General features: G+C 43.2%; 1 protein-coding gene across 4 annotated transcripts; it reads right to left on the bottom strand.

The window, feature by feature from the left end:
- Positions 1–42494: 42494 nt before the first annotated feature.
- On the bottom strand, positions 42495–100294 carry Tnc (tenascin C). 4 transcript variants are annotated; one of them, XM_038334118.1, is made up of 26 exons: positions 99838–100294; positions 96564–97973; positions 94736–94999; positions 93801–93916; positions 92914–93070; positions 88690–88959; positions 87798–87983; positions 87471–87560; positions 85504–85767; positions 81757–82029; positions 80989–81261; positions 77582–77854; positions 75116–75388; positions 67895–68167; positions 66124–66396; positions 59666–59788; positions 58217–58360; positions 55862–55981; positions 53873–54016; positions 53043–53173; positions 50192–50324; positions 49473–49624; positions 48416–48512; positions 47424–47585; positions 44932–45095; positions 42495–42917 (listed from the first exon to the last, which is right to left on the bottom strand). In XM_038334118.1, the coding sequence occupies exons 1-26, from the start codon at positions 100292–100294 to the stop codon at positions 42807–42809; spliced, it is 6333 nt and encodes a 2110-aa protein (XP_038190046.1). In that variant the 3' UTR covers positions 42495–42806. The 4 variants fall into 4 exon arrangements, with proteins under 4 accessions (XP_038190046.1, XP_038190047.1, XP_038190048.1 ...); XM_038334119.1 differs by lacking the exon at positions 67895–68167; XM_038334120.1 differs by lacking the exons at positions 66124–66396; positions 67895–68167.
- Positions 100295–144179: the final 43885 nt, after the last annotated feature.

Raw genomic sequence — 144179 nt, 5'->3', positions numbered from 1 at the left:
AATTAAAATCTGAATGCCTCTTCAAGTTCATGTTAGGACTTCACTTCACTGTGATGGTGTTAAAGTTGGTCCCTTCAAAATAATGATAGGAAAGTGCCTTGTAAAAGCAACAACAACAAAATAAATAAAATAAAACAAATACAAAATTATCGATGGGAAGTTGTTTACATACTTTTCTCTTTTTAGCTCTTCTCTAAGCAAATATAACACTTATTTAGCAGCTGTTCCTACAGGTACTTGATTCCACTCAGAGTATCAACCCTGATCAAACAATGCCTACTAGTGCCTTGCCTTTGGATTCCTCAAATATCTAAAATAAATGTACATAATTCATGAAAAAAAAATGCAGTTTGTGTGTAATTATTTTGGGGCATAAGTTAGCCAGTGACCGGGAGCAGGGCGGCAGGAACACAGCCTGCAGCTCCCCACTACAATACCATTCCCAAAAATGATAGTCTTTTAAATGCCACCAAGTTGAGGGATGTGGCTTTAGCATGTGGATTAATGGGGAAAGAGGAACAAACATCATGCCGAGTCTAAAGCACAGAGGATCCTTTTCATTGGGAAACATGCATTAAGCCTCTAGGAGTAGGTGAGACTCCAGGGGCGATGTGATAGGAACCCCAGTGAAAGAAAAGCTGTAGTGGAGTCATGCAATCTGAGAGCATAAGGGGCTTCAAGGCATGGCTCTGCCTTCTTATTAGTGAAACTGGAGAGAACAGGGGCATTACAGAAAGGAGGACCAGGTAGATTGCTGAGGATTTCTCAGGGGCAAAGCTGAGGACACTGTTTACAGGGTTTTGCAGATTGCCTTTGCTCAAGCTGGATGGTGGAGAGGACTGGTGGATAAGGATTCTTTTCCCAGTTTCTTAGAAGTGGTATCTTGTACTGCTCATCCATCCATGTTCTGTGCCTGTATGTGAACACAGAAGCTGAGGAAGGGCTGGATTTCCTGGCCCAGTTGTGGTAGCTTGGAACCAGTTTGTGAAATCTTCAGGCTTGTTTCTCCTAGGAAAGCTCTGGGTCTTATAGAATTTGGTGTTCAGTGGAGTGGCTTGAGCCCTTCCCACTGGGTTTGAAAGTTCAGGAAGGTTATTCTCCCTGGATACTGCCTCTTCCCTTCCCAGCTTGCACCCAGAAACCCCCCCTCGCTTCATCCTCCCGTCTTTGGGGCCACAAAATCCCACAGCCCAGCCTGTTTGGGTGCCGGGACCGGGAATTGAGTGAACCCAGGCCGGTGGGAGGTCCCCTGTTTCAATAGCATGCCTGCAGCAAGGTAGGCCCTTTGTCAGTGAGCTGCTTGGCCAGCAAGGAGACCTGACTGTCTACCAGAAGATCCATCATTCATTGGGGTGAGTGAATTGAATTCATTGGGGTGAATTGAACTTCTAAAAGAAGACCCAAAGGGGATTATTCAGAGGAAGAAATGGGCAGGCGCCAATGCAAGAATTCCTCCAACAATTTGAAAAACAACATGAAAGCACCAGGACCCGGCGAACTTATAACAGGAGGACTTGAACACACTAATCAAGAAGAAGTAGAAAAAATTGACTTTATGAAAGTAATAGAGTCCCTTAAACAGGAGGTGAAAAACTCCCTTAAGGAAATAGACAAGAAGAATAACAAAAAGTTTGAAGAATTGAGTAAATTCGTAAATGATATCCTAGGAAACCAAGAAAAAACAATCAAACAGGTAATGGAAACAGTACAAGACTTGAAAACTGAAATGGAGGCAAGGAAGAAAACACAAACCGAGGGCCAGCTGGATATGGAAAATCTATGTAAATGAACAGAGACTACAGAAACAAGCATAACCAAAAGAATATAAGAGATAGAAGAAAGAATCTCAGATTCTGAAGATACCATAGAGAAAATAAACGCACTGATCAAAGAAAACAGCAAATCCAACAAATTCTTATCACAAAACATTCAGGAAATCTGAGACACAATAAAAAGACCAAACCTAAAAATAATAAGCATAGAAGAAGGAGAAGAATTACAGCTCAATGGTCCAGAAAATATATTTAATAAAATTATAGAAGAAAACTTCCCAAACCTAAAGAAAGATATTCCTATTAAGGTTCAAGAAGCTTACAGAACACCAAATAGACTGGATCAAAAAATATCATCCCCTCTCCATATTATAATCAAAACACAAAACATACAGAATAAAGAAAGAATATTAAGAGCTGCAAAGGAAAAAGGTCAAGTAACCTATAAAGGTAAACATATCAGACTAACACCTGACTTCTCTATAGAAACCATGAAAGCCAGAAGGTCCTGGATAGAGGTTTTGCAGAAACTAAGAGACCATGGATGCAAGCCCAGATTACAATACCCAGCCAAGCTTTCGTTCACTATAAATGGAGAAAACAAAATATTCCAAGATAAAAACAAATTTAAACAATACATAGCCACAAATCCAGCCTTACAGAAAGTAATAGAAGGAAATTCACAAAGGAGTCCAGCATTGCCCAAAATAACTCAGACATCTAGCAACCCTTCACCAGCACATCTCAAAGAAAGGAAACACACAATCTCTACTACCAAATAAAAAATGACAACCGGAGTTAACATCCACTGGTCATTAATATCACTTAATATCAATGGACTCAATTCACCCATAAAAAGGCACAGGCTAAGAGATTGGATACGAAAACAGGATCCAACATTCTGCTGTTTAGAAGAAACACACCTCAACCACAAAGACAGACATCTACTCAGAGTAAAGGATTGGGAAAAGGTTTATCAAGCAAATGGACCTAAGAAACAAGCCAGTGTAGCCATACTAATTTCTAACAAAATTGACTTCAAACTAAAATCAATCAGAAGAGATGGAAAGGGACACTTTAAACTCATTACAGGAAAAATCCATCAGAATGAAGTCTCAATCCTGATTATCTATGCCCTTAATACAAAAGCACCCACTTATGTAAAAGAAACATTACTAGAACTCAAGGCAGCAATCAAACCAAACACACTGATAGTGGGAGACTTCAACACTCCTCTCTCACCAATGGACAGGTCAATCCGACAGACACCTAACAGAGAATTAAGAGACTTAATAGACGTAATGAACCAAATGGACTTAACAGATATCTATAGAACATTCCACCCAAACAGGAAAGAATATACCTTCTTCTCTGCGGCTCATGGAACCTTTTCGAAAATTGACCACATACTCGGTAACAAAGCAAACTTCCACAGTTACAAAAACATATTAGTAACCACCTGCATCTTATTGGATCACCATGGATTAAAATTAGAATTCAACAACAATGTTACCCCCAGAAAGCCTACAAACTCATGGAAACTGAACAGTCAACTACTGAACCACACCTGGGTCAAGGAAGAAATAAAGAAAGAAATTAAAGTCTTCCTTGAATTTAATGAAAACAAAGACACAACATACTCAAACCTGTGGGACACAATGAAAGCAGTGCTAAGAGGAAAGTTCATAGCACTAAGTGCCCACTTAAGAAAAACGGAGAAAGCACACATTGGAGACTTAACAGCACACCTGAAAGCTCTAGAAAAGAAAGAAGCAGACTCACCTAGGAGGAGTAGAAGACTGGAAATTATCAAACTGAGAGTGGAAATTAACAAAAGAGAAACACAAAAAAAATCCAAAGAATCAATGAAACAAAAAGCTGGTTCTTGAAGAAAATCAACAAGATTGACAAACCCCTAGCCAAACTAATCAAACGGCAGAGAGAGAACACACAAATTAGTAAGATTAGAAATGAAAAGGGGGACATAACCACAGACACAGAGGAAATTCAGAGAATCATTAGATCTTACTACAAAAGCCTGTATGCCACAAAATTGGAAAATGTAAAAGAAATGGACACTCTTTTAGATAAGTACCACATACCAAAGTTAAACCAGGACCAGGTGAACAATCTAAATCGTCCTGTTAGTCACGAAGAATTAGAAACTGTTATCAGAAACGTCCCTATCAAAAAAAGCCCAGGACCAGATGGTTTCAATGCAGAATTCTACCAGAACTTCCAAGAAGACCTAATACCTATACTCCTTAAGGTATTTCATAATATAGAAACAGAACAGTCATTGCCAAATTCCTTTTATGAAGCTACAATTGCCCTGATAACTAAACCACACAAAACTCAACCAAGAAAGAGAACTACAGGCCAATCTCACTCATGAACACTGATGCAAAAATTCTCAATAAATTACTGGCAAACAGAATCCAAGAACACATTAGAAAAATTATCCACTATGATCAAGTAGGCTTCATCCCAGAGATGCAGGGTTGGTTCAACATACGAAAATCTATCAATGTAATCCATCATATAGGTAAACTGAAGGATAAAAACCATATGATCATCTCATTAGTTGCTGAAAAAGCATTTGACAAAATTCAACACCCCTTTATGATAAAGGTCTTGGAGAGATTAGGGATACAAGGGTCATTCCTAAATATAATAAAGGCTATTTACAGCAAGCCGACAGCTAACATCAAATTAAATGAAGAGAAATTCAAGGCCATCCCACTAAATTCAGGAACATGAAAAGGCTGTCCACTCTCTCCTTATCTCTTCAATATAGTGCTTGAAGTTCTAGCAATAGCAATAAGACAACACAAGGGGATTAAGGGGATTCGAATTGGAAAGGAAGAAGTTAAACTTTCGTTATTTGCAGATGATATGATAGTGTACATAAGCGACCCAAAAAACTCCACCAAAGAACTCCTACAGCTGATAAACTCCTTTAGTATCGTGGCGGGATACAAGATCAACTCCAAAAAATCAGTTGCCCTTCTATATAAAAAGGATAAGGAAGCAGAGAGGGAAATCAGAGAAGCGTCACCATTCACGATAGCCACAAATAGCATAAAATATCTTGGGGTAACTCTAACCAAGGAAGTGAAAGATCCATTTGACAAGAACTTTAAGTCTTTGAAGAAAGAAATTGAAGAGGATAACAGAAAATGGAAGGATCTCCCTTGCTCTTGGATTGGGAGGACCAACATAGTAAAAATGGCAATACTACCAAAGGCAATCTATAGATTTAATGCAATCCCCTTAAAGATCCCATCAAAATTCTTCAGAGATCTTGAGAGAACAATAATCAACTTTATATGGAAGAACAAGAAACCCAGGATAGCCAAAACAATCTTATACAATAAAGGAACTTCTGGAGGCATTACCATCCCTGACTTCAAACTCTTATTACAGAGCTACAGTATTGAAAACAGCTTGGTATTGGCATAAAAATAGAGAAATCGACCAATGGAATCGAATAGAAGACCCGGATCTCAACCCACAAACCTATGAACACCTGATTTTCGATAAAGGAGCTAAAAGCACACAATGGAAGAAAGAAAGCATCTTCAACAAATGGTGCTGGCATAACTGGATGTCTACCTGTAGAAGAATGAAAGTAGATCCGTATCTATCACCATGCACAAAACTCAAGTCCAAATGGATTAAAGACCTCAATATCAATCTGAACATACTGAACCTGTTAGAGAAGAAAGTGGGAAGTACTCTACAACATTTGGGCACAGGAGACTGCTTCCTACGTATAGCCCCAGCAGCACAGACATTAAGGGCAACATTGAATAAATGGGACCGCCTGAAGCTGAGCAGCTTCTGTAAAGCAAAGGACACTGTCACTAAGACAAAAAGGCAGCCTACTGTCTGGGAAAAGTTCTTCACCAACCCCGCAACAGACAAAGGTCTGATCTCCAAAATATATAAGGAACTTAAGAGACTAGACTTTAAAATGCTAATGAACCCAATTAAAAAATGGGGCACTGAACTGAACAGAGAATTCTCAACAGAAGAAGTTCAAATGGCCAAAAGACACTTAAGGGCATGCTCAACCTCCTTAGCAATCATGGAAATGCAAATCAAAACAACGTTGAGATACCATCTTACACCTGTCAGATTGGCTAAAATCAAAAATACCAATGATAGCCTTTGCTGGCGAAGTTGTGGAGTAAGGGGTACACTCATCCATTGCTGGTGGGAATGCACACTTGTGCAACCACTTTGGAAAGCAGTGTGGCGGTTTCTCAGGAAATTCGGGATCAACCTACCCCAGGACCCAGCAATCCCACTATTGGGAATATACCCAAGAGATGCCCAATCATACTACAAAACATTTGTTCAACTATGTTCATAGCAGCATTATTTGTAATAGCCAGAACCTGGAAACAACCTAGATGCCCTTCAGTGGAAGAATGGATGAAGAAACTGTGGAATATATACATGTTAGAGTACTACTCAGCGGTAAAAAACAATGACATCTTGAATTTTGCATGCAAATGTATGGAAATAGAAAACACTATTCTGAGTGAGGTAACCCAGGCCCAAAAAGATGAACATGGGATGTACTCACTCATAATCGGTTTTTAGCCATAAATAAAGGACATTGAGCCTATAATTCATGATCCTTGAGAAGACAATAAGAAGGTGAAACTAAAGAAAAACATAGTTATCCTCCTGGATATTGGAAGTAGACAAGTTTGCCGGGCAAAAATTGGGAACTTGGGTGTGGGATGGGCTGGGGGCAAGGGGAGATGGGAAGAGAAAAGCGTGAATGGGAGAATGGGGAGAGCTTGGGGGAATGGGATGGTTGGGATATAGGAAGGGTGGATATGGGAGCAGGGAAGCATATATCCTAATTAAGGGAGCCATCTTAGGATTATTAAGAGACTTGACTCTAGAAGGGTTCCCAGGTATCCAATGAGATGCCCCCAGCTAGTTCCGTGGGCAGCTGAGGAGAGGGAGTCGGAAAATGCCAGATCCTATAGCCATACTGATCACTATCTTGCATATCACCATAGAACCTTCATCTGGCCATGGATGGAGATAGAGACAGAGCCCCACATTGGAGCACTGGATTGAGTTCCCAAGGTCCTGACGAGGAGCAGAAGGAGGGAGAACATGAGAAAGATATTCAGGACCGTGAGGGAACCTTCTTCTGGCGATGGATGGAAATAGAGACAGAGCCACACATTGGTGCACCGGACTGAGCGCCCAAGGTCCAAATGAGGAGCAGAAGGAAGGAAAACATGAGCAAGGAAGTCTGGACTGCGAGGAGTGCTCCCACCCACTGAGATGGTGGGGCTGATCTATCCAAAGGGGAATAGTTTATTTATGCCCTTATCATCTGGAAGGTATTTTTATAGATGTAAATTGGATAAGATAGCTGAGTGTCATGCATGATACCGAAGGAAAAAAATATGTGCTCTCAGTTTTAGACTGAGGTCTCATGTGAAGTTGCTGTCTGAATTTGGTTGCTTTCCAGCCCTCTTTGATATTGCTGCTCAATGTAAACCTGTTAACCAGGCATAGCTCAATTACAGAACTTTTTCTGAGCATGTGTGAGTTTGACCCTAGAGTCACATGTGGATGTGTGGATTAAGCAAGGTGACTCCCGGCATCGATAGTGACTAAGGCTAACTTTGTTCCACGAAACAGTGACTTAATGTCTTTTCCTGTGTAGAACTCCAGCAAGGCAAGGATCTTGGAAGAGCCCAGGAGCCCTTCATGATTTTGCCAAAAGGTAGGAAAGTGTAAAGAGCCAAGAAAAGCACACATCCTTCGTGGTTAATATACAGCACCTCCCCTTGCCCCATCAGCCGGAACGGTCACATGGTCATGAACACAACTGTTGGCAATCAGCACCATTGTCCTTTTCCCCCAGTCTTCATTGATTGTTTTCTTTTTGTAAATTGATTTTTATTGAGCTCTACATTTTTCTCTGCTCCCCTCCCTGCATCTTCCCTCCCCTTCAGACCTCCCCCAAGGTCCCCATGCCCCCAATTTACTCAGGAGATCTTGTCTTTTTCTTCTTCCTATGTAGATTAGATCTGTGTAAGTCTTTCTTAGGGTCCTCATTGTTGTTTAAGTTCTCTGCAATTGTGATTTGTGGGCTGGTTTTCTTTGCTTTATGTTTAAAAACCACCTATGAGTCAGTACACGTGATAACTGTCTTTCTGTGTCTGGGTTACCTCACTCCAAATGATGTTTTCTGGAGCTAGAAAGCACCATTGATCTTAACTGCTCAGTTGCAAGGCTGGCACTGGAGTGGAGGCTTGTAGATGAATGACAAACCTGCAATATGTGTCTTCCAATAGATCTAGGCAGGGTCAGTGCTTTGGAGGAGTGCTGGGAAGTTATTCTCCTTCTGTAAGATCCTGTCAATTGAGCCAGGTGATAGCGGTGCATGACTTTAATCCCAGCCCTTTGGAGGCAGAGGTAGGCAGATCTCTGTGAGTTTGAGGCCAGCCTGGTCTATAAGAGCTAGTTCCAGGACAGCTTGAACTATTACAAAGGGAAATCCTGTCTTAAAAAAACCAAAAGAAGTAAAAAGATACTGTCCATTGAGACATTGTAAGTATGCCTCAAACACAGAGTTAGCAGGTAGCCCAAGCCCACATGATCTGAGGAAAGTATGATTTGTCCTGCATAGACATGTAAAATTGTCAAGCTGCCATAGTAAAGACTGCAAAGAACAAGCATGTGAAATTAATCTTAGTCTACTAACTCACTTTATTAAACTCAACCATATTGTTAACATAACTATTATTAATGAGGTATCTTACAAACAAAGTGCTTGAAATCTAGCTGTCACTGACACTCATGGCACATTTCAATTTTAATTAGCTGTGTTCTCAGTGTTCAACAGTCGTAGGTGGCTTGTGGCTATCCCATGGGGCTTTAGTGCTGGGTCTGTTAGAGAACCAGATTTCTTGTATATATCATAAATTATTTTAAAGGGCCTCTGATTAACTTAGATTGACTTAATATAAAAGATAATGTTATTTTTCCCTCTGGGGTTTCCTATGAATAAGCAATCTTAGATTATTAATTTTCTGGTTCATCAAAGATTAACCAAATGCTCTGAACTACTAGCCAAGTCACATGGACCTCTTGGCACCAGTTTTGCAACTTAACCCCTGAGTCCAATTTCCTTGTCTGTAGGAAGGTCACAAGTTCAAATTTTTTTCTAATATTTATTTTCTCAGAGAATATGATGCAGAATAAAGAATTTGGATCCCAGCTTCAACTTTCCCCCGACTCCTTATAGAAAACCTTATGGGCTCCTCTTTGGCTCTCTCTTTCCCGATTTTAACTGGTGAGGGTGGCACAGCACACCTACTAATTCTCCCTCTTTCAAAAAAAAGGCCAAGAGGAAAGTAACTCTGGAAGTCGGATTGCAAAGGCATCACTGCATAAATGATTACTTCCTCACCTTCCAGCTCCTTCTAACAACTCCATTATGAGGTGGTTTGAACTTTAGAAGGCTGGGGCACCCATAGTGACATAATGCTTCTGGATAGACATTATCTTCGAAGGAAGGGTGGGAATGATGAGGGGATGACTCCTTGAGCCTTTTTGACTGATTCTAGCTTCGAGTTTGATCTCTTCATCTCTGCTAGTGGAAGTGCATATTGAGGAATCTTTCTGGAAGCCAAGTTGGCAGCATATCTCAAACGACTTATAGTATATACATTCTGTCTGTCATGTCTGAGAATATGGGAACAATCTGGTGTTCATACAGTTCTATTTTTAGAGGTGCTTGTTTTTAAAATTGCTGATGACATAAGAAAATTAAAAATTTTCTGGCTATATGAAAAAAGGAATTACTAAAAACAACAAAAACCCGTAGGGGGATATTATCAAACAGTAATAAAACTCATATCTATTTGACATACTTAATGTTGCAGGCAAATGCTTCACCTCATTGCCAAATCCTTGATATTATTAATACCATGCACAGTATGGTTTGTTCCCAGGCCTTCTTATCTAGTTGATTGGATACCTTCTCTTCCTGTCTCTCCCCTCCATTCTCAACTGTATCTAAAGCTGTGAATTTATTTTCTTGTAGTTCAGAAATCTTAAACTTGGAAGTATTGATACTTTGGGTCAGCTATTCCTTTGGTGCCAGGAGAATGGGTCTACTTTGAGTCTTGTCAGACTTGAGCAGCATTCTCGTTCTACCCGCATCATATTTCGGGAGATCACTGAAACTTCCAGCAAGTGTTGACAAATGTCCTGTGGGGGTTGTCGACATTCACCTCCAGTCTGATCAAGTCCAATGGCTGTGTTTTATATTGTTGAAAAGTAGAACTTGATAATATCACCTGTCTTCTGTTCCCATTTCCATATCCCCCCTTTTCTTCCCCTTTTTCACAAATACATCTGCACAAAGACCTTCACACTGTCATATTAGTGAAAATGGTCACTCTCTAAGACAGCTTGGTCTACATGTATAGTGGTCACTTCCCTCTAATGAATATGCATAGATCTCTGTTCTCTATAGTAATGACTCTTTAGTAAGCAGAGAAATTATCTTTCTTTGGGTTCTTGTTCTAGATCCAACATGAGAGGTAACAATACTTCTCATGTTGTTCAGTGATTAGGATTGACAAACAAGGGCTGCTATATATATATATTGGTGAAAACCAATTATTAACCTGGAGTACTTCCTAGAAGCCTATTTATTTTGCTTTTGGAGATTGGATACTCAGCCCAGTATGTATCATCCTTCTTAAGGCAGTGAATTGGTCACAGGGAAACCTTCTGCTTACCAAATATATAGTAACTGAATAACTCTTTAGACTCTAGTCTCCTGGCCTTTAGCAGTCCTAAACTTTTAGACAACAAAGGCTTTCCCAGAACACTTAAATCTAAATCAACAACCCTATAAACACCATGTGTGACCCCACCTTTCTCACACACACTAAGAGTCAAGGAGTTGTTTTATCTGTCTGTTAATACTAGGATGTCCCCTATAAGAAGATTTCTGTTTTGGCTGTTGGTAGCCCTCAGGACCTGCCTACTTTTAAAATGAGGTCACTGTCACAAGTCATATAACCATTGAGGCTCACAAAAAGAACAGAAAGAAAATGTGAAACATCAGGTTTTCTGTGTCTTTGGCCAAATAGAATACCTGGGCCCCATATGCTCACGCTGCACCGTCTAAGGAGAAATGGTTATCATCGAGCTGGCCAGGGAACATGAGAGTGAACAGATAGTAGGCGGGTGCCAGAATCACAAGCACAGCAAAAGGGAATCACAGAATCACACAACCTACATAAATACAATGTATAAATGTGGACCCACATGCATGTATTTATACGTACATGGATAATTGGCACAGTTACATTTTTTTCTTCTCAACAAACATCTACTTCTTTCTATTAACACAATTACTGCTGTAACTTCATGTGAAATAATATGTTGGTATACTTCTATACTAGGATATGCCAGGAGGTCCAGAGTGTTGACTTAAAATGAATTTCTAGAGATGTGAAGCACTCACAGGAATCTTCTATGTTCTGCTCAGTTTAAGTAAGTCCTAAGAAAAGTTCTGCAAAATTTGGTACATATACTCTACACTGAGTTTTTAGTTAAAATGTGAGTGATATGGATTAGATTTATCTTTTTTTAAGATTTATTTATTTATTATGTATAGTATTCTGTCTGCTTGGATGCCTACAGTCAGGAAGAGGGCACCAGATCTCATTACAGATGGTTGTGAGCCACCATGTGGTTGCTGGGAATTGAACTCAGGACCTCTGGAAGATCAACCAGTGCTCTTAACCTCTGAGCCATCTCCCCAGCCCTGATTTATCTTTTTTTAAAGTCACATTTTCTTCAATAATCTCATCACTACTTATATATAACTCAGGACTGAGATAGGATGTGTGAACCATGATACCATGGCTCGGTATACTCAACAGGAAGCAATATCTAGGTACTAAAATAAGTTGTACAATTTGATACTCTGGGACATTGAAGAGTATCTAAGCTATTTTGTTTTGATTCAGTAGGCCACCTACGTGGTGAACCCTCTGCTCTTGGTTCTACTCCATGTATTAATGTCATGGTCATGAAGAAAATTCTTCCCCTCTTAATTGATGTTTCTTCACCTGTGATGATGAGGTACCTGCTCTTGACCAGCAAACCTCATGTGTTTGTTCTAACAGCTAAGGAGGTAATAGCTAGAAGCATGCTTGAGCAATAGCTGGGATGCATAATAGTATCACGGGAGCAGAGAATATTAACCTTGCTTAAGACTAACCCACATCCAAGATGCGCTGCTCCAATCTCTGAGATTGGATTGCTTGAGGAAGAGGCATTGGTATTTGGGGATTTCCATCTTGTGCTGTTCTGGCCCAGTACCAGGCACCTAGGTGGAGGCTCTCAACTTAGATTATGGTGTCCCCAAGGCCTGTGTGGGTGGTAAAATATGCCTCCTGAGCACATACCTAGAAGAAATGTTTAGGATTGATTGCCACAGCTGCCCACTAGCCCTAGCATGTAATCCTTAAACTGCATTTTTCAGAGTGGTGTGGGGAAAATGAAAGGAATGAAGAGGTGTGAGTGGATAAACACTTCTTTCACCTTTGCATCAATAGCTGCTTGTTTGTTTGATGAGCACCATTTCTAGTAAGCTCACATACTACTAAGAGTATAAATCAACCAGTGTCCATTCACAGGCTCCATGAGCTCAAATCATTTGACCCAGGGCTCAGAGCCCAGTAGCAGAGCAAGAATCCACACTCCCTGCCCATATTCCCTTCTGCCTCACTGTGTACTATGCAGATTTGCAGATTCTTTACATTGGGGTGCAGCAGCAGTGGGGTGGGATCTCTTACTGGTTTTAATTTACTCAGTCAGATGCTTATGGCAGAAGGCTGGAGGACAAGAACAGAAGGCAGAAATAAAAGAGACAAGAATGACATAATATTTTCTAGAAAATGAATGTGGATGTTTACCATCCTGTGTGGGCAAGCAAATCAGACTCACAAAGACAAAGAGATGTTTAGCATCAGTTGTGGATTCTTATTCATGTATGAATATATAATTTAGATATTACACAGATATGAAATATGACAGGAAAGTATAAGATAGACTTTGGGGGAGAAAGGGTCCATCATAACATTGTAAGATAGGATGAAGTGTAGTTGAGTTCATCATTTTATACAATGCATGTACACTAATAAGAAGCAAGCAAAGTGTAATAATAATATAACTGCTGTGAGAAAAGAAAAGACGGGATGGGTGCTTTAATGTGTTGTTTTATGTGTTTCCCATGAAGAGAGCTCATTCATACTCAACTACACGGGATGCTTAACTATGGAAGGACATGGAAGTGAGTGATCGTGTGTCAGGCAGTTTCCATATAATTTTTTCTCTGTTGATGTTTCTATGTTGATGTTTCAGGATGTCCTCATCCAGTGCTAACTGAATGACACATGCTTGAAGCATGAAAATTTACTAAAATAAACAAACACACCTTTTATTTCTTATTAAAAGTAACTTTTCTCTTGGGAAGCTGCTTTGGATGCCAAGAGTCTGTGGACTGATGGTCTGAATGCAGTAACGTAAGACTCTTCTTCATGTTCCCATAGCCCTTTTGAAGCCATCATATGTGTTTATGCAGTGTAAGAGCTTACTGGAATGTATGATACAGGGGATATCATTTTCCAAACCTAAATAGAATACCGGCTGGCACGCACTTGAAGTCTGCCCCCTCAGCAGTAATGTACCTGTTGTCTTGACAAGTACCTTATTGGCAATATACCAAAAGCTTGGTGTTTGCAACCAGAGCAAGTTAGGCTTTAGGGCCCAGCTTCCAGCCACCATTCATGTGTTAGAACCATTTTCGTCTACCCTCAGGCTTTCTCTTAGTCTTGTTTCTGCTTCGCCTACCCAATGTGCATGGGCGCCCAGGTGATTGGTCTGAACCATAACTAGCCTTTCAGAACAAATTCCCCTTTTATCAGCTCCAAGTTTTCTGTATCCATCATGCATTGCTTTTCTCCTCTAGAAGAACAGTAGAACACAGGAATGAGTAAACAAAAGGTGACAGTGTTCTTTATGGTGGTGAATAAGAATGAACTGCATTTGTCTGCACAAGTGGCCATGAAGAAAAACTGCACAGAGTAGATACATACTAATGTCTCTGCTTATGCTCACTCTGGAGACTAGAAAGAGGAAAAGACATTGAGATTTATTTATTGGAGTGAGCTCTTACTATGGAACCCAGGACAGCCTTAAACTCCAGTCCCTCTTGCCTCTGAATCTTAAGAAATGGAATTCCCCCCACACCCAGCAGTAAGTTGAGATTGAGAGGATCCAGTAGATACCAGTATCTTCTTATTTGCCCAGGCCCAGAGCTCTGTGTGTTCTTTCCTGAGGGTCTTTCTTAAGGATTGAATTGAGAAAATTGCACACCTTCTCACCACCAGTGAAGTCATGAGGGAAGGAGGAAAACCTGTCTCACCTGAGAGTTCTGTCTCAAGAGAGCCTTGGTGTCCTTCATCTCTTCATTCTCTGGAGGAATCGCCTGGAAGACTTCTTGTAAAACTGGACGGTGTTTGATGGGGTTATGCTGGCCCACTGTTCCCTGGGCTTGCCTAGGGCCCCTGTGCTTTAGAATATAAGTATTGTATAGGTATTGTTTTGTTCATGGTTTTGGGTGTGGTTCTCCACAAACTCACAAATAGGAAATGAGCTGGTAAGGTTTTCACTTGTCATTAGGACCCAAAGGTTTCAACCTGTAGTTGTGACCTCTTTCTTTTTACTTAGTATGTAGCTCTTCTGGGCTCACTGTTTACAGGGCCAGGATTTTAGAGTTTTATTCCAAGTTGTCATCATCTTCTATGAGTAATAGCTAGCTTTTCAAAACAAAGTCCCTGTTTATCAGTTCCAAGTTTTCTGTATTCATCATCCATTGCTTTTCTACTCTAGGAAAACATTAGAGCACCAGAATGAATAAGGAAAACATGACATCATTTATGTTCCTAATATGCCAAGAATGTCACAAGTTTGACTTTCCAGGAACATAAAGTTTACTTCTCAACACAGGCCTTGATCAACTTTGTGCGTGGTGACATGTCATCCTTTAGTGACCACATGTTCACCTGAAGACCAGAACACCTTCTCTGATTGTCACTGTACCTCATCCATCCTGGTCATTGACTTCTAACTCATCTCCTATTCTACCAGGGAATGGATGGAGCTGAGCAAGTGTCTCACCCCATAGGTGGGAGAATGCGAGGGAAAACTTTAGTTTTTTCCATTCTGTTTTGGTGCATGGCTAGCGTTAGAGTATGCAAATATTCTATAAGCATGCATGGGCTTCAGTACCTATAGCCCTCCTCTCTTCTTTCTGAGATTCCCCCTACACTGAGGCCTTGTATTCCATGGGGATTCAAGCAAAATGTCTACACCATGTTTTAGAAAAGGAACAGAGTAAAGTGTCAGAGGCTGAGGTTTTCATCTTTGTTCTATCAGCTTCCTGGACCACAAATGGGCAAGCCATTTTCTCTAGTTTAGCCTTCATCTTTGACTCTCAACTGCAGACCCATCGTTCACAGCAAATGTATAATTATCTGTGGCTACTTACTGTGTTTTTTATTAGCCCAAGTCATCTGCCCTTCTCTCTCCCTGTTTTTGTCTTTCTATTCTGTCCTTTCTCTGAGGTGCACCATAAATCAAGAGTTTACAGTAAAAGCACAGGAAGAACAAAGTGGTGCATTCTCTTTAGGAAAGTACCTGGTCCTCTGGGGAGCAGGAGGCTGTACTGGGAGCCCCTTTCTCCTCTTCCGAGCCGTGGCTACTGAGGACTTTCAGTGCAGACCTAGCAACCCATCCTCACCCGTTGATGTGGCTTTATGAGCACTTGCTGCACAATGGCTCAGATTTGGAGTCACAAAAGCCCTTGCTACTTTCTGCAGGGGGCCCTGGGACATGCAGAGCTTTGCCTACTTCTCAACATTGCCCAGAACTGCTCCCAGGACTGTTCCTAGTTGCAAGGATCTCAGCATAGGATAAAACTGTAGACATTTAATCAGAGCTGGCTGGTCTGTCCACTCAGACTACAGCTTATTTCCTTTGTATTCATTTTTCTTTCCATTTCATTTTATTATTTTCCTTCTCTTTTGGATTTTTGCCTGAATTTTCCTTTTAGAAGGAAGCTTGCTTCCAGTGTAACTTCTTGATGTCTGACATTTTGAGAACAGGCTTTCAGAAGGAGCATTCTGAGCAGAAGACACAGGTAGGCAAGACAGTAGGGGTCGTCATGCCAAGGCTTGTTCTAAATGATGCTATTTCCAGCTACACATACCTACATTCAGTTCTCTTTTTGGTTTGGGTTTTGAGCTTTCTTTTAGATCCCCAGAGCCAAAGCATTTGTCCCCTCCTCCAGGGCATCTCTGGTAGAAGTGTCCTCCTTGCCTGAGAACCAAACTCTGCCCAAAACTTGTTTAGAGTAAATCTCAGCTATCTCTTTTATTTTTGGTAACTTCCCATAAGCTCAATAAACTGTACATCCCCAAGGGAAGACATGGTGCTGATTAATTTTCAGGTTTCTGACAGTACCTGGTTTGGTGGTGGTCATGGGTTTCTCAACAGCTGCTTACTGTTGTTGGTCTTAGTTGGCTCAAAAAAGCACAAGCCAGATGAGGAAGAAGGCAAGAATCTTGTCTTAGAGTTTTCTGACCATGTCTTGGGGTTTTTTATCTGAATTCTCTGAGTGTATGTGGTGACCTCTTCATCTTTGTAAATTCAAGTTCCCAGAGTTGTCTTCCCCTCTGTACCACAACGGAACCTCTTCAATCTCCTTCCCCTTTCCTTTTCAATGCCTCTTCCCCTTTGCCAATATCATCTCTTTCTTCTCCCCTCACTTACCTCCTTTATCTTCTTACTCCTCCTTTTTCCTGTTCTTCCCTCCCTCTCTTTCCTACTTTGTTGCAATCATAACTATTATATTGTTATCATTATCATCTTCATCTTCCTCCTTGTCACTCCCATCATTCACTTACACAGTGAATTGATTTACAATGAATTACAATCTGGGCTATTCTAAGCATCATCTAAGAGGTTCAATATTGTAATTAATTCCTGCCAGGATTAAGGGTCAAATCAAGTCAGTTTGACCTCAGAACTGTGCTGGTGACCCAGTACTTTCCCATGTGGATAATGAGGGCCTCAGATTATATGCACAGTAACAGAAACTCCCCACACTGCAGCGCCTGCTCAGTATTCTATCGAGGGTAAAAAGGGGAAAGTGGCGTGGACTTTGTGAGTATGGGATGACTTTCATAGGATGGTGCTTGTCCCTAGACCTGGTACCACTTCTGTTACATCTTCCCACTCCTCTCCCCTGTCCTATGAGGAAAAGTTTCTAGGCAGCCACGGGCAGCTTCTTCCACCTAAGCTTTCAGGGAACAGCTCATCCCAGCAATAGGAGTTTTGGCAATGATATTATGGGATGATTCTGTTTTCACTTTGTCACCTTGGAAACTCCTTTCCTTGGAAATTTCCTTTCATAGCAATTCTCTGGCCTTCAACAGCTCTGTCCCCTCCAAACTTGCTGGGCAGAACCATAGATGTAAACAACTGGCCCCTCAAGGATAGAAATTCAGAACTACTTGACAAACTGAGGGTGATAATCATCCATGTGGATGGGGGGAAAATGTATGCACACAGAAGGAAAGCAATCCCATTCTAGTTACGGAGTTGAGTGATTCCGCTGGATCCCTGTGCCCCCTCTGGCTGTAGTTCCCATCTATACAACACGGTGACTCAGTCACTAAGGAACTTTTAGTTGTGTCTGCCCCAGGGTCTATGAGTCAGTTCCAGGATAGTCTTTTAGGCTTTCAAAGGCTCCTGAGGTTGAGGATGAGTGATTCAGGCTCTGGGACATCTGAGATGCTTCTAGAGAGGAGAAGCGAATACCATGGTTGATAGGACAGTGGTATTCCCCTAGGGAAGACCACTGTAACCTAGCGCCCAGGGCTTTGAAGACACGAGTCAGCTTCCTTTCTGATAGGCAGTTACTGTTACTGAGTACCGACTGCTGACCCTCAACACTCTCCTGCGAAGTTCATACTTGTATTCATACTTTGTATGAATAGATCCTTGTGTTATTCATATGCCCATAACAAACGGTGTTATTACTAGTCCAGACATTTTTGTTTTATTTTTAAATATTATTTTTTCTTCTCTAAACCTTTAGTCTCTTCTCTTTATAATCAGAATGTATATATTTTAAACATTATACATGGTCCATAGATATATTAACCTAGATTACTAGATAATGGGTTAATATATACTACATTTACTTTTCTATTCCATCACTCAACTCTCTAAGACTCCATTCTCTCCCTTCGATGAATTTCTAACCCCCATTTCTAAGTGCCTAGCCATCTTACCCCACATTTACCTCCTCCCAGGGGTGCTCTGTGTATTGTCACCCACTCTCAGCCACTGGAAGCAGTGCTGAGCCACTTCCCTGTGAATGCCCTCCACTGACCTTTTTCAATGGATATAAAGCAAGCCACTCTAAAGTCGTGGCCACAGGATGTTAGAGGTACTTCACAGACATCACTGTTAGTCATGTGGAGTTATTTAGTGTCTGCAACTACAAGTTCTCTCAGCTTGGTATTCAGAAGCCATCATTACCTGTCTTCTTTTGTTAACTATTTTTTTCTATTAGATAAAAATGAAGATCTGGACTAAATTGTTTGCAGGCATCACACTCTAGCTGAAATTTAATTATGTTGAAAATTTAATTAAAATATAATTGAACAAAAGGTACTTATTTAAATGGTGCCTTCTATTATTAATAAGCAATGTCGATTTTCTTTTTAAAGAAGTGATGTTCCATATTTAATAAAATCTAAAATGTCACTGATTACAAAAACATCCTGATTATATATTCCATTAAGAAAGATAAATAATTATACTAATTAAGCCATCAACACCATTGATTGTAAGAAGCATGCTGCTTTTAAAGATGTTAAGATATGAAGACATGTTTATCTCTGCCTGTTTCCTTCAATAAACAAGAAGAAGAGAACTGATTTAATGGAGGGAAAAGTAAGGAAGTGACAATTCGGCTTTAAGTGAAATTGGCTGAATTAATGGAATTGGCACCAACACAATCAGGATAACAGAATGGTGGCATGTGCGGTCCTTACACCAGCCTTGGAGGGCAGTCCTGCCTATCACATGAGCGTAGCTTTAGTCAAGTAGTAACTCAGCCAACCAGGGCAGCATTCCCACTTCAGTTTTCAAAAGCCCACAGAGCTTGTGACTTGCTTCCAGTGTGGACTGTCCTAAGTCTCTGTTGTCCAAGAGGACCTTGAGAAGTGCTGTTTGCATGATCTGTCTCCCTCTATCCTGGACCCTTCATAGGGGGTGTGTGCATCCTCATCAGCTCTGTTGCCTTGCACACAGCAGTTGTGTAAGCAACCGGAGAAGTTGAGTGATGAGTGGATGCCTGAGATACTGAGATAACTGCTAAGGAACAGAAGATAGTAGAGAATTAGTTATAGTAATATTTTTAGGTCCTTGGTAGTTAAGATTGTATCATTTTTATTTTTCTGGGCTCCTAGTATAATTATGGCACTAGGGATTATTTCCATGTTACAGTTGACAACTGGCCATGTTAACACAATCTCAAAGAAAATCATAACGGTTGGTGGAGCTGTACAGAGTCAAAATATACTACTTGTCTTTCTGTCATAGTTAGTTTACATTCTATCTATCTATCTATCTATCTATCTATCTATCTATCTATCTATCTACCTACCTATCTACCTATCTACCTATCATCTATCTATTTATCTATCTATCTATCTATCTATCTATCATCTATCTATCTATCATCTATCATGTATCTATCTATCTTTGGGAGGTATGAGTGTACTGTGGAGATCAGACAACAACTTTCAGGAGTGGGTTCTTTTCTTCTACCATGTGGATTCTGGGAAACAGCCCTCAGATAGAGCATCATTCCTGGGTACAGGGCCTTTACTTTCTGAGCCATCTTACAAGCTCCAGAACTAACTTCTTTTATTTTGGCAAAATTATGATTTTTGTATTTTTAGAAATAATATTAGAGATCTGGTGCATTTCTAAATTTACTGCCTTTTGACATCATATAGAGTTGAGAGGTAGCAGGAGGCCTGGGCACGGATATTAGTGTACTGGAAGTGCAGAACCATGCTGTAGTTCTGTTTCGTTGACTTGTCCATTACAGCCACACTCACTTCTCCCTCCTATGATCTTTGGCAGATCTGTGAGTTTGACAAGCGCTTGCTCGCTTTCCGTAATTTTGTCATTTGCAATGTTATGTAAGTTAGAGCACTCTGCATGTGTCCTTTTGGGCCTCACCTTTTTTTTTTTTATCTCAGCTTAATTTCTCATGCATGCATGCAGAAGTAACTTCTTACACTGACTTGGTAACCCTGTGGTATGGGTGTACCACATAGCACATTCGACCATTTGTCTGTTGAAGAGCATGGGAATAGTTTCTGGTTTGCTGCTGCTGTGGCTCATATGCACAGTGTCTGCCATAAGCTAACGGGTTTAAACTCCTGGTCCACAGCTGGAGGGTCTGTTTGGAAAGTCGCGGGTCTTTGAGTGTTGTGACTACGAGCAGAAGTGCTTTGCTGGAGTTGGCATTAATGGCGACAACACCCCCTCTCCCATCATCTCATGTGAATGGTCTCTACTGCATGCTCCAGCCACTGGGAACTCTGCCACCTCTTCCCAACCATGAAAGGTTGAAGTGTGAGCCCAAGCTAGCCTCCCTTCCCTTGAGTTGCTTCTGACCAGGTGCTTGGCTACAGTGATGAGAAGAATGAGTGACACACGGCTATTGGGAATAAAGCTTCTCTGAACAATGATGAAAGGGTTTCTCTGTTGGAGGAGGGCCTGCTTGCTTGTCCTGGCAGCCCAGAACCAAAATAACCACACAGAAACTGTATTAATTAAAACACCGCTTGGCCCTTTAGCTCTAGCTTCTTATTGGCTAACTCTTACATCTTAATTTAACCAAATTCTATTAATCTGTGTATCACCATGAGCTCATGGCCTACCAGCAAAGTTTCAGCACATCTGCCCCTGGCAGCGGATCCATGGTGTCTCTCTGACTCTGCCTTCTTCCTCCCAGCATTCAGTACAGTTTCCCCTGCCTAGTTCTGTTCTATCCTATCATGGGTCAAAGAAGTTCATTGTTCATTAACCAATAGAAGCAACACATAGACAGAAGGACCTCCTACACCATTTCTGTGCAAACAGAAGTACAAAATTCTCAGGGACTAGTATGGGAAAGCACACTTGCTGGGTTGCATGGCAGTTGTATATTCTGATTTTTTTCAAATAGCCTGTTAAGTGGTTCTACACGGTAGCTGCACTATTTTCTGCCCTCCCCAGCAATGTGTAGATGATCCTGTTTTTCCATATCCCACCACCCCTTGTTTTTTATTCACTTTTACTTTAGCTGTTTTGATTAATGTGCAATTATATCTTACTGCTTATCAGCTTGAATTTCCTATGGCTAATGATGTTGAAGACATTTTCATGTGCTTGAATTATTGGTATATATTCTTCAATGAAAATTATTTAGTTTTTTGTCCTGGATTCCCTTCTACTTTAAGTATTTAAAATACTTTTATAATTCAAATTAAAATCTTCATTGAGATAAATCTAGGCACACATATAATTATAAGAAATAATAGATATCATTAATCAAAAGATGAATAATACAATTAAAATGTGGACAAGGATTATTTGAATATTTCTCCCATAAAACACAATAATTATCCATAAGCATATGAAAAGATGCCCAACTTCATTAACCATGAAGGAACTGCAAATTAAACCACTAAAACTCACTAAATGGTTATACTAGAAAAGATAGATAAAAGGAATTGTTAATGAAGATGTGAAGGAATCCGAAGCCCCATGTGACACTGATGGAGTGGGAACGATGAAGATGTTTGGTAAACATTATGGCATTTTTTCAAGGGTTAAACAGCTTTATGATTAAGAACTGAGAAGTTAATCTTGTATTCTGCTACATTACTGATGGTGTTTATCAGCTGTAGGAGTTCCCTGGTAGAATCTGTGGGGCCATTTATTTATACTAACATATCATCAGCAAATAGTGAGAATTTGACCTCTTCTTTTCTGATTTGTAACACCTTGATCTCCTTTTATTATTTTATTTCTTTTTTTTTTCAGGATAAAGCTTAGGCTATTTATTCACTTTAAATAAATTAGGATGGCATACAGCAGCAACTCTATGTGCATTCATTGTGGGAAGAATTTCCCACATCCTCATATGCAGAAAGAAAGGTACTCGATAGGAAGGCATTCAATGGAAATGTTACTGGGAATTTACTAAAATAAGATGGTAGGTATTTGGGAAAAGATTAGGAAAAACAGTTTTCGCCAAAGGATTCTCATCAGGGAAACAAAACAAACTTACAGGCAGGCCCCGTTCCAGCAGCCCAGGGCCACAACAAAACAAACCAGGCTTTTGTTTTGTTTTATTTTTGTATTTTTACACGAGAGGTTTTGCTCACATATTATGGTTTCCAATTTATACTATTATGGGATTTGTGTGTGTGTCAATTTGTCTCTAAGTCTATGTGGTTTTTGTACACCTTTAATCCTACTTGTTTGTTTTGTTATCTTATTTTATTTTTATCTATTTTTGATGCCTGATTGTTTTCTAGTGAGAGAGAGAGACAGACAGACAGACAGACAGACAGACAGACATATACAATCTGTTCAGAAATATTCATAGTGGCAAAATATTGGATAGCTTCCAAAGAGAAAAACCTGAATGCTCACCAAAGGGTGAATAGATGAACAAAATATGGTTTATTTGTACATTGGGCTATTATACAGCAATGTCAGGAAATGAAGTATTTGATGCATTCTATAATGAATGTTAGCTAAAATAATCCAGTCGTAGAGGATTGTGCATTTTTATGATCCCACTTGTATGAAATGTATAACATGGACAAATCTGTAGAGACAGGAAGTTTGATTCATAGTTATCTGGAGCTAAAGGGCTGAGAAGACTGGGTTGTGATGCCGAAGGGGGACGGACTTTCTTATGGCTGATGTTATTATTTATATGGAAGATGGAGGTGGATGCATAACTCAGTGAATAAGCTAGCAGTTGTCAGACGGGTAGTTGTATGCTATGTGAATAACTTATCAATAAAGCTGTTTTACAAAACAGAACTAACAGAGTGAATCCATGGGCCCTTTGTCGAGTTTCCCACAAAGGTGCTGTTTTAGTCGTTCAGTTGAGGCCTGGATGCTGAAATGAATACTACACATTGCTTGGATTTCCCTGAGTTTTAGGATCGGAGTGGTATAAAAAGGAAAGAAAGAAAGACAGTAACAGCAACCTAAAGAAGAAAGAAGAAAGAACCTCCATACAGGGAACCTCCCCGAAGCCACAACTCTTCTCTCGATATCATCTCCTTTAGCTATCTCTCTCTGTATATCTCTCGCTCTCTTCCTCTCTCTCTCTCTCTCTCTCTCTCTCTCTCTCTCTCTCCCCCCTCCCTCCCTCCCTCCTATATCCTATATGTTTTACCCTTGTGTACCTTTTCATGATCAAATGCTGAAGAGCACCCTGTGTTTAGAGCTCTGTAGAATAGAGTGAGAGCCACTTTCCCTTTCCTTCATTCTGACCAGAGCCAAGGCCATCCTCTTCTCCCTGAGCATCCTCTTCCTTGTTGCCAAAAGGCATAAACCATGGAGGAGCAAGAATCTCCCACCCTCAAAGTAAGAGAAGAAAGGATGGAATCGCAGGTACAACCTCATCCAAGGTTTAGAGCCACCCGCCCTTCTGAAGAGCAGGGCATTTCTCACCAAAGGCAGGGGTATGAATCCCGGGTTTCCACACTAGCTTTTCCTTCCTCAATTTCGGAAGCAGTTTCTAGAGCAGCTGTCAGCATTTTGGAGATCTGGTATTTACTGTGTTGCCACTAGTGAAGGCTCTCAGGGAGAGCACTGACGATGATTCATGGGTGCAAATCCCTGTTCTCATCGGCGTGCCTCTGTGTGAGGGACAGCCCCACTCTCTCTTCCACAGCACCATCACCTCGGTTTCTCTCAAAATATTTGCTCAGAAAAAGCCCACTGTTTGGCCTCTGTTCTCTTTGGGCTTCCAGGGGACTTTCCCATCCTCCCCAGAGTCCAAGGGTGAAGCTGCTTTACGGTTTTCTCAGTCCTTACCAGACAGCGAGGCTGGCTCCAGACAGACCCTTTTGGATCAAAGACATGCTGAAGTAGAATCACTACATTTCGGACACGAGATGGAGGAAGGTGTGGCAGTTATTACTTCGTATCAGTCCTGTGGTTATTTCCAAATACTGCATGTTATTTCCAAATTCACCCCACTTGGTTCTCAGAAGCTGAGATTTGTCCACGTGAAAGTTCCCTCGTGCATGTCGATTCTGTGTGAGCAACTGTGGCCACTGGGCTTGGACACTCTACCGACACTGTGTTTATAACTGATTCTGACATTCTGATTGGTGCATGGTAAAACCTCCAGACACTAATAATTCTCCCTATGGTTAACTGAGTGCTCGGCATGCATAGTTTCACTGAATTCTCTTGATCTTCTAAAACATATAGTTCAGAGATTTGAAAAGACTTGTCCAAGATCACAACATAGAATCACAATACCAATTTACAGCAACTTTACACATTTTCCTTCAAGTTGGGGTATTTGGATCTCTGTTTTAGTTTGTGTGATAAAAGGCTCAGATGAGAGCAACAGGGCGGAGGAAGAGACTTTTGTTTGTTTCTTTGACTCACAGTTCCATGTTTATCATGTTGGGACATCAAGGCAACAGGAGCTTGAAGCAGCTGGTCATACCATGCCCACAATCAGAAAACAGAGAGGGACAAATGCATGTTAGTGGTTAGCTCTCACTTCTTTTGTATTGTTCAAGATCTGCTTGCTACCCACAATTAAGATGGGTTTTCCCACATCACTTAAACAGTATCCCCTTGAAGGAAATTCTAGATTTATCAACTTAACAGTTACCACTAACCATGAAAATCTCCTTAGTAAGATGATAGTCTTGAAAACTGGATCATATAGAGGAGTACTAAGGTGCTAAATTCCTTTATCTTCCATTTATCACATTGAAAGCTTGACACATACCTCTGTGCACTATTATAAGACAAAGGTGGCTTAAATTATGTTGATAGGGGTCCTATGGAGACAGGGCCATCAGTTGTTAAATAGAATCAAACTGAACTACAGGCTGGGGAGATGGCTCAGCTGGTAAGTGCCCACCTCACAACATGAGGACCCAAGTTTTGGTCTCCCTCACCCACACAAAATCTGAACATAGTGGCATTAATTTTTAACTTACTAATGATGCCTATAGTTAGCTGTCTAGTCAGTGTAAGCAGTTAATGAGCCCCTGGCTTAGTGGGATACCTGTCTCAAATAAATAATGTGGAAAAGGATAGAGGAAGATGCCTGATGACATCTGTTCTCCATGTGCACATAGACTACAAACACTGAATACATACAAACTAAATAAAAAACAAAAAATTATTTAGAAAAATAAACTAATAGGATATTGTGTGTATGAGGTGTTTGAGAAGAGGGAGAGGAGACAGACAAACTGACAGATGATAGATAGATAGATGATAGATAGATGATTGATAGATGATAGATAGAGATAGATAGATGATAAATATATAGATGATAGATAGATGGATAGATAGATAGATAGATAGATAGATAGATAGATAGATAGATAGATAGATGGATGAATAGGCAGATCTTGGAGAGAGAAGTAGAGGGCCTGAGGAGGCTGGCAGGCTCTAAGTCTGCAGAATAGGCTGGTAGACTGGAGGGCCTGGGAAGAGTTAGTGGAGCATTTTGGGCAAGAAATTCATCTGCTGGAAGAATTCCTACTTCTGTGGAGAGGGTCAGTCTTATTCTTAATGCCCTCAGTTTTCACAAGACCACCTACTGTATGACTGCTAGTCTGCTTGATTCAAATTCAACTGACTTAATGCATGGCCAAGGTTTGTGCCTTTAAAGCAGTATCCAGACTCGTTAAACTAAGTACCATAATCTAGCCAAGTTGATCCATAAAATGAACCCCCATACCAGCTTAGTGTCTTTTGGAAAAGGAGATGGGGATGCTGGAGGGGAAAGATAGAGAACTGAACCATCCTTTCTTTTAATTTCTCTTTGCCTGGGCATTTGAAACTTTAGATAAACAAAGGAGGTCCTCAGGATAGATAATGGTTCTTGTTTACCACATCACAAGCTGCTTTCCTAATGGCAGCTGTATTTCCATGTTAAAGACCAAGAGGTTCAACCGTCACAGACTGCTTCCTCATACCTGTGCACTGTGGCTCAGACTATGAGGAGCTGGGAGCTAGGGCAGGTGTGTGACATGAATGGTTCTGTTGAAAAAGCTGCAGGTCTTCTAGGGAGAGGAGAGGAATCCTCAGCCACATCTCAGACAGGTAATAGAACAGAGGGGCAGAGTTAGGTGGGGAGTTGCTGAGTTTTGAGGAGAGAGAGAAAATGCAAGACAGAAGATGCAAATCTTCCCCTGTCATCAACTTCAGTTCCAAACACCAGCAGGGAAGTCTACAGTAGTAGACCAAGGTTACCAGTAGCCACAGGCTTTACACCAGCGCCCTGATGCTCCCAGAGTACCAGATGCCAGCTTGGGGAGAAGCTGGTGTGGATGCAGAGAATTGGCATTTTAGTTTGGCTTGTTTGTTTTTGTTTTTCGAGACAGTATTTCTCTGTATAACAGCTCAAGCTTCCCTGGACTAGCTCTTGTAGATCAGGCTGGCCTCAAACTCACAGGGATTGGCTTGCCTCTGCCTCCTGAGTACTGGGATTAAGGGCATGCACTCTTCTTCAGTTTTGTAGAATTCAAGGTATTTTTTTGTTTTTTATTTTATTTAACTCAAATAAGTGCTGGGTTGATGAGATAAACAGTAGTGTCATCAGAGGCGAAGTGTGATTGAATTTGTGAATTTCCCCCAGAAGCAAGCAGTAAAGCCAGAGTTTAAAACCCAAGTCTCCATAGTTTCATAACAAACATTGACACTCCCTCCCAGCCCTTGTCAGCGAGCTTGCCTGTGCTCCCCATTAACTCCCATTACCCAAGGTTTGTCCTACCCAACTTTGAGCTGCTGTAGGAAGTCTTTCCATGGCTGGCTGAGGCTAATGGAGGGCACTTTCATCAGTTCTCTGGACATCCATTGTCACACTGTCATCCTTGTGAGTGTGAGAATGCTAAAAGCACGGGAAAATGCAAAGCATGTGCCACACATCTCACCTCCACGCACACTGACACACAGATTTGTCCTGTATCCCATTAGCCTTTGTAAGTCTCATCTGAACACTGTAGAGAATATTGGTCTTCTCTTTGTCTCTAGATGTAATTTCCTTCTCCTCTCGGATGCTGCAGGTTCATGATCCTGACTTGGAGTTTTCTAGCCCACGAACATCTTTTATGTGTTCAAATGTGTGCATCCATGAAAAACACAAATAAAGCTGTGATACTAAATTGTACATACATATGATTGCTGAATATCTCCTGTAATCTTAGCTTTTGAGTAATTGCGTATTAACCATTTTAGATAGTCAAATGTTACATTTTATTTATTAACTTATTGACCTTTTTCTATTTCTTAAAAATTTCATTCAGAAGTTCTGGAGGCATCTTCATGTACACCTCCCATGCCATGCTTATAGAACAGAAGAGCTGAGTTGCCCTTCTTATCCGTCTGAGGAGGTTATCTCACTAGGCGATCAGTAAGATGCATATATGTTGCTCTCTAAACTTAGATGCAGAGGTCCTTAAGGACAAAGCTACGTTTTATTTATCTCTAATGTCAGTGTCTGACACATGGTGCTGAGATGGATGAAGAAAGGAGCCGTCTCTGTCTCTCACCTTGATTTCCCCGACGAGTTTCATCTCTTGCTTTAACATGATAATAATCAAGGGCATCCCCGGCCCGACTGCCATGCCTGTCACTTGTGACTTCTCTACCACTTACTGTAGGGTGCACCGTTTTACAAGGTTAGCACTGAGTCCTTCCAGTACACATTCTGGTATGACTGGAAAACATGTGTGCCCAAATCCAGAGCCCATAGCCTCACTGATTTCCTTTGCCGACACTCAGTCAGAGCATTCTGATCTATGGAATGGGCTAATCTTCATCTTCTATGGACGTGACATCAGCTCCAGTACTCTCACCCCGTTTAGTAAGTAAGCTGTTTTCCCCATCTGAGTCTGGGGAAATCACCTTCACTGATGATCCCACAGCGGCTTGACGCACTTCTGTCTTGTACTCTGGGTCTACCTGTCAGAGTTCGAAAATGCTACCAGGGATGCTTTGATGCTAGTGAGGCCAAACTCTTAATTTTAGAGATGAAGTTGAGGAAATGTTCTCAGAATGATGTCATTTAAGAGACATCAAGCTAAGGTCAGTACCAGGTCTCCTGTAAGACGTTGGGTTTTCTGATAGGGTCATTTTCTCTAGTAAGGAAGAGAACTGCATTGTATGTGTCTTTGTTATCCTTTGATATTAGGAGTAATGAAGGAAGACATTAGGCAAAGACTTGGGATTGGAAGCACATATAAAGCAAAGAGAATGCTGATGATTAAGTCTAGCTTAGAAAGAGCCAGATGGAAGAAGATCGAAACGATGCTGAATTTTCTGGACCAGAAAAAGAAGCAGGTCAGAGGAGAAAGCAGACAGAATATAGAAAGACTGTAGTAGTTAGAGTAGGCTTGCTGCTGTGACCAAGAGCTCTGTAAGCCCAGTGATGAGGAGCTGTAACATGAGGAGATGTGAACCCTCTCGTTCACATCCTCGGCCAGCAGTCATTGTGGGTTTGATCTCTAATTGAGGAGTTATTAAAAGAGACAGGCATTCTTACTCCATCCCTCCCTCCCACACACTGCAAATTCAGTGTTTCAAGAGAACAGGGAGCTTAAGGAGAATGAAGACAAGCTGGCAGCAGAACACCAGAGGAAATGGCTATTTCTGGTTCTATTCCCTGTGGTCATTATTTCTACCACATGGCCCAGGTTCTCAACATCCTTGCTCCTCAGTTTTGCAACCCCAGGGAATGGGAATCTCATAGTTGGATCTGCTCCCTCTCAGGAATGTGAATACGGGTACCAGAATGTGTTTTGTAGTTGTTTACCCATGAATATAAAGCTAGTGTAATTTCCATTCTATATGACTGGAAGCATCCAATCCTCTCTTGTGAAAGTGGGTGACAGATGAAAAAAACATCTGAGAAGCATTCCTTATTAACAACAAGGGTGGCTGTAAAGTGATTGGTCAGCAGACACCCACTGTGAGAATCTTCCCTACTGTGAGGATGCTCAGATCCATGTTGGATTTGTATCTTAACACCAAGAAACAGCTCCCCCAGGCCCTCTCCTCTGCTGCTTTCATTCTTATAGGTTCATTCTGTCCTTGATCTTAAATTGGGGCCACAGCCTTCAGATTCTGGTGGGTAGTTAACAATCAGAGGATGGCACATGAAATCCAGTAACTCTTGGTTCTAACACTTCCCAGCCTCACCTTTTCCATCCATAAAATGGGGAGAATAACGTACATGACTGTTTTGAGGTCTACATGAGCTCATTGTGAAAGCTGCTTAGTATGCTAACTGTAAGCAGGTAGCACTCAGGAAAGCTGCGGTTGTTCTCATAGCATATCCAATGTGCAAGATGAGTGCTGGGCTCTTGCATAATGATTGAGTCAGACCTTCATCCTGTGGTTTCCTTGCTGGCTCTGTTTCTGTGAGTAGCCATGAACTCAGTGTCTTATCCCTGCTGGTCCCAAGTCTCACCCTGAACCTTGGTCAGTTATCTGAGTACTAGACTCCATCTAGTCATGGTACTGACAGAGCTGATGTTTCTTCCTTCTCTTCCCATGTGACGACTCCATCTGAAGTCCTGTCTTCTCCATTCCTAGGAAGACTCTTCCTTGGTAACCACCCAGGCACCGAGGTCTGAAGTCTAAAGCTTTTCCAGGGGCTGTTTACTGTTTAGCCCATCGTGTCCTCACCGATTTGATCTTGAGTCTCATATGTTCCAACCACAATGAGTTTCCTCTTCAACTCATTAGGTGTGAAAGCAGAGCCTGAGACCAGGGCATGGGAGGTGGTCCCAAGATTAGGGTGGTGGAGTGGGCAGAGTGAGACAGGAAAAGCACAAGGGCCAGCATGGGCTACGTAGTCATTTCATTCCTGTTTTGGGTAGCCTTGGCTCGTAGGTCGACAGTGCCTCCAACTTGTCTTGTTCAGGACAGAAGCCTGACATTCCTTCACTGCTCCTCCTCCAAACTGGATAAGGCTCCCTGTTAATTATTCACTTCTAAAATGTCTCTGGCTTAGAGCTCAGCGGGTTCCCAGGCTCTTGAGAAAGCCCCAAGGCAGAGAAATAGAGAGACATAGGTGCATGCTTAAAAGGAGAGCATGCTCAAATGTAGTGCATGACATGTGCAGATGTTACATGTCTGCAGAAGCTGGCTTGTTGGTGAGCTAGTTCCCACTCCAGGCCTCTTTCAAGAACTGTGCCTTCAATCACACAAGTTTAGACTCAAATGTTCCAGTTTTAAAGACAACTACCTTGACATCCTGTCTAAAGGTGGCTACCATGATTCTTCTATCCCATGACAATTTTTTCCTATGACCCTCTTTTTATCTGGGTCAGAGTAGCTTAAAACCTACCAGCCCAAAGTCTGTCCATGTCATGGCATAGGTTCAATCAAGACAAATGGAAGACTTGACAGGTAATTATGTAAAGGGAGAGGTCAGATTCTTTAATTATATAAAGAAGCAGGAATAATATAGCACGATATGGTTCAAGTGATTATTACGTGTTGTGTAGAAGACATCAGGAGGTGAGAGGAAGGAATTCTATAGAGTCAAATGTAGACAGCTCAGAAACCAACTAGCAAAGAGTAGTGGGAAACAGGTATAGGAGCTGCCAGAGACCAGACAGAGCCAGGCTTATACAGGCAGAGGTAGGCTGGCATGGAGGTTCTTAGAGCAACTTGATAGTGTTTCTCTGTATCTGGGCCTCCTTCCTTGGTGTAGCAATGTTCATGATGTCATTAGAGTCTGAGGGAAGTGATTACTTCCTTGTAGCCTTAATGCAGATGCTTGGCTGTGTGGTTGCAAATCTAAACGTGTCCTCTGTGTGCAAATCTAAATCTGTGTCCTCCAAATCTAAACATAACAGAAATCCAGGACCTGAAACAGGGCTTTTTGAGTCTTGGCTCAAAGCGAAATAAACAGTCTCTGTAGACGTATTTATGCAGCCTGAGCTTGCCCCAGGTGTTCTGGACAATCTGGAATGTAAATGTGTGTGAGGCATCTTCTATCAGCACTGAATCTCTGGGCAACAATTAGACAGCCATATATGCCTCCATCAGCTGGGCCAGTGTCTCTGAATACAGTGTGACACATTCCAGGAGCTGAGGATACAGGTTCCACTTTATAGTGGACCTCATGATTCTTGTCTCAGTTCTACTCTCTGCAGGGGACCATCTTCCCACTAAAGGGGAGACTGCAGAGTGACGTGCCTACCTTGCAGGCAGAGAAATCATTATGGCATCTGTCCCTTTGCCTTATGGATATTTTCTTTTCCAAATATACTTATAACAACAAATAACCTCTCGGTTTCTGTTACTGAGATTCTGTGGCCCTCATGGCGGAGGAGATGCAAGTGAGCAAAGGACAGAGGACTCTCCCTCGTCATTGTCATCAGAGTCTGGGCTGTGCAGGCTGACGATCTTTCCACCATTAGCTGCTTATGAATCATGTTCAGAGCCACGGCCACTTTTTACATAATGAGGTTCTAAGTCATTGTGTTTCGTTTCAATTCTGATTGCATGAAACAAACTACCCCCTCAGGGCCATTGTTCTAACCTGCCTCAGTTTCCTTCTCTGTATATTGGAAACTGTAGGGTGGTGATGACATTTAAAGAGTTTGGAAGATTGAGTGCTGTCAGTCAGACAGTGTTTTATTTTTAGCACCATCTTTCATGCCAGGATGGCAAATCTAAACAAGAAGCACTTAGGAGATTTTTCAAAATGAGAAGCTGCACAATTTCATATTTTAAGTAGTCCCCTGCTTGGTTTTTAGAGGCTTATGTGTAGAAAGGAAGGCAGCATTATTACATCATTGGTATGAAAAGGAGAACAGAGCCTGGCGGAAGGAACTAGAATGAACAGACCACACTACAGACCTGAGCCAGCGTGACCGAAAAGCACAGCCACAACTCTGTCCTTGCTCTCCTGGTAGCAAAGGAAGTACTGGCCCGGCACACATTTGGCTTCTTAGGCAGCGCTGAATGTATATTCATCTACAGTAATATATTCATGGAGGGCAGACTGGGTTGGGGCCAGATGCAGTAGGAATCTTCCTTGTGACTCCGAGTGTAGTTTAGCACAGTCAGCTTTAGTAGGGCAAGCTGTTAGAAGTGAACATCTTATGTGATCCTTCGCCTCGCGTGACTAGAATACCAAATCTGAAGCCATAAGTGAGAAACGACGTTGGCTGCGTCTGACACTGAGCAGTGTGTTTACAGTTTATGTTTGTTTTTCTCTGCCTGCTTCGTGTTCTTGAGCAAAGCAGATCCAAGGCACAAGGCACTTGACCTGACCCATCCAGGCTTCCACTTCAATTAACTGAAAGCATTCACATTAGTTGCACCTATTGATCAGCTGGTCAAATGGATATTGATCACCCGTGTGAGGATGGTTGCTGGAAGTAAAGGTGAGAAACTATTTGCCGTTTCCTACAGTACAACTCTATGGAAGACCGTGTCTGGGATACTGTATGGATATTGTATTTATTGCAGTCACATGAGAGAGTTATTGTTATTTCTGACTTATAGAAGAAAACATTTGAGACCAAAGAAGTTATTTAGCTTGACCAGATGAATATGGCTAATTCTGTAGTAGAAGCAGGATTCAAAGCAAACATTTGGACCCTTGCACTGCGTTTGCTGATGAGTACGGAGCTACTTTCCTCACCAGTGACGGCTGTCACAAAGACCACTAAGAAATAATTCCTCCTTCCAACACACTCACTGTCTGGTGGGGAGGGGGCAGTTTCCTGACTCTGTGGTCAGGGGTCTTATTTTACCTAAACTCTAGTCTTAGCTTTGAGAACATCTATTATAAGACAAGCATCAAGTGACTTAAATTCCAGTTGAATACCTGGTGGATTAGGTGTGGAAGAAAAAGGATTCTGTGGTGACTGAGGCTGGGAGGAGGATGTTCAGGTCTTTTTACAATACAGTTCTCCTTTATAGCCACACACCTTTGTCTGTGTCCTAAGATCCTCGTATCGTCGTACGTGAGATTTGAAAAGGTTCGTGTGACAGAAAAAGTTGCCCAAGAATAATCTCATGTAGAAGTGATTCTGGCCCAGGAGACAGATACATGCTCCAGGGACTGTTCATGGCTGGGATGGCTGGGATTGGCCAATTGTTACACCGCCCTCCCAGTAAGAAGCGTGTTTGTGGGAGATGAAATGAAGTGACAGGGCTTCTCACTCTGTGAGTGTGTCTCCTGCTGACATGGTCCTGGGGGAAGGGCTCTGTCTGATGTCTTCTGTTCTCCAAAGAAGAGCACCTGAATTTCCAGGTGTCTCCAGTCTTTATGTCTGTCTGTCAGTCCATTGCATTTGGGATGCAGGCTGGAGGCCGAAAACCTGAAGCAGAAATATTTTTAGCACCTTGTATGCAACTAGGAGCTGAGCCAGAGGCTGGGGATAAAGGCTCTGCCTGCTCACCTGCTCTGCCCTGAGTCATCACTAGCATCTAAGGCCCTTTCAGTGCCGCTGCAGGGCACACAGTTGCCATGAGAATCTGCGTGAGTTTGGTCCTTCCAAGTCTTCCTGACTTAGTGCGTGTGCTCTTGTGGAGTTATTTTTCTCTGTCGTTCAACAGATGAGTATCCTTTTTCTACAACAGGAACTGTTTTAAAACAAACTGTTCCATCAACCTCTTTCTAAAGAGATAGCTTCTAGTCACCCCATTCTCCTGGAAGTTTAAATATACTTCATTCTAAGGATGAGAAATGCAATACCACAGCTGTCAATTAAGTGTGAACCTCTTCCCTACCAAGCCTAATGTGATCTCCGAATTCTTCCAATTACCTTCCAGGCAGTTGTTGAAAATTGATTTTTTTCAATGAAGACTTCTTAATGGGATAGTTCCTCCCTCCAATTGGAGACGCAGCACTGGAGATTGGCTCCCTGAGTGAAGTGCTCCAATGGAGATAGCTGGATAACTGAGACCTGGCAGTGGAGGAGGGGCAGCCCTGCAGATGTGACAGCCGTGTGGTGGTGGAGTCAGAGCACAGCAAACGACAACCCATCAATCTTCCGTCTTCCCTGAGACCTCATCAGTTTCACTGTGTGGAAAGCTTCAAATACCTTTGACTTGGGTTTGTGGGTGACACATCTGTCCACACCTGGGCCTCTTGTTCACTTGAGGGGAGCCTTGAGGATCATGGTGGTCAGCCTCTGTGAACTTGGCTCCTCTCTCTCTCTCTCTCTCTCTCTCTCTCTCTCTCTCTCTCTCTCTCTCTCTCTCTCTCTCTCTCTCTCTTTCTGACTCTGAAGCTTTTTTCATACACCCAGAGCTTCTTATTCTCCTCTGCTAGCTGCTCAGAAAGCCTAAAGGCCAGGAAGTTGGTGCAGAGCATAGACGAATGCCTTCGGGGATGGCCAAGGCCTCCTTGACCAAAGGAGCTCCTGAGCACACAACAAACAGAAGCCATGCCTTGGGAATTCCCCTCTCACTCCCCTCATCTTCTTATCCACCTTTCCCATCAAGCCAGGGATAGAGAACTCAGTGAATGTGCCTTCTTCCCTCTGATCCTTGAGAAATGCTGCTTCCTTTTTCTGAAAATGGGAGGCTGCACCTGAGGGACCATGTGTATGGAGAGTCCTGGGAGACGTTACTTTACTTTGGTTATGTGTATCATGTTCTCTTTCTTAGAAAACACTGAGATCCATGGTATTCCCCCTCCTCCTGCCACCATTTTTGATTTTCTTCTAGATTGTCCATGGGAGGACAATTCAGTTGTTGGTGAGAAAGGCTGTCTCTAGAAGTTCTCACACAGAAATTGTGAATGCTTTTTTACATCACCCTCTTACACTCCCTTTTGTGAAGTTCATGCCATGCATGAGCCTGATCTGAATTCAAATCCACACTGATTACAGGTGGCACCAAGATCACATTTACTTGTTTCAGCTGTATGTTGTGAGCTGGAGATATGAGATACAGTCAGCACTTGACTTTTAGACAGTAACTAAAGCTAATAGAACAGCTAGGCCCTCCTCCTGGGACAGCTGTGTTCAGCCAGCAAACAGGTAATGCTAGGAAATAACGGGGCAGCTCTGTCCTCGATGTTAGAGACAAGGTAAAGGAAACATGGACAGAGACTATTTCCAGAGAGTGTACCCACAAACAAACAGGTGGAAATACTGTACTGTGTACTGTGGAAAAAGGAGTGTTGTGCATGGTGTGTGGTGTGGGGGGGCAGTAAGGACGTGGAGGGGAATGAAAGTGTCATTAGAATACGCCTCAACTAGTATCAACTTGACACAAGAAACTGGAGTTACCTAAAAGGAGGGAATCTTATGCCTCCATAAGATCGTTTTTTTTTTCCAATTAGTGATTGATGTGGGATGGCCCAGCCCATTGTGGGTGGTTCCATCCTTGGGCCGGTGGTCCTGAGTTCTATAAGGAAACAGGCTGAACAAGGCACCGGGGAACAAGCCAGTAAGCTACATCCCTCCATGCCCTCTGCATCAGTTCCTGTCCTGTTTGAGTTCCTGTCCTGACTTCCTTTGACGATGAACAGTGATCTGTAAGCGTAAGCCAAATAAACCCTTTCCTCCCCCCACCCCCAAAAGAATAAGCCCCAGCTGAAATGAGCTGCACTTGTACAGAAACGGCTTGTACTGGCTGCGCCTGCTGAGTATCATAGTGGGAAGCCATTATACCCAGAGCATCATATGGTAGGGAAGTAGGTGTCTTCAAAACCACTGTTACGTTGTGGGCTTTTCTATGAACTGGAAGGCAAGGATTTGGGTCACAGAGCATCACAAATGACTATTTGAAGAGAACACTGTATAGTCCTTTGGAAAGGAGATTGGTTCTAGGAGACAGGTACTAAGGATGCAGGGCTCTTGACTATGAAGTCAAGATCACTGCTCATGCTACTCAAGATGATGCTGAAAGACCAGTGCTTAAATAGAGAAAACCATCAGGCATAGCCAAAGCAATGGGGACAAGGCAGTCTCACATTTTCCATATGTCTCATTCTGTGCCATAAATCAAAGGTCTAGGAATCTCATTGATTCCTAAGAGGTGAAAGATAGGCCAGGACAATGGAAAATGCCACAGGTTGTCCTTATAACCAACAAGAGGGGACTAGCAAATAAAAGGAAACCAGAAGTGGACTGGACTTTGGGTACAAAGGAGTCAGTCACTCAGCAGGTTGTAGAGGATGGTAATTCTTCCTGGCGGGGTGGCAGGGAGAGGCTGGGTCTTTGTCAAATCAGAAAGGAAACCAGTTGCTGGGCCCAAAACACCTGTACCCCAGATACATTTGCTGGTAAAAAGCAGATGAGGAATTGGGAAAGTAGTTGTAGACAGCCAGGTTTCTTATAAATTTCTGGGTCTTCCCTTATATATATTATAAGTGTATATAAATATATTATTATTTCCTTATTGGAGACTTCTGTGGAGAAGGTTATTTGGAGGGGAAGAAATTGTTTGTCCCGAGATGTCTACATATTGCCAGCCTAGTCCCCTTGCCTTGAGCATCAAGCGGCATCAAACGTCCCTATAAGGGACACCCAGGGTCAGTGCCCTCCTAAGATGGGAGGAGGCTGCCACCTGGTGGTTGATTTACTTACTCAAGCTGCTCAGCTTGTCTTTCAAAAGCTGTGTGGAACAGAAACCTATGTGGGCAGTTTTCTAGTCTATCATCGTTCATACTACCAATCTCACCTCATCACAGCCACCCGCCATGTCATTAAGATAAAGTTCTTAATCCCTATTTTATAAGATATTCATAAAAATCAGATGGGCATTCCAGGGTGACTTAGTATCAGGATAGCTTGGGGTGCAAGCCAGGCTCTCTGGATGATCAGCCCTTTACAGGGGGAACCATTGCACCTGCTCATGGGAGGGCACAGGCACGTGGAAGGAACAGTAGAGGGAACAGAGAAATAAAGATCAGTATGGGCATTCCTCACAGTGCCTAGGCCAAAGGGGTCTTTATGCATTCACAAACTCTAGCATTTAGGGCCTGGGTGAACTTGGGGGAAGCACTTCACTGTCTAGAGATTTATCTTTCCAACCTATAACTGCATATGGGGTATGCATATGGAAGCTACTTAATTTGGAGTCCCCCTATTCTGTATGTGTTTACCGTAAATTATAAAGCTTTACTTTCTAGTCCTAGAGGGAATGGGTGATTCCCAAGTGAGGCTCACTGGGCTTCCTTTCCAGAGACTGAGTTCATCTGTGAGCCTCTTGGGGCGGCAGGAGGAGCAGAAGAGTGAAGCCCCTGCTGGACGCTGATGCTAGGCGCCAGCACAAACCCTGGCAGCAAGTGCATGTGGCATGTGGCATTTGCAGTGCTCCCAAGGTGGAAGGACAAGAGAGGACCTGACATGCACCTTTCTAATGAAAAACTGCACTTCTTAGAGAGCAAGGCTAGCCATAGGCCTGCCTGGGCTCAATAGCTTCAGTAACTCCCAGCTGCAGTCTTTAGACAGTAAGTCTTTAAGTCAAGGTCCTCCCAACACTCTGTTCCTCACCAATTTTACTCCTATCATCCAGGTCTTACCTTGACCTCACCACTAGGCCTCATGCTAAGCATAGTCAGCATGAGTTACTAACCTAACTTAACCTAACCTAGTTCCAAGAAGCAAAGCCAGCACCTCAGGACCCTGCTGGCTCCATATTCTCAAGTGAATGAGGCCCCCACTCTGCTTCTCATGCCCCTATTTGGGCTGTTCAAACAAAAACTAACACCTGAGTTCTGACAAATAAATCCCTGGTAATTACTGCAAGCAGCTCAGAACAGGGCAGGCATGGAGAAGCGCTTTGCAGCTAGTCTCATACCTGTGAGTGCTGCCCGTGATTCCTCGCAAAATCCCGTGCTCCATCTGCACAACCCGCTTGGCCGGAGTTCATCGCCCTTCATCTAGCTCCTGACTCATTCTGCATGTTCCCCTTGCCCACCACACCTCCAGCCCACTTCCCAGCTGCATCCTCCAATGGTTTTAGTGATAAAGGCTTGAACATAATACTCCTCTTCCAGCAGTTTTTCATTGAATTCAGCAAAGACAGATGTTAAAAACTCTTGTTCTGTACTAGTGAGGGTTGTGTGGTACCTGCCACTCACTGTAGGCTCTTCTGTTCGGTATTTATGGTGGCTAATTTCCATTGCTGACTTCATTAGGTTAAGGTTGAGAGTGTTTCCAGAGAGTATCAACTGAAGAGTGGGAAGCCTCCTGAGAGTACACAGTACCACCCTATGGGCGGGGACCCTGGAAGGGATCAAGTGGAAACAAGGAAAGAACTATCTGGGCACCAGCATCCATGTCTCTCTGCTCCGTGCTGGAGATGGGCTGTGACCTGCTGCTTTATGTCTGCTGTTGCTGCCATTACCACAGCCTCTCCACCCACCACGAGGACCACAGTCCCAATCTGTGAGCCAAAATAATGCTTCCTTTCCTCAGGCTGCTTTTACTGGGTATTTTGCCGCAGCAGTGCAAAGTAACTAATATTATTGTAGCTCTTCTTGCCCTGGCAGCTCTGGCTATCTCTGCAGCAGGGAAGCCTTGGGCCTGCAGACAGGCCCTGCTCTCCAATTCCCCTGCTTCTTTCACTTGGCAAACTCCTGCAGATTTAGATTTCAGGTCCTGTGTTCCTTTCTTAGTGTCCTTATCACCGTGGCAATACCTGAAAGAACCCCCAATGTTGGAAAGGTGCTAGGGCCACCCTGTTTGGGAGGGTTCCATTTGTAGTGGTTTCTATATTTTATTTGCTGCAGCAACATGCTGACAAGAAGCAATTCCAGATAATAAGGGCTTATATTCCGCCTTATGGTTTCAGGGGACACATTCCATCGTGACAGGGAAGGCATGACAGCAAGAGAAGGCCGTCCAGCCACATTACAACCTCAATCACTAACCAGAGAGCTAACAGGAAGGAATGGATGGGCTATGAAAGCACAAGTCCTGCCCTCAGTGAACAGCTTCCTCCACTGGGATCTCATTTCCTAGGCTTCCCCAACCTTCGTCAACAGCGACACCAACTGGGGGCCAAGTGTCCAAATTTATGAGCCCATGGAGTACATTGCATATTCAAGCACCATCCATGGTCTGCTGGACCCATTGTTTCTGAGTCTGCGGTAAGGAAGAAGGCCATAACATCCTGATGGAAGCTCAGAGGAAGAGTGCAATAAGAAGGGGCCATGGCTGAGATCTGTCCTCTGAAGGCTAAATTTCCCCATTTACATCTCACTTCCACTGTTGTACTTTCTCTCAATAGTCTGTTCAGAGTCTGAATCATCAATGGATTGAATTATGAGTTATAACCCTATCTCGTCTTCCATAAGATGCCCTCAAAGAAATACTGCCTTATGCTCTACTAATCTAGGTTTTGCCAAGCAAGTCATATTTATCAAGGCTGAGTATAGCATCAGGGGAGTCTTCCCATCAGGTCTTCCAAAAACACTTCTCCAGAAGGCACAGGGGGCAGTGTCTACTTCCGACGGTGGTGATGTCTACCTTCCGTATGTGAGAGAGAGGCTGTTGGGTCTCAACTTCAACTCAGCAAACTGGACTGGGCATTTGTGGCCTTTCCAGTGTAATACCCTGCTAGACACTGCTTAGGTGACCTATTTGATAAATACTATGGGGAAGCCAATCCTGGGCCCTCTGTTTTATTAATATATTCCTCGGTCAATAAAGCAGTTCCTCTGTGAGTATTTGACTGACAATCAGGTGAACAAAGAAGTGTTTTCCCCGTGGATTTCATGGTAGACTACAGTAACCTTAGCCACTGGAAAGTCTGATAGATATAGATAGGAGTTTGGATGATGAGAATTCATTAAATGACCAATGATTATTACAGAAAGTGAGAAGAGAGACAAATGAGAATGTACAGGAGAAGCAAGGGATTAGCAGTGACACCAAACATCCAGGCAGTCCCAAGAGTGAGCCACCTGTCAGGGTCCCTGAGAAATCTGAGCAGGAGACTTTTTCAAAGGTGCTTGCCAGTGGAGCAGAACCACAGGGCCAGCATAGCTCCCCAAGTCTCTGTGCAGAATCAACATTCTACTTCAGAGCAGGTAAATGGCGGGGTCAGCTATGTGAACCTCAGTGGAGAAGAGAGTTGTCTAGACAATCAGTTGGCCATTGTTGAACCTTAGGAGAGACTATGTCAGCTTGCAGTGACAGCACAGAGATGGAGTAGACCGATAAGTTCCCCGGCTTGCCCCACCCTCTACCCCGCTTCAACACAATACTGGTGCCTCTCGTTTGCCACGCTCTCCCAGAAGCTGGGAGGCTTTTGTATGTCTTACAGTGATAACTTTGGAGTTTTTAGTGTGGCATGAAGCAGGGAGGATGAGGAGAGTGGATGAGGCAAAAGTGTCAGGGCCAACTGAACACCTGGATGCTAATGTCAGTGGTGATTTTGTCTGCTTTGTGTCAATGGGGCATGACCTCGAGTGTGGAGTATAGTTTTAAGAGACTTTTCCAGATGCAGGCAGTTGCCTGAAAAAGCCACAGAGAATGAAGGACCAAAAGTGTTGGGCTTTGAACAATTGGTCTAGAACCCTCTGGTAGTCAGTTTTTCCTCAAGGGCATCCAAACTCTCTTTAAGTCTGTAACTAAGGACTCTTGTCTGATGTGGCCTCTTTTTCAATAAGGACTTGATTCTTGTGTGGGTTTTAGGAGGCCTTTAACAGCTATGTCTACCAACAGTCCCGAAGAGGGGTGACGTTTGGGCTTAGACAGTGTCAGTGGTCAGGGGAGAGTTAAGCCTCCCACTTAAAGCCTGGTTGTTACAGAGATCCGTTTATTTGGGTTTGTGCACCCAGGAGAACGTTGCTATGGCTGGGTTGCAGGTGATGGGTCTTATTATCTGGAACACAAATTGTGTATATAACAAGACAGCATTTATTAAAGCAAGATAAACTCGGCAGCAAAGGATCTGGCCAGAGCCATGAATTCCTTTCATCCTGACTTCTGAACAACTGCATTCCATTTGAAGAAGGACCAGCAGCCCAAACATTTCCATTAAACAACTCAATTTGCTGAGAATCTCTAAGACAAAGAGCTAGGAATTGCCCTGCACCCAGTTTGAAGGGAAATGTCGCTGTCTGTGACCATGACTCACCGCACTACTTACTGAGCAGGCACAGGCCTGCTGGGCTGTTGCTGGGCTGGCACTGGGAAGTGTCTGGGCTGAGTTTGGAGCTCTCTTCCTCTCAGGGCCTTCGGTGAAGGAGGAGAAGGAGACAGTCCCGGCATCTTTTCTAGATTTAAGAATTCAAGAGTGTCCAAAACACTGAAGAGCTTAATTTCACTTACTCTTTTAATTTGCAACTAGAACTCTGTCACCATGGCACACCAAGGACCAAGGAGAGATTTTCCTTAGAAGGCAGGGAGGGAGCAGCGCACTGGGGCCAAAGACACGGGTCTAAACAGATATCAATTTTTTAACTGGGTAAGCAGCATCAGCCAGGACTATGAGCCATTTCGTAGACAGTCATAGTAGAGATAGTATACACTTATTGCCTTCGTATGTGTTAAGTGCCATGCATGACTGTCAAGTTTATTCTTCATGGAAATACTATGAGACAATAAGTGGACATATCATTTATGTTTATGAAGTAGAGGCTCAGAGAAGTTAGGGAACTTGGGAATGGTAGACTTTGAGAAGTGTGCCTGTGTTATCAATCTCTTCCTTTCCATAGGGTTTCTAAATAGCCCTAGAAAACTGATACCACAGTGTCTTTAAAAGACAAATCATAATTTAAGAAGAAAATTACAAATCATTTAAATGCCAAGCACGGAGCTCGATCTTAGGGTATAAGTTCTTTCAACCCTGTGGAAATTTTTGCTGACCCTTCCTCACTGTCCCTTGTCTTCTCTCTCCTCTTCCTTGGCAGCTGATCACTGTCCTCCCTTCCTTTCCCTTTCCAACATTCTTCCCTTTGTTCTGATACACTGGTTTTGGGGAAATCCAGACTTGACCATGAAAATCAGCATCACAGACAAAACTCGAAAGTACTTGTGCTTTTATTAAAAAAAAAATACAATCAGATACTGTCCAGATGCATTTGGGAAGGGAACATCTCTTAAAAAGTCCTCAGTTTTCCTTATTACCACCACCATTATTATATTAATAATATTAATGTCCTCGAAATTTAAACAGTATCACTTTTCTGGCTTCAGTTTTATGAAATGTACAAACCAACAGGGAGGAGGGGGTAATATTCAATGACACACATTTTTATCTTTGTTACCCCAAACAATAACAATTAATTATACAGCTTTGTGTAAAAATGACTACATCCACTGTAGAGCCAGACTACCCCTCTCCCATTCCCAGAACCACCCAAGAGAAGTAAAAAACAAAACAAAACAAAACAAAAAACCCAACCCATTGTGTTGCTATCACTGGAAGGCTTTGCTCAGTCAAACAAGAAAGCAGAAACTGGTTGCAGACTGCTGTCTTTGGTGCAAAGGAAGTAACTGCAGGGGCCTATTCCAGGGACTCAGAGATTCATGGCCAGATTGGACACCTGGCAGATGCCCAGGGAGAGCTTGACTGTTGGACCGGCTGCGTTGATGCTTTGGTAAAATTTCTTTCCTTTCTCTGGGCCTCATTCCTCTCTCACTCAGTTATTCTGGGAGTTTATGCTCGCTTCCGCCTGCCTTCGAGATTCCGGAAGTTGCTGGGTCTCAGCTTCATCTCAGCAAACTGGATTGAGTACTCATGGCCCTTCCAATGGAACCAGTTAACACCCTGCAAAAAAATCAGAGCCCTCTGGCTTAGTTTCCAGTTGGAAACCTGTTTGTGGATCATCACCATTTAGTTATCCAAACAGATTTTACAACTACTTTGCCTTTCACAGGCAGCTGCCTATGGGCTCTGTTTTCTGGTCTGTGTTGTGAAAACTTTCAAAAAGGCAGGCTGGATCTAGACCTACTCCATAGTTGAAGTCATTCAGGGCTGACATTCACACACATGAATATATACTTGTATGAGAATAATGATCAAGACTCAGCTTTACTGCATGTAATTCGGCTTTCTTGACACATACCACTGTCAACCTTGGGAGATCCTTGAAGGATAAGTCAGTTTGTTGATATGCTGTCACAGTGCTGGGTACCCTCACTTCAAGGACATCCATCTTTGAGATGTTGCCAAAGAATTTTCTATAAGACACCATTTGTACCCAGGTGTCTTGGTTCCACTTGTGGCTCTTTCACAGGGCCTAGAGATGTTTGAGTTTCCACTCAAGAGTATGCAGGGGATGCTCAGGTTAGGCCATCACAGTTTCAGGCTCTATTTCTGACCTTGCCACTGACCTTTTCCCCTGAGTAGAACTACAAGGAACATTTCCCTAGACAAAACAATGGCTAGTGAGATGAGAGAAATTACAAGATTCTTTTAGTTTGATTCTAGTTTTTGGCATTTGGCGAGAGTGGCTAGTTCATTTCACACAATAACCACACAGTTACAGTGAGGTCCTGTAACCTGACAGGTTGTTCCACCTACTGACCTCTCTTTCCTTCAAAAGAAGTTCAAGGCTGGCTAGAAGCCAAAAATCCTTGATGGTGGGATTTGAAGCTGGAAAGGGAAAAAGACCTCACGAAAGCCACATGGTTGTCTGAGTAGAGCCAGAGGTATATCTGAGCTCTTGTGAGTTCTTTGTGGCCTCTTATGCCATCTTTGCTTTGAAAATTGGGTTGAAGTAGAATAAATGATGTGTTCTTCTTTTTTGTTTTTTTGAGACAGAGTTTTCCTGTAACTCTGGAGCTCTTGTAGACCAGGCTGGACTCAAACTCACAGAGATCTGCCTGCCTCTGCTTGCTGGGATTAAAGGTATATGCCACCATAATAAAAACTAGCAGCCCTCAGTACCTGCTGCATGTCAAGAGTTACCCATGGAGCATTTTTCAAAATACCCCGAAATCAAGTGCAACAAAACCACAAACACTCGGGAGGTTGCTATCCTGCCCCTACCAGACAGCTGGGAACTGTGACATATAACGTGGGCTATTGTACTTTCTATAAACTCACTGGGATCTGGAACAGACCTGGTTAGGGTTAAACATGATGTGACCCGGAGACCATACTTGTTCCTTCTCCCTGGGGGAGGGGATGGATGTTTCAAAAGGACCTAATTCTGGGATTAGCCATGATTAAGTAGCTGGCCCCACTTGCTGTTGTTTTTTTGGCTCCTGCTAGTGTAGACAGGGCTCAGCAAGGTATGCTTCTGAGTGTGCTTCCTTTACTTTTTTTTCTAAATATTTCAAAATTCTGTGATGGTGGGAGTTGTATGAGAGTGTATGGGACTCAGGGAAAAATCAGGGGCTTACGCATATGGGGGTTTAGCCATGCTTCCAAAATCAGAAGAGCCATTTGTCAAAGGATGTAGGTACCTTAGTAAAAGAAGGGGAATTTGAAATTCATGCTTCATCCCATGTCTTTCTTGGGAGTCTGAAGACACTTGTGGGCCTGAACTCTGCCAGGGTCTACATTACCCCTGCTTCCCTGAAATAGTGTTCACCTTCACTAACTTCACAGTTTTTTTTTATTTGAGGGAAATTCTATATTTGTGACCTATTTGGATAGTGCTTGGTTCTTCTTGAGCTCTTCAAGACTTAATATGTGCTGTTTTTATCTTAGATGATTTGTCCCTGAGATTCCTCACTGTGTTGGAAGATAACAAATTTTCTAATGAGGTGTCCTTCCCTGACCCACATCTTGCTTTTCTAACCTTGTCAGTTGTGGGCTGTCATAGACTACTCACCTGACTGTGGTTATTGTCCCCATATCTGCCCATCAGGTTGACACGATGACAGTTTTTATACCAAAAAGCTCCTTTGTAGGACAGAGCACAGTTGGTGATGGCTGAATCTGTGTCCTTGTCATAGGTGGAGAAGGATCTGCCATTGTGATAGTTCATGGAGTCGCCTGATTGAGAGTAAAAGAGAGAAAGAAAAGAGAATAAAGACCCCCAAAAATCACAGTTGCACTACCCCCCAAGGTTGTGTAGGGCAGAACCAAAGGTAACAACCGAAAGATCCATGGGTATGCTGGCATTGAACCTCAATTCCAGAATGAGGGTTGAAGCTTGGATTATGAGTGTCACCCTCACCACTTATCTCTGAAGAAAAGCACTGTTCCTTGGTAAGAAAGAAGGCTGCAGGTGGCTCTGGAAGGTTCTGTTCAAGTCCCATCTCTTTGGTTTTCTAACTGTGACCTGACATAAGCCAAGTGTTCTTCTAAGCCTCAGTTTTCTCATCTATAAAATGCAGCTATCCCATGAATTCTGTCTACTTCACAGTGCTGTTATAACACTGGATGTAAAATTTTTTTCTGGACAGGGAGACTGGCATGCAAGCATCCAGGGTTGATGTTCATGATTTGTTTACATTTTCTTTGCATAAAAGACCGATGAGGATAAGGAGAAAACTTTGCATTTAATAATGATGTTTGGGTCAGGTATGGTGGGAAACATCTGTAATCCCAGCATGAGAGTGGGGTAGGCTAAGGTAGGAAGCCCACATTGAGGACAGCATGGGCTACAGAGTGAGACTGTGTGCCAATAAACAAAACAAAAATAGTAACAGTGGGCTTGTCCTTCATATACAAAGATATCTGGCTATGGTCATAATTAAGACTTTCAGTCTCTAAATATTCAGATAGCTTGGTATCACATAATTATTTTATAGAAGTGTTTGCTACCAGGCTGGTATTATCTGATTCATATGTAAGAACCTCATTTACATACACGCTACTTGGGAATATTGTCTGGGTCCTCCTTACTCTTAAACCATATAATTGTGTGCAGGCGTTCTAAGACATCCAGGTATTTGATGCTGAGGTCCTGGAGCAAGCTTTCAATGGATCTCAGGAGTCTTTTTAACTAACAATGCTATTCATAACATACAGAGAGCAAGCAGATCATTAATGAATATTTCTGTGAGGCACTACCACCAAAGAATATAGGAAGCTACAACCTGAAGATGTAAGTCTGAGAGAAGGGAAAGAGTGTTCTCCTTCATCAGAGATATAAACAGTAGACACAGGCAACATTCTTCTTGGTTGGTGGATTTTCTTGCCATGTAACAAGATTCTTCCTTCCTCATGCGATCTCAACCAAAAAGGTATTTATTGTCAGGTGATAAAGTGTCAGATATTTTTGAGGCATGAAAGCACTAAAATAACTTCCACTCCTGACTGTTTCTCTTCCTTCCTACCAAATTGCCTCTCAAAGGAGCTTTGTGTCCCCTTTCCACTGCAACCTGGTTTTGGGACCCATTAGTGAAAGGTGAAGACTTTTCCCTTTCTAGAAGGACTCTCAGAGAGGTTGCAAATCTGTCTCCTGTTTTCATAAGTATAAAATAAGACCACCCAAAGAGCCATGGCTTACATGAGGTGATCTACATCCTTTACCTGGCCTGTCCTTGTTACCACTACTCTTCACAGGCACACACACACACACACACACACACACACACACACACACACACACACGCTCCTTCTGTGAGCCTCTTGGACAAATTCCTGAATTTTCCTAAGCCATTTCCTCATCTTTATGTCATTTTACTAAAAGACATTTGCAAGGGTTCAGTGGGCTTGGGGAGCAGCCCAGTTAAAGAATGCCTGCAATGATGGGCTCTACCTCATAGCCTAGATAAGAATGGCTTCCTTACATTTTGCTGCTCTAATGTAGAATCAGAAAACTATACAAAAACCACTTCAAGTCAAAGACATTTTCAAAACTAGGGTTATGATCTAGGTGAAGAACAAAAGGTGTCTTGCCAGTCAGTCAAGAGTCTAGCCATGCCAGGAATGTGGGCATCACCAGGAAACATAAGAAACATAGTATCTGGTCCATGTCCCTGACACCTGGTTATGCCAGAATCTGAACATTGGCACATCCCCATAGACATCGCGTGCCTATCACAGGAAAGCACTGAGGAGGCTTTGGTGAAGATAGAGCCTTTGGAAGACCGTTTTCCCATCACTCTACAACTATTAGCTACAAAGGAACAAGAAACATATTTCTTTAAAAAAATGAGAGTCATTATAACTCAACCATAGGTGACATGATTTCCGACCTGCTCTCTGTCTCAGAGATCAGATGTTGGCCAGACCCTTTTAATGATAGCTTTTCTGGATTAGCATACAGAAGACATTCAAATATCTACTGATTCAAGTGAGTGGATGGGTCGGGAAAGGAAGACATGAAGGATTGGTGAATGAAGGAATCCACAGGAAGTAGCTAACCCATACCTGCCGTTCCACTGTATCCTTCTACCTTCAGCTTGTAGCGACTCTTGGCGTCTCCCACACTGAATCTGTCGTACACTGCAAAGGCTGACTCCCCATGGTCTTGTAGGTCCACTCGGAGCTCGTACTGCCCTTGGGCTGTGATTTTGCTTAGGTTATCCAGTCCTGTGGATGACAAGCAAGAACTTATAAGAAAGCACAGGTGACCAAGGCAGCCTGGGAACACTCAACAGTGGAATATATCACACAGAATGAAGCTTGAAACCTTCTCTGTGGCTGGTATGATGTCAGGCAAAAAACAAATGTCATGTTTCTGAGCCTCATAGAAAACAGTTCAACGCCTTTGCTTATCAACTTCCTACACTTCCTATTGCATCATGAAGCTCAGAGGGACATGACTTACACACTTTAAAACTCCTAATTGGTGTGAAGCAATAAATACCACTGGGATGGAAGTCTCAGGCTGTCAGGCAATGGTGCAGAGAATGATGCTGTGTGCAGGTAGCTTGTGGGAAAGTGTCCCTGATGGATGATGATGGCACTATACTATGAACTTGGACATTTTTAATTACAGGGTATTTATGACACTGGCTAGATTACCATAGATAAACCATAACACCTCCTTGAGGGTCTGTTTCCTCGTGAGCAAGATGGGACTTCTGCTCTTTGCTGGGATGTTCTGGGTGAGAGATCGTCACTATGAGACATGAGACCTGTTCAGTGTCTGGAGCTCAGGAGGGAAGCAATCCATGGCAGCAGTGAGGTTGGTTTCATAACTAGTTTAGCGTCTGACTTAACGCTAGGTTGACCCATGAGGGTTGTCTTATTAACACTTTTGTTTTTATGACCTGGAGCATGTAATTAGCCCAACATTCTGTATCTCCCACAAAACTTTTTTCATCTAATCCTTAACTTTCCCTGTTGCTCACTGCAGTAGGACAAGTGATGAAGACAGAAATAGGCATATCTGACTCAAGCTTTCAGAGCTGCATTACCAAGCCAGAATTCTTCTCTGCGGTCCCCAAACCCAGCAGCATAGGCCTTCCAGTTTCGATAGAAGTCCTCACGTCCATTTTTGCGTCTCAGGAAAACCTACAACATAACGTATGTGGGTACACTTAAATGATGGAAGGGAAGAGAAGATGTCTTTCTGGTAGGAGGAGCACCAGGCTGTGGGAAGAGCACCCATCTCCAGCTCTGTTCATTGCTTATTTGCTGTGTGACTTTGGATACACCATGCTTTCCCCAACCTGCCTTGAGTTTAGGTCTTCTGGAAACTAGGAACTGAAATACTACTTAGCTCTGGTGACAGTGGTACCTCAGTGCCTCTCACCAGTCTTCATGAAATGTGACACTGAAGTTAACAGTGGAAGAGAGGTTGGGGGCAATGACTTGCAAACAAGGTTTCTTAGTAAAACAATATATCCCATACAGCCAACATGACCATGGGATTGAAATAAATTCTGAAATTCTGAACATATTCCTGGTAGAGAGTAACTACAAGTGCTGGTTGATATAAGCAGTAGATTTGATTGTCAGCATCGCTGCTCTCAGAGTTGTTTGAGAAAGGACAGAATAGATAAATTATAAAACAATTATTTCCTATGCTACTTTCTTTAACTTACAGTTCTTTCTCCCCACTCTTCATTTTTCTACCTATTCACCCCACTTCTCGTCTGCTTTTTCTTTCACTCAGGGTCTCAAATAGCCAAGAATGGCTTCAAACTGATATTTTAAGATGATCTTAAACTCCTGATTCTTCTGCCTCCAACTCCTGAGTACAAGTAGACATTTATCAACTATGCTTGGTTTTATGCAGTTCTGGGGATTAAATTCAGAACTGTACATTCCAGGCAAACACTCTACTACATCAACTACATCTCCAGCCCTTGTTTTCTATTTAAATAGGTAATTATGAAGGGTTTCCATGTGACAGGGACTACCTTGCAACACCTTATGCATATATATGTTAGAACACACCGTGAAGAGGATATATATTCTCCATGTCCCCCTGCGCTGTCTGGGACCTCTGGAATCTACTGTGGTACTTACAATCCATCCACCTCCATCTGAGGTCATATCACAGTAGACATCCAGTGCTTGAGTCTTATCACCATTTATATAGATGGTGTAGAGACCAGAGGTGGTGTCGCCATTCAACATTGCTTGAGAGCAGTCCCTGGGGAATGGGTACAGGAGTCCAACTGCAGGATGAAGAGAAAGTGTGACTCTGGGAGCAGAGGGAGGGGTAAGTACTTCCAGAAAAAACTGCTGGCCAGCTGGGCAGTGGCTCATTTCCTAAAGGCAAACAGCTCCTGCTTCTCTAAGTCAATGCTCCTTCATGCTGAAGGAGAGGGAATATATATTAAACTCAGCAGTGCAGAGCCAGACACTGAGCTAGGAATTCAAATACAACACCTCATCTTCTCACATGGTACCTGTGAAGAAGGGATGTTTTTTGATCACATGGTAAAGATGAAAAAAACTAAGGCTTTTAGAAGGTAGATAACGTCTATGCTATATCCAGTAAGTCATGGAGATAAGGCCTGGATCTAGATGAACTCTAAGTAGCCCTCCTTTGCCTTTCACCAGGATGTCTGGAATTATTTGCATACATCTACATCCCCCAGGCTTCCAATCACTAGTTGGGAATTGGTACTTTTAGATAGTTTTGCTTGAAAAGTGTAAAATAGAAGTTGAAGAGGAAGTGGAAGTTTGATTCACTGTTACAGGGTCAGACCTTAAGACTGTGTCCTCCATCGACCCCTTACTTGTGGTAAAGATGGTTTGGATCAGCTTGCTCCTTAGGGATCCACTCAATGCTTGGATCCTCACTGTGTAGTGGGTGGAGGGACTCAGGTCTGCCAGGCTGTAGGAGGTGGTATCTGGTCCCACAATGACTTCCTGTGGGCAGGAGAAAGAATCAGTTTGGTCCCAGATAGTCTCATGGTAGAGAAGCCCTCTTACTGATCCATGCAATTATCAATTCTCTCAACAGAAATCTACTCGGTACCTACTGCATGGCAGATTCCATGTGCACATCTAGAATGACAGAGATAGGGTGCTTTATGAGTAAAGGTTCTGGGAACAGAAAAGTGGAGAAAGTTAAAATAACTACACTTAGTTTCAGATGGGAGTGGTAGTGGAAACTGGCAAAGAGGGATTAGGGATTACAAAATACCTTTAATGACAAGGTATGCACTTCACAGTGTATCCTTAAAAGAAATGGGGATATTGGAAAGGTTTTTGAATAAGCTTAACCCGTTGAGGTTTAAGAAGCTTAAGCTGATGGTAAGGTGAATTGCACAAGGAAGGGGTGATAGACATTGAGAACATTTAGGTCAGCAGTTCTAAAGAGGGCTCTCTCTGTTACACCTTCAAAACAGCCTGATACCTGGGCCTTAGCCCAGACTTACTGAATTATCACAGGATGGGGAGGCAGATGTATATCTAGGAAGCTAGGAGTCATATTTAGGATTTATTGAGTCAGAAGATGATGGTGCTAGCCCAGTAGGTAGGCCAGGATGTAGGCTTGAGCTGACCCCGGAAGGACAGACGTGTGACTCACGCTATGCTTGTGACTGGTCCCTGGGTTGCTGTCTAGATTAGTGGCTGAGCTCAGTTTGTAGAAGGTCTACTTTGTCTGATGCTCACTAGGTTCCAATTCTTATTAGCAGATAACCTTGGTGGCTGAGACTGAATCCATTCTCCATCCTGGCAGCCCAAACACAACCCTACTTTCTACAAAGCATAGCTGTTGACTGTAGTTAGTCATAGGTCAGTGTGGAGGCCCCTGGAAGGTTCTCAAACTTCCTAGGAACTGGGAATAAATGAAGGAATTGAAAATAAGAGAATCTGAGACACTTGCTCCCAATCCATAATTTGTTGGTGATAAAGGATGGTGTCACATCCTTCTGGTCTCCCAGCACCTTATCCATGATTCATGGGTGTTCACTCAATGCCAGAGGCCCAGTGAACTTTGTGTGTACCTCAGATATGGTCCTTGGGGAGGGATCAACTTTCAGGTGCAAAGTCAGGCTCACTGAACTGCCTGCAGATAGAGTTTCATTCTTATTTATGCTTCTGTGTTCAGTCTTCTAAGCAACTAGGATGGCCTAAAATATGACTCATGAGCCATGGGGATCTTAGAACCCCAGACCTGGAGAAGACCTTGGGTATCTGGGAGTGCATCACACTTATTTTAAAGTTATGTACAGGGATAACATAGAGGACTAGCTCCAGTTCATGCTGTGGAATTATCCATTGAATACCAACTCCAGAAAAGGAGGGGAAACTAGAAATGTGTCTACTTCTGGTTAAACATGGCAGATTGGAAATATCAATATGCCTCTACTTACTTCTTATACCTGCCAAAAAGTGAGTCAAGTATAAAGAATGAAACCATAAAAGTGAAGGGGAAGAGGGAAGAGAGGAACAGGTAGATCCTATGAACCTTGCTGGGCAGAAGGTAGGTGGTAGAGAAAACACTTCCCACAGGGCCAGAATAGAGAGAGCTAGGGACTAACTGGAGTGGGCAGAGCCACCAGATGCTGGCTGACATACACTGAAGCATCCACCAAGTTCCTGATGCATGTGTACAACAGCACAGCTGCCTTTGTAAGCAGTGTGGGATTCAACAAAGGTTCCATAAGTTTAGAAGGTTTGTATGAGAACTTGTTAGATTCCCCATTCTCTCTGTTCCCTCCCAGGACAGATGCAAGGATGAAGTTCACTCTCTAGAGCATCCGAGTTAGAATGGAGGCTCTGGATTCACCTCTACCAGGATCAGCTGATGAGGAGGTCAAGGTACCAACTGGAAGTGCAAGATCAAGAGAAATGTACACAGTAAGACTCAAGCTCTATGGGATTACCCCACAAATTGCCAATGCACAGCTGATTTCTACGGTGAACCACAGTATCGCAAAACCCTTATATGCAGCTCGACTTCCAATCGACTTCTTCATTCTTGGTTCAACTAGGAAAGGGTAAACCAGGACTAAGAGACACTGGGACAAGGTTTCTAGCATGAAGAAGGGAGACCAGACCAAACCACACAAGACCAAACCATACTATGTCAAACTGCAGCATAATGAAGTTTGGAAGAAACATAATATGAGCTGTAGACTACAACAGCAGTGATGTGTATTTCTTAGCTAAAGCGAAGATGATCCACAGAACATAAATGAGGTGGTGGGAAATGCTGAGTATGAATAGAATAAGCAAGTTAGCCTAGAAATACAGAAAAGCTCATGGGGGAGAAGACATAGTTAATATTGACAATAGATGTAGTTAGAGGCAGTGGGATATATCATAGTAGGTCAGGTATGTGCCACTTTGCCTCTACATGTGGCAAAGATATAAAAGATGCTGCTGGTGTTTCCTCAATGAAACATTAAATGACTTTGAGACAAACTCTTAAAATATCAAGTCTTATAAAATGTTGTCTGGGTAAAGTGAGAGGGGCGAGAGAGCATGACTCACAAGGTCTGGAGCCATGTCTAGTCTCTACTAGTTTTTTCTAGATTCCTAGTTGCATTGGAGTAGGGAAACAGCATCAGGCAATTCTTTCCTCCTTTGACAATTATGCAGGTGTTTTGCATAGCAATGTGAGATTACAGATACCTTGACTGTGCCGTCCAGAGATTCATAGACCAGGAGGTAACCAGTGATTGATGCCCGGGGAGGTCTCCAGGTGAGGAGGGCAGTTTCTGATTGAACGTCAGTAGCAGTCAAGTCTCTTGGGGAATCGAGGTCTGGAGAAGACAGTGTGTAGCCAGGGAGTCACCAGATGTAGAGAAGAGAGTAGGAAGAGAACTGGGTTCATATCCCTTCCCTAACCTCCTTGATTATGTAGATGAGGAAGTTGAACCAACAATCTCCAAAGTCAAAGTTTATATGAGTCCCAAGTGTCCATAAGCCCAACATATTCCTGGTTGGTTTTGGTTGGAGTAGAGGAGAAAGAAGACCTGTGGAGAGCATTACTCCCACTCTTTCTAACTGAGAGGACTGAGGAATACTCATAATGACCCTCATCCCAGTAGAATAGACAATCCTTTATTTTCTCAAATTTTATATAAAAATCTCAATGCACAAAACCCCAGTGAAAATCTAATAAAACTAGCCTTAAAAACTTCTTAAAAACTATTTCCCTGCCTGGATCATGGGTCATTACACACCAAGATCAGGGCCAGTAGAGAAGTTTTTCCACTTAAAAGCCTTCCTTCCTTTAAATAGCCTTTCGTCATCTGTTGGGTCATTTCAGTTCAAGAGGAAACAGTTTGCTTCTTTGGGTCTTGACTGAGTGGGCACTGGTGAATCTAACTCATGCTGATGTAATTACATTGCAAGGGCCTGACTTAAGGAGAAAAGGCAGGGGAGGGGATGCAGTTGAAGATGCAGGCTGCGGGTGGGTGATTCAGAAGGGAAGACTTCCACTCTGGCTGTCTTGGTACCTGTGGTGAACTTGGTGGTGACGGCAGAGCTCTTCTGGTGGCCTTTTTCTGCAAAGATCCTCAGTGTGTACTCTGTGGCAGGCTCCAGGTCCTGTAGTTCATACTCCACCGTGTTCCCAGACACTGTGCGTGTAACTTCTGGCACTGAGTGTGAAAGATACATATGTGGCAAACAGTGTGTACACCTCCTTCTGAGACAGAACCCTTCAGTGACCCCACAGCCAAACAGGTTTGTTTTGAGATGGCTTACATTCCTTCTCTCTCTTGAGCACTCACACGACAAAAGATGGATCATACATGTTTTCAGGCAACAGATGGAAAGACGGGGATATGTCTGCCCATGCAGCATGGTGTACAGGCTGGAACAGTGTTGTGCTTGAGACACGGGCATATAGGAGAGTTGCAGGTAGCATCTCTGAGTCTTGGGCTACTTAAACTCAATTTTAGCTTGTTTCACTTCTGGCTCCCCTCCTTTTTCTCTGTGTATGCTTCCTATTACAAAGTACCAAATGCTGCCAAGTCAAGGATCACTGAATCCTCAAGGCTGAGGGGTGACAATTATAGATAACAAGAGCCTGGCAGTGGCTTTCAGGCCTATTGGTTCCTTTATGTCCAGTGGGGAGAATTATAGTTCCTTGGCAAAACTATTAATCTTATAATCATGGGGGACTCTTATTCTGCTTTGTTCAGACCATGGCTTCCCAGGCATGGGCCTTTAAATGCTAAAACTTTGGAAGTCCCTGGAAAATTGCACATCTTGGCCTCTTTGTACCATTATCAACAAGCCCCACTCTCCTTGATTAGTCCTGATTTAAAATGTCACAATTCCCTCCAACCCTTAGCCGATGTTTTAGGGGAGGCAACACCCCCCAGCCCTGTCTCAGAAGAGTTTCCATGCAGGGACTAGCAAAGAGCAAAAGAGATAAACTGAATTTTCCCTTCTGCCTCAGATTTGCTGTTCTTATAAAGAATTTTTTTAGGGTTTTGCCAGGGCTAAATTTAGATTAAGAATCCCCAGGCCTAGATTATGACGTCATGAAATAGTGTCAGTGAAAGCCAAACAATCATGAGCCATAAGATATGAAATGTGGGAAATGAAATACCAGTACCCTTTCTAGAATAACTCATCATAAAAGTATGGATGGGTTTATTGAAATAAGCTCTTTTTTCTCTCTCGGAATTGCATTCGTTTTGTTTCTTGGTGGCTGTGTTTGGCTGATGGTCTTAGCAAGAGTTCAGCTTGTCCACTGGGTAAACTGGTAAGCTGGGTGCAAAGGGAGGGGGAGATCAGAGTTTTCAATCAAATTTGTTATAATTAGGTCCTCCAGTGGCCTTTGAGAAGACTAGGCATCCCATGGCCTCAAATTTTATTTGGAGGCAACCCTTGACAATAACATTCAGGACTATTGGATTCTTTGTGTCCAATAGGGGAGAATTATATTTCCTTGCTTGAGAAGGTTTTGGTACCTTGAGAAGGTGGAGCCTGTGGAAGGAAGTGAGCCATTTGAGGTAAGCCTTAGGGTCTTGTTGCCTGCCCCATTTTCTGTTTACTCTGCTTCCTGCCTGTGGATACAGTTTACTCTGCTTCCTGCCTGTGGACAGCGACCAGCAGCTCTCTCTTCCTGCTGCCAGGACTTTCCTTCTATATGGGAAGTATATTCTTGAATGATACGCCACAATAAACCCTTTTCCCTTTCAGTTAATCAGTTATTCATTCCTTCACAGCAATGAGAAGAGTAACTGAAGAATCTCGTAGGAGAGGAGGTATGGGTCAGAAAAACACACAGAGGCTCCCGCTGCACCTACTTTTCTCCCCTGGAAAGGCTTACCTAACTCTTTTGAGGATGCAGTGGATGATGCAAGGATATGACTGGCTTTTCCAGTACGCCACTAAGTTTTATCATCCTGTGACATGTTGAAGGGAGAATGGGAGTAGTTTTCAGCAGACAAACCCTCATCAGAATGTAAAGTCTGTGATATAGGACTTACCTCTCTCTCCTGTATAGGAGATGACATAACTGTCCACAGTGGCGATGGCTGGCTGCCACATGGCCAAGGCTTCTGAGTCTGTGATGTTAGCTGTCTGTAGGCCAGATGGACCATCCAGAGCTGAAAAGATATGTTTGAGAGGGTTCGTCATGTTGGAGGATAATATCAGAGGACACTTGCTCTGGTATTCTGGTATGGTTCACAGAGTTGGGTATGTGGAACAGGCTAACCTAGCTTATATCATGACTCCTTCCTTTGATGGTATCTTAATTTGGAGCTTCATTTCCTCACCTGTAAATGGGCATAGTAATACTGGCTGTTTATTTCCTTGGTTCAGTTTTGATGTATACATGATGTTATGGGTAGTCAGATCCTGAAGATTGTTGAATGTGTGACCATAGTTATCATCACGAGTCTTGTGCCCTTTTCCAAGAAAGGGACATATATAGAGAAGATTTGTATGGTCAGTACTGCCTGAGACTTTTCTGAGCTTTGGGTGATATTTATATTTAGGGAGTCTTATATGTAATAATTCGGAGGTCTGGGATCTAGTTCTACTTTAGTTCATTTGCCTATGTCTCTGCGTCCTTGGGAAGGCCACTTCACTGGCTTCAGTTGTCAGTGGTGGCTACTGTAAGGAATTTACGGGGAAGGGAAACTCTCAGGATTTCAGTTGTTTATGATATGCTCATTAAAGTTTTTTATCCTATAATTCCAGCACTTCAGTGGATGAGGCAGGAGGATTGTGAATTGATAGTATCCAGGGCTATACAGTAAGACTGCCTCAATAAACCAACAACAAAAAGAAAAATAAATAAAAACAAAAGAAAGCTGTTTGAAAGTTAGGGGTGAGTTTTTAAAACTTATGTTTTAATGTGTGTGTGTGTGTGTGTGTGTGTGTGTGTGTGTGTATGTGTATGGGGTGTGCTCATGTGAGTACGGTTTTCCAGGCTTTGGATGTGGATTACAGGAATCAACGTTGAGTTCTCTGTAAGCACAGTGGATGCTCTTAAAAGACATCAACCTCTCTGGCCCTTAGAGGTTATTGTCAAATGAGCTGTTCTGACAAAGGTCTTAATCTCTGGCCTTTTTAAAATGACCTCATTCCTTGCTCAGTGTTTCTTCCTTGAAAGTTGACCTGAATGTGTTCTCTCTCTCTCTCTTTTACTTCTATCTCATCACTTAATTCCTGCCTCAACAGCCTAGGAAACAAAGGCAGCCGTCATCATCAGCTCAGGTCACAGGTTGGCATCTGAGCCCAGAAAACTGTCTTAGGTCAGGAAGTGACAAACCAATGCTGGGGAGCCAACACAACCCCTCCAAGTGTCTTCCTGCTTCATCATGTGTGTACAGACCCTTCTTTAACTGGTGGTTTCAATGAGGCCTTGGGAGGAGACACACCCAGCTTTTGTGTCTGTTGCTGTGGAGAATCATGAATGCAAGATTTATTTGGGCAAACAGAAGTCTGGGTGGAAAGTAGACAGAACTTTGAGTTCAGATAGGATTCAAATTAATTGTATATTACCAACTCTTGTATGGAATTGGATATTTTTGAAACTTCCTGGGGGCCTATTCTTCAGATCACTGAATGGACTGGGTTGGACAATTTGTTATATCTCAAAGGATAAATTGTTTAGAGACAAAGACTTCTGAAGAGAAAATTTCCACTTCATTCTCCCACAATAAGATCTATTATCCTTAAATTGGATTTCAATAGAAAAACAACCTCCATTTTCAATGGTTGATAGTGTTGGCCTGCGTGACCTATGTTTGAGCTGGACTCCACATTTCTAGTCTTGTTACTTTGCGGTCTCTGCATCTTGCATGTGCCTCTTCTATAAGCTGGGAATGCAACAGCAGTGAGCATGCAATGCAAAGCATTTGTCAATAGTGTCTCCTATGCAGCAGCTGCCAAACAGAGACCAGCTGCATCACAATTCTTGTCATCCCATCGCAGGGCAAGCATGCTTTCTGGGCTGTTCACAACGCTTCCAGGCATGGGGGGCGGGGAATGAACTGATAGTGAAGTCACACTTATGCTCACTGACGAGGGAAGCAAAATGGTGTTCATTTTACAAAGAGCTTAACTGGACCTCAGAAATTAGCTGGAAGCTCACGTGGCTAACACATGGAAGATTCAGGCTTTCAACTCAGCTCAGTATGATTCTTACGCTTGACCCTTTCACAGTAGTGGAATGGAGGCTGTCTCTGGGACAGCCCAACTTATTAGAGGCTAAGGATGAGCTGGAGGGAGGTGCTGGGTGTTCTAATTCCAGCTCTTTCCACTGGAGCAAGTTTCTGCAACTCTCTTTCATGAGTCATCACACTGAGGGAAATGCTGATCACTGCACACACCTGTGGTTAGTGACCCTGAGACAGGATCACTTTCTTCAAAGCCCTTTATGGCAATAATGCTGACATGGTATTCCACTCCAGGGGTGAGCTTCACCAAACGTGTCTCAGTATCGGTTCCATCCACCAACACCATGGCGGGGACACCTGGAAACCAGCAAAACAAGATCAGGGGTGGGGAAACTACATCACACTCATTCATCATGGCCAAATCCAACTTAGAGATGAAATGATATCTTTATGCAACCTCACTATTTTAACTTGCTCTCCTCTTCTCCCACCCTCTGGCATGAAGGAAAAGACCTTACTTTTTGTATAATGCTTTTTCCATTGCTGCAGATGCCAAAAACCCAGTCAGGAAAGGAAAAAATCATGAGGTCACAGTATACTAAAAATGGCAAGTTTCCTTTCGGGAAGGTGTTGGCATGATGCACAAGTTTTATTTTCTTTATTTTTTCCCTCTATGAACTCTGTGGGAAGCTTACAATGTAGCATATATCCATATTAACTCATTGACTTCACTTAAGATGCTAATTTCTCCCTTACTTTAAAAGATTCTCTTCATGATATAAAGATGGTTCCAGTTAAGTCTGTGCTCTTAAATTTATTAGGGAGTCTGGAATTTATATTTCTTAAAATTTCAGGACTGGGGAAGAATTTGCAAACAAGCTGGTCAATCTCCCCATGGAGATATTACAGTGTTGATGTTACCAACAAACTTGTCTTTATAAACACGCAACAACAGGCAACTTACTACTTACTAGCTCAGCGGCTCTCAAACTGTGTGTCTAGACCCTTTCACAGGGGTTGCCTAAGACCACCAGAAAACACAAATATTTGCATTGCAGTTCATAAAGGTAGCAAAATTACAGTTATGAAGCAGTAATGAAAATAGTTGTATTGTTGGGGGTCAATACAACATGAGGAACTGTATTAAAGGGTCACAGCATAAGGGATGCTAAGAGTCACTGTGTTTACTTGTGTTTGAACTATATTTTCCTGAGGTCTTCATTAAAGTCTGTGTGTTCTGGACTCTAGCTTTGCTAAGTCTGTAGTGAGCCTGGTAGATGTGGCTGCCAAGGGCAAAACCTAACACATATCGCAGGCAAGTGTTCCAGATGACTGTGATCATCAAAGAGGAAAGAGGGATATTAATTCCTCTGTTCTGTGTTCAAACAGTACTGGGTCCCATTGCCTTCAAGGTTTTTTTTTGTTGTTATTTTACAATTTCAAGACCAGAAAGGGTGTTAATAAAGTAACTTTTCCTAAGGTAGTATCTTCCAAAATGTCTTACATAACTTCCCAAAGGAAGTCTAGATGATCAAGAGAGAAGTGGTTGTCATTAGTCATGATGCTTGGGAAGAGGTGTGATAAGAACAGCCAGGGTCTGATTCACTATTTAATCCTCATCTTGCATGCACTTCCCACACTCTTTCATCTTTAGGTCCCCACCTCCTGTCATGGGCACGTAGGTAATCCGGAAGCTCTCCACTGGGGCAGTGGGTGCCTTCCAGCTGACGGTGGCTGCATTGTCAGTGATGTCTGAGAACGTGATTTCCTTCGGAGAACCCATGGCTGTCAAGGCAAAAACAAAACAGAAAGCCTGAAACATCACCTATCTTGTCCATCAGCAGTTTCTCCTGGATTTCTTACCCAGAAGCACTTAGTATCTGGAGCTGATGTCAGAGCCAAGCTTTAGGAATAGAGAATTGTGATACATGGTCACCTTGTGACATGAAACAAAATGTACTGCAGAGACAGTTCCTGTGTAGACCAGGAGTGACTTTGGGCTTCACCAAAGATGGATGTTAGCATGCCTGCTGGCTTCCACAGAGGTGAGGAGAATGCTCCACAAATCCAAACAACTTTCTTTGATTTCATTTTTAGTATTTTTCATGTCATTGTTTTCTGTTTCTTTTCAATGCTAAATCTTAAAAGCATATGGTTCTTTCCAAATTACATGGCTTACTCCTCATATTTTATGCCTGAGATGAAAACGCAGTTGTCACTATACAGAGGACCAAAGTAAACCTCCTTCCTCTCACCAACATTCTTCCAATGGGGCATTTCTGGATCATTGGTTGGGCAGCTGAGCCAAGAACATCCTGGCATCTGAAAACTAAGCTGACTTGGAAACTAATCTTGACAGCCCACTCCAGAATCTTCAAAGAGATCCAAAGCCAAGAATCAAGGTCAGGTCAACACTAAAGCTCCTACCAGTAGACCTGTGGAAGGTGCATGCCCAGGGGACATGTCTGCTGCCTTACTTTGTCCTCCCCAAATTTGGTTTCCTTTGGCTTTTCTTTATTTTTTGACTTAGGATTCTACCTGTTTCAGCTGTCATGCTAACTCAGACTCTAGTCTGCCTGCTTCCTTGTTACTTCCCGGCTTCAACCCTGTTGTTCATTAAGTTTGGAAACAGAGATTTTGGGAGAAAACTTTTTTCTTATCAATTTCTGGTCTTTTTTTCTAATCAGAAACATCTCCTCCCACAACTTTCTTCATTGAGCTGGAAACTACTCTGAGTCTCTGTGCCTGCCTGTTTTATTTTTTATTTCACCCTGTCCATGGCAAGTTTTTTTTTCTTTTTTAGACCACAGGGTCTCAGGAATCTACAAGATCTTAATTGTTCAAATACCACTGAAAGGCTGGGCAGCCTGGGGCAAGTCCCTTCCCTTCTACATTGGTTGCTCCATTCCTCCAATGGGGAAAGTGGTACCCACAGGAATGTTCTGAGGATTAGTGGGAATAATGGATGTAAAACCCTTAGCATAGCCTCTGGCACATGGAGAATTCACTAGATGTAATTGTCCTTTCTCTTTTCTTCCTCTTGGTGACCTTTTCCCATGCAGGATACCCTGAACTTTAAGGTACTTCCAGATACAATCTAGATGAGTCTAGCTGAGAGCAGACCTACTGATGTACATGAACTCTGTCTTGGAGGATTTCCCTATGCCTACTCAATTCACTGACATGTTTGAACTGGAAACCTTGCTGGTTAGTGTAGGTTTTAGAAGCTGTGTGTTATAGACAAAGCTTTCTCCTCTGGTCTCAGTTTTATCATCCTGAAAATGGAGACATTATCTACACTGTCTTAAATGCTGTAAGCATCAGTGACCTCATTCATTATGTTCTCAGGGGGGACTATTTGGTGGTAAGAGGACAAGCAGGTATCATCTGCATCAATATCACAGTAGGTATGGAATTCCAGGAGCAGTGGGCATGATATTTTCATACTTCCTAGGTATTTGTTGGTTCAGTGTGCAACTTTCTGCTATGAATAGGGTCCTCGAGTCTTGAGATCTACAACAGAAAGCTAAGCACAGAACAATGGAATCACATCTATTAAAAAGCTGGAGAGGGGCTGGGGATGTGGTTTAATAGGTAAAACAGAAATGTGAGAGTCTGAGTTTAGATGCCCAGTAGCCACATACAAGCTGGGTAGACATACCTGTAACCCTGTTTACAGGAAACAGAGGCGAGGAGTCCCCTTCCCTTCTATGAGATTCAGCTAGCTAGACCTACTGGATTGGCAAGCTCTGGGTTTTAATGAGATCTTGCCTCAGCATATATGGTGGAGGGTGATAGAGGATGACAACCAAATTCTGGCTCTGTAAACATGAACACATACATGCACCTGCATCTCTCAAACATGTATGTTGACACATGTATGAATAAACATTCATAACACACACACACACACACACACACACACACATTGAGTAGGAGAGTCCTAGGTATTGCTTTCTTTACAATTAGACTCAATTTAAAAAAAGAACTTCCTTTAGCTAAATACATGGAATTGATTAAAAAAATAAAAAGCTCTCAAAGGGCTTCTGCTTGCTCTCCACATAAAACCTCCCCTCTCAAAATCGATAGTGAATGCCTTTCATCAGTGGCAATTGTCAACCATTTAGAATCAGTTCCCTATCTACAAATTTGTATTGGTCACTTACTATGCATTAAGTTTATGTTCAGTTAAGACGATAGCTGGTAGGTTTATGGACAAGAACTTGGAAGTTGAAATAACCTTGCTAAGAGTTTCACCTTGACTTTACCCCTTACAAGCACCTTAGTACCCTGGGGCTCAATATTTACATCTGTGAAATGGGGCTGAAGATATTTCTCTTTTGTTTTGCCTGTGTACTGGACATTTGGCAACATGCCTAGCTGTGTGTGGCACAAAGCCTGTGCCTTTCAGTCGGTGGTGCCATCCTTATGCTTCCTTGGAAAAGACATGACTGAACCAGAGGCATCAGACATGGAAAGCCTGTGTTATATCAAAGGGTGATTTGCTAATGGGTATTTCTGAAATATGCTGACCAGGCTTCCCAAAGGATGGAAATGCAGCTCTAGGGTGTGGTTTCAAGTACATCTTGATTGACATGGGACTGAGGGGTTCAGAGGGGGCATGATTGGGAGATGTGGGCAGGTTACAGTTGGGGACTTTGTTCTGGAGGCTGAGAAGTGGTGTCAGTCACACTGGGGATTAAGACTGGAAGAGAGCTCCAGGGAGATATGTGTACTGAGAGAGACTGGGACAGACCAGGAAAATTCTTTCGGGTTTTTACTTTGAGCACCTTTGGTGGGCTGCAGGAGTTGTCTCTATTCTGTTGATGGGCTGCTTGCCTAATTTGGAAGGGACTTTCGGGATTGTGCACAGGGGCCTGGCAGCATTTCTCTTCCTAGAGGAGGAGGAAGCATCTCTCTGTGGAGGTCTGAGCACATCGGGGAAGAAAAGCTGCCACAAGTACAGGGACAGAGGAACAACACAAATACTAAGCTAAGTGTCCATAGGTAGGGCGACTTAGTGATAACTATGGGGTCATCTCAGGACATGCACACACAGCTTCAAACAGCAAGAATGCATGATACGTCTAAACACAGTGCTCAAAGAATTCAGTGTATGTAGAATTTTGTGTATTTGTACATTTCTGGAGAGAAGAAAAAGTGATACTCTTTATTGCCACTAGAGAGAACCACCGTGTAGCTACATAGTCTGTAACTGCTCTATTCTAGTCTTTTTAACTCTTGCCTTTTGTTGTCTATTAAAAATAAAACTTACAACTAACCATCGTGTAATAGCTAGCACGGGCAAAGAAAGAGTTAAACAGTCACTACTGGTGCCATGTTTAAATCTTATGCTGGCTTTTGAGTTAAGTTCTGCTTTCCAGATGAGGTGCTTGAGATTTGTCCAAGGTCCCATCGCTGCTAAGTGGGAGAAACATGATTAGGCTCTGAGAGTTTGCTCAGAGACCACTGGCTAACCACTAGGTTTTACTGCCTTCCCTGCTGCTCTGGGTACTCAAGTGTGGACAGCTGATGTCCAGACAGATACCTACCCTGGCCTCTCCTGGTCCCAGAGCATGTGTGTGCAGGCACACATGGGCACATGCATTGTTACACATGGTGTACCTATATATATGCTCATTTCTCACTGGCTGTGAATTTACCCCACAGAGAGGACCCTAAGAGGGGGTCTTCCCAAGAGAAGCAAGCTCTGCCCCCTTTTTTGTTCTTAAGAAAGCAAATCAACTCAACTCATGCTTAATCTTTTTTTCTTTTAGAACTACGGGGCTTCTAGAGAAAAAATATGCAAACCAAAACCAGTGATGAGAAGTAAACTTTGAAGAGCAGTGTTTATAAACTGAGGTCAGTCTGTGGCAGCCACAGGGAAAAGGAGATCAAAGTTGGGGTGGGGTACTCTGGAAGGCAACTATGTGCACTGTGTCAGCAGCGCATGAAGTGGGGGTACTGCATGCAAGAGAAGCGCTGCTTTTCCTCCCCAAATTAAGCACTGTCACTGCGTCTGCAAGTAGTGTTAGAATTTCTGTGGGTAGATTCTTTCAGCTTGTTCCATCCTGTCTCTTCAGACAATAGCATATCTGTCTCGGTGCTGGGAAGATAGTTCAGACTGTAGTGTGCTTGCTGCATAAGCATGCTGACCTGAGTTCAACCCTAGCAGCCATGTGGAGAGCTGGCATGGTGTCACACTTATAATCAAATAGGTTGGGGAGATAGTGACAAGGATCCCTGGCACTTGTTGGCCTGCCAACTAGCTGAATTGGTGAGCCCCAGGTCTTGGTCAGAGGTATCATATGAAAAAAATAAGGTGGGCTGGGAGATGGCTTAGTGGAAAATAAGGTCCTGAGTTGAAATCTTCTAAACCTACACAAGAAGCAGTGCCCAGCCATGTGAGTATAACCCTAGTGTTGTGTGCACGTGTGTGTGTGTGTGTGTGTGTGTTAGGGTGAAATCTCTGGAGCTTGATGGAGCAATTCAGCTCCAGGGTCAGTGAGAGACCTTGTCTCAAGAGAACAATATAGAGAATGATGGAGCAGGACACCCTACTTCCTCTCCTGGCCTTGGTGTACACGAAGGCATTAGCATTTGCATGCTCACACTTGTGTGCTTGCCATATCATACATGTATAATGGGCACACAGTATATTACTATGTTATATCTGTCTCTCCATTTCTGTAACACACACATATACACACACGAGACACACAAGAGACAAAGAGAGAGAGGGAAAGAGAGAAAGAGAGAGAGAAGGAGAGGGAGAGAGAGAGGTAGGGAGGGAAGAATGGAGAGAGGGAGGGAGGGAGAGAGAGAGAGAAAGAGAGAGAGAAAGAGAGAGAGAGAAAGAGAGAGAGAGAGAGAGAGAGAGAGAGAGAGAGAGAGAGAGAGAGAGAGAGAGAGAGAGAGAGAGAGAGAGAGGATGGCTTGCGAGTATGATACCTGAACTTGACCTCTGGCTTCCGCATACAAGTGAAAACACACACATGTGCACATATGCACACACTCACACTCACCACAAACCCACCTCTACACTCCCATACAACAAAACATGTCTTAATGTAGAGAATAGGGAGTTGGGACTAATAAGCTTTGTGTCTGTCAGACACAGTAAGTATATATATATTCATCGGTTATCAGTCACCTGGTTTGCTTATGAAAATAATTACAATAACACTCAAATAATCTCAGTATAGCAGAATGAGCTTAGGCACAACACTTTTGCTTTTTGGGTCTCAGATTCTTGATTCTGAGTTCCTCTGTATGTAGCTCATCATTTCTTGGGTTTTACCCTTTCCCTGGGATTTTCTGATTCCTTCCTCTGGTTCCTTTGCAGTAGCTGTCTCTATAGAATGCTGTTTTTCTAAAAAAATCACCATTCTTCCAGGTCTGTCTTTCTCCCTCTAAAGTGTCACATTAGTTTTATGACTGCAACAACTATGCATCTAACCATCTTTCCCTTTATTCTTGGCATAGCTGATAGGGAAAAGGGTCTATTTCTCCTCTAGATGGCACTGACATGTGTTAAAAGTGTCCATTCAACTTCGTGAACCTCAGGAAGACCAACCTGCTAGTCTCACGGGCTCTGTCTTTCAGTTTGCTAACCATGGTATTTATGGGATTGTGTGGGACATCTTCTAAACACTAATCCTTGCAGGTCTAGGTACCATGTGTCCATTGTCCCTCACTTAGTGCAACTGGAATATCTGACCAAAGAACAGACTATTGTGTTCTGAGTATATACTGTGAGAGAGAAGGAAGAGCTTTTGGAATTTAAAATGTCCTGTAGTTGCCAAGACGATAATATATTAGAGACACTGTGACTAGGTCTCCTTTACAGAACCTTTGCTGTGTATCGGGTGCCATGTCATGGGTTTTACACGAATTAACTCACTGCATCCTCACCACCCTGCTAGGTGTTTAGCCTTGCCCACACAGTCTAGGAAAACAGTCTATGCTTGAAGGAACTAGGATCCCAATGCCAACCTGCCTGCACCAGGAGCACTTGTAATTATGGAGCTCTACAGGAAGAGGATTCCTGAGTTTCCTCTCTCCTTTCTTGATTATTTATAGTACCCGTTGTTGCTATGGCACCTGTTTGTTCACAGTACCTGTTGTTGCTATGGTACTGACTGGCTGGGATCGCCTTCCACCGCTTATTCCATAGAGTTCAATTTCGTACTCAGTGGCCTCTCTGAGACCTGTTATGTCCCTGGTACGTTCGGGGGAAGGTAGGGTTATTTCTTGTGGTTCAGATTGCTTTTTGGTATCTCTGATCCTGAGAACAAAACTGTCGAATATCCCTTCATCAGCAGTCCAGGACAGACGGAAACCACCTGGAGTGGCATCTGAAACTAGAAGGTTGTCAACTTCCAGTTCAGCCTCTAGAGGAGAGAAGACAGCGGAAGAGGGAGGAAACAGAGCGTTAACCAGCAGTTCATACAAGCTTCTTCCTGGTGGGATATAGAGTATAGTGGCACCTCGGTTTTCAGAGACAGAGTATCCTGAGATACCAGGAAAGAAAACCGTTCCATATTAATAAGTCTAGTAGGGCAAGGAGAGGAAAAACATGGAGTTGACACATTCAATACAAGCCAAGCATACTCTTGCATCTGTGAGTTTTGTCTAAAAGTAATTGCATAAATCCACATCTGGACTTAGTGCCAGCCTCTCCCATGCATTATTAAATAAGTTCAAAGCCATAATTTGTTTACACTTGCTCTCTGTCTTCCAGTGGCTGAGTGCCCATCCTCTGTGAGTGCCTTTTCTTTTCTTTTTGAAAAGACAAATAAACCAGCTTTAATGATCTGTGGAACTGTCCATAACGAATCTGATGATTATATTCCCCTCGAGCCTGAGCAAAATGACTTAAAATATTCTGGTCTTTTGGCTTGTTCACAGGAGCTGATATACAGAAGAAAGCTGCTGTTCTTTACTTTCTTTTCTGTCAATTTTATTTTCTAGTTTAGCCATTAAGGAAGTGTTTAGGTGGTAGAATAAGGCTTGGAACCTCTTCAAATATATTCGTATATACTTTGTACCCAGGGTTTCATTTTTGTGAGTAGACAAAACTCAAGGTCAAAATAAATCTGGAGCTGAGTTTCCCAAAGTGTGTTCAAAGCAAACTATTCCTTTTCTACCCCCTTTCTTTACAAAGCATTCCTTGTCAAACAAGAGTGAAGAATACTGCTTTAAGATTTCTGAAAAGCCTATGTGGCCAACGATACTGTTTCCAATCTACCCAAAAATGAAATGTCATCTAATGAGATCTTTGAACACTCTCTAGAAATTGTTTTCTCCAGAAATACTTTGGGAAACACAGTTTTTTGACTGTTAAGACCGTTAATATGATATTTCTATAGAAAGTATTAGTCTTGAGAACATTATGAATTTAGTCTGTGTGGAAAAATCTTTCTGATATTAGTTTTCCTAAAAGATAAGTTTAATAAATTTCATTTAGTTTCCAATGAGAAGACAAGTAGGCAAGTTGGCTAAGGTCACAGGTTGAGACTTTGAAATAGAAAAGATTTTAAAATACTTTTTCAAAATATACACATTGGTATATTTCTTTTGAGAAGGCTGAAATGCAGCTGGGGACCAACCAGTATGAACATAAAGGGAGGTCAGTGGAGTAAGCATGTCAGGGCTATCGGCAAGACATGGACTAAAGGACTTGGAACATTGAAGGGACACATTTCGACCTTCTCCTTTCTGGAATGGGAGGAGTGAGTACTCATTAGATGTTTGAGACAAGGGAAATCATGAAAGAGCAAGCCACATTCGTGGATTAAATGGGGAATACAGACAAAATGTTAAAACCACAGTGATCCTGTAGACAGACTACACGAAACAAGATAGTATGGCTCTCTTGAATTGAAATACCTGTAACAGCCTCAGCCCTCAAGGGCGTGGTTTGGTGCCCTTGGATGAAGCCAGAGACCAGGACCTCATACCCAATACCAGTTATGAGGCCTCTAAGCTCCAGCTTCCTCTGGGTTCCTGAAAGTGTGAATTCCTGGGGGTCCAGCAGCTTCCCAGAATCCACCACCGTTACTACAAAGCTGTCAAAGGCATTCTCCGATGCCGTCCAGGAAACTGTGAACCCGTAGGGATTAGTGTCGGAAATGGTTAAATTTTCCAGAAGGGGCAAGGCCTCTGAAAGAAGGGAGGAGTGAAAACGACTCAGGTTAGCAGCACTGGTTTGGCTATGGCAGCACATGACTCCACGAATACCGATAGACTCCTATCAATCATCCCGTGCTCATGACTCCATGAACCCTGACAGGTTCCCAGTCAGTCATCTCATGAGTTAAATGCTCAGAAAGGAATATTTAGCAATTATGTCTTTGGTTCCTAATTGTATTATATAGGGTGTTTTTCTCAATAATACTATGCAGCAAATATCATTCCCACTCACAGGTTAAAAATGTTTTTATGTGATTGAAAGATTTGCCCTAATCTCACCCTAGTATGCAATGGATCAAGGTCTGATCTTAATTCAGGCCATGTACTTCTCACTACAGAGACATGACACCTGTGTCAGTTGGGGACATTCATCTATCTTTTGCTGTTTCTGATGTTGAAGTATTGTTGTTGCAAGCATACTTTCTTTTTGGTATATTTTATATCTTACTCTGGTTCATATTTTAAGTCTAGTCATTTGAGCCAATTTGTGAGTGATTCAGCTTCATGAGCTAGGATCAGGAGAACAACCAGTAAGATTTGTTGTCTTTTTTGTTGTCCAAATTAACAGTTTATGCTTTTGGTCAAGGCAGAGAGTCTAAGGCTTGCTGCTTTTTGCGCTATTTCCTTTCCTGGGTGAAGTTAGAAAGCAAGACCATATTTTGTCCCCCTGTTGTCATGCTCTGTCCATCCATATCACCAACATCTGTGTCCCAGGTATGCTTGTTTCCTAGTTGCCAGGGGTCTTTTCACATATCATTTGGCCTTCCCAAAGAATGACCTTGTGGCTGTTTCTGGAAATATCTCCCAGTTGAAGAGGCTGCACATCTTGGATCCAGTCTACCACAATGATACTGTAAGGGAGGTGTCGCCTTCATTTCATTGATGGGAAAAGACTTTTCCCCGGGTCCTAGATCTAATACATGGATGAGCTGGGACCCAACATGGGCTTCTTGCTCTGAGTTCAGTATTCTTTCCACATCACAAGTCAGAGTCTCCATTTGTATCCTAAGGCATAGAGAAATCTGGAGGAGAAGCCCGAATGTATCTTCTCTGGAACAACAGCACATAGCAATGCTGAATGTATCTGATCTGTATCAAAGGGGACAGGTCTGGGGATTCTATGTCCAGGTCTAACTTAGAACTCCTTCCTTCCTTCCTTCCTTCCTTCCTTCCTTCCTTCCTTCCTTCCTTCCTTCCTTCCTTCCTTCCGTCTGTTCTCCCTCCCTCCCTCCCTCCCTCCCTCCCTCCCTCCCTCCCTCCCTCCCTCCCTCCCTCCCTTCCTCCCTCCCTCCCTCCCTTCCTTTCTTTTGTGCAGCTGATCAAGAAGTTTCAAAATTCTAACTAACCTTGTATTAAAGCCCACAGTCAAACCCCTGGGATATAAAGAAAATGTTTAAAAAGAAGTAATTGGTATCAGAGTGAATAAGTGAATGGATTCCTTCATCCGGAAGCAGAGACTGAAGTTTTGCTTTGGCTTGGACTTCCTGTGTGGATTTGGAAACAGTTGAAGTTTATTTTGTGGGATTTTTTTTTTTCATGAGAAGATTTCCCAAGAATTGTAGCTTTATCAAAGCATAGATGAAATTATATTTACTGTTGAAACCGTCTTGCTTTGTAAAGCGAGGATCTCAGATGTTGCTTTTGTTTGGATAAGTGCTGGTCTTGCTTTCTTGCTGGCCTCTGTAACTCTGCGCCATCCAAGCAGTGAATTCCAGTGAAAACAGGTACTGTCAGGCTAATTATTCAGCCGAATGTTTGTCTCGCCCACACCCCCAGTCTTTCCTATTCATTTTCTTTTCTTTTTTGGTATGCCTCTTTCAAAAGGTAGAGTCTTTTCACATTATGGATTAGCAGAAACAACACTGTAACTGGATCTATGCTTCCTTCCTGAGTGTCCCTCTTTCAGCTTCCCTCTCTTCTCTCAGTTCTGTGGGAGGCCCCACGGAAGGTAACAAGTAAGGGCCTGATGGGATCTGTGTTCCTGGGGACCTAAGACTCTCTGCTCACACCTGTTCTTTCTACATTCTTATGAAATGGCATGAATTCACATGTGATGATTGAAAAGAGAAATAACAATTTAAAATCTTATGCTACACCCAATGTACACTAAGAGGAAGTCGTAATGCATGTTTCTCTTGTTTCATCTCGGCTTGTTGGTTCTTTTAGCTATTTATGTACAGGAATAATGAGAAAATCTAATACCTTACTTATGATGGGCTAGTGACTTTAACTCTGAGCTACACCCGAGCCTTGTTGTTTATTTTTAACAAGACCACTTTACTGTTGGGAGACAACAGGAGGGACATAGCACCCCTAGAATACCCCGGGAATGTGAGGCAGTTACACTTCACCCATAAGTGGTCAAGAGCACCAGTGGGTACTCTCTTCCCTAATATGAGGAAATTGGGGTTCAAATAAATTTGCAAGTTGCCAAGGCTATGTTGGCAAGATGATGTGAGAGCGGTTTAAAAATCAACTAGGCTTGATCTCAGCTACCATATGTATTATAGCTGGACTTATTGACGTATCTTCTTTATAGTGATTTAGATTCTGGGAGGGGCTGGCTTAGTGAAAACAGAAGACCACATTTGTCTCTTGAGAGTTACTGTTAGGAGAATAGAATTTCTAACCATTTTTTTATTTTGAGGTTTGCTTTTCTGAAACCATGTACAGCCCTTACCATTGACTTAGGGAGGACCAGGACAAAAAATAGGCATCATGTCTTTTTGTGTTTCGAAGAAATGTCACAGGTCAAATTTAATTTAGCAAATGACCATCATTCCTAGGTTGAACTTGTCAGTTTGCTGTGCTTGGCTGTTTTGCGTAAGTTTTTTGTTTGGCTTGGGGCGAGTTTTTTAAATGACAAATTATAGTATTTAGTGAACTTCTCAGATACTAGGATAGGCCCTTTATGTCCTACCTGCCACAGTGTATAGACAAAATTCCTGCTCTAGATCGCCACTAACATAGATTTCACTCTTTATCCAGACTCTCTACACTGTGGATAAAACATCCTATAAAGTGAACACAGAGATTCATGAAGCTTTAGACAAGTGTGAAGGCTCCCGCAAGGGGTTCTGATGGCCCTCTCCTTCTCAGGAGTGGCATAGCTTTCCAGGGTTAGAAACTTGCATTTACTGTCATTGTTATTGTTAATATTGCATAGCAACTCTAGTTCATCAGTGCATAAGCTGGTAAGAAAATATGGTAAATACACTGTGTATACATACACCCACAAATTAAAGGCTACTATCCACATGTATGTGGAATTTCTTCAAGGGCATTGCAAACTTACATGTATGCATAATGGGAAAATCCATGCCTCACTCCAAATGCTATGAAAGTGAAGATGATTCCCATTAATAAACATCTGGTATATGTGAAAGCTGTAGAAAACTTGAAGATAAGCACCGAATTCCTTGATTAGGAATTTACCAAATGGAACCTTTGTAAAAAGGGAGTTGTGTTGAGGCAAAACTTCGCTTGTCCCTTAAACAGTTATTAACAAGCAGCTCATTTAACACAATAGCCCTTCACAGCTAGTATCTACTGAGATGTATGTACGTGGGACCAGACTCCTACTCATTTATTAAGCAATATTAATGTGAAGTGAGTTGCACCAGGCTGCATTTTAAAGAGAAACAGTATTCCTAGAACCTGGGGCTGGGAAGAGGAAGACTGTTTTCCAGCCTGACAATTGTTTCACTTCAGCTCCACTATTTGGAGATAAGAATGGGCTCGTTGTAAAACATAAGACAAAGAACACCAGCCCACAAATCACAATCCCAGAGAACCTAGACAACAATGAGGACCCTAAAAGAGACGTACATAGATGTAATCTACATAGGAAGTAGAAAAAGACAAATCTCCCGAGTAAATTGGGAGCACGGGAACTTTGGAGGAGGGTTGAAGGGGAGGGGAGAGACAGGGGGGGAGCAGAGAAAAATGTAGAGTTCAATAAAAAAATCAATAATAAAAAAAGAATAGGCTTGTTTGGGTAAATTTTAACTGCAAAGCCGCATGGTAAAAATGCTCTAAGGTCTCTAAGGGTCAAACCAATATGGCTCAGAAACAGCTTACATGGCATGGCTTTTCCTTCCTGTGAATTTGAGGTGCTGATAACGCTGAAATTTTCACTACCACACTGGCAAGCTTTTCCACCCACAGGGAGAATAAAGTCCTCCAGATGGAACTCAGTTCGCCACCATCTTTTGCTATAGAAGCAATCTCCTGAATTAACTATAGAGTCTATCACTCTTCTCAGGTGACTGTAAGATGCCTGGCAGTGGAAGCACTGTCATCATGCAGATGCTTGGTTCTTAGGTTAGTGTTACCTTCATTCAATGCCCAGAGGATACAACCACACTGCAATGTGAGACGTCAGACAAATGCCAGGAAGAGAATGCTAGTGAGGGTGTGTTCAGCATTCCATGCAAGCAAGGGAGGCTTTTCTTCCACCCCTTCTAGCCCTTACAAACACTTCCCTGACATGCTGTCTGCTTCAAAAACAGACAGACATGTTTAAAGACTTAGTGCTCAGAACAGTCACCGCATGCACTGCGATTTTGACAGGCTGATGGATGGGAAGAAAGTCCTGGCTCTTTGGAGCAGACAACAGTGGGTGACAGCGCATGCTTGCCAGAGTAGATGTCAAAAGAGAGCAGCCTATTTGTCATGAATTCAGACAAACGAGAAATCTCCAGAACAAGATGGACCAAACTGGGTCTTCTATGAGGTTTTGGCTGCAATTTAGAGTTTATTGCTTAACATTCTAAGGCCCCTGATATATAAAATCCTGGCAGATGGAAAGAGACAATAGATCACTTTGACCCCAAACAGCATGCAGACATGCCTTTGAGTGAGACACAGGAGACTTTGATTATACAGGTCAGAGCCAGATTAGAATGAGCACTATGAGGAACGATCATTTAGGAGTGGAAGAAAAGATGGTTTAGGAACTGAAACAAAATGAGTCATGTTAACTCAAGACAAGCAGAGCAACTCCAGATGGGAGTGACTATGAAGGGAAGAATATTTAGACTCCCAAGTTTCTTATTTGAAAGCTATAAAGCTCTGATTAGATGCTTTTATCAAATTGAGAAAGATCTGTAAGTAAGAAGTAAGAGGATGGCAAAGGGTAGTAGCTGGCTTTTAAAATATTGCTCAGAGGGGCTCAATACAGACTGAAGAACCCCTGGTGGTAAGCACTTGTGCTGCGTGGACCACCAGGGCCTGAGCATGCTGCCTGCCTCGTGGGATGCACTTGTGCTGCGTGGACCACCAGGGCCTGAGCATGCTGCCTGCCTCGTGGGATGCACCTGTGCTGCGTGGACCACCAGGGCCTGAGCATGCTGCCTGCCTCGTGGGATGCACTTGTGCTGCATGGACCATCAGGGCCTGAACATGCTGCCTGCTTCGTGGCCTGTGCAGGTAAATAGTGTAATTTGATGAAGGCTTATTCAAGGCTAGGGATGGCAGAATTTCAGGATGACCCAGGACAGAGTATGATCAAAACAAGTAGCTTCTGTAAGAAGCTAGGGCAAGCTCCTGAGGTCATATTTGAGGTAGGGATGTGGCTAGGAAGAAAGTTGTCGATGAAAGAAACACGATTATATATGAAAATCCCATTTAAGTCACAATTATAGTCAAAATTAAAATGCAGAGACTAATTCCATAAAGTTTTAGACTCCATCTTTCAGATAAGAATTGTTCTTTTTTGTTGAGAACCAATTCAAAGCAAGTGTATGTAGTCAACTGGTTTTTGTCCTGTCTGGTTTTTTTTTTGTGCTTAAACATGAATGGGCTGTGGCTTCCCTTTTCTAGGGACAACCCTGATAATAATTTGCAGTCTAAAATAGCATACAAATGGGGTCTCTGACAATCATTGGTGACCTAAATAGAAGGTAATTTTGATGCTATAATACTAATCTTTTTCTTCAGTTCCCCAGAATATTGACTCTCTTTTGTGGACTATAATGAAAAAGCTGTATTTCTGCATATATATGTTATATATAAATATATAAGTATATACACTATATATATATATATATTTATATATATATATATATATACACACACACACACACACACACATACACAAATGCATTTCTGGTGTGGGGTATGCTAGTCCCTGCAAAGAGAAGGTATTTCCTCAAATGTACTGAGAATACTGCTAGAGTGCAAACCTCTCCTTCCTGATTCACAGAGGATTCCCTCTTCCTGCAAGCAGAGCTCATCTGGCTCATCTGAGATATCCAGAGCAAGGGCAGCTTGTTCCCTTGGGCCTCTCCTTATCTGAACATGACTATCAACTCCTTTTTGCTACATGTCTCTCAATATTCTGGGCAGGGGCATCCTTGCCTCTCCAGCTGGTACTGAGGCTGAGGTGATGGGAATGGTGTGGTTACCTCCTGCTTATCTGATTAGTTAGCTACCTTTATTCTAGATAGAGGAAACAAACAAACAAACAAGCAGGATACCATTGAAAATTTCCTGAAATCACTAAGATAATTTGGTATAAGGGTGTTCAAGACTCTAAGAAGACAAAGAAGCTAGGATTTAAAAAAAGTAAATTTGACCGGAAGAGACATCTTTGCAAGCCCTGGAAAATCCTTATGATGACTTTGAAGTTACCAAAGAGGAGAGTTCCCTTTTTCACATGCTTTATGGGAACATGAATAAAGGGTCATACAGTATTTAAAATGATCTGCTGATGATAAGCCAGACACATAGATTCATGAAAATGCTCCACTTAGATGGCTGTTGGAGGAGAGTTTCGTTAGGCAATGGTGTATCCCAGCGACCTAGGAAAACCAGCATTCCATGGCTTGTACCCCAGTGGCCAATGAAATGAAGTGGCTTCTTCCTGCTGACAGAGACTGAAGAGAGAGTGTCAGGAACTAGAGAATGCTTATGTACCTGTGGTGGCTGTGGTACTGATGGTTTTGGTCCGGATGCTGGGAGCAATTCCAGAGAGGTAGACAATGAAATCAGTACTAGGGGGGAGCCCTGAGATGTGGGCAGTTCGGTCAGCACCAGATATATTACGTTCTGTCGTTTGCAGCAACCTATTGGAATCAATAATTTCAATAGTAAACATGTCGAAGATCCCATCGGTCGCTGTCCAGGAGAGATTGAAGCCCTCATGAGTGACGCCAGAAACATTTAAGTTTCCAATTTGAGGTTCTTTGGCTGAAAAACGAGAAAGTAGGAGAGAAGAAACAAATTGATTATTTGATTGGCTGTGTCTTGAGGTGGAGGTGGTTAATAGAACAAACCATGCCTGGGGAGAAAGATCTGATAGTTCAAGGTTACAGCGAGACAAAGCGATGCTACCAGTAAAAGTCAGTGCCAGTGTAATAGAAAAGGGTTTTGTTAAGAGAAAAATGAACAAAGGAAGGTACGGTTATTAGATTTTTCTACTTTACATTTTCCACTCATGATCAGGCCTGGCAAGACACTTCAGAACAGGAGAAGATCTGGCTGGTTGCAGTGGGAATGGATTTGTCTTAGGTCGACCTGCCTCCCAGAGCTCTGCCTCAGGGTCATGTGGGTTGACAGCTGCCAGGCTCTTGAGCTGCATGCAGGGGCCAAGTGCTTTTTCTGCCTTAGCTGTTCTTTGCTTTGAGAGGGCACCCATCTATTTAATGAGTGCTAAGTAATTCTGACACCATGGCCCTCCCTGGTAGGACCTTGAGGCTTCAGATTTTGTCACTTGAGAGGATCCACCCACCTCTCAGCACAACCCTTGATAATTTTTCATACTTTAGATAAGGGACAGCTAGCTGTTCTCATCATCTGTTAAAACGGCATGTCCTCTCTTCCTTGTGTCTATGTGGGCCAAGAAGGCTAGTCCTCCATTTTCCTCCAAGACAGCTGAGCCAGACAGTTCAGCAGGCCATTTATCCAAGAAATTCTACTTTGCCTAAGAGATGTCCTGCCAGAGCTCTTGCTTTTCTGAGCGGTAGCAATCTGGCTTGCAAGGGGCATGCATGGGAAATGTTTGTGAAGCTGATACAATCTGTGCAGGAAGGAGTAAGACCCCTAATCTCAGAGACACAGAAGAGTTACAGCCCTTCTCCTCTACAGGCTAACTCATCAGAGACAAGAATGTTGCTACCATAAAACAGAATACAGGCGGCATCCAAACCACAAGATCTGCAGGAAAGATCAGAAGTGGTGGGTGATTGCTCTGCCTTCTGGGAAGGAGTTGTTTGTGAATGTCAGACAAGAACCCAGAGGAACATTCAGAAAAGCCTCAACTGCAGTCGCCGGGCATTCTGAGGTCACTGTCCACACAGCGGTTGCCTGAGTTTTGAGTATCAGTGACAGTGCTCAGAATGAGTGGGGCGAAATCGCAGAATCAACAGAGATGTTAACATTTTATGTGAGTGTTTACTCACAGTAGTATAAAAAGGAGAGCAGTCTCTTGGAAAGCAACTCATCAGGGCACACGGTAAGATGAGCCGCAGAAAACAGGGTTAGGAAGGGCTGTTCACTTGGGCAGACTCCCAGAGCCCATTGAATGTGGAAAGCATTTGTAATTGGAAGAGTGTGATGAGTAAACCAGAATGCTCCACTGGTGTGGGGGTTGGGAAGTAGCCACTCCAGGACCAATGCTTCAGGGTGCAACTCTTATTCACAGAGCAAAAAGGGAATTTAGCACTGTTTCATTTGTAGCTTGCGATACTCCTTCCTCCATGGGCTACTGCTGAAAATGTTCTTTTCCGGATATTCTCAAGTCCAGATTGTACACTGCCTCTCTTTGGTCAGCTATTTAGTAATTTGACGTTCTAACAATGACTCTGCTTCTGAGAGAATTGCCTACATGAGGGTAATTCAGTTCTCTTCTGCTCACTTAGTTTAAAAGAATCACTGGTTAAGTATAAGCCCTCTAGGACCCATCTCCAGGAGGAATTTTAAAATACCAAAGTATCATTTTCAGACAGCGAAAGAGTCACTAAAATAAATGATCTGTGCTCTATCAAAACTCACATGTGTGAGGATGGGCTTTCTCTTTGCCAGGCTTGGAGATGGGAGTTAAAACAAACAGGCTGGGTATCCATTGGCCTTCATTCAGAGATGTCATTGTAGGATTGGCCTGGTAAATCCCGAGAGTGGGCATTGGAGAGCAGAAGGGGCAGTACCTTACATGACTCATCATTGCTATGGCCAAGGGATGGGATGAAGGAAGAGCTCACAGAAAGGGTTCTGAGCATGCACCATGCTTGGAAAGTCTCAGCCATAAAGAAAAGCTAATTCTCTCACCATCTCTTAGGAGAGAGAGAGAGAGAGAGAGAGAGAGAGAGAGAGAGAGAGAGAGAGAGAGAGAGAGAGAGAGCGAGCAGGGAGTCATAAGGAATGGTGTGGGCATGGGGAAGATACCTGTGGAGGTCTCAGCAGAGAGCACCGGTGTTCTATAGCTTTGGAGCACCCCATAGATGGAGACTCTATAAGGAGTGTCAGCCTTGAGGCCTGGGATTTCCACAGCCCGGAGGCTACCGGGTACTGTGAGATTCTGAGTAGCCTCCACATTGTTGGCCTCCTGCACCTGAATAACAAAGTGCTTATAGGCCAGGTCATCTGTCGTCCAGTTGAGTGTGAGGCCATCCCAGCTGACCTCGGTCACGGATAAGCCTCCCAGCTGAGGGAGCTCCTCTGAAGAAGGCAGAGAGGTTTCTGTCAGTGAGTGCTGCAAACTGAGTAGGAAATTCAAATGCCCGACACCCAACTCCAGGAAAGCACAAGAGGAGAGAGAATGTTTTGGTTTTGGTAACACCTGGTCTCTGGGTATTTTGTATTCATATTTTGATTTGCATCATGCCTCCTTGACAGGCAAAAGCATGGAAGTCTGCAGGAATGCACAGGCGGTGGCTAAGGGATTGGGATGGGGTAAGGAAGTAGAGTACTGAGAAGCAAAGACCTGGGTTAGAATTCTGACCCTGGCAAACTGTGTCAGCTGGCAAATCTTGCTTTCTCTCTGAGCCTTCAGTTGTCAATAGAACTGACAGTACCATCACATTAGGTTCTATGATGATGACTTAATATTTATCAACATCTTCATATTATACATTAATCATAGCAAGTGTCTGATAAGTGGCAACTTCAAAAATAGAGCCCTCTGATGCGTTTTGGAACATCCCAGTCACGTGGGAGAGGCTGACTTGCCTCATTTTATTACTTGAAGTTATAAAAGATCATCCATGGCTGCTACCTGCACTGCACTTGGACTTCTAAACCATGCACTGTCTCAAGTTCTGACAGGTGGTCTGGTTTCTCGGAGCTTTCCTCAGCTTTCAAGGATATGAGGTTACACGACAGATTCTTGGTTTGGCTCTCACTCTCCCACCTTCTTCACCTTGGCTTGAAGCAAGTGTCACAAAAGCAAGGCTGGGTGAAATGAGCCTGCTCACTTTTAATTAGACGTGATTCTGTGCTGCTAAATGGTGCAAAGCTGGGCCCACCATCAGTTTTGTTTTATTATGTAAGAAGGCTATTTAATGGGGTCATTATTGCCAATTAAGAAAGTATGAATTTGGGGTAAGGAAAACGTCCCTGTTTTGGATTCAGTTCAGTCTCAGGCTCTCATTCTGAAACAGAGAGTGGGATGAGTGTGTTTACACCTATGCAGCTGTGTGTACAAATGTGCAGGGGGTCACATCTTTCTTATATATTTACAGCAATGGCCAAATTTACACCCCCACACACATGTGTCTGTGTGTGTGTCTGTGTGTGTGTGTGTGTACAAGAAAACTCTTGGTAATTTGGTGACATCATCAAAATCCTAGGCACGTGGATAGGGGCCAGCATCAACATTTTTGCCACCACACATTTGATCACTCACTGCAGCCCCTTTGGGAGCTATGTCTGGACCCCTTATGAATAGGACATAGCTTTCTGTGATAGACGGAACAGCATATGTTCAATGGGCAATTTGAGATGGACTGTTTTTTTCCTTCATTTTAAATGAAAAACATTGAACTTAAATGTCCTGTCCTTTCTTGGAAAGACATTTATTCCAAGTGTCTTTTATAGAATCCTAGATAATTTCTGGTCAAGATGGCTAGATCATTTCCCAGATCTGAAGAGATCTGGGTAGGAATTGGGTATCACTTACTGCCTCTGAGGGAACCTGGTGCCTCTGCTATTCTGTACCAGGATTGACTTTACAACTGCGGTGGCTATTCTGGGTTGTCAACTCAATTACAACTGGAATTATCTAAAACCCAAGCAGCTGGCTACACCTGAGAGGAATTATTTTTTAAAAAATAAAATACTTGAAGCTGGAAGAGCCACGTTCAATCCTGACCATTTGAGGTGGGAGGATCAAGAATTCATCCGGGCCACACCCCCTGCTGCCGGCTCATATAAAGCAGATGGAGGAGGTAAGCTCCTTCTCTGACTGTTTGCTCTAGCTCTCACTGGTGAGTTTATTCCTTCACTGGCATTAGAGCCTACTTCTTCAGGATTCCCGTGTATAATAAAGGCCAACTGAGACATCCAGCCTTGTGGAATCCATTATTAGATTCTTGGAATTTCTGTTAGTAGACAGTCAGTGTTGGATTACAGCCTGTAAGCCATTCTAATAAATCCCATATACTCATTCTATAACTTTGGTTCCTCTAGGATACCCTGAACAAAACAACTTAGCTTATCACTGCTCAACAACTGGCTATATGGCAGACACTTTGTCAAGTTCTTTCATTTCTTAGTTTACCTGTTTCTCACAACAGGATTCTAAAGCAGGGATGTTATTTTTGATTTGAAGATGAGAAAAGAAGGCCCAGAGATACAAAGCAGTACATCCTGAAACAACATTCAGTTTGTAATATGGAATTCAAGCCCAGACCTGATAGTCACAGACTAATGTGCCAATCATATTCGGGTAAGACTTCCAATGCATGAGGAATTTTCCCTACTTTAAGGACAGAAAGCGCCATGTCCCTGTGATGACCTCTACAACAAGTGGTTTAGCATGGAGGTCCCTCATTTTGCCAGACAGGGTTACTGTGAAGGGAATATTAGCCCTGAGGATTTCTGTAGTGTATAGGATACTAGGGATGATGAGATGATGAGCTCCTTCTGCCTGGTCAACTCCCTTGACCCAAGTGATAATAACTGGACATAAGTCCTATCTGGTGTGGTCCAGTCCAGTCTGAGAACATCCCAGCTAGGCCTGTCACTGTGAGGTTGTCCAGACAGGAATCTCTTCTGTGTGAGGACACAGAGATGGAGTTACTAAAAAGGGAACTGTACTCTGGAGTTCAAGTGAGATGGGGTTTGGCTAAAGTAGGGATGAACTGTTTGGTTAGTGCTGACTACAGAATGATTTATTGCAGTATTGAGCACACTCCAGTTGTCGGCATTAAAACCATGTTTTTCCTTCAGCCTCTGGGAGTAAAAGGCAGTTTTTAGAATTGCTCAAAACGTTCATCCTCTACACACAAATAGGGCTATGGGAAGCTCTTAAGTGTTTTTAAAATGAGCTCACATAGAATTTATTTTTCACTTACAAACTGTGTTTTCCAAATTTTTAGAAGTTATAACTGAAACTTATGTTGCAAGATAAGTCACTTCTCATTTTTGAAAAAGAAGAGTAGGTAGAATTTTCATGGAAAACTACTAGGGTTAGTGCAGGACCTGGCCACACAATAAATAAGTCACTTGAAAAGAAGCAACAGTGATCCCCTAGTACTTCCCCAACATGGAAAGGTATAAACCCTGTTTACAGACTTGCTTCTTCTCGAGCAGAGACAAGGGCTGGAAAAAAGGAGTGAATGAGTCTAGAATACCTGTCAAGATTTCAACAGAGAGAGGGTCTGTGTTGGAGTCCTGAGTGAGCCCTTGGATGCTGATCCGGTAGCGAGTGGCTGCTTTGAGCCCAGGCAGGTCCACTGACCTCAGTCCTCCAGGGACTGTGAGGTTCTGGACACTCTGGACCACGTCAGCCTCTAACACCTGAATGAAAAAGTTCTGATAGACCCCTTCTGGGGCCGTCCAGTTGAGCCTGAGGGCATCCCAGCCCACCTCCGAGACTGAGACCTCTCCCAGATTGGGAGTTCTCCCTAGAGAAGAACAAAGAATGAGTTTAAACTATGTTGTTAGAACCAGGGAATCCTGATCACAAACAGGCTCTATATCCCCTGAAAACAGGACTTTCTTTAGACAAACATACACCATGCAACTCTCTAAGCTTTGGAAAGAACAAAAGAGGGAGTGCAGGGATGAACAGTCCTTAATTTCAGGGAATTCAGGAATCAATTCTGTGGCTAATTTATTTTAACTGAAGCACTTAATCATCCCTAATATAGGGTCCACATGCTTGGATCATGTGGATTGTCCCAGACAGTGAGCTCCATACAGCAGCAATGCATTGCCTGTGGGAAATGTTAGGGTGACCTTGGAACTGTGTTACTTGATGACATGGTTCCCCAGCATCTGACCCCATGACACTATAGCTTGTGGCTGGCAAGGCCACTCCAATTTCATGGTGTATGATTATCCTTCGTCAGTGTCCTGTTGGGAAAAACCAAAGTTTTAGGGATAAAGGTAGAGAGTACCTGTGGAGGCCTCAATAGAGAGCACTGGTGTCTTAGAGCCCTGGGCTACCCCATAGATGGAGACTCTATAAGGAGTGGCCGACTTGAGCCCCGGGATGTCTGTAGCCCGGAGGTTGCCAAGCACTGTGAAGTTGTGAGTAGCCTCCACCTTGTTGGCTTCCTGCACCTGAATGACAAAGTACTCATAGGCCAGGTCATCTGTTGTCCAGTTGAGTCTGAGGGCATCCCAGCCGGTCTCAGTCATGGTGAGATTTTGCAGGGAAGGTGCTCGTTCTGAACAATGACAGAGACAAAGTCAACTATACTGTTCTTCAATGCTTGCCTTTCAAGAACCCAAACAATCCACTGGCCAAAGCTTATAGTCTGTGCTAAGCTCCTGTCACCGTATGCTTGATGGTGCTGTCCCTATCAAACGCAATAAACAGTACTGACTTTACCTTTGTACACAGTTGAGTTTTCTTTTGGAAATACATTTTCCTATTGACAAATGTCCTAGAGCAAATTCTAGACAGTTGTGTGCTAGACTCCAAACCTCAGTTTTCATTTGGCAAAGTAGTTTTTTATTACAGTGAGTTAGCCTCAGCTGCTTTTGGGTCTTTGTCCAGCACTTTGAATTTTGTGTCTGCTTAGGTTTGCTTAGGCTTCTTCTTGTGCTGTCTTGACCTCTCCTGAGACGTCTGCTGCAGTTTAGTTTTGACTTTTTAGTTTCTGGAGTTCAGATCAGTTTTTATAAACCACTCCAATGGAGAGTAGAGATAGGTTAATACTACTGCCACTGCTGAACTGAGGCCCACGACACACTTACACACTTTTGGAAGGTTGCTCCTTATTGCCTGGGATCTGAGAGAAGCAATTTATCAGATTGTGTTATAATTTGATTCACCCTCTTTGTCTCAAGAACACAGAAATGTGGCATTCTCCCTTGTCCGAATCTGCCTTACAGGGGTCATTTGCCTGCACTGAGTTTGCGTGGACTCTGCATCACCTACAGACAAAGATTTCTCTGGAAATGGATCCTGAAAATGGGAGAATCCTGAAAATGCCTCAGTTTCTTTGAAAAACCAAGCCATTTTTTTTTCTGTTTGCGTAGCTGCTGATTTCAAATGAGCCCCGCACGACCACGAAAACAGCCTTTTGACTTGAAGAAGATAGCTGCAGATTGACAGAGGTCAATCAGTCACCAAGAAATGCCATTGCTTTTCTAGAATCTATGTTGTTCAGTTTTTCTGAGTTATTCTATATTACTAAAGTTGCAATGCTTCAAATTTCTCTTTTAAATGTATTTTGGCCTAGAACATGCGTATATAAACTCAGACAAACTAGTGGGCCACATCTGGCCTGATACCAGCTTTTATATTTGGAAATCATTGGTTAAAAAAAAATCTAAAGAATGACTTCCATGATGCATAGAAGTCAAATGAAATTCAAATTTTTGTGTTAGAAATGGAGCTTTAGTGGCTACCTATTCCTCCATCTTTCTCCTTCATTTTTTAGGTGTATCAAGAAAGACCTATGATTTGTTACATCTGAGTGGTGTGTGATCACATCTACAATGGATACTGTTGGTAGGCCACCCCTCTCCTCTGGCCATCAAACATGTGCTCAGATAAGTAAAAGCCTAAACTTCCACTAATAAACTTATGTGAATGGCAGAGGAATCACAGTGTGGGAGAAGGGTGTGTGTGTGGGGGGCCTTGAATCAAGATGCAGCAGCAACAGTTGCAGTGGGAACCTGGAAGCTGTATGTAAGCGCTGACTCTGTTTCCAGTATGAATGATGTACTTGTGGGCTCACTGCAGCATCAGCCAAGCGTTCCCCGTGCCCACTTGCACCCCAGCCTTCCTGGCATCTCATGATGAAAAGGCTATTGTCCTCTTACAGCTGTGCTTCGGAATCTACCCTCTGAGCAATGTCAGCGGGGCCAGAGAATCAGAATTTCCAAGCCTGTGTCATCTGTGCTCAGGGTGGGCTGAGTAGCTGCAGCGAGGATTCTCTGGCCATCTCTTCTGCCCTTCAGATTCCCACCATTGGATAGATGGTGGTGACCACTGACTGGAGCCTACTTGCTCTTTGTATGTGTGAGGGAATGATTCTCCCACAGCCAGGAGAAGGCTAAATGCAAGTCTGAAGACCACCACAAGGCTTCAAATGTTCCAAACTCATTTTCTAGAAATAACATACTTGAAATATAAAGTATAAATATACTTTGTCTCCAAAAACACTAGAAGTCATGCTGTGTGGAAAACTGGATACCAGTATAACAAAAGGTTCAAAGGCATGAAGGAGGAGGCAGGTTCAGTGAACATACAAGGTGATTGCCACGTGATGGCCAAGGACATACATTCTGGATGTTAGGTCTGAGAGGCCAGATTCTGAAGGGCCACCCAGCCCATGAAAACGTTATTTGCTATTTTGATTTCTTTTGGAGCAAGCTAGCCATGCAGGTAGTACTATGTATAGAAAGATTAACCATATTTTCAATATGATGCTACATCATGGAAGACGCCTGCACATGGGCCATTGCTATGACTGAACATGGGGATTCCTTGGAGAAAACACATGGGGGCCACTGATTCTCCGCTTTCTCACAGCATCCACAGATAATAACTATCTTGAAACATCTACCTCCAAAGATGCAGGATTGGAGTTCCCTTCTGGGGGTTAAAGTAATGACTCTGGGAAAGAGGAGAGATTGGACAAGAGGGGAAGGGAGGAAGGAAAAGAACATTTTCTTCCTTCTTATATTTCTGATTCATTTTTAGGTCACTGGAACATTATACTAAGTACAAGTGAAGCTGAATTACTGAAGTTGGACTTTGAGATTCATCTGTTTTTAATTCTACTTCCCTACCTTTGATTAACTGAACCGTGAGAGGCTAATGCTGTCAGGGATGCTTGCAAGGGAAAACTAATCAAAGGTAAGGAAGCAGATGACCATGTGACACACGTTTTCTCTAACACCCGAAGAGTGGAATGTATGCAGTTATTGCTTAATATATGCTTGTTAATGAAAATGGAAGCTAAAACTACCACTTGCCAAATCTTAAAAGAATCTTGAGAACTTAATGGCTCAAACTGAATGTGTCATTTTTTCATATAACAAAAATTATTTTTCCGCCAGATTCTCTCTTCGGCTCAGTTCCTGAAGAAATGTGACAGGAAGGAAGATTGGTGGGGAGGCTAACACAGTTGGAAGGGACCCGGATCAGCCCGGGAGAGTCAGGAACCTCTTCATGACTGGAAACAAAGGGAAGGTGAGAAGGGTGCCGAGACAGCCTGGGGACAAGTGTGACTCTCCTGGGCCACCTTGAGGAAAGCAAGAGACCTGTAATAAAAACACGCCAAGGAAGAAGTCCAAATAACAAATCCCAACATCCCAGGCATCTTTCAGGTAATGAAAAGAAAAAGTAAAGTTGCCGTTAGATTAAGGAAGAGAACTAAGGGATGTAAAGGGTTCCATGGAGCTCACCATTCTAAAAAAAGAGAAAAAAGCACCACGAAGAAATGTAAACACTGCTCCCCATGGTTTACATTTCCCCATTAAAAATACTTAACAATCAGCATTTCCTGGTGAGGGAGCTTGGTTCAGCTGACTGACAGCAGGAGGAAAAGTCAAGCCTTATAAAAGACAAGGAAGCTGCCCTTTCAGTGTGGCAGAGAGTGCTTCATAAGGGTAGAAAGGAGCATGTTTCCCCCCGGGCATCACATTCAGACCTTCTGACTGATGCAAAGCTCAGGGTGACCTACCTGTGGATGCCTTCACATGTGCAGGCTTGCTCTTGTGTCTGCCCTTCTCAGCAGTGAGAAGGACAGTGTATTCTTGCCCTGGTTCCAGATCTGTCAGGACATGGGAGGTGGCATCCTTTGGCAACTGGACCTCTTTTGACTGGCCTGTGGGGAGGCTGTAGTTGAGGCGGTATCTATCAAACTTAGCCAGTGGTGTCTTCCAGAATAGAGTGAGACTGTCCTGTGAGGTTTCGGACACCTGCAAGTCCTTGGGTGCATCAATTTCTGGAGAGAGAATCAAGAGGGATCTGCTTTAGATTGCAAATCAAAAGGGGTTGTGTAGGTGCAGGGCAATCGCCTGACTGACCTTTGATAGACAGGTGCCATTCACTGCACACTACCTTTCAGGATTTGGGGGAAAATGAAAATGGAGTGGTTTATCTAAATTATGAAATGCTACTTAAGAAAGCACTTCCAAGAGACAGACAGTTGGTCTCATGAATGCTAAAGAATAAAAAAAATGACATTTAAAACCAATATATTGAAACCTAATGCCCAAAAGAATGCTATACAGATGTGAGGGTAATCATTAGGCACCATGGTTAGGTTCAGTGGCCTAACCACAGAGACCCAGAATGACCTCAGCCCCTTCTGTCACTTGAAGAGAGAGACATCTCAATGGACAAGACAGAGAGCCCTCAATAGGCACTGATTTTCTAGCCCTTTTAACCTTACTTGTTAGCACTAAGACTGTGAGGAAGAGATCTTTCCCTTTATAAAGCTACCTGGTCTAAGGCATTTTGTTGCTGTAGCCCAGGTGGACGGATACATCCCACTTGTATTTTTGGTTGCTAGCCTAGCTTTTAAAGACAGAATCATCTCTCTGGCCCCATTCCACTTATTTAAGTCTGTGAAATGGTGAAATTACAGCTGTGATGGAGAGTGCTAATAGAATTCTCAGGGTTATGCAGAAAGGGCAAGAGGGAAGTGGCCATTGTGAGATATTCCAACATGGGTACTCAGGATGTAATGCAATGATTCTGAGTCTCTATTGCCCATACCTTTGCAAACCTACATGTGATGAGATGCCAGAACTAACACACATACCCACATATATGTGCATGCATATGCATGCACACACACACATATGCACATACACAGTGTATGCAACACTACTGAAATCTAAAGCCAAGAGCTTGTATCCAGTAATAGAATTATTCTTTATGGAATCTGTTACTTTGAGGAAAACTGAGTGAAGGGTGCAGAAGTATCTCTGAATGATATCTCATTAACTGCATATAAATCTACAATTGTCTCAAAATCACAGTGCATACATATGGATGTTATAAATATACATAAATAAAGATGATGCATGTATATATACAGGTAGATTTTGCATCCCAAGGAAACCCAACCAAGTATGATCTATATCTCACACATCCCAGCCTCTCCTCTCTTCACAGTGCCAGGACAGGTCTGCTGGAAGCTGCTGGGAGCCAGAGGGGTAGTTTTCTTTGCAAAATATAGATTTTTTTTTTAAGAAAAAAGAACACTTTAGGAAAGAAGCAGTGGCTCCAAATGCTTTAGCCCTTGCTGGTCTTTATCCAAGGCTGCACTATAGGATACAATGGGATCCGGGGGCTGCACTGTCTATATGGGTATTTGAATATTTGCCTGGTAGTAGAGGTATTTTCTCAGTTGCTAAAGGTAAACTTCATATTTGTACCAATTAAACTAGCTATTTTGAAAGGGTAGGTTGACAAAATAAAAATTTATGCCTTTTATAAGATCTGATTCCAATTTTTCTTTCAAATTTCTTTATTCTCTTTCCTCTCTAGAGAGTTGTGTTAGGATGTTCCCTTGGGCTCTGTGGTCCTAGAGACCCCTTTCTCCTCCGACTTCCTGTGTTTTATAGCACACTTCTCTCGGCAACCCTGGCTTGCCTGCTCCATCTACCTCAGCAATGGTGGGGCTCCCATGGACCTCACCTGTGGCTGCATTGATGGTTGCTGGGTCACTCTCCTTGTCTCCCTTCACAGCAGAAATGCCAATGCCATATTCAGTTCCTGGCCTCAGACCTAAAAGAGAATGTGTAGGTAGGGATCATTCTAGAAGCGGGCAGGGTCTCAGGGAACTATGAGAGTGACCCAGGCTGGACCCTGGTCACTGTGATTTCTGTACGCCCATCATCTGTTGAAAACTAATTTGAAACGTTGACAACAAGAGGAATGGATGGAAGCTGTTTTTTTCCTACTCTTTGGCAGGTTGAACAATAGGGACACCTGACCACCGGTTCCTTTTCTGTCAGAGCGCACCTGTGAGTGTGGTTTTGGTTGTGGCTTGCTGGCTCTTGGGAACATCAACCTCAGCATGGTCACCTCCTGAGATAGGTGCGTACTTAATTCTGTAACTGTCGATGTCGGCTTTGACGTTCCTCCACTCCAAGGTGATGCTGTTGTCTGTCTGGGAGACACGGCGAAGGTTCTTGGGTGCATCCAGGCCTGTTTAGGAAGAGAAAGGAAGCTTGGCATGCACCAGGCACCAGGATAGTAGATTTGACATTTCTGTCAGAGACTCAAAAGGCACCTGCCCGTAGATGGAAAAGTCAGAATTCCCTGCAGTCCCTGTCTTGGTAGCTGATACAGGAATTAAACAAAAAGCACAGGCGTGGCTCCTTTCTTAATGATTTATCAGCTGCATTTGTTTTTCCATTTTTTGTGTTGGAAGAACAGAAAGCTCCCCAAATAAGACTGTGAGTGAGTGTGAAAACTGTTCAGTTGACTTAATGGATTCTTAATAACTTAGAGGTGCCCACTGGTTCTTACTAAAGTCCTGTAAGGCATTACCTTTGAAGTAATGCCATTTGCTAAGATGCCAGGCAAATGCCTTTACCTGCTGAGTCACTACATTTTAACTAGGAATTTGTCCGGCGTATCAGCCCCTCCCTCTTTTCTCTTATCTCCTTCTCACTCCCTCTCATACATGTACACATGTATGTACATATGCACACATGTACAAGTGTGCTTAGGTCTGTTTTGGAAGGTTATTTAAGGCTTTTTTGGAAAAAAGTCACCAATTACAGAGGTGGAAAGGCCGTTCTGACTGTCTTCAGGGTCACATGAGCCTAGAGGACTCACAGGCAGAGCAGGACAGGACTCTGTGCTGGTGTCCTGCTTTTTCTGCACTTGTCAGTGGGGCAGGCCTCACCTGTGGTGAAGGTCTCCTTGGCAGGGTTGCTTGCCATGTCCACCCTGCGGGAGACGAGGGACACCTCATACTCGGTGTCAGGCCGCAGGTTCCCAATAGAATACTGGTTCTCTTCGTGTGTGAGGTCGATGGTGGTGCGGTCCCCAGGCACGTCCTTGATGCCATAGGAAAGCTCGATGCCATCAATCTCAGCCAGAGGCTTGAACCAGGTGACCAGGGCTGTGGTGTCTGTGATGTCTCTTACCTCGATCTGGCTGGGGGCATCCAGGCCTGTGACCAACAAGGGGAAAAGTAGCTTCAGAGTGCTTTGCCTCAGGCCATGGGAGACATTTGGTTCATAATAAGCCCTTACTTTCTTTTGCCCTTGTGAGTCTTGGTTTCGTCTGACAAGTCACATGGAGAAACCATGATATCTCCTTTGAGGGCTTGTGTGTTTGTTTCACAAATAGTAAAAGAGATGAAGCCTGTAAAGCATCTAGAACGAAGCCTGGCATACAGCAGTTCCGTGATGGAAGTCCTTCCTCTGTCTGCTGCCACCAGCACCACTACTGTTAGCAGCTACTGTTCTTATGAACTGAGGGAAGGTGTGTGTGTGTGTCTGTGTGTGTGTGAGTGTGTGAGTGTGACTGTGTGTGTGTGAGTGTGCATGTGAGTGTGAGTGTGTGTGTGAGTGTGTGTGTGTGAGTGTGTGTATATATACAGAAGCCAGAGGGCACTCTCAAGTGTCATTCCTCAGGGATGCCCACCTATTTTTTTGAGGCCTAGTCTTTCATGGGCCTGAAACTCACCAAGTTACCTACCGAGCTCCTGGGATCCACCTATCCCTAGGTGCTTGCACTTCAGAACTGGTATTGCAAGAGGACATCATCCAATCCAGCTCTTTAATGAGAAGCCAAGTCCTGCTGTTTGCAAGGCACAGACTTTACCAACTGAGCTCTCTCCTCAGCCATGTCTGAGTTATTAGACAAAACTTTCCAGGATGACAGACAACTTTTCTGTTAGGATCACGGAGCAGAGACATGAGAAAATGAGCTTTCCTGGTGGGTTTAAAATGTTTTGTTGCATTGATTTGTGTGTGTGTGTGTGTGTGTGTGTGTGTGTGTGTGTGTGTGTGTGTGTGGTGTGTTGCACATGCATAGCACACTTGTAGATTTCAGAAGACAGCCGCTGGGGCTTGGTTCTTTCCTTCCAACATGTGGGACGTGCAGGTTGAGTTCAAGTTCTCAGGCCCTAATTGGGCCGCTTTTCCAGCCTAAAGTTGTTTGTGACAAAAGAACTAGGGTAGGAGTCATGGTTATTTCAAGCTTTGCCCATTTTTGTCTCCTCATCCTGGGTGTCCTGTGTGGTCCTGTGAAACTCATTTCCTGCCCCATCCACCTTGAGTCCATGCTTCCTCACCTGCGTGTACCCCCAATGCTGGTCCTTTGCTTCATTTCCCAAGACTGCCTCCTCCTCTAACCCCTTCCTTGCCATCCTCTCCAATGTGTCTTGTAAATTACAGCCTAGCCAGGAGCCTCATTATCTCTGTTGTGACCAGGTGCACATATCCTCCCTACTTGTAGCTGCTACTTCCCTGAGAAAACTTTGTGATAGAACACTTATCTCATTAGCTTGTTGTAGGCATTTTTACAGTTTGGAAACATTTAGATTGGGTCATACTCATTCAGAAAATGATGTTTGGCCTTTGTGATCCTCAGGCCATCCTGGGCATTTAATGTGGGTCATTTTTTTTAAAGTAGTTTAGTCTGTTTTCAGCATCCATCTGACGAGCACTTTTGAACAGAGGCAGTTGGTACTCATGCAGAGTATGTAAAGAGTACCAGTTTCTGATAGATTATGAGGATGCTGCATGGTCCAATTTTGAAGTCTAAGTGGTTATGTATCAGCTAGTGGTTAATGAGTCCACAAACCATGAAAATGATGTTATCATGGGTGGTGACACCGCCTTGCCTTTCAGTTGTCAGTCGCAAAGCCACATAAACTGCTAAGGAGGTTAGGCTGTGGCTAAGGATGCTGACAACCAAGACTGATATCACTTTGCACATCTGTCTCATGGAGCTGTGCCATCTGTGCCTCATTCTTGTGACAACTTCATGAGAAAGATGCTATGAACCCATTTTTTCCAGATGTTGTACCCAAGACTTAAAGAGCTGGGATGTTTTAAAGTGCTAGAGAATGGTGAGAAGGAATTTAAACTCAGGACCACCACACCCTTTCACTTTCCCAGGACAATGGATCTCGTCAGCATTTACGTGTCAAGAAAGATTGCAATAGATCAGAGAGAAAGAATCAAACATGTTTTGTAACAAAAAGTTAAGGTTCTTTAATTTCTGAAGAAAATCTTAGAAACTTATGCAAAAGGAACAAGAAAGTATGTGTCCATCAATGTTGGTATTTATATGTTCTAGAACTTCAAAGGCTGGGCATTTGTCCTTAATAAGCATAATATAAAGCAACCAAGCCTCAAATTTGGATTAAATAACAAAAGGTAGTTAAAAGAAAAGCCATTTGTCTCTTCAGTATGCTTTCCCTAGAATGGATAAGCATTTTCTTGATCTTCCCGCCGCCTTGTTGCTGATCTGATGGTTTCCTTTCCTGTCAGTACCTGCCTGCCTTGTACCTACCACAGAGAGCTCTTGTCAGGATGATGGAAAACACTTGCTCACAAAGCACATGGTTTCTTGAATTGGCCCTGAGCTATGCAAAACGTGCAAGCACACAAGTGCAAGGTGTTCCTTCTTCCATTAGTCAACAGACTTAACTTTCCCAGCAACCCCCTGCCAATAAGAGTCAATTTCTCAAAGAGTTAGCACATTTGTTCTCTTGAAGAAAATCAGACATTTTCTTACTAATCAACAATGTAGACTGTTTTCTCTATTCTTCCTTTATCTTAAAAAAAATTCCTGTTAGAACAATTCCAAATTTAGTTATAACCCATAAAAGTCTCTAGTTGTGTTAAATCCTATTTCACCCCCAAGAATTTCTAAGGATATTAGTACCAAGTAAAAGCTGTGCATATGTGTGCATGTGTTTGAACATGTGTGTTTGTGAGTCTGTGTATGAGTGTATGTGGATTTTGAAAAGTATGTATGTGTGTGTGTGAGAGAGAAATGGACTTTGTGAAAGTGTGAGTATATATGATTATGTGTGTTTTGGTGTATGTATATATGTGTGTGTATGAGCGTGTGTGTGTTTGTGTGTGTAGCTTTTGGAGACAGGGCTCTGGCTAGCCTTGGCCTGGCCAGCAAGTCGCAGGGTTCTTCCTTTCTCCACCCCGCAGCTCTGGATTATGTTATCTATCTACATGCCTGACTTCCTATGTCACTGCTGTGGGCTAAACTCAGCTTGTGCAGCCACTGCTTTTCTGACTGGAATATCTCTCCAGACCTTCAAGTAAAATTTTATTTAGGTTTCTACTGAGACATGAAATCAACCTTCTGCAAAAGCCAGAGTGTAATCAAGGCTGGTTCTAAAGGTAGCCATGCTTGGAGTCATGGCCAGGACTGTCTGGACTGCATGGTGTTAAAGCGACTCGGTCACCACTCTTCATACATAATACAGTACAGGCTCGCTTTTGTCGCAGGAGACTTGGTATTAGCGTTAAATGAGATAATGTGGTAGACACCTTGTGATAATCTCAGTGATTTCTCCTTCTGCACCTACGGTCTCGGAGAATGTGACTTTGGGGTGCTTCAGAGAGGAGATGCTTATGTTTCTAGGTCTCTCACACTCGGACTGGCCTGAGAATTTGCTCTGACACGAGTGATAGAAATGTCAGTTTGGAGTTTATTCCACAGCCACGCCAATACGCCAACACTTCACAGAGCAGGAAATCACCATCTTGCTATGTTTTGCTTTTGATTTTTGAGACCATGTCTCACTCTGTAGCTTAAATCTTCCTGGATGTCAGCATGGAGCTCAGGGTGTCCTTGAACTCATTTCAGTACTCATGCCTGAGCCTCCAGAGTTCTAGGATCACAGGTGGCTATCCTAAACACAACAGTCCCAGTCCACAAAGATGCATGAGTGATTCCTGTCAAGGACAAACCCTACACAGCTGAGCCCAATGCCAAATCACAAACCGGCAGAATTATCATTTGAGGCTCTCCATATGGACTTTGTATTAGTAAGCAAATTCTCACTGATGCAGGTGCTGCGTCAGATGGTGTAAGCCAGAAGGCGTAATGAGACACAGCCCTATCTCAGGTCTTAGGTGATACTCACGGGTTGTGGTCACTTTCTTTAAGCCAGGGCCTCGGGTGTTGTTTTTCACAATGTGCAGGGATATTTCGTATTCTTGCCCAGGAGCAAGGCCAGTTTGTCGGTAAGAGGTCTCTGGTCGCCTCAAGCTTTTGGTAATTTCCCCCTCATCTTCTTTATTCTGTAAGAGGGAAGCACAGCACTAACATTCAGAAGCAGTGACATCCCTTCATTCCCACGCTTTATTCATTTCTTCTTTTTGTTTCACTCATTCACTGGGGGTCTCCTCTGCCTCCCAGCAGACTGGGAAGTTAGATGCTGAGAATACGAAAATAAGAAGGATGCTTCTTGATTTCATCCCTTTCTCATCCTGTCAAATGGCACTGAGTGGGAGTTACCACCCACCCTTCCTTGAGTTCATCCCTTCCTCTTGCACACACCTGCGCTCACCCTGTCAAATGGCATGGAGTGGGAGTCACCACTCACTCTTCCTTTGGCATGTCAGCCTCAGAGAAGTTGGTAGATTGTCCATGTTCTCACTGATAATTAGGAACAGGACCCAAGTTATGACAAGCAACTTGCTTTAACTGTTGTTTGAGGTTCAGGGAGATTTTCTCAAATTTGTGACATGCCAGGAGATACTGTATGGGACAGACTCTCTCTAGTTCTGTGGCTTCCAAACAGAGATTTGCAAGACGGCACCTACAGAGGACTTAATTTACATTCGCTTGGATTCTCATCCCCAAGTGTTCTTTTATTTATTAACAGCAGGGGAATCCCTTTAAGATGTGTATGTGAACACACAAAATGATAGTGCCCAGCCTTCCATATGCAGCTAAGGAAGTTGTGTGACATGAATGTCATCCTGCAATTGTCTATGTCAAATGCTCCTCCACCATGAAGCCCCTCACCATATTCCGGAAGATGATCTCCCACGTTTCGAAAGCAATGTCTAGAGGATCCCATTCCACTTCCACAGATGTCTCCTTGATAGACTTGAATCTTAGTCCTTCGGGTGCAGGCAAGTCTGTAAGGAAGAGCGCAAATAGGACTTCAGAAAGGGCAAGGTCCTTGGTAAAGGCCATGCAGTTAGAGATCCACTAAACCTGTGGTGGACAGCTGTTACTTTGAGGTTGATAACCAAATATGTGATCTACTTAAAGGCTCTTCTGGCATACTATATACTGTAAGAAAACGTGTAAGTCCCTATTATGACTAATATTATGACTGTCTATTTGCAATGTTGTATGGAATCAGACAGACACAGACCAGCATCTAACTTGAAAACTGATAACATCGTGGCCCAGGACAAGGTTTACACAAAGCATTGAGATAATTTCTTTTCCTGAGAGAAGGTGGTAATGAACTGTGTGTGCCCTGGGGAATGCACTAAGTATTGACTGATATGTTCCGTGAAGTCTGCTGGCCTCACTCCCAGCATGCAGTGTATAGTCAGAAGGAGAGGCCAATGCTGTCATTACTAAGCAAGTAAGGGCTGGTTTCTAGCCATGGATTGCTATTCAGGCATGAAAGTCATTACACTGATGCTAGACTCTTAATGAGCAACAGGAAACAGACAGTGAATTTGATAGAACAGAACTCCATACAACAGTGGTGAGATGGCTAAGATTTACTCTTCCAGGACTGCCCAGGTCAAAGCTCAGCTCCATCTTTGTTAGCTGTGGGCTTGAGACGAGATGATAAACTACATAGCCTCAGTTTCCTCATAAGCGAATGCTTCTGTCTCATTGGGTGAGATTTGTTAGCATATACTGAGCATGAAAAGCAGTGTGCGAAGTGCTTCACAGCTGGCCAAGGCCAGATATAGAGTCCTTTGCCTACTCACAGGTGGCAACCCTGGCACTGACAGGGATGCTCCTCTTGTTCTCCAAGATGGCGAACACACGGATGAAGTATTCCACCCCTGGCTCAAGCTCCCGGATGGTGGTGGAAGTCTGGTCCCCAGGCACACGGAATTGCATCTCCAGACCATCAGCATGAGTGGGTGTATACATAATTAGGTACTCGGTGACCCGCATCTCATTGTCCCATGCCAGGTTTACAGTCTCTTCTGTTACTTCTGTCACAATGAGGTCTTTGGGAGGCGATACTGGAAGGGATAAGAAAGGACATTGTGAGTTAAGTGTACACCTATAGTGCCCTATGGGTTTAATTCCCTCGACATGTCTTTTTTACTATTTGCGATACAGATGTGAAGTTGTCTCTTACTGGAGCATGTTCTCCCGACCTTCTACACTCAGCCAGAATTCTCCTTTGGGTTCATCTTTCTTTTTAGTGGTGTTCAAACCTAGAGTCCTGTGTATTCTAGGTTGAGAGTTCTATCAAACAATGGGATAGAGACATTAGGTACTTCTGCTCTTGCAGAGGAGCACCCAATGGTGACTCACAACAGCCCCTAACCTCCAGCTCCAGGAGATCTGATGTCCCATTTTAACATCTGCAGGTACAGGCTCACATGTGGTGCAAACGCATAAATGCAAGATCAACACTAATACAACCTAAAATAAAATAAATAAATCTAAAATAATATTTTAAGAATTTTGTTGTTTTCTTTAGAAGCAAATTCCCCTCCTCTGTTTCTTGAACTTGAGATCTTTTTGTCTCAGCCTCTGTAGTGGCTGGGCTTGCAGATCTGGTGGGTTTACCAACAGAAGTAGCTTTGTAACCCATTGGTCCACTGTTGTCATGCCGAGCAAGACTGTTGCTTTTAGCATGGCATGTGATGTAGTTCCCCCCCCCCCCCCTCTGCTTCTCCACTTTCTAAGGCCCGCTCAGACTTAGACTATGGGTACAGGAAAGCGGCATCTCAGCCTGTCTCCTGTGAGTAGTCTTGGACGTCTTGTTTAACCAGACTCTTTCGTTCCTTAGATGTGAGCAATGGGGTACAAAGGTTTTCCTGCAGTTGCCTACGTCAGATTTGGAGCTCACATCTCTTTGCTAAGTTTGTACAGTTCAGCCATACTAGACGCTGGAACTATTTATTCGTTCCTATCTACGTTTGGCAGATGTTCTCTGTCATGATATGAGGACGAGAGAAATGCAGAGATTGTCATGGGTCACGGGTGTTTTGTTCTCTGCTGGGGTTTCATTTACCCCATGTTTCATCCACACACACTGTACATGCTGGCTCTCTGCTTGTGCTAATTTCTGGAACAGTCTTCTTTTGGGAGATGCCCACAGACCTTGGATAAAGCGAGCAACACAAGAAAACTTAAGGGCAGACCTAGTTCCCAGGTAACCAGTAACTATTCTTTAGCAGACTGCATGAATAAGTTCCCTTATTTAACAGCAGTGCCTAGTCAGGCTAGCTGATTATCACTTCCCTTCAAAGCAGAGAAGGAAAGGAAGCCGATATACTTAGCAATGGGTGTTGGATGGTAGAATCAATACAGATGAGGTAGACAAGTTTAAGTACCAGCACAGAGTCTTTTGGAGAACAATACCACTTCTCTGAGCCTTTGAGCCCAGATTTCCCTGTGCTAAGAGTTGGACCACAACCCCTTCAAAGAGTCAGAGAAAGAGTATACGTTTATCAGAAATACACTAATGGGTTGCATAGAAAGAATTGGTGTGCTGATAAATCCAAATATTGTCCGACAGGCATCAGGTGTTACAGCATCAGGACCACTGGATGCCAGTGCGCTGATACTCACCTTCAGAGCAGTGTTCCCCTGTGTACCCTTCACTGCAGATGCAGCGGCCTGAGACACATTGTCCCTGGTTGTTACAGTCACCTGGGCAGGAGCGCTGCCCACAGTCCAGTCCTGTGAAGCCTTCGTGGCAGATGCACTGGCCGTCCTCACAGCGGCCTTGGCCATGGCAGTCGCTGGGGCACCTTTGCTCTTTGCAGTCTTTGCCAGTGAAGCCCTCATGGCAGATGCACTGGCCATTTACGCAGCGGCCATGGCCATGGCAGTCGTTGGGGCAGGAGAGCTCGGCACAGTCAGGGCCAGTGAAGCCATCCTCACATATACATTGTCCATCCACACAGCGGCCCCGCTGGCTGCAGTCCCGGGGACAGCGCCGGTCTCTGCAGTCTTCCCCGGTGTAGTCATCGTCACAGACGCACATGCCATTCACACAGCGGCCATGGCCATGGCAGTCATTGGGACAGCTCATCTCACTACAGTCAAAACCCTTGAAGCCTTGTTCACAGATGCACTTGCCCTGTACACAGCGCCCCCGGTTGTGACAGTCATTGGGGCACCGCTGCTGGCTGCAGTCTTCGCCAGTGTATCCCTCGTCACACACACACTGCCCGTTGACACAGCGGCCATGCCCACTGCAGCCATTGGGACACTGCAGATCCCCACAATCAGTCCCCGTGAACCCATCATCACACTCGCACTGCCCGTTGAGGCAGCGGCCACGGTGGTGACAATCGGCAGGACACCGCTTCTCACTGCAGTCTGCACCAGCAAAGCCCTCGTCGCAAACACACTGTCCCTCCTCGCACTGGCCACGGCCCTGGCAGTTGTTGGGGCAGGTGAGCTCACCACAGTCTTCGCCCGTGAAGCCTTCCTCACAGTAGCAGGTGCCATTGACACAGCGGCCGCGGTCGAAGCAGTCATTGGGGCAGATGAGCTCACTGCAGTCTTCACCCGTGAAGCCCTCGTCACACACGCACTCGTTCTCCACGCACCGCCCACGGTTGTAGCAGTTGTTGAGGCACAGGGGCTCGTTGCAGTCGTCACCAGCAAAGCCATCTTTGCACACACACCTACCATCCACACACATCCCGTGCTCCTCACTGCAGGGCACTGGGCAGACTTCCAGGCCACAGTCGACCCCGGCATAGCCTTCAAAGCACACACAGACTCCATTCACACACCTGCCCTGGTCATTGCAGTCATTGGGGCAGGCCAGCTGGCTGCAGTCTTCACCAGTGAAGCCCTCATCACAGACACACTGTCCATCAAGGCACTGGCCTCGGAGGTTACAGTTTCCAGGACATTCGGGATCAGAGCAGTTGGGGCCTTTCCAGCCTGGTTCACAAACACAGCCACATCCTTCAGCACTGAAGTTGCCTCGGCCACTGCAAAAGGGCCTGGTGTCCAGACGGCCTGCAGTGAAGATAACAGGTATTGAACTGAGTTCCATCAAAGCAGTTTCTTGTACTCACATGGAAAACCCTGACCCAAATTCAGCTGCATCCTTAGGCATCAACTGGCATGGAGAAAAAAAAGATGGAATTCACATTCGACCTCACTCTCATTAAACCTACTGTGGCTTCTTGCTTATATTTCCCCCCAAAGGAGTTGACGGCTGGAAAATTAGTTGGTTTATTATTAAAGATAAATTTTTAGATATTGCCTTAGAAACCCAGGTCCCACAACACTCCTTGCCTTTGGTGGTCAGGTCTTCTTCAATTCATTATCAAGGTCCTTTCTGATAGTATTTTCTAAGTGGTAGAAATAGATGCTCATTTCTGATTTGAAGTTAAAGCTTCTGTAGTTCTATGGACCTTGGGGAATGGAGACAACATAACTCCAAAGCAGCAGAATGCCTGGAATGGACGCACAATGGCCCAGGCTATTCCTCAAGGAACGTGAAGATAACCAGGCACATCCAAAGTCTCTCTCCTTCTTTGTCATCGAGTTATCCTGTGAGAACTGGTCAACTTTTAAAATTCCAGTTCTTTTATTTACAGAGGGATGCTAACTCTTATCTTGAAGTGTTGTTTGGAAGATCATACAAGATACTCTCAGTGTCTAGTGCTAGAGGTGGCTGCATATACGAGCCTTGACCAGATCACCTTCCGATCGTCACATGGTCCTGACACCTTCCAGCACTGTCTTCTGAGGAGCGCAGACTCAGCCCCACCCAGGTAGAGATGTGCATTTGTGAGAACAGAGGGCGGGGGAAGATCCTTTAAGACCTGACTCAGCAGGACCCTGAGAGCCTTGCCCCCTTGGCTTCCTTGGCTTTGCTGTTTATACAATGAATGGACAAGACCACTGCAGTCTCCTGAGAGAGTGCCCTTGGGAGAAGGGGTGTTGTGCTCCCCAGACATTCTAGGGTAACTCAGAATTAGATTTCAGAGTCAAACATGTTTGACAGAGATGTAATTAAAGTGGGCACCGAAGAGATAATGGCTCAACTGTTAAGAGTGCTTACTGCGTAATCACAAGGAGCAGTGTTCAGATCCCAATGCCTAAGAGCTGTGTGTCTTCTATATGCCTATAATCTCATCTCTCTGTAGAGACGGGGGAGCGCTGGGGCTTGCTGGTTTGTAGCTTAGCTGAGAAAATGAGAGCCCAAGGTTCAAGGAAAGATGTTGACTCAAAGGAATCGTCAGGGAGTGATAGAAAAGGGTTTCCCACGCCCTCTTCTGGCCTTAACACGCACATACAAGAGTGCATAACTGTAAACGCACACATATGTGCACACACACACCTGGAGACATACTCAAAAATTAGTAAAATAAATCTTTGAACATCTAGATTTATTTATTTTATCATTTTGTATGTAGAGAGAACTTTTTCTGCATGCATGTGCATGTACAACTTGAGCACCTGGTGTATGCTCAGGTAAGCTAAAGATGTTGTCGCCCTGGGACTGGAGTTACAGATGTCTGTGTAGGTGATGGAAATAGAACCTAGTTCCTTTGGAGAGAAAATGCTCCTAACTGCTGAGCCAACTCTCCAGACCATTAAACCTAAAAGATACAATTAAAGTGAAATAGGGTTTTAAGAAGCAGAATTTTTCAAAGGCTGGAAAATTGATGCAGAACTATCATTACCATGACCCTTTGAAGAGCAGAAGAGGGATGGCTGCACTCTCCACATTGACGTGACCTCTTTGTTTTAATGAACACCTTGACTGTCTAGTTTCTCAGGAAACCAGCATTAGAAACCACTCAGATCCTTTTCTGCTCATCTTCCCCCTCCATTTGCACAGAAACAGGCAATCAGCCCCGGCTTTTACCTTCTGCAGGTTGGAGACAACAGCCAGTACCCATGGTGCACTGCTCCCTTAGAGATGACACCAGCATCTCCAGCTCCTCCAGCCTGCTCAGGAGTTCCTTTACATCAGGAGCTGCGGCACAGCCACAGGCCCGGCGGGGTATGTTGATGCGGTGTGTGAACACAATCTGATTTTCTCCATCCACTGTGTGTTCCTGGAAGCTTCCACTGGACTCTGGCATGGGCGTCAGGTCTTTCTCCCCATTCGCTGACTCGAGATCCACTGAACACTGAGAGCCCACGGGCAACTTGATGTTGTAGACGTGGTTGAACACTACTGGTTGGCTCTCCTCTGGCAGGGTCATGTTCACTCCACTCTGTCGCTTGTGCCGGATGACTTTTTTGAGGACCCCACCTTCAGAAGTGAGGGCAAGAGAAGCTAGAAAAATGCCTGGCAATAGCCAGGTCATGGCCCCCATGATGGAGTTTGGATTGGCTAAGTGTCCTTAGGTTTATAGGATTCTTAACTTCCAATAGAATTTGATATTTAGATGTACTTAATAGATTACAGTTGGATGCCCCCAGTCTTCTTGGAAGAACAATCTATAAATAAAGGAAAACAATAGTTATTTGTGTCTGCCATTAATGCATGCTGTGGAATGACTGCAATTCCAGGTAAACTTTAGTTTAATGTCTCACGTGTCTGAAGCTTTTATGTCCTCTAGAAGAATTTTATAATTTTGAAGGAATGTTAATCGTTATTCAACTTTTGGAAATTTAAGGAGACAGTAGAGAATAGAAAAACAAGAGAAAATGTTAGACTAATGCGGACATGGGTTTGTCTCCCCTGTAGCTCTAGGTACTTGGGTGAATTATTTAATCCCACCCTTATTTTATTATTTACACTGAAAATCATGGCCAATGGCAGGGTTAAAAGACTGATGTGATGTGAACATTATGTAGAAGCCATTCATTGTCTCTCAGTATTAACTAGTCATGCCATCTGAGAGAATTTTTATGGTGCTGTGAGGGCTTTTAGCCCCGGGAGATGTTCAGTGACTCCTGGCTATAATTTCTGAGTCTCCAAGCTGAGGTAAGCAGTGCTGTTTCTCTCTGTCACAGGAGACATAGGGTAAGGCGAAGAACTCAGAGGGAAAATGAGGTTTTAATTCTAACTGCTTCTTCCTAGTCACGTGGCTCTTCCATAACATGCCTTCTGTGCACCTGAGATCCCCATCTCCTCAATTTACCTTCCTAGAACACCCCACAGTCTCGTCTTTAGAAGAGCGTGACAGAGTACCAAGTGTCCATGAGCGTCATGGCCTTCAGACTGACCAGTACTGATAGAATTTATACTGACTTTCTCTAGCAACCCAAGTTCTGCAGGTGGTAGAAATAAATGGAGGACCAAGTGTCTACTTTTTTCAGATTTAGCAGCATGACTAAGAAGAAAATGGAATGATTCCTTCAGTGCTTAGGAAACAAAGAACAACAACGTCGATGGTTTGTTTTCTGGGTATAGGAGTATGTTGCTTATGGCTATGAAAAGCAAAGGAAGTGTCGAAGGAATGAAGAGTGTGAATTATTGAAAAGAATGAGACTTAAGTAGTGAGGATTATATGAGACAGAGTGTGGAGAAAGATATCTTCAAGTAGTTTGGCTGCTAAGTTTTCTCATTCGCCGGTCACACAGCCATTTGTATGTATAGACAGAAGATAGGAGAGGGGAATTGTCAAAGGTAGTTGAATTGCTGACTGAAAGTACCAATGTCTAGCTAAACTCAGGCTGATTTTAAGACTTAAAAATAATGATTCACATACATAACTTCATATCTATGCTTGACATAAAGTTACCTGTGGTTTTCTTGCTTTAAGCCATATGCCTAAGCTGTTGATTGAGGCCCCAAATTGAGACTTAAGGATAATGTGGGAAGAAGGAGCTGTTTCTCTGTGTAGCAGAGGAACAATGTCTTTGAGGGGTGCCTTTTGCATCAGCTCATGGTGCTCTGAGGATTGGGAGGACTGGGATGCTTCTGTGACCTGGGAAAGCTTAATCACAGCTCTAGTGTTGTAGAAAACACATCTAAGCTCTCTCTAGCTCAGTAACTTGGGCAAGGCAGCTATTCTCTAACCCATGACCTCATTTATAAGATAGGGGTCAAAATGATTTCAAAGATGGTACAGTCAGTGAAGTGCTTGCCATAAAAAAACAGGGACTTGAATTTGATCCCCAGAGCTGGGCATGGGGGCACATCTTTATAGATCCCTGAGACCCTGCCTAATTGCCAAGTTCCAAAGCTCCTGAGGAAACTGAAACTGGGGAAAGACACTTGAGATTGACTTCTGGCTTCTTCTGCAGCAGTAGCAACAGTAACAACAGCAACAGCACCACCACCACCACACACACGCACACATGTGCCCACACACACACACACACACACACACACACCAGAGGGGATTAAAGATTAGAGATCTTTACTAGAGCTTGAGTATGTTGTCTGGCCCATTGAAACACTTAAGCAAGAGGACATGTCATTCTGTCATTCTATTGCACTCTTGGGATCACAACCTAGCAAGAATATATGCAAATAATTCCCTTTGCTTATGCCAAAACTTGACCTCTTAGTGGAATCCAGTCTTAATTCAGTGGCAACTTGGACCTAGATCAGAAAAGCTGTAGAAATCATTAGTGTGTGAGAAAGTAAGCCTTGCGAAGATCAATTTGTTAGAAGTAGAAATATGTGGTCGGGGGGGGGGGGAGAAATGGAGAGAAATAATGATGCAAAATGTTCTGCATACCAACAATGGCTGGTTTATGTCTCCTGTGAAGGCAGGCTTTGGGGAAACTAGTTAAGATTGCAGTTTGAGAGATTTAGGTTAGACATGGGGGTCAAGTTTGGATAACTGTGTAACAACAGCAACAGCACCACCACCACCACACACACGCACACATGTGCCTACACACACACACACACACACACACACACACACACACACACACACCAGAGGGGATTAAAGATTAGAGATCTTTACTAGAGCTTGAGTATGTTGTCTGGCCCATTGAAAACACTTCAGGAAGGACAAATTAACCTACAAAGACCCTAAAAACACAGATAGATGATATCACTGAAAAAATTTATTATGTGCATGAACGTTTATTTCCTAGTGCCTCAGTATACCACACGAATGCCTGTTGACTATCAAGGCCAGAAGAGGGAGTTGTAACTCTTACAACTCAAGTTGTAGATGGTTATGAACTGCCATCTGGGTGCTGGGAACCACAGCTGGGTCACCTGAAAGTGCAGCAAGTGCTCTTAATGCTGCCATCATCTCTCCAGCCACCTAGACTCTTATATTTATCGGAAGTGACTAGTAATCATGTGTTGTAGGAGGCTGATGACTTGTGCTTCTTTACTTATAGCTGTGGAAGCTAACATTAAGTGGGGCGAATTTCCACATATCAAGCTCAGGGACCTAGGTGTGGCGTTGTCTTCATGTCTCCAAAGAAACAAGTGCTGTTGTATATGATGAATGGCAGAGTTGGTGACAAGAATGTTCACATCTGAACCTGGAGATTTTAAGCTTTAAGAAACAGTATGAGATTAATTAAGGGTTATTTTTAGATATCTCTCTATGGGCTGAAGACCATTGTGAGATAAAGGAATTAATCTCTGAATATTTTCTATGGTCACAGCTGGCGAATAAACAATACAGGATTTCAGTTTTAGGCATGTATCATCCTTATCTGGATAACCTTATGTGATTGGATACACACTTCTGAATTAGTTGCTGGTGACGTCATGATTAGTAGCTCATGAAATGTGTTTTTGACTTAGGTCTATACATGGAATATCCTTGACTTGGATAGACAACAATGCTTCCATATTTCTTAAATGCAGATACGATTTGTTTCCGCATCAGTTTGATGACTTAAAGTATTACAGGAAAATTTTCTTCTGGCTTACAGGGGCTGAGAAGGTTATTGTGTGTGACCAGTCAAGAATGGGGCTGCTAACACAGGCTTTGAAACTGGTCTACTAATTTTACTTACTACTTGTTCCTCCCAACATCCATGAATTCCTTCTTGGAATGTGTCAGGAAGGCTAGGAGCCAGGAAACAACCTTTAGTGTGGATTTGTTTTCCAAGGACATCTGACCCCCTCCCTTGAGTGAGTCCAGCACACTCTGGGTAAAAAAACCTAGAAATAAAACTTGAACAGACAAGACCCTTCTGAATGCCGAGGCTCTAAATTTCAGCACTGGATGGTCATTATCTACTTGAGATATGGTCCAAGTGCCTTAATTGGCACCCAGGAATATGTCAGAGGGACTGCCAATTGTCCCAGAGACTTGTCACTTAATTTATTTACAAATGACTTGTTCTTTCTTTCTTTCAGTAGAGATGAGTTGAATGTGATAATAGGCCCTGGGATAGCCTCGGACTAGTAGAGTTTCAGAGACCAGTGATGGACAGCTCTGTACTGCTATTAATGAAGTCACATGCCAGTCAAGGAAGCAGACATAGAAGCAAATCTATACTGGAAGGAAATATAAACGTGAAAATGGACAAAGGTCACAGTTCCTTTATCTTTGCTCTTCTTACTTTATTAAAAAACTATTTAATGTGCATCTGTATCTATATGCATGCATGTGTGCACATGTGGTAGGCAGAGGTTGACTTTTGTGAGCCGTTTGTCAACTTCCATCTTCTTGGAGGCAAGGTTTTTCCTGTTTCCCTGCTGCACTGAGCATACTGTACTAGCTGGTCCATGAATGGATAGGCAATTTTGCCTCCATCTCTCATCCTGCTGAAGGAGTATTGGGATTACATACTGTTGCCATTTCATCTGGCTATTTCCATGGTTTCTAGGGAGATGAACTCAGGTCACCAGGCTTATTGTGTAAACCCCTTTTCTTACCGAATCATCTGTCTAGCTTCCACTGGGGATTCCTCTACGTAAGTGTACAGCCCTCGGCATTTCAGCTAGCTTAGCATCAGGGACGATCTGAAACCTTAGGAGAATGAAAAACTGTGGCTACAGACCCAGGATTAGGATTCCCTTAGCCTTAGTCTAATTCAGTAGCAGGAACAAGGGAGTGAATGATTTGGGTGGAGCTCTTTTCTGGGAGGTCAGAACTTTGGCCAAGGCTTCTCTGAGGCTGAGAGCTGCTGCTGGGAAGTTTGTCCATGATACTGGGCCAGCGATTTCTTCAGAACACACTGTCTGTGGCTTAGTCCTTCAAAAACTGTTCTCTTAATGGAAAACACTTGGCCCAGCCTCACAGTGCTTTCCATATGCAGACAGAAATGAGGTTATAGAATCCAAATCACACTTGAGCAGGGATTACAACCAACAGTAGATGGTCACTGAGTCTAGAGGTGGCAAAACAGGAGTACCCATGCACATGGTACCCATGCAGATGTTGCTAAAAAATAATAACTTCCTTGTCATACTGCATATATTACCCTACACACAGTTACCATAGTATATACTTATTTATGGGAACTATTATGGTGAAACAGATTGGTAAATTTAGATCGTATATTTGGAATTTGCTAAGATAGTAGATTTTTGGTGTTATCACCATATATAAAGAAAGCAGCTATGTAGGGTAGTCGATATGGTTATTACTTTTAAACTGGTCATATTTCTATCTAACAATCACATTATACATCAATGCTTTTCAATTCTTCCTCAGTAAAAGCGGGAAAAAATAAAAAAAATAGAGCCAAGGAAATTTCATTTTACAACAGATGGAGACCACAATCAATCAAAATTCATAGTTGTGGAGTCCAGTCCTTATGGCTATATCTACAAAACTTTCCCACACATAAGATTCAGAGAACATTACAGTAGAGGGGGTAAAAAGATTATGAGAGCCAGAGGAGAGAGGAGTTTGCTGTGAGATTGTGTCTTCTAGTGACATCAGAAGTTAGAGCCATAAACTTTCACCAACATGACTAACCAAATGTGAGCTGAATGAAGACAACACCAATGACCACAAAAAAAGAGGACAAGGAAAGCCTGGGAGGCCTCAACCCTACACACAGGCTGAGGAATGCTGGGAATGAGAGAGGTGATCCTCTCCAGGGAAGAATGCACCGATTGGTTGTCCAATGCCAAAAGGCCAGCCCTGAAAACATACACGTAAGCAATATTATACGGACTGAACAGCCTGTATTTAGGAATGTGTGTATCTATATGTTTATATACATATGTGTGTATATATATATATACACACATATGTATATAAACATATATATGCATGCAATAACAGTGACTTGAAGGGAGAAAGGGGTAGGGATGAATATTATAATTATAGTCTCAAAAACAAAATACAATTAATAAAAACATATGAAGTACATATGAAAACTTCCCATTAATGCTTACCTGAAGTCCATTTTAATGGTCTCTGGGGACAAATATCAGGGAAAGAAACTGGGAAGGCTAACATGCTAAGAACTTTCTAGAACTTTTGATTCTGTATGACTTTATTCCATCCCCATCCATCCTTATCAAATCTCTACCATGTGCTATACCCCTAGTTAACCTCTTAAGCATTAGTGATACGACTGGAGCCCACACAAATGTGCTGTCTATAATAAGAAAGTTTAAAGTCTGCTCTTGAACAGTGACAACTTGATGTGGGAGAGTCTTCTGTTTGAGTTGACTTTATTGGTTAATAAAGAAACTGCCTTGGTCCATTTGATAGGCCAGCCCTTAGGTGGGTGGAGTAGACAGAACAGAATGCTGGGAAGAAGGGAAGTTAGTATGCTTCTCCTTTCTGGGTCAGACGTGATGGAGCCAGCCACCAGGTCAGACATGCTGAATCTTTCCCGGTAAGACACCACTCGTGGTGTTACACAGATTATTAGATATGGGTTAGTCAAGATGTGAGTAAGAGGCTGAAACTAATGGGCCAGGCAGTGTTTAAATAAATACAGTTTGTGTGTTGTTATTTCTGGGGCTAAGCTAGCTATGTGGGAGCCAGGTAGCCGGGATCAGGGCAGCAGGAACATTGCCCGCTGGCCTGCTGCTCTCACTACAACAACTGTAGCTGCTTTTAAACCCATGCATTGCTGTTTTAAACGGTTATGATACTCTTAAGCACCACTATAAACTGGGAACATGCTGCATGGGTCTGGGTCAACAGAAAGAGCAGGTATGATGAGACTATTTCCAGAGACAATTTCTTCTTACTCTCTGTGGGCTTCACAGTATGCAGGACACTGGTGAAGAGGGTCAGAGTAGAGAGCTGTGTCCTATTCTCAGAGCTCATTGTGGAAATTAGGAGAATAAGCATGAACAAGGGTAGAGACAGTACCAGTGTCAGTGAAAGAGTCAAGGAAGGAAGTGGTACTCTTGATTAAGGAACTTATAGAATGCTAACTGGAGGAGGAAAGGTGTAATAAACCAAATACTCACTGCAGAGGTTTTGGAAATCAGGATGAAGTATACCAATGACAATAGAAGTACAAAAGATTATTATGTTCTAGCTATTGACTGTATTTTTTCAGAACATGAGCTAAGCCTTTTGAATACACAATTTTAAATTCTTTCCAAATCACAAAGTAAAAATTTTATATTTATTTTGCAGATGAAGAAACGGAGGCATTAATTTATGTCACATGCAAACTGGGATGGCACTAAGGAGTGAAGGTATGAACCCAAGCCCCTTGGAGTTCATTTTTCATTATCCTTAGCCCTGGAGACCAGAGAAGGGACTGAGTGTGTGAGAGCAGCCACTGCTCTGTTGACCTGACTTGCCAAGAGCAGGCTGAAGGGAAGTCTATGAAATCCCTGTGGTCAGAGCCTGATGGTGCTGCTGTGCAGTGAAGCAAGCTGATGGGGACCCTTGAGATGCTGCTGAATTTAACTTATTTTTGGAGAGGGCTCCTGGTGTCTTGAAGACTTCTAGAAAGCCCACTTTCCCCACTTTTGAGTGGACAGACTTAATCTGTCCTTCAAGTGAAACTAAAATAACCTCCATTACTTGAAGTTGGCTGTTTTCCATCCTGCCGTCTGGGCTGAGTAGTGCTATTTTAGAAAAGATTTTCAGAGAGTTTGGTGTCTATTTTATTTTTATTTAGGCTGATTTAGTTACGCTTTGTCCATATAGAGTTAGACTATATAGGGACTTTGGTTCAATGAAGGCAAGAGCCGTTATATGAGAAATCCATTTCTGTATATCCAACACCAAAGATTGTACCTAGAAAAAGTGAACCCCAGTTTTAGAAGTCTCTTGGTTGTAATGATCTGTGAACTGTTGCTAATTTGGCAATAGTTCTATCTAACCAGATTTAGCTTTCTACTTTAGACTCAAGCAAAATGGTCAATATTAAATACAAAGAGACTCAAATATTATACTGATTTTTCCTTTCATAAAGGATTTGGATGAATCCCTGGTGGTATTTTGTGGCTCCTCCTATTCCTTGAAAAGAAGTTTCATTACTAACCAAATTAAATCCCCAAATTTTAATCCATAAAATATTTCCATCTAGGCACAATATTGAGATTCATATTTGTGGTTTAGTATACCTACGAACAGCCCAGATGAGAAATGACTAGATCCATTGATGCACTCGGACCACAAGCTACCTTGCTATGGTCTGGTTTCAATTTCTGAAATAAAATTTCTGCAGAACAGTAGTTTTCTGTCTTGTGCTTCTTGCCTAGACATAAAAGAAAATAAGTGGCTCTGATCGAATGGCAATACTATAGATTCCTATAAAATTCTGGAAAAGCATTTCAAAAATAAGTATGAATTTATTTTTCCTGGAACAATAGACTCTTCTATTTTCTATTTCCACCCAATTTTTTAAAAAATGCAGTTGGCTCTTTCTCAGGTCTCAAATACTTGAGCCAGGGGGAAAAATTAAAGCTGTTTGTTCAGGAGGCACAGGTCACTAAGTGCAACTCAAGAACAGGGAAGCGTGGATGCCCGTGCTAATTATTTGGCATTTGGGAACTAAAAGTTTAGAAGCATTCCCTGAAATGGTAGGCCTGGTATCTGAATGAATGGAATTCTGCTGGACTGGGGTCTGCTGTCAGATGGAGTCAGAGAGAAACACTGACAATTACCAAACCCTGGAAGCATCAAAGTCAACCAGCCTCAACACACTTTGAGAGCAGCCGACTCCCAAAGTAAAAATAGGTCTCTAAGATTGGTAGCAAGAAACCAGACGCCATGGAAAACTAAGTTCACCCCAGTAATTAATTAGTGTGGTCCTAGAAAAGGCATGCAGACACACAGAGTCTACTTTTCCTCTCTCAAAATGGGATCACCTAAAAGCTACAATAATAGCAGCAGCACTGATTGGAAACATCTGTGCTTCCTGTGCCCTATACGGGCTATTCCACTGGCTCCACACTATGATCTCTGATATAGTTTCCTTTACTTTTTGCTCCTCAAGGATAAGGAAACTGAGGCCACCTGGCTAGAAAGGAGGGCAGCAGAGTTTGATCCAGGAGAAGTGACTCACCAGTCACGGGCAGCTTCGTAACCCTCAGTTTTCTCATAGCAATCTAGTGATGCCAAAGGATGGTTTGCATGACTAAGTTCAAAGGACTAACTTCAAAAGAACCCAGGGTTTGGCTCTCCTCAAAAAATACTATTGACAGTGGAAAAAGTCTTCGTGAAGCTGCATGGGAGCCGGAAAAATAAAGATAAGTGCAAGCTAAGGCTTAGGCTTTCCAAACACAGTAGCATATTTCCTAACATGTAATCTGTGGCATGTGAGAGGGATTGCTGCTAAGCAAAAGGTATTTCCTAATTAATCATGTTTAGAAAAGGCTATTTTTAAAGCCAATGCTATTTTAAAGCAAACAAATTACGCATCTTTCTTTACTTCAGGATTTTCCAGAGACTTTTATGTGTTTGTGGAAACCTCCATGAAGATTCTTTATAGTGTAGTTCCCAAACATACTCGATTCTTTTGTGTTTGAAGTATGTCAAAGGATTGGGTTTGATGGCACACAAGAGAGGCAAGCCCTGGGACAGAGCAAACCTAGAGCATCGCTCTCTTCAGTACCTTGTATGTTACCTAGAAATGAGTCTCTACCTGGCCACGATGAAAGATCTCAAGCAACTAAAGAGGAACAAATCAGTATTAATTATTTGGTGCTTGATCCTTTCCAAATACCTTCTCATCATGATCCAAGCTTAGGCAGTCTGGGAACATTGTTCATATTTTCCTGCTCTCAGAAGCTCAGGCTTGAGACTGTTCAGGAGTTATCCGGTCAGTGCTACTCGAATCAGAATCAAGGGCACTGTCTCATGATGCCAAAGTTAAGGTTCCTTTTGTTCTACTATGTTATTTTTTTTGAAAGAAGATTTATTGTTTGTTTTAAGGTATTAATATTTAAGTAATATATATATTGGAGGCACACTCAGTTTCATTAAGTGAATGCATTTGTTAGGGCCACAGAGAGGAAGAATGAAGTTGGGAAACTGGGGTACCCACGGTGGTTTCATTTACTGTTTATTCGAGGAGAGGGCATGAAGCCAAGTGAACTAAAATGTCGAAATCTCCAGCAGATCTCTAGAGCTGCTGAGAGCAGTCTGCCCTGCTCCAGTTAATAAATGAGACAATGATAAAGTGGGAAGCACCAGAGAGGGGAGCTTCAAAATCAGCTCCTAGCACTCGGGAGGCAGAGGCAGTAGGATCTCTGAGTTTGAGGCCAGCCTAGTCTACAAAATGAGTTCCGGTACAGCTAGAGTTGTTACACAGAGAAACTCTTTCTCAACAAACAAACAAACAAAAACAAAAACAAACCAAACAACTAAACTAACCAATCAAACAAGCAACAAAAACAACAGAACAGCAAGAAAGAATTTTTTTTCTGAGAGTAAAAAAATTTTAGATTAGGGTTGTTAACTTGATACAATCCTGAGTCACCTAGGAAGAAAATCTCAGTGAGGGACTTTATAAATGAGGTTGTGGGTTTGTTTGTTCATTTGATTATGTTAATTGAGACGAAATATCTGCCCATCATGGGTTATGTCATTCCCTACCTAGAGTATCCTGGATTGCAGAAGAGCACAGAAAGTGATCTGAACACAGACATGCACACCTTGATCCAGTTCTCTTCTTTTGACCTTGAATGTAATGTAACCAACTGCTTTGACTTTCTTAAAATGACAATTTCAGAATTGTGAACAAAATAAATCCCTTTTTCATTATGTTGCCTGTTTAGAAGTCAAGCTAACACTTCGTGTAGCCCAAGACTGGTCTGTGAAACAGAAACAGCTTTTGAAGCTCTCCTTGTGGTTCTCATGTATGAAAGTTCAACTACATTGTTGATGTGGGAGAGTCTTCTGTTTTAATAAAGAAACTGCCTTGGCCAGCTCTTAGGTGGGTGGAGTAGACAGAACAGGAAGAAGGAAGTGAAGTAGATGGCTCAGTCAGATGCCACGCCTCTCCTAAGTTAGTCAGACTGCCGTGCCTCTCCTCAGAGAGATGCCAGATGCGATGAAGCCAGCCATCAGGTCAGACATGCTGAATCTTTCCCAGTAAGACACCATTCGTGGTGTTACACAGATTATTAGATATGGGTTAGTCAAGATGTGAGTGCGAGGCAGAAAATAATGGGCCAGGCAGTATTTAAAAGAATACAGTTTCCGTGTAATTATTTTGGGTGTAAAGCTAAGCATGTGGGAGCTGGGCAGGACGAAAAACAGGCCTGCCCGCTGCTTGCCACACTACAGAATGGCACCCAATGTGGATAACTGAATCCACAGAAAGCCTGAGAAAGCTTGGGAAAGACTAGAGTAAAGCATGTTTTCTTGATAACAGCAATTTCTCGGGTCTGAGCAAGCGCTCTCATCTAAGAGAGGCTTCCTGACTCAGCTTCAGCTGCAAAACCCTGCAGCTCATTAAGAGGTCCTGCCACAAAACACTTAAACGGTGTTGATGAAAAGCTTTTCAGTTTTCAGCTGTGGCAGTAAAAAAGTTGTGCTGTTTTAAAATGCCGGCTTTCTGGGTCATCCTGCCAGGGCAAACTCTGACTCTTCCAAGCAGGCGGTCCTGACTATGGAGCTTCTGATTGTTGTTTAACACTGTTACAGCTTGCTTGCTGGCAGGGACCTTGAAACACCACAGAGTTGTGGTAATAAAAATGGCTCTAGCAAGAACCTCTGCCATGAGGCTGGAAAGCTAAGGAATGGGATGGATCTAGCTGGCAAAGCCGCGGTTTGAATCTACCCATATTGCTCAGTAATTTAAAGGCTCATGTGGTCAGAAAAAGAAAAAGAAAGATATACAGTAAAAGAAAGATTCAAAGTTGATGAAAACGTCAAAATGGTTTACTATGTGTTAAAAATATATGCAGGCTAAAGGTTAAAGTTCTTAAAAGTAAAAAAGAAAAAAAGGAAGTAGTTTGTTGTGGTAGTACACACCTTTAATCCCAACACTTGGGAGGCAGAGGTAGATTGACCTCTGTGACTTCAAGGTGTGGTAGCATACACCTTTAATCCCAGCACTGGGGAGGCAGAAGCAGAAGGATCTCTGAGTTCAAGGACAGCCTGGTCTACAGAGTTATTCCAGGACAAAGATATATAGAGAACCTGTCTCAAAAAATAAAAGTAAAAATAAATGAAATAGAGGTTAAAATAAAGCTGCACAAAGATGGAAAATACACAGAGAATCTTGATACTGTATGCTATTATGCTCTCTTTGAATTGTTTGAATGTTGAGGAACGAGCAACAGCTGTTAAAAGAGATTTGTTTATAAATGCTGCTGAACTAATCCAAGAAAGATATCTTGAAAATACCTTGACTTCAGAATTTGGATCTAAGGATATGATACTTTGGAAAAGAAATTATTCTTTTGTTTTTACAGAAAATGAGACCCGTTGGATTGCTTATATCCCAATATGGTATGATAGACCACGACCTCCTGAAAGGTTGCTGTGAACACCTTCAGAAAATTACTTCACCCAACTGATGACTGAGATGAACCTGGCACACAGGTTACACCATGACAGATCTGATTAACAGCGTCCCCATTCAGCAGGAAGCAGTTTGGAGAGAAATAACTGTGCCCATTTTCCCAAATATTGTTTATATATGTTCTTCTACATTTAAAGGGGGATATGATATGGAGATGAATAATTTGCATTGATATGGATTTTGCTTTAGTGATTTAAATTTAAGGTCAATTTTGTTATATGTATATGTATTTCTAATAATGATTAAGGTATTGTGATTGTGTAGTTCATTTAAAAATGTAATGTATAATTAAGAAATATAGGTTGTTAATGGATAATCATCAATAATAGTAAAGCTTATAGTCATGTTAGTTAGATTTTCTAGATATATAGAGATATATTTCAGTTATATAGGCATTCCTAATATCTTTCAAAGACTACAGAATATGGCATTTAAATGTTTTAATAACTTAGGGCTTCTCATGACAATGAGACATGTCTGCTCCTGGCAGCACCATCTACTTCAAGAAGATGATGGGCATTGAAGAGGCTCCTTATGGAGTTTGATAGCAGTTTGCACAAGAAACTGCTCTTGCCTGGACTGTTGCAGAAACTGGACAGAAAGAACCCACAGAGAGAGGACTGCTGAACTTGCCTAAAAGTGAGATGATTTTTCGGGGTTTGTGATTCATGAAAGAGTCTGCGAGACATTCTGCAGGACACAGCAGATAGTGACTGAACTGCCTTTGAAATTTTCTGCTTCATGGAAAAGTCTGCTGGATACTATGGGCCTGAAGGCTAAAGATGGATGCCCCAACGGTACAGAGGAACTTTGGGTGACTGTCCAGGCAGCGAGATGTCTCTATCATTTCTAGAGTTTTGGAAGTAGCTTACTTCTTGTTCACCTAGGTAATATTGTGTCCTTCTGGAGTCTTTGATGGAGTTGAAGAATAGATAGATAGTTATAGTTGTTTTCCTTTGTTATGATAAAACATAAAGTAGATATAAATATTGTAACTGTAATTCTTACTTGATAACTGTTTTGTTATATGTAATTTTGCTATGTTAAAGTTAAAGCCTTTTTTTTAAACAGAAAAAGGGGAAGTGATGTGGGAGAGTCTTCTGTTTTAATAAAGAAACTGCCTTGGCCAGCCCTTAGGTGGGTGGAGTAGACAGAACAGGAAGAAGGAAGTGAAGTAGATGGCTCAGTCAGATGCCACGCCTCTCCTAAGTTAGTCAGACTGCCGTGCCTCTCCTCAGAGAGATGCCAGATGCGATGAAGCCAGCCATCAGATCAGACATGCTGAATCTTTCCTGGTAAGACACCATTCGTGGTGTTACACAGATTATTAGATATGGGTTAGTCAAGATGTGAGTGCAAGGCAGAAAATAATGGGCCAGGCAGTATTTAAAAGAATACAGTTTCCGTGTAATTATTTCGGGTAAAGCTAGCCGGGCGGCCAGGAGCCGGGTGGCAGGAATGCAGCTCAGCCCGCAGCACATCACTACACATTGTGCCACACTGGGGTATCTCCTCAAGCACTTTTCTTTAGTTATTAAAAATTTAGTTTGAGCTGCTCAGTAAGGAAAACTATGAAGAGTGAAAAAGAATCCCTTTACCTTCCACGTCCCAGACGCCTAGCAACTGTCTGGTGGCTGTCCATGTGTAAATCCTGAGCATTTGACCGCTGCCTTTCTCTCTGAGCTCTGACTGGTGCTCCTGCTTTGCATGCTTCTTCTTTGGAGGACACTGAAGCCAAGATGTACTGTTTGCAAGTGGTTATTAGCTCCTGGATATGTGTTGGCAAGTTCCCTTTGGCCTAGACAGGGTTCCAGAATCTTCTGAGGTCTGGCTGTGATTACTGAGTATCTTAGCCAGAAAGAGTTTCTAATTGGGATGACACTCTACATGTTTCTGCCTCTCCGGTTAGATTTCCTGACCCGGGCATGCCTGTTTTGGCTCAAGTGATTTGTTTGGCTTTTCACTGTCAATTTAGATGTATGTGTACAAATTTAATGTTCCTTTAAAAATATGTGGAGCCTGGTAATCTGGTGTAGAGTTTTCCAGATTATGGTCCAACACATTTTAAGACATATGTCATATGGATAAGGGTGTCAGAGCTCACATCACTTTAGAAATCAATGTCCTTCAAAATGTTGCTCTAGGGAGCTTCCTGGTTTCTTCCATCCTGTGTACGCTCAGCTGTAAATCTTAATCTATGTAGCAGGATGTGGGCACGCCCAAGACACACAATCTACTGATGCTCTATCCTTTAGTGGATTTCAATTGATTCCACATTGCCAAGTACACAAAATTTTGTCATAGGGGAGTACATAGGATAGGACACCTCTATAATGAATTATAGGTTGTTGCCTTATTGTTTTGCTACTGTGTTGTCAGCATTTAGCACCACAATGAAATGACTGCATGAGCCCTAAATTTCCAGGATGTTATCAAGTGCTTCCCAAACTCACTGGCCACAGAACACTCTTTAAGTGACTCTCATAAGAATCTGTTTCACAGGACACAATTTGAGAACTGCTTACCCAGTGGGGTCTTAGCACCAAGAACTACCTCAAAAACAGTATCAAACTCCATGACCATGACCATTTATGTCACATGCCAATTTCTTTGATAAGCAATATAAGGCACACTACATTTAATAACTGCCATGACCTTCTGAAATAGGTGTTGTTATGTGTGTGTGTGTGTGTGTGTGTGTGTGTGTATGCAGTTTGATATATATTGGGAAAGTGAAACTTAAAGCAGTTATTTAATAAAGTTAGCACAGCAAACACAAGTATTTTGAACTCAGAGCCTTCAGATACCAAAGCCACACTCTTCATCATGATTCATCACTTCGCACGGGTTGTGATTTTCTCCATGTCCAAACACAAGGAGCTCTTTGTCCTTTTCTCTTCCCTGAGACCCACTAGTTGCTGATTGATTCGTACTATTACAAATGCCTTTTCTGACTCAGTCTCAAATCCCTGGACAGATGCCCTCTGTCCTTGGTACTGGCTTTTCCCAAACCCCAAGTAATGACAGCACTTATTTTTGGGACTAGTTTTGGAAGTAAAGATAATCCTTAAAGTCTGTGTCCTGACAAGATTTCCTATCTCAGGACTGGCATGGCTTCTTGAAGGCATAAGGTATCTTATCACCCTGCCTAGTTGTGAGCCCAGAAAATGAACCTTATAAATAACCTCTAACTCTAATTTTTCTAAATGAGCCTCATGTGAAATGGGATTTTTGAGTCTTAGGAACAAGAACTTTTATCAGGTATTTAAGGTTATCTTTAAGTCATGTTGAGTTACAGGTGAACCAGGACAAAAATCTCCTCTTAAGAACTCTGCCTTGCTGGAAGGGTTGCTCTGTTGTACAGAAACAGCAGTTTGATACACAGGGTAGTGGAAAAGGTCAGAGTGTGCAAAGGAGATGGGGAGTAGCATCTGCATATCTGGAAGAGGTGGCATTTGAATTAACAATTGAAGAAGAAGATGAGTTAGGTCTTACATAAAATGCAAGTCTATGTAAGAAAAAAATAAATATTGAGGTTGGGTGTGCAAAGTGTGGTGATGGCTGAGGCACAGAGTCTGTTTGAAGGTGAATCATGGGAAGCCTTGAATGTCAATTAGGGGTGTTAATTTTCTTTGTATAAAAGAACTACTTGGTAATGTTTGGGCATAGATATTCCAACCTTTATAATCCTAAATAGTGACACAGATGGAAGGGGAATGCATGTGTCATGGGGTTTAGGTAGGAATTCGTTGTACTGACCCATTTATAAATGACCCATTATAAATCTTATAAGATGCTGAGAATTGAGTATGGAGGTCTCTAATGGAGGGTACGGGGTGGGGCAGTGAAGTGCTTGGCTTATGCTAATGACTTTTTCATCAATTTGATCAAAATTCCCAACAGAAACAACTTAAGGGAGGAAGAGTTCATCTTGATTCACTGTTTCAGAGAGTTTCAGGCCATCAGGACTGAGAATTTCTCTCTTTAAGTTATAAGACAACAATAAAAGATCGAGCATTTCTCAAGAGACCTTTGCACCTATTCTGGGTGGTGGGTGGGTGGGATGGTGTAGTACACTTACAGATATAACATCATGCTTGACATGATGGTCATCTTTTGGATTTTTTTGTTGTTGTTGTAGTTTTGAGACAGGGTTTCTCTGTGTCACAGCCCCAGCTGTCCTGGAACTAGCTCTTGTAGACCAGACTGGCCTTGAAGTGACAGAGATCTACCTATCTCTGCTTCCCAAGTGCTGGGATTAAAGGCATACACCACCACTGCCCGACCCTTCATTTGGAACTTGAGTATAACATAAGGGTATGTCGTTGGGTGTCAGTTTAACAAGGGGTGGACTTGTGATCATTAATCCTGGTTGTCAACTTGACTTGATCTGGAATCAACTCAGAGGCACATATCAAGGCAGGTCTGAGAGGGTACTCCTCAGAACATTAACCAAGGGGGAGGACTCTCCCCAAGAGTGCATGGTGCACTCCTGTGATATCATCTATAAGAAGAGCCTAGGAAAAGCTGTTTCCTTTTAGCCTGCTTGCATTCTCCTACCATCGGCGAGCGCATCTACTCTGCTACCTCTACTCTCTCTGCTGCTGCCATCTTTCACTGACATAAGGACCCAGATTCTTCAGCTTTCCAATATGGACTGAAGACTTATGGGCTCTTCAGGATTCTTCCAGGTCTTAACAGCAGATTGGGTCTTCTGGATCACTCAGCCTTGTGGACTGAGTAGTCAGCCGTTCTGTGACTCTCCAGTATGAACACAGCCATTGTTGGACTATCTAGACCATATCCTGTGAGCCAACATAACAATACTTTTAAATATCTATTCATCCTATCAGTTTTGTTTCCCAAGAGCACCCCAACTAATCTAGAATGTGTGGTGGCTGAAATGTGACAGAAGCTGCTCACATAATTTCGGGAAACACCAAGCCAGAAATAAAGACAGGGAGCAGGGTTGGGTAAAACTTTCAAAGGCATACCATTTCCTCTGCCTGCTAGGCCCCACCTCTTGAGAGTTCTATAGTAGACTATAGTCTCCTGAACAGCATCAGCAATTGAGAACTAAGCATTCAGAGCACAAACCTTGGATGTTTCATATCAAAACCATAACATCAATAGGAAACATTAAATACTGTATATGCTACAAAGAAAAGGAAAAATCAGAATTCCACATTTTAGTCTTAATTTATATACTGGAAGGCCTATATTGGTGAGAGGAAAAGCAGTTTGTCATCTGGAATGGTTTGCCTTCCAATAAAATATATTTTGTGTGATGGCCAATCTTCTCTGTCAATTTGACTGAATCTAGAATCAACTAAAATTCAAGCTACTGGGTATTTCTGTGAAGGATTTTCTTAGATTATCTGAAGAAAGAAGACACCCCCGCCCCTGTTATATCCAACATCTGTACCTTCTGGTTGCAGCCCACATGAAGGGTCATGGGAGAAGAAAACTGGGCTTTTTGTCTACTTGTCCTCACTCTTTCTCGTACTTTTACCCATCCTGATCCGAAGCATTCCTTTACCAATAGAAGAATCAGCTTCTCTGAGATTCCAACACAGACTGAGGCCCGGCAGTTCTCCAGGAATGCTCTAAACCTTCAGTACCAGATAGGCTGCTGAGATATCTACTGTTACAAACTCAACAGCTATTGGAGTCTCAGCCCCTCTAGTGAGACAGTCATTGCTGGACCTCTCAGACCATATCCTGTAAGCCAATATAACAAATCTCTTTTTGATATTTAATCAGTTCTGTTCTTTCAGAGAACTTTGACTGATACATTTGAAATTATTGTCCTATAAAATTCTAGTTTTGGGGGTGATATTTGAAGAAAATCAGGGTTACTTAAATGATCTATGATAACTACCTTACAAATGGCTGGAAAAGTTAAGACACAATTCACCTTAGTGATTATCATAATTACTTATTGCTCATTAATAGAAGGGAAGGTGGGATGAATGAATTTGTCATCTATAATAAGATGCAGGGAATGGCGACACTGGATAGTTAGAGGCTGCAGCAGGCTGACTCAAACAGGCTGCACTGATCCTGCCCCCCAAAACAGACTTTGCTGATCCTGTCTCCCCAAAAGAGACTGCACTGATCCTGTCCCCCAAGCCTCATGCTTGTGGAAGTGCCTTTTCTTGCGGTACAGCCTATCCATTTTCTTTCAGCTAAAACTAAATGACTAATCAATTATCTTCATTTATAAAAGACTGTGTTCTCTCTTCTTCCTCTTCCTCCTGCTCTTCCTCCTCTAGCTGCTCCTTCTCTGCCTGTTCTTCCTTCTCCTCTTCCTTCTTCCTCTTCTATCATTGGCTTGGGTGAGATAAATGGCTTTGTTGAAGTGCCCCATGTGAGAAGAAATTAAGAACTGAAACATGCAATCTAGAAACTATGAGGAGTAGAAGCCAGGCAATAAATGCAGTCTGAAATCTAACTGTCCCTAGTCAAAGCTTTAGATATGATCCAAACCCAGGTCAACAGCAATAACACATGAATGTAGAGAGCTCAGCTCAGCTCAGCTGTGCTCTGATTCTAGAGCTACAGAAGTCATGAGATAATTACTTCTGGTTTTATTTAATAAATTCTTAATTTTACACATTAGCCCCCCCTCCCTCTCCCTTACCTTCTCCACCCACCATCTCCTTGCATTCCAACCCCCATCTACTCCTCAGAGGCGAGGCGGTAAGGCCTCCCTTGGGAGTCAACAAAGTCTGGTATACCAAGTTGAGACAGGACTAAGCTCTTCCCTGTTGTATCAAGGCTGAGCAAGGTATCCTACCATAAGGAATGGGTTCCAACAAGCCAATTCATGCACCGAGGATAAGTCCTGGTCCCACTGCCAGGGCACCCCCAAAAGTCACATAACTGTCACCCACATTCAGAGGGTTAAGTTCAGTCCCTGGCAGTCCACAGTTCATGAGCTCCCAGTAGCTCAGATCGGCTCTCTCTGTGGTTTTTCTAATCATTATCTTGACCCCCTTGCTCATATGATCCTTCCTCCCTCTCTTCGACTAAGCTCCAGGACACTGAGAGCAGCAATTAATAAATGTGGCCTCCTGAAACTGAAAAGCTTCTGTAAGGCAAAGAACACGGTCAATAAAACAAAATGGCAGCCTATAGAAAGGGAAAAGATCGTCACCAGCCCCACATTTGACAGAGGGCTGATCTTCGAAATATACAAAGAACTCAAGAAATTAGACACCAACATACCAAATAATCCAATTTAAAATGCCATACAAATTGAAACAAAGAATTCCCAACAGATGCATCTCAAATGACCAAAGGACATTTAAGGAATTTCTGTTTTTTTTTGTTTTTTTTTTTTTTAATGACAACTGATTTGTGGTGAGTGAATAAGTAATAGAGCCATTAGCTCACTCCACACACTCACACACTGTTTGGAGAATAAAACATTTCATCTTTCTTTTGTAAGAGATTGTGTTAACAGCCGAGTTTTATATTCTAAGAAAAAGTTCAGAAGACCCAGGATTCTTCCCTGACCCAGTGCCACCTGGCATGACATCTTAGCAAAAGCTCTCTCTCCTCCATGTCTTGGTTTCACCATCTTTAAAATAATATGTCATGTCAGCAATTTGTACAAACATTCTCCTTCTCCCCCTCCTCCTCTTTCTTTTTTTTTTTTTTTGTGCTAGAGAAGCCTTTCACCAAATCATGTCTCATGTGAAAATTCCATGCACAAAACAGATAAATGTACTTGAAATAAAGGTTGAATGTGGTCCCTTGCCGTACCTCCCCACTTCTCCATGACATTGTCTGAATCATCCCAGGGTCTTTAGGGACCTGAGCTGTGAGCTCCTGGCTTTGAAGCTGCCCAACAATTAGCCTCTTCAGCTTGGCATCCTGTAAATTCTAGCAAAAGTAACCTATCAGCAGGAGCACTGTCCTGTGAGATTTCTGCATCCTACCACTTCTGTATGATGTCAGTGGCCCCTGCCCACTGCTGGAGCCCTTCTGGCTTCCTGTCCTCCATGGCAGGCAGACTCCCTCTGCTATGTCAAAGCACCTTTGTAGTTAACTTCAGACTTCTACCTCCCTGCGTAGCTTTCTTATCTACTGTACAGGTTTCTATTTTTTAAATATTATCATTTCATAGACTGGTGCTTACATTCAGTGTTTGCAAGGGTCTCTGACTGGCAGATGATCCAGCAGAGCACAGAGCTATCTCCTTCCAGTCACAGTATGTTGCTTCTGCAGGTGACGTGCTCTCCTGACACCATGCTTGTATGTGTAACCTTAACGTTTTGAATAGAACTAATGTTTCCCCCACAGTCTATAGTTTCTTCCATTTTGTTTAACCCACCGAGTGTTATCTTAACTCTCCTACACATGTACAGGGTGATAAAATTTGACTCTCCCCCTACACATGTCCACAGACTTGTCTAAAGTCCCTCATCCATAATTCACTCACCTATCTAAGCATTTACAGAAATAGTTTTATCTAACTACTTCTGTAAAAATGCAAGTATAAGCTACAGAGATGAATTTGCCTTTCAGAGGAGCTGAGTTCAGTTTCCAGATTTTAAATAGTAATGCTCACAATGCCCGTGACTCCAGTTCCAGAGATCTGACACCTTCTTCTGACCTCCAAGGGAAACTGTCCCCTTGGGCACCTACCCTGACGGATACACACACACATATACATGATTAAAAATAAGATAAATCTTAAAAATGTAAACATTTACCTAGCAAATAGCCAGCTGTTTCTAAGATGCTTTTGTTATCTGGTAACTTGGGTTAATTCCTTAGAATCTATGGAGCACAGTGAGAGAAACACTGGGAAGGAGCTCTGAATGCCTTTACTTTCTGCTTTATGCAACTAACAAAGGCTCAGTTTACCTTCCTGCAAAGTCTTCTATATATGCTAGGAGTGCATGAAGGTGATATGCATAGAATTATTTCATAAATGTACCAATTCATGAGTATATCATGCTGTGAAGACCTGTCCTGCTCATGGGGAAACTTGGTAAATCATGACACAGACTTGTTAAAGAGCTGAACACCACACCTTTAGAAGCCAACCCCTGTTGTGTTGGGAATAGCATGGCCCTTCATAGACATTACATTCTGAGGGTCTGATGAGTGCAGAAGGCACATAGACTCTGGAGATAGCGAACTCTCTAAGACAGTAGGAGCTGAAGCATGGTGCCTGGCATAGCTTGCTTACCCTAATGAACATTGCTAGCTTCTAGACACTTGGAAATGAGTTTGGGTTGAGGTCCTCCCCATCCTCTGTCGTCATGGTAGTGAGCATTTTACTTAAACGGATGCAGCCCAGATTCCCACCATTTAAACGGAGGAGTCCCAGTGATATTGAAAATAATGGGAAGTGCTAAAATGTCACAGTGTTGATAGACTACAGGCCAAGATTTCTAATGCTGGCTAATTTGTCATCAACTTGACAGGACTTGAAAACTGGTCTAGAAACAAACCTCTGGCATGCCTGAGAGCCAGTTTCTAGATCAGGTTTGTTGAAATGGAAAGACCCATGCTACATGAACATGGCACCATCCCATTGACTGAGGTTCCTGTACTTCATGTGTAGGGAAAAGCTAGTTGAACACCAGGTTTGCTCACTCTCTGCTTCCTGATCATGGATGCAGTGTGACCAAACAGCTCCAGCTTCTACCACTGTGCTTTCCCTACCATGATGGACTGTGTCCCTGAAAACTGTAAGCCAAATAAACCATTCCTTCTCAGCTTGCTTTCTGACAGTTATTTGTTGCTGTGACAATGAACGAAGTAACTAATTTAGTTAGTTTCCCAATTATCCCTCATTCATTTCTGTCACAGACATGTTGGAACATCTTTAAAGTTGTTAGCAGAAGCCACCTTCCCTCCTTTGGGGTAACAAGTCACCATGGCCAATTCTGAAGCAACAAATCTACTTGCTGGCCTCATGAAACCCATTGTCTCTTGGCATTATGTTCAAGGAAGGTTAAAGGACCAGTCAAAGCTATTTGAGTTATAGTGCCCACATTTCATAACTTGAGAACGTCAGGAAATTTCAAACATCTGAGATGGCTTGGAATGAAATAATATTAAAAAAATTCCACTCACAAACAGAGTGAAAATACAGATGGAAAGGATTTTCCATTCACAACCTACTTTCAGCATAGGCATTTTGTTCCATAGAGGAGGGTCGAAGACGGCAATGAGAGTTCTGAACTCTAGGTGGCTCTTCAAGTCTAGGAAGTATGTATAGCAGAGGGTAAGGAAACAGAATGGAGATTACTAGATTTAATGGCACGATTTAGCAAAAGTCTGGCCACCAGGGCTAGAGTCAGGTTACTATGCAGTGGTCTCTCCTCCACACAGAGTCATAGAGTGTGTGCAGATTTTATAGTAGGCAAGGCCACCAGTGTGCTTTGGTTGGGGAGAAGTAGAGTTTGCAGGCAGCCAGGCTTTAAGGGGGTTTTCCTTCTTGGAACGGGGATTCCATTTAATGTTTCCCACATGTTGGAGGTGTTCAGGCTGGTCTGGGATGGGATTCAAGGGGATTCCCAACTATCTTCCCACAGTGAGAGGTGCTTGAATCACAACCTCCTCTCTGAGGCTTTGGCAGAATCTGTGACTTGGAGCCTATAACTGCTCCCCCACTATCCTGGGGTTCATTCTCAGACACCTTATATAGCCCCTTTTCCCCTTCCATAGCTGCTCCTTTCAAACCACACATTCAGCTCAACAAAGCTTTAGAAGATTCAGGTATGGTTCTGTTCTGTTCTCCCATCCTGAAGTTCCATCTCCACAGTCTGGGAAAATGTGTATCACTAGAAATGACATGCCTGCTACCTCTCGCTCCCTCCCTTTCCCCTTTCTGTCTCTTAGCTGAAACTTGAAAGTTTCTGTTTCTAGGCAGTGAAGTGAGTTGCAACACCACCAGCTAACCTTTCCTGTGCACATGAAAAATGATAGCTGCAGGGCTCCTCTGTGAAATCAAGAGACTCTGATGCCAGCTGGAGTCTTCTGTACTATTTTGGCCATTCCCCAAAGGACTCCATGTAGGGTTCTGCACTTGGTTAGCCAAGCCTGACATCAGGAGGCAGTGTGGCACAAGAGACAAAATAGTGGGGTTTTACTTAGAAAGTTTGGGTTTGCAGCCAATTCTGACTCTTTTATGGAATGACCCGGGCTGAGCCACTCAGTTTCCTTGAGCCTTAATTTCTCCTTCCATTAAGTGGAGTTTTTAATTAATAATTTGTAGTAGTCAAGAATTAGGTGAGACATCTTACATAGCCTTCCATCACACATGTCTCATGTTGTTAGCCCTGACTGCAGCTATTTTATGTCTGTGTTTGATCGTTAAAGAGGAACTGTATATTGAGAGCCAAATAAATATTTGTATCTCAAGTTCTTTTCAAACGGAAAGAGCCTCTGTACGGAGAAGCCTTTGTGTTTTGTGAAAGCTGGGGATATTATTTCATCAGAAACTCAAGTTTGTAAGTTCATGGAATTGCAGGCAAAGAGACTAAGAGGTGTTTTTAGTTCATTGTGAACACTAGAAAGGGTCGGAATTTGGGGGAATGTTTTTCATTCTGTCAGCTTGCGTTCCGTTTTCAATTTCTATTCTTGTTATATGATCAGGCTATTGCTGTATTTTGGGTGGCCACAGTCTGCCTTCAGGAGCATACTTAGTCACAAGGGAAGTGCTTTCCTTCTGAGGGCTACGCAAGACGCTGACACATTGAAAAGGAACACAGTGGAGGCAAAATATGCCTCGGAGTAGAGACGTGGGCTTAGATTCTGGCCCCATCACTTGAGTTCTAAGACGCAATCTCTGCACTCAGAGTCTCTTTGTCTCATAAGTACATCCATGCTTCAAAGACGTGTTGTGGCCTTTGGTGCCATGATGCTCAAGGAGGCATCAAGAGCCTACAGTTTACACACTGGGCTAACTGTATGCTGGCAATGTCTATCACTGACATTGATTAAAATAAGCGGCTTTCCTCTGCCTCTAAAATTCCTGTCTCCTGTTTCATTTGGGGACCTGAATTCCCGTAGCTGCTGGAGTTCAGAGCTCCAACCTGAAAGAGCACTGCCTGGCTGTGAGATCTGGAACTGTGTGCCCTGTTGTTTGAAATCTGGTGAAATGTTTCAGGGCATGGAACAATGCAGTAAGGTTTGGACCCTTTAACCTCACATGAGCCCAAGTAGTCTCGTGTTTACCTGTCAGAAACTTGCAATATTCTCCAAATTCTATTAGTAAATACTTCCATTGTTAAACTCGACATACATTTTTAGAACATCAATTTTGAAGCTGTCTGTGAACTGATAATGAGATAAACAGAAACACCTCTAAGAGCCAGCCTGTCTATACCAGGTGAGTGCCACGAGCCTAGGAGAGGTAATTCCTCACTCTCATTGTGTGTGATGACAAAGCTCATGGCTAGAAACTGTCACCACTTGAGACAGGGTAAGGAGGGGTTGGGAGCATGAAGCTAGGCGTTTGAACGAAGCAGGGGCAACCCAGAGAATATTCACACTCTGCACCCGCTTCTCTGCCCAGATGTGGTTCCTTTGTTTGGAATGGGCAAGGCCAAGGCACACTGCCTCCCCTACTCATATGACAGGAGTGCTTCCCATCACTTTATTTAGGCTGAACAAACTTCTCCCCAGTCCCAATGTGGCTTGCTCTATCTCAGGACAAGGTGCCAGTGTGGGGAACAGGTTTCATTTCTAAGGTGCTCATGGTGAAGCTCCAAAAAGCAAGGAAAAAGAGGTCCACAAAAGCATTAAAAAGAAATGTTCAACCTTAAAGAGAGTGCCCTGTCTAGCTTGCCCTCTGACACAGAGCAGTTCCAAAGAATCTCTAGCCACACAGAACCCCATAGCCAAATACATGAGCCTGTAATGCCCGAGGACTTTCTAGAGTCAGAACTCCACATTCACATCCAGCCCCAGGTTGCCACCTTTTCTCCTAACAGTGCCAACACAACTTCTTGCTTCTAGAATACCTGCCAGGCTAGCAGGCACTCTCAGATTGGGCAAGATAAAATGATAAAGCCTAGGGGGTGGGGATAAGCAGAAATACTCCAGATCAGGGAAGGTGGCTTCTCATGTCTTCGGAGGATGTTAAGGGTGGGTTCCAGCTTGGAAGAGTGAAGAGAGAGCCTGATGGGGAGCATCATTGGATCTGGATAGCCCTGTAACCTCTAACCATGCGAAGGCCCCACCTGAGGACACCTTGCTCCAGGTCTATTCTTGTAGCCTGTAGGTTGTTCATCTGTGCCTAGAAGTCATAGCCTCACTTTGGTATCCCAATACTTATTTTTTCCACACAGTGGACATCGTGTGGACAAAATTGGGGTGGGTGTGTGTGTGGGGGGGTAGCTGAAAACTGTGTAGTACTGAGATTGTTTAAATATACAATTGTGTTCTTCCTACTACAATCCTCTGTCATTCAACCTCGTGGCTGTGAGCGAATGCCACTTTCAAACTCTATTTTTCTAACACTCAGTAGGGGAAAAATCCACAGGTGAGAATCAACTAGGTAAAGGGTTAAGAGAAAAAAGTCTTACTTTTCCACCAAAAAAGGCAGAGACAAAAACTTTACCAAAAGTTTCTCTGAGTAGTGACTTTTGACAGATCAACACCAAATACAATAGAAGAGGAAGGCAAGCAAGAAATAACTAGGGTACATCGGATCACATGCAGCGAAACACTCCGTTACCGGGGGTGGAAGTACAACACGAATTTTAAGAGTTATAAACCCACACCTCACTGGGTACCAGGAATTTCAAGGGCACATCAGGAAAACCCTGAGTGATGGGGGTCAACAGACTCACCTTTTCCAGGTCGGAGAAATCTAGGTCGCTGGGCTCACAGGCTCCCTGAAGAAGTACTTGGGCTGAGACCCTGGCAAGCTCCCACGGGCGCAGTCCCTAGCGTCTCCCCAGCCACTGTCTTTGTGCCCACCAGAGGCTGGGATGTGTGTCTGCGCGGGAGAGGCGTGCGACAGTAGGCAGGCTGTGGCCAGAGCAGCCAGCTTTGACTGGCTTTTATAGGGAGCTCCTTCCTCTGTAATGGGACGCCTCGCCTCCAGACATCCTTTCCCACTTTTTTTTTCCTTTTCAGTTTGCGAGTTAAAGGAACAGCCCTCCCAGCGGAACCGGGTTAGCTCATGAGAGACGCACTCTCTCCGGGCAGCCAGCCAGCTAACAGACCATTTGCATACAATTTATAGTGAAAAAAAAAAGAGTAGGAATTCCAGCTCCCTCCGCCTCCGCAGAATAGCTGTTAGAGAAGTGTGATTTTTGCCTTGCTCCACAAACAAGTATTCTAATTGTGAAACAGAAGCCTCTGGAGCTGAGCAAGAGGGAACGGGATCCTGGCTCTGCTCCTGGACTCCAGCAAACTGGAAACCCGACCTGGGTTCCCTTAGGCTCCGGGCAGCAGCTGCAGGGTGGCACCTCAGTGAAAGCTCAAGGTTGAGTCCAGTTCCTGGAAAGAGGAGGTAGAGGGCTGCGCAAACCCAAGGCAGTTCAGGTTTCTCTTGGCCCCAGGAGATAACTCAAGATCAGTTCTCAGCAGCTGGGGACCATGTTAGAAGCTTGGAGGAGTGGGCTTTTCTGAAGTGGGAGCGAGCCATGCCCAGCTGCCTAGAGGAATCATTATTCGGATCCCAGTGTCCTGTCCTGCAGGAGCCACTTTTTGCCTTTACTTATCCAAGTGCTAAGTGCCTTCTGTGATTCTCATGGGATGAGGACCACACCTCCCGGAAGGATCAGTTTCACCCCGCCGGACTGGAAGACTACATTTCCCAGAAACACCACAACGGACAACCACGCCTACGCAGATTCTTATATATACCAGTGTTAAATCCATCCCCCCTCTCTTTCTTGTCCCTCCCTCCCTTGACCCGCACTGTCGAGCACACCCTTCCCTTAATAAATAATTCTCCCACGCACGTGGTCGCGTCCTGGGTCTCCCTTCCTCCGGCTCCGCGATACACCCCACGCCAAAAAGAAGAACAACATTGGTGCCGAAACCCGACGGCTGTGTCCCCCGGATTTCGGGACTGGGGCTCCGGGCTTGGCGCCAGCCTGGTTCCCCCGGACCGTGCCGGACCAGCTGAAGAACTGGAGACCTGAGACCTGAGGACCGGAGGCCCTATGGACTAAACCACCTGCTTCACATCTCAACACCTGCCTGTGCGCGGCTCTTCATCCAACACCGGCTTCAACCGTGAGTTAGTTCCCTTCCAGCTGGTCAAACGACCCTGGTCTACCCACCGGTCTCCATTGAGCGCTCGGCGGCCCGTGGGCTATTCCTAGGGTCGGGGGGACTTCTCTGAACCCCTTCTCCGGCCTTCAATCCGGCTTGCGTTCCCAGCTCTGACCGTGATTGAGACGGCAAGAAAGCCTCTCACTCCGCTCGCACCCGGGGCCCGGGGCTCCGGCTCTCTTTTCTTTTCTTTTCTTCCTTCCCTGCTTCTGACTCTCCACGTGATCACTACGGTGTGATCTCCCGTCCAGGACGGAGGCTTGGTCTTGCTGCACCTCTCCCGTCGGAGGAACGGTCCTCGTACACTTGGGGTTCAGCCAGCCAAGCGTAACATTCCGCGCGTGTCACCGGGACGCTGGGTCACGCGCCTGAATGTTCGTTGCATTTCACCTGCCAGGAACGGTCCTTCAGGTTTGAAGTGCTACGGTTTTTCTTTGCGGGCGTGTTCACGGTCTAGCTATGGGAGCCAAGCAGTCTAAACCGATCCCCCCTGCCTCCCCACTGGGGCAGCTCTTAGAAACACTCAAGCCCCACGCTCTAATGCCAAGCGTTCATCAAACAAAGTTAATACGTCTATGCTCAAAAAAATGGCCCACATATTCCTTAGAGGGTAACTGCAAATGGCCGCCTAACGGTACCTGTGACCCCGATATTTTACGGGAGTTAGCCAATCACTGCCATCGCACAGGCAGATGTAAGGAACTAATATATGTCTCTGCTTTCTTTTACCTAGCTCTCAAGATAGATTCTTCTGCCCTTTCTCGTTGTTCGTCTGCCCACATGTTTCTAGCTATGCCACCTGCTGCTAATTCAAGACCAGCCACTCCCGCAATGGACCCTGCGGATGAACCCCCGCCTTCCAGGCCCAGGAGAGCAGCCTCCCTTCGTTCTGCCCAGGCGGACGACACTCTACTTAGATCCCCCAGAGTCTCTTTTAGGTCTAAGGAACGACCTCCCGAAGCTAAAGAATCTTCACCTAACCTTGCTTCCTCCAGGTCCGGACGTAACAAAACTCCACCTAAACATTCTTCTTCCCGCTCTCCTCCCAGCAGGTCCTCATCCGGCTCCACCAGCTCCTCCCCCTCCCCTCCCCCTTTGCGCAGACGGTCCCGGTCTAGGTCTCGGCAAAGATCACGTGGGACTTCAGGTGCCTCATCCTCCCCATCGCCCGCCCGCCCGACTCCGCCTCCTCGGTCTTCTAGGGTATCGCGGCGTTCCCCGCATTCCCGCGCTCTAGCACCCTCATTCACCCCTCCCCTTACACGCGCGCGGGCGGTCACCGGGCCAGATCCTGCTCCGGATCAAATTACGCCTGCGGCCATCCTGCCGCTGCGGGAGGTTGCTGGCGTAGATGGTCTGGTAAAGGTTCATGTTCCGTTCTCATTGTCCGAGCTCTCTCACGTGGCTAACTTACTTGGGTCTTACACCTGTAACCCTACTACTTTTATTAAGGAATTTCAGTACCTAACACAGTCCTATAATATGACATTCCATGACGTATACACCATATTAGCCAATAATCTCCTGCCCGAGGAACGCAGACGGGTTTGGGAACAGGCAAGACAATATGCAGACGAGGTTCACCAAACTCTAGCATCACATCCCCTCGGAGCAGAGGCGGTTCCGGAACAGGACCCCCATTGGGATTATAACAGCCCAGGGGATATCCTGGCCAGAGACCAATTCATAACATGTCTCCTGGCGGGCCTACGTAAGGCTGCCCTCAAACCGGTAAATTATTCTAAACTCTCAGAGGTCATTCAGGATACGAAGGAAAATCCTTCTTCATTTCTGGACCGTCTCACAAAGGCCCTGTTACAGTTCACAAACCTAGACCCGGAGAGTACGGAAGGCAGAAACATACTAATGACTCATTTTTTTAATCAGTGTTATCCAGATATCAAAGCCAAACTCAGGCGTCTGGAGAATGGCCCTTTAACCCCGCAGGCGGAAGTTCTAGAGGTAGCCTTTAAGGTATATCACTCGAGAAATGACAAGGCCCACGGTCACTGCCACGTGGTACCCGCAGCTGCTCAACCGACCGACATGATGGGCTATTCGTCCCGCCCCAACCGGGCACCACCCCCGCCTCCTGGAAGGCGTGATCCACCGGGTCCGTGCTTCAAATGTGGTAAGATGGGCCACTGGGCCCGAGCATGCCCCAATCCCCAACGCAGCCCCAGGGGACCTTGCCCAAGGTGTCACAGGGAAGGTCACTGGTCTATAGATTGTCCTCGTGTGCTCGGTGATGCAGACACAGAGAATGCCCAAGTGGACCTCTTGGGTCTGGCCTTGGATGACTGAAGGTGCCCGAGCTCCGCCCCGACTGCCACGGTTATCTGCAGCCAGGAGCCACGGGTACTTCTCACTGTATCGGGAAGGCTCATCTCATTTCTCTTGGATACCGGAGCTACGTATTCGGTTCTGAGGGAATTTTGGGGGCCAACCTCTCCTTCAAATTCCCCTATTGTCGGGGTAGGGGGACAGCCCTATTTGCCCCAGCGGACTCTGCCACTCAATTGCGTGTTTAGAGGTATTTTTCTCACTCATTCGTTTTTAGTCATGCCAACCTGCCCCGTGCCTTTAATGGGAAGAGATCTTTTAGCTAAACTGGGAGCCTCCATTTCTTTTGCCCCCCCCCACTCGCTTTGTTCCAGACTCGCCAACGACACAGTTACTGCTGCTCCTGGCTCCCCAGCCTTCTGACACTAATGCCTCTCTTCCTCTTCCAGCCTCCCTGGTGGATCCTCTGGTATGGGACACTCAAAATCCTGCTGTTGCTAAACACCATTCCCCTGTGGTCATTCAATTACAGGACCCCACCAGATACATTACTCAAGCTCAGTACCCTCTCTCTTCCCAGAGCCGCAGAGGACTTAAACCGATTATCTCTGACCTTTTGAGGAAAAGACTGCTCCGCACCACCTCCTCCCCCTTCAACACCCCTATATTGGCTGTTAAAAAACCTAACGGGACTTATCGTTTGGTCCAGGATCTCCGGCTTATTAACTCAGCTGTTGTTCCCCTTCACCCAGTGGTTGCTAATCCCTTTACACTTTTATCCAATATTCCTCCAGGAACCTCTCACTTTTCAGTTCTAGACCTTAAGGATGCCTTTTTCTCCATTCCCCTTAGCCCTCAATCTCAAAACATCTTTGCCTTCACCTGGACTGACCCGGACACTAATTTCTCCACACAGCTCACCTGGACCGTCCTTCCCCAGGGATTCCGGGACAGCCCACACCTCTTTGGCCAGGCTTTGGCCTCTGATCTGCTTTCACTGTCTCTCCATAAATCAAAAATAATTCAATATGTAGATGATATTCTCCTATGCAGCCCGTCTTTGGAGATCAGCAAGACGGACACTGCCGCCCTATTAAACTTCCTATCCAAAAGGGGCTATAGAGTCTCATCCTCTAAGGCCCAGCTGTCCACTACTGAGGTAACGTATTTGGGTTTAACCATAACCCCAACACAAAAGGCTATTACTCTAGACAGAAAAAAACTAATCCAATCCCTTACAGTTCCTTTGACCAAAGAGGAGGTCTTATCGTTCCTGGGAGTGGCCAATTTCCTGCGTTCCTGGATCCCTTCCTTTTCCCTTTTAGCTCGTCCTCTGTACGAAGCAGCTCTGGGCTCCCTGCGTGAGCCCTTACCCCATTCAATCATAAAGCCCTTCCAGAGGCTCCAACGGGCTCTCATTCAAGCCCCAGCTCTTCATCTTCCGGATTTAACTCGTCCCTTTTCTCTTTATGTAGCAGAGAAGGAGGGATACGCTCTCGGGGTCTTAGGACATCAACTGGGACCTTCTTTTGCACCTGTAGCATACCTGTCAAAGAAGATGGACCTCACCACTCGGGGCTGGGCACCCTGCATACGTGCGCTGGCAGCTGCTGAGCTTCTGATTCGTGAGTCAAAAAAACTGACCTTTGGAGCACATACCACAGTCTTCTCTCACCATAACTTGTCCAATCTCCTAACTTACAAAGGCTTACAAACCCTACCCCCTTCTCGAGTTCTTTCCCTACAGGTGGCGCTGGTGGAAGATGCCAGTCTCACGTTTCAATGCTGCCCACCTCTTAATATTTCAAACCTTCTACCTCGACCTAAGGTTGATGACTCCCCATCCCACTCCTGCATTGAAATCCTAGAGGATCTACTACCTCACCCCTCACATATACAGGAGGGCAAACTGTCCCAGGCCACTTATACCTGGTACACAGATGGCAGCTCCTTTTTATGTGATGGGACTCGTAAAGCGGGTTATGCTATAGTATCAGATACAGAGATAATTGAGGCAAAGGCACTCCCTGCTCATACTACCAACCAGCAGGCTGAACTAATAGCTCTCACCCGTGCCTTTCAGCTAGCGAAAGGACAAATTTTAAATGTTTACACAGACTCTAAGTATGCATTTCATATCCTCTTATCCCACGCAGCTATCTGGAAGGAGCGTGGGCTTCTTACGACAAAAGGTGGATCCATAACTAATTCTGATCATATCATGGACTTATTAAAAGCCTCTCATCTCCCTAAAGCTATAGGAATTATTCACTGCCGGTCTCATCAGTCCGACAGTTCTACTGTTTCCAAGGGAAACAATCGGGCTGACAGGGCAGCTAAGACAGCAGCACTCCAGAGCCCGGATCTACCTCAGTCTCCCCAGGGAGTCCTTACAGCACAGCCCACATTCCCGCAGACACCTGACACCCAGCAGATCCTGTCCTACCTACACAGGCTCTTTCACCCTAATAATAAGGCCCTGCTCCACTTTGTTAAGGCTCATCTCCAACCTACTCCTGAGGATATAAGATTTCTAAAGGCCATGACTGCCTCCTGTCAGATCTGTCAAAAGTCAGATCCTAAGACTAAATACCGTAGCTCCCCTTTTCCTACCCATCAGGCTAGGGGCTCTCTTCCAGGGACTGACTGGCAGCTAGACTTTACTCATATGCCTACAGTCAAAAGAGTTAAATATCTTCTGGTTTTGGTGGATACAATGTCCGGGTGGGTTGAAGCCTTCCCCACTACTAACAAGAGAGCCCAGACAGTCTCTGATATTCTTCTCCGAGAGATCATCCCCCGGTTTGGGATTCCAACCTCTCTCCAATCAGACAACGGCCCTGAATTCACCTCCCAGATTTCTCAAAACCTGTCTAAGGCCCTCGACATTCCTTGGCATTTTCATATCCCGTACCATCCTCAGTCTTCAGGTAAGGTAGAGCGTGCCAATCGCTCTCTAAAGGACACCCTTCTTAAGTTGTCACAGGAACTGCATCTCGACTGGGTAAAGCTCTTACCTTTGGCCCTTCTTAGACTCAGGGCCCTACCAAAGAGCCCGCTGTTTATTTCACCCTTTGAACTCATGTATGGACGGCCGGTTCTAACCCCTGGCCTTCCACCTAAAACCTCCCCCCTACCTGATCACCTGCTCACGCCATTACTAACCCACTTACGCTCGCTACTGTGGGATTTCACTGATCACTCATTACCTCGACCATGTACTAATCCATGTCCACCACCAATTAAGATTGGAGAACAGGTACTATTTTCTCCCCCAGGTCAACGTCCCTCATCCCTTTCCCCTAAATGGCAGGGTCCCCTCAGAGTAATTCTTCTAACTCCCACAGCTGCCAAGCTCGAAGGACTTCCTCACTGGATTCACCTGTCACACCTTAAACCATTCACTCCTCCAACTCAAAAAGATTCCTCATTCACAGTAACTCAGACAGGACCTTGCTCTCTCAAGTTCCAGAGGACACCAACTTCAGTACAAGAAAAATAACGGTTCCATCTACACTTAACTCTTTATTACACTAACACACCCTCTTTTCCTTTTCCTATGTATGACCTCTAAATTCTAAATAACTACTTAGTTGTCATTACAGGAATCATCATCGCTCACGGAGACAAGGGATTCAGATCATAAATATGGTCAAAAACCTTATTTCTCTTTTAAGACATTTTCTTTAAGTTCTAGGAAGCCAGCTTGACACACCTAAACGGATTGGACACGAACAAAATAAGTATTCAAACGGAATAAGTATCATTTAATTTTTTATCACTCTTGGCCTCAAAAAACCCTAAAGCCCCCCACTACCTCAAATCCTTAAGCCTTCACCTCATATCCCTCCCCCCTTAATCTTTCCTTTCCTAATGCGATTCTTGTTTTCCAGCACCTAACGACAACCCAGTTCCTCAAGATACCAACGGATGCGGTTTCAATCAGCCATCCCCGGGACACGGACCACCAGGACATCCCAGGACGTCAGTAAACAGGACATCATTACCAGGACACACCGGAACCATCCTAGGACGCCAGCAAATGGGACCAGGACACCAGGACATCAACCCCCCCCCAAAAAAAAACCCTCGACGCCCACAAAGTCAGCAGGAAGCAGCTATGAGACCGGGCTACGCCCCCATTCCCTACCCACTAAGACTCCCCCCCCAAATTTTTAATAAACAAAAAAGGGTGGAGATGTGATTCTCATGGGATGAGGACCACACCTCCCGGAAGGATCAGTTTCACCCCGCCGGACTGGAAGACTACATTTCCCAGAAACACCACAACGGACAACCACGCCTACGCAGATTCTTATATATACCAGTGTTAAATCCATCCCCCCTCTCTTTCTTGTCCCTCCCTCCCTTGACCCGCACTGTCGAGCACACCCTTCCCTTAATAAATAATTCTCCCACGCACGTGGTCGCGTCCTGGGTCTCCCTTCCTCCGGCTCCGCGATACACCCCACGCCAAAAAGAAGAACAACACCTTCTACTTAGCAGGGTCTTTTGAGGGTGGCTTCTGAGCTCCCAGTGCACATAGATCTCAATCCAGACTTTTTTCTTTAAAAAAAAAATCAGTAATATTTTTCAAAAGGTAAAGAATGCTTCTAGGTCTTCCCTGGGCTTGCTGTTCAGCAAGTTAGAGTATCCACAGGACACATGGAAGAGAGAGAGAGAGAGAGAGAGAGAGAGAGAGAGAGAGAGAGAGAGAGAGAGAGAGAGAGAGAAGCTGCCTGCCCTCAGGGGTTTGTTTACGACAGTGCTTGTAGCCTGCAGTTTAGAGAAGTAGTTTAATGTCATTGGTGGTCTCTGCCTAAGAGGGATTGTCAACTCGTGGCACTACTGACCAGAAATAGTGAGTGATGATACTTAACTAGGAGACTGTCACACATTAGCACAGACACCACTGCCATGTTGAACTATGAAAAATGCATTTCTTTGTTCTGTAATTTAGAAGAGACTTCTTATATTTTAATTAAGAATTAGTAATGGAGGTTTCAAGCATCCACTTACCTGTAATATTGTTTGATGGTACCCTTCAGCCTTCATCATAGCAATTAGTCTCAATTTCTCCAGTGGAAAAAAGGCAAAACAAGATTAGGCTTTCCCTGTGTTAGCATTGACTCCAGGATTCTAGAACATTTTGCAAAAGTGACCCACTCACCCTCCACCCGCAGACAGCAAGAAAGCACATAAATCATTATGTTATAAATCATGTGAACTTTTGAACTCATTTGAACTTTCAAACCATTTTGACTAATTCAAATGTTGGTTGTTTAGGGAGTTTTTTCATTTTGTATTTCAGCCAAAACATATTTCAGTAGCATGTGCCTGTCTTTTAACCAGCAGTGAATGCTTCTGTGCCTCTGGACTTTGCTAAGTGGACCCAGGGCTACAACTTCTCAGTTAGCAAATAAAGTGCTGGAAGTGTATTATGCCAAGTGTCCTATGAGCTATGTTTGCACAAATACATACTCAATTTAGTTGTAATTAATTACATATATTTGAACAAGGTGTTTAAATAAGTTGAGAGAGTCTCCTATAAAAATCCCTGGGTGATTAATAGGGCTTCTTCTCAGAATGTTTCAGGCCCCAGGTCCCAGGCTCCCAATAATTCTTAATGTTCTATAATCAATCATCGATTCACAGCTACTACAAACTGTTTAACCAATCACAGGAAAGCAAAACGAAATGTGACCAGGCTCATTCTGAGGAAGGAAACAGCCAGTAACACTGACACATAAGAATAAAACCATCAGCTGCCACAGAGGTGTATCACGATACCATAGACACATCGTTAGTGCAGTCTACTTGCAAAATGTGTTTTCAGCTGGATGTGGGGGCTCACTCTTTAGTGAATATGGCATTTGAGAGGTCTAAGCAAGAGAATCACCATGAGTCTGAGGTCACCCTGGGTTACAGAGTGAAACCTTTTCTTAAAGACAAACAAACAGAACCAATCCAATAAAACTACTAACAACAAACTAAAACAAGAAACCCTTTCCCCACCAATGAAAGAATTTTCTCCAAAAAGCCTTGAAGTGAGAAAGACCACACAGACTAGGCTTCATTCTGTCCCCTTGGACCATTTTTAATTTTGCATATGGTAATTTTACAGAGTAATGTGTTTGTTGTGCTATTTCCATTGTGTACATAGTGTACTTTTATATTCAGCCTTCTAATGTCTTTCCTATCCTTGTCCTCAAATATCCTGATATTTCTTTTTTGATTTGTTTTTTTTCTCTCCTCATTTACATATTCCACTTAGCATAGTAATCTCCAGTTCCATCCACTTTCCTGTTGAGGCCGCTCAGATGGACAGTGACCAGTTCCGCCAGCACTGTGACTGTTCCAGTATTTCAGTATCTCCACAGTAAGCTGACTCTGATGTGTGCTAAATGCCATGTGGATCATATGACGGTCCTAGTTTCAGTGCACTGGTGGCCCTCCCCAACACACGCTTGCTGTGGGACAATGGTCTTGCACCCTGTAAAGATTTATCATTTGTATTGCTAATAAAACACTGCTTGACCAGTAGCCAGGCAGGAAGTATAGACGAGGTGACAAGAACAGGAGAATTCTAGGAAGAAGAAAGGGTCAGTCTATAGTTGTCATCCAGACACAGAAGAAGCAAGATGAGAATGCCTAGTTGATGAAAGGTACCAAGCCACATGGCTAACACAGACAAGAATTATGGGCTACTATAAGAGTTAATAAGAAGTCTGAGCTAATAGGCCAACCAGTTTATAATTAATGTAGACCTCTGTGTTTTTTGTGTGTGTGGGCTGCAAAAACCTCTGTCAACACACATTGATTTTCATAGTTATTGGACAATTGAATTCACGTTACCACTAGGTATATGATACTCTTGTCAGTATTTGTTTGGTTTTGTTTTCTCGAGATAGACATTCTGACTGGGTTCAGATAAATTCTCAGAGCAGTGTGGATGTTTGTTTTCCTGACAGTGAAGGAGGCTGAACAGTTCCAATATATTTATTGCTACTTCTTTTGGTAACTATGTGTTTAACTCTTTTGCTCATTTCTGGTATTAAAAAGTTTTTCTGGCAGACCCTGGGGCAACCTGCCCTGGAAGAGAGCACAGACCCCCTCCTCCCAGCTCCCTCTGCAGGCTTGTCTTTGTTTCTCATGTCCCTGCCTCTCCCAAGCCTTCCCTAGTGTTTTCAGGTGTCCCGCTGCTGTACTAAGGCCATCCACCCAAAGGGGTCAGACTCTGGCCTCCAGGCAGGTCTGAGGATTCCTGCAAGGGAGTGTGGGCTTCTTTAGATTGTGACGCAAGGAATAGGTCCTCCTCTGGCACTGGGGAGATCCAGCCAGTTTCAGTCACAGCAAAGATTGGTCTAGGACACCAAGTACCTCCAGGCTCCATTTGAAGAGATGGGCAGGCGCCAATGCAGGAGCTCCTCCAACAACATGAAAGGCAACATGACATCACCACAACCCAGACATCCTGAAACAACAAGAATTGAACACCCTACCTCAGAAGATATAGAAGAAACCTACCTTAAACAGTACTTTATGAAAATAATAGAGGACCTTAAACAGGAGGTAAGAAACTGCCATAAAGAAATGGAGATGACAAACAAAAAGGTAGACGAAATAAATAAATCTCTCAAAGATACCCAAGAAAAACAAGAAAAAAGCAATCAAACAGGTAAGAGAATCAGTACAAGACCTGATAAATGAAATTGAGGTAATGAAGAAAACACAAGCTGAGGGAAGACTGGAAATGGAAACTCTGAGTAAACGAACAGAAACTTCAGAGACAAGTATTTCCAACCGAATACAAGAGATGGAAGAAAGAATCTCCGACTCTGAAGATACTATAGAGGAAATAAATTCACAGATTAAAGAACTAAACAAATCTAACAAATTCTTAACACAGAACATCCAGGAAATCTGGGACACCATGAAAAGACCAAACCTAAGAATAATTGGGGTAGAAGAAGGAGAAGAATTACAACTCAAAGGCCCAGAAAACATATTCAACAAAATTATAGAAGAAAACTTCCCCAACCTAAAGAAGGATGTTCCTATGAAAGTACAAGAAGCCTACAGAACACCAAATAGACTGGATCAAAAGAAAGCATCCCCACGCCATATAATAATCAAAACACAAAACATACAGAATAAAGAACAGATATTAAGAGCTGCAAAGGAAAAAGGTCAAGTAACATACAAAGGGAAACCTATCAGAATTACACCTGATTTCTCAATGGAAACCATGAAAACCAGAAGAGCTTGGATAGATGTACTACAGACACTAAGGGAACATGGATGCAAGCCTAGACTACTATACCCAGCAAAGCTTGCATCCACCATTGATGGAGAAAACAAGATATTCCAGGACAAAAACAGATTTAAACAATACGCAGCCACAAATCCAGCCTTGCAGAAAGTAATAGAAGGAAAATCACAAACCAAGGAGTCCAACAACGCCCACAATAACTCAGGCATCTAGCGACCCTTCACCAGCACAACTAGAAGAAGGGAAACACACAAACTCTACTACAAAAAAAATAACCGGAGTTAACAATCATTGGTCATTAATATCACTTAATATCAATGGACTCAATTCACCTATAAAAAGGCACAGGCTAAGAGATTGGATACGAAAACAGGATCCAACATTCTGCTGTTTACAAGAAACACACCTCAACCACAAAGACAGACACCTACTCAGAGTAAAGGGTTGGGAAAAGGTTTATCAAGAAAATGGACCTAAGAAACAAGCCGGTGTGGCCATACTAATTTCCAATAAAGTTGACTTCAAACTAAAATCAATCAGAAGAGATGGAAAGCGACACTTTATACTCATAACAGGAAAAATCCTTCAGAATGAAGTCTCAATCCTGAATATCTATGCCCCTAATATAAAAGCTCCCACTTATGTAAAAGAAACACTTCTAGAACTCAAGGCAGCCATCAAACCACACACATTAATAGTTGGAGACTTCAACACTCCTTTCTCACCAATGGACAGGTCAATCAGACAGAAACCTAACAGAGAATTGAAAGACTTAATGGAGGTAATGAACCAAATGGACTTAACAGACATCTATAGAACATTCCACCCAAATAGGAAAGAATATACCTTCTTCTCTGCGGCTCATGGAACCTTTTCGAAAATTGACCATATACTTGGTAACAAAGCAAACTTCCACAGTTACAAAAAAATATTAGTAACCACCTGTGTCTTATCGGATCACCATGTATTAAAATTAGAAATCAACAACAATGCTACCCCCAGAAAGCCCACAAACTCATGGAAACTGAACAGTCAACTACTGAACCACACCTGGGTCAAGGAAGAAATAAAGAAAGAAATTAAAGTCTTTCTTGAATTTAATGAAAACAAAGACACAACATACTCAAACCTATGGGACACAATGAAAGCAGTGCTAAGAGGAAAGTTCATAGCACTAAGTACCCACTTAAAGAAAACGGAGAAAGCACTCATTGGTGACTTAACAGCACACCTGAAAGCTCTGGAAAAAAAAGAAGCAGACTCACCTAGGAGAAGTAGAAGACTGGAAATAATCAAACTGAGGGCAGAAATCAACAAAATAGAAACACAGAAAACAATCCAAAGAATCAATGAAACAAAAAGCTGGTTCTTGGAGAAAGTCAACAAGATTGACAAACCATTAGCCAAACTAATCAAACGGCAGAGAGAGAACATGCAAATTAATAAGATTAGAAATGAAAAGGGGGACATAACCACAGACACAGAGGAAATTCAGAGAATCATTAGATCTTACTACAAAAGCCTGTATGCCACAAAATTGGAAAATGTAAAAGAAATGAACAGTTTTTTAGATAAGTACCATATACCAAAGTTAAACCAGGACCAGGTAAATGCTCTAAATAATCCTGTTAGTCGCGAAGAATTAGAAACTTTTATCAGAAACCTCCCTACCAAAAAGAGCCCAGGACCAGATGGTTTCAATGTGGAATTCTACCAGAACTTCCAAGAAGACCTAATACCTATACTCCTTAAGGTATTTCATAATATAGAAACACAAGAGTCACTGCCAAATTCCTTCTATGAAGCTACAGTTACCCTGATACCTAAACCACACAAAGACTCAACCAAGAAAGAGAATTACAGGCCAATCTCACCTTTTACATTGATGCAAAAATTCTCAATAAAATACTGGCAAACCGAATCCAAGAACACATTAGAAAAATTATCCACTATGATCAAGTAGGTTTCATCCCAGAGATGCAGGGCTGGTTCAACATACGAAAATCTATCAATGTAATCCATCAGATAAATAAACTGAAGGGAAAAAACCATATGGTCATCTCATTAGATGCTGAAAAAGCATTTGACAAAATTCAGCACCCTTTTATGATAAAGGTCCTGGAGAGATTAGGGATACAAGGGTCATTCCTAAATATAATAAAAGCTATTTACAGGAAGCCGACAGCTAACATCAAATTAAACGGAGAGAAACTCAAGGCTATCCCACTAAATTCAGGAACACGACAAGGCTGTCCACTCTCTCCTTATCTCTTCAATATAGTGCTTGAAGTTTTAGCAATAGCAATAAGACAACATAAGGGAATCAAGGGGATTCTATTTGGAAAGGAAGAAGTTAAACTTTCATTATTTGCAGATGATATGATAGTGTACATAAGCGACCCCAAAAACTCCACCAAAGAACTCCTACAGCTGATAAACTCCTTCAGTAACATGGTAGGCTACAAGATCAACTCCCAAAAATCAGTCGCCCTCCTATACACGAAAGATCAGGAAGCAGAGAGGGAAATCAGAGAAGTATCACCTTTCACAATAGCCACAAATAGCATAAGATATCTGGGAGTAACTCTAACCAAGGAAGTGAAGGATTTTTTTGACAAGAACTTTAAGTCTTTGAAGAAAGAAATTGAAGAGGATACCAGAAAATGGAAGGATCTCCCCTGCTCGTGGATTGGGAGGATCAACAGTAAAAATGGCAATTCTACCAAAAGCAATCTATAGATTCAATGCAATCCCAATCAAGGTCCCATCAAAATTCTTCACAGAGATTGAGAGGACAATAATCAACTTTATATGGAAAAACAAGAAACCCAGGATAGCCAAAGAAATCTTATACAATAAAGGTACTTCTGGAGGCATTACCATCCCTGACTTCAAACTCTATTACAGAGCTACAGTATTGAAAACAGCTTGGTATTGGCATAAAAACAGAGAAGTTGACCAGTGGAATCGTATAGAAGACCCAGATCTTAAACCACAAACCTATGAACACCTGATTTTTGATAAAGGAGCCAAAAGTACACAAGGGAAGAAAGAAAGCATCTTCAACAAATGGTGCTGGCATAACTGGATGTCAACCTGTAGAAGAATGAAAGTAGATCCATATCTATCACCATGCACAAAACTCAAGTCCAAATGGATTAAAGACCTCAATATTAATCTGAACACATTGAGCTTGATAGAGGAGAAAGTGGGATGTACTCTACAACAAATGCACACAGAGAACCGTTTCCTACGCATAACCTCATCTGCACAGACATTAAGGTCAACATTGAATAAATGGTACCTCCTGAAGCTGAGCAGCTTCTGTAAAGCAAAGGACATTGTCACTAAGACACAAAGGCAGCCTACTGACTGGGAAAAGATCTTCACCAACCCTGCAACTGACAAAGGTCTGATCTCTAAAATATATAAGGAACTCAAGAGACTAGACTGTAAAATGCCAATTAACCCAATTAAAAAATGGGGCGCTGAACTGAACAGAGAATTCTCAACAGAAGAAGTTCAAATGGCCAAAAGACACTTAAGGTCATGCTCAACCTCCCTAGCTATCAGGGAAATGCAAATCAAAACAACTTTGAGATATCATCTTACTCCTGTCAGATTGGCTAAAATCCAAAACACCAATAATAACCTTTGCTGGAGAGGTTGTGGGGTAAGGGGTACACTCATCCATTGCTGGTGGAAATGCACACTTGTGCAACCACTTTGGAAAGCAGTGTGGTGGTTTCTCAGGAAATTCGGGATCAACCTACCCCAGGACCCAGCAATTCCACTATTGGGAATCTACCCAAGAGAAGCCCAATCATACTACAAAAGCATTTGCTCATCTATGTTCATAGCAGCATTATTTGTAATAGCCAGATCCTGGAACCAACCTAGATGCCCTTCAGTGGAAGAATGGATGAAGAAACTGTGGAATATATACATGCTAGAATACTACTCAGCGGTAAAAAACAATGACATCTTGAATTTTGCATGCAAATGGATGGAAATAGAAAACACTATTCTGAGTGAGGTAACCCAGACCCAAAAAGATGAACATGGGATGTACTCACTCATAATAGGTTTCTAGCCATAATTAAAGGACATCGAGCCTATAATTTGGGATCCTTGAGAAGATAATAAGAAGAACCTCCACCTGGTGATAGATGAAGAAAATGACAGAGCCCCACATTGGAGCACTGGACTGAGCTCCCAAGGTCCTGATGAGGAGAAGAAGGAGAGAGAACATGAGAAAGAAAGTCAGGAACGTGAGGGGTGCGTTCGCTCATGGAGACGGTGGGACAGAACTAATAGGAGATCACCAACTCCAGTTGGAATGGGACTCATGGATCATGCGATCAAACCTGTCTCTCTGAATGTGGCCAACCATGGGGGCTGACTGAGAAGCAAAGGACAATGGCGCTTGGCTCTGATTCTTCTGCATGGATGGGCTCTGTGGGAGCCTTCTCAGCTTGGTCGATCACCTTCCTGGACCTGGGGGGAGTTGGGAGGACCTTGGTCTTAACATAGAGTAGGGAACCCTGATGGCTCCTTGGCCTTGAGAGGGAGGGAGGGGAGGTATGGGTGGAGGGGAGCGGAGGGAAGGGGGAAGAGGAGGGGAGGGAAGGGGGAGGAGGAGGGGAGGAGATGGAAATTTTTAAATATAAAAAAATAAACCATGGAAAAAAAAAGGTTTTCTGTATGTGTTGTTTTTTTATTGGATAATGAATAAGGAAACTACTTGTACCTATGACAGGGCAAAACAGATTTAGGTGGGAAAAACTAAACTGAATGCTGGTAGAAAGAAGGAAGAGTCAGGAGAAGCCATGAAACTGCCACCAAAGACAGAGGTGCTGAAACCTTGCTAATAAGCCACAGCCATGTGGTGATACACAAGTGAATAGAAATGGGTTAATTCAAGATGTAAAAGTTATCTAGAAATATGCCTAAGCTAATAGGCCAAGCAGTGATTTAATTAATACATTTCGTTTTCTGTGTGATTATTTCAGGTCTGGGAAGCTGGAAATGAAGAAGTAGTCTCTGGCTACAGATTAGTGTGCCAACATTTGAATGAATAAATCTATGTAAAACCTGAGAAATCTTGAAAGGGAATCCTACTCACAAAGGAACAGAGTTAAGCATGGCTTTTTTTGGTAGCAGTATTTTCTTGGGTGGGTTCTGTTTGCTAGAAGCAAGCAGGGGCATGATTCCTTTAAGAGAGGTCTTCTTGATTTAGTGGTTAAAAAAACAAACAAACAACCTGTGAGTCATGGAATCAGCTGAAACAGCGGCTTCCTGTTCCATGCTGCCAGCACAAACTCTGCTTCTTTCAGGAGGCTGAACACTTGAATAGGGTTTGTGGGCAGTGTGCTGCAAGTTACGTGGTGGCAGCATGGGCCAACTGGTTGCTAGCATGAGCATGGCTCCTACCTGGCAGTTTCAGAAGCAGTGAACATATCTCTGCTATGTTGGACTGGGCAGAGCCAAAAGACAAAGCAATCTTAGATCTAGTAATGTGGCTTAGAATTTTAAGAAGCATCCTGGACCAAAAAGGATTTCAGATACACAATAGGACAGATTCAGCCATAAAAGAC

Source organism: Arvicola amphibius, chromosome 6 (genome assembly GCF_903992535.2).
Source record: "Arvicola amphibius chromosome 6, mArvAmp1.2, whole genome shotgun sequence".
Classification (NCBI taxonomy): domain Eukaryota; kingdom Metazoa; phylum Chordata; class Mammalia; order Rodentia; family Cricetidae; genus Arvicola; species Arvicola amphibius.
This window is presented reverse-complemented; position numbering and strand designations above follow the sequence as displayed.

Coding starts and splice junctions, on each gene's coding strand:
- Tnc (XM_038334118.1), bottom strand. CDS start 100,294: ATGGGGGCCATGACCTGGCTATTGCCAGGCATTTTTCTAGCTTCTCTT. Junction 82,030..85,503: donor ACATGTGAAGGCATCCACAG/GTAGGTCACCCT, acceptor GTCATTGTTCAG/AACGAGCACCTTCCCTGCAA. Junction 77,855..80,988: donor CTCTGTTGAAATCTTGACAG/GTATTCTAGACT, acceptor TGCCTTCTTCAG/AGGAGCTCCCTCAGCTGGGA.